This window comes from Dromiciops gliroides, chromosome 4 (assembly GCF_019393635.1).
Source record: "Dromiciops gliroides isolate mDroGli1 chromosome 4, mDroGli1.pri, whole genome shotgun sequence".
In the NCBI taxonomy this organism is placed as follows: domain Eukaryota; kingdom Metazoa; phylum Chordata; class Mammalia; order Microbiotheria; family Microbiotheriidae; genus Dromiciops; species Dromiciops gliroides.
The window spans coordinates 380623097-380767275 of NC_057864.1; the positions used below are offsets into that span (position 1 = coordinate 380623097).

The following is a 144179-nucleotide window of genomic DNA, read 5'->3' on the forward strand; positions in this document are numbered from 1 at the left end:
GGTTTTTTGACATCTTTGTGTGCAATAATCTCATTTATTCCAAATGGTGTTGCAGCAAAAGGAAATTGTGTTCATATTAATTTAATAGGAATGATTATCATTGCATATGAACCTTTTTCAAAAATCTATCAATTTTAAGTAATAAGTTGGTAACTTGAAATCAAGATTGGGATAGTAATAAAAGATACTATCTTTCCTCCTGTTTCAGGGAGATGAAGGGGCATGTGTGTGTGTTATGCTAGCTAATATAATGTAATACCAACTTCAAAGAAAAACAGTTAGCAAATTCAAGAAGTTCTGTTTATGCTTCCATCATCAAGGCTAATGATTGGATTTAAATCATCTCTAACCTGATTAGCATCATCAGTAAATATTATTAAAGCAAAGTATAGGATATGGGGTAAGTAACTCAGTAATGGGGAAGGGCAAATGGCCCAAACTTTTTAAAGGGATGAGAATAGTCTCCAAACTATACAACTAAAATGACTTGTCTTTCACGGGGGAAAACTCTAAAAATTAAAAGAATGGTTGATGAACATTAAAAGTCAGAATGGCTTCATCAAGAACCACTCACGTCAGATTAACTCCATTATATTTTTTGAACAGGGTCACTAGATTGATATAAAATTTAGCTGTATTTTGGCAAATTATTTGATAAATTGTCTCATTTTATTTAAGGGGTAAGAGGTAGAGGGGTAAGAGAATAGTACAAATTAGGTAGGTTCAAAACTGTTTGAACAGTCAGATGTAAAGGGAAGAACATTAACAATTTGATGTCAACTTTGAAGGTCTCCTGTAGAGGGCTCCAGCTATCAATGGTTGGTCCTATGCCTTTTACAATTTTTTATCAAAGTCTTGGATAAAGGTACTGATATGGATAAAGATCTGGGAAGGACAGCCAAAACACGGAATGACATACTTGATACAATAAAACACTGATCAAATTGAATAAGTATGAATTTAATAGAGATAAAAGCAAAATCTTATACTTGGGTTAAAAAATCAGCTTCTCAAGTAGAAGACAGGAGATAGAGACTGACGCAGGTTTTTTGAAAAAGAGATCTATGGAAGTCAATAGAACAGAAACTCAACAGGAGTGAGTGGAGAAAATCATGAGCCTGGGATTTTTGTACCATTTATGCTATAAACTACATGTACATAAAATCATATTTATAAAAAAAGAAGATAATGTAATAACTACAAACAGTAAGGCAGAAAAGGGTGCACATATTGTGCCAAAAGAGTTTGAGTTTTATTCAGTAGGAAATGTGGAACCATTGAATGTTTTCCAAATGGAATTGACTCAATCAGAATTGTGTATCTACTACTAGCATGCAGAATGAAGGGAAGTAGAAAGAGTAGAGATAGGGAAACCATTGAAAAAGCTATTGAAATAGTCAGACTTGAGCTAGAGTTCTGGATTAGAAATAGAAAGGGACAGATAACAATAATACTTTAATTTTCCAAATGCTCTTCCACTGTATGGAAAAAAAATTGGCATTCAGTCCTTATCTATTTATTTACATCTACAGGATGATCCAATGAGTCCTCCCAGGCATTTGACACAGATATAAAGTATCATCAGAAAGTACATGAATATAAATCATATAAAACATACTTCTTTTCTCTACGTAAGTTATAGTAACAATAGGGATATGAACTAGATAGGTGATTTCATTGGTAGGGAACTGCCCAAAGAGGAATTTCCACTACCAAAGGAATTCAACACTCTCCTTGTAGCTTATAGTCTTATAGAGCTGTCTCAAAGCCTGAGAGAATAAAGGACTTGCCCAAGATCTCACCTGACCACTATGTGTCAGAAATAGGACTTGAATCCAGATCTTCCAGACTGGAATTGGTATACCACTGCCTCTAAGTTATAATAAATGTGGAAAATAATCCCTATACATTTACAAACATGATAATGTTTGTTTTATCAAGGGCCACATAATTCTGTATATTGATTATGTGGCTCTTGATACATGTAGTACCCTTGATAAAGCAAACATTATCATGTTTGTAAATGCATAGGGACTATTTTCAACATCTATTATAATTGCATATACACATATGAACATGTACATATATATGCTTATAGCCCTAAAAAAAACCCCAGGTGCAACTGCAAATGTATAGTCATATTATCCCTTCTACAGAATTGGTTTTTAACTTTCAAGACTTGCACAGATATCAGATAATTATAGTGTATAGCAGATTGATTTAATCAACCAGCATATGGTTTCATATTTTTGCCAAAAGTACATTTACATCTTGAAAACTATATTTATGCAAAAAAGATAAATTAGTAAATTCTAATGCTTACTGAGTAGTAATACCTAAATTCATGGAAGAAAAGTGGACATTAAATAAACTTTCTTTAAATTAGAGAACAAAGTCTCAGTTAATAAATTAGGTATATGCTTGCCTTTCTGTTATTCATTTCAAGAAAAGCATTAATCAGCATTCACAAACTAAGTGTGTTTCAAGTTCATTACTATTCCAAGCAGTGGATTTTCCCTGGTAACATGCATCTCAAAGGGAATAAGAAATGAAAGTACTAATGAAAGGCTACCAATTTAGCATGCTGCTTGAATTCAGTAATCTAGGGTTTATGCATATATGTTCAGTTATGTGCAGTGAAGTCCAATTCTACAAGCATTTTTGAACAAGGATAATGCTGTGTATTTCAGTAATGGGCTATCTATTTTGTAATTAGTGGAATAGAGCCCAGCACCTCCTGGATTTCATAGACAGTTAAAGTATCCTGAAGCTGCATTGCTCAATGTGAAATAACATTCCACTTCTGTACAAAAGCATGGGAGGAAAACCGCTCATGACTTCTCATTATATCTAGAACCAAAATAAAAGGAGAAATGGGGAGATGTAGAAATTATGGAGCTTAACCTTTCTAATCCCCTGGCCTCACAAATTTGTTACTCCTTAAAAGTTCTCTGAAGGTCAGGCATGTACCTAACATCATTAAGGATTTTATGAATAAAATTAAATAAATTTTTTTTACCAATCAGCTATAATCCAGACCAGTATTTTAATAAATCTAGATACACAATGGTAAGACTAAACATAACTTCTGTGTCTCTGGGGTTTTAAATAACATGGCCAATATTCAAGTGTGGAGAATGATTTATGTTTTTTTAAGAGACACTAGAGTTCTTTAACATGCCTATTTGTAGTGATCACCAGGGGAAAGGAACTAAAAGAATTTATCATGTCCATGTAGTCAACTCTAATCCTTGAGCTACTGGTTTGCTAATTATAGCCTGTGATAGCTACAGATAAGAGCATACTAAGGTCATGTTTATATGGTACAAATTGTCTTATGTTGACATAACCTCTGAATTGAGGAGCTATCTTAACATGCCCTTCAGATTTACTTAAAATTAACTGTTAGTAGAAGTGCTAGCACTTGAAAATTATTGTTTGAATATCTGAATTCTTATTAAAAATTTCAGGAAGCCTGGAAGCTTTTGAGCAGCTTTCATGAATTGCAGGGGAAAGAATTATTCTATCTTCCAGCACATCAAATACTGAAACATCAGGTACCTAGAGCTCTTTAATGAGATCACAGGGGAACTAGCTGGCTGACCTCAAGTATTTCCCTTCTTTCCACACATAGGATATCACAAGATAAAGGGACTTAAAATTGTAAGGGGCCTTAAAGACCCTCTGTATTGTTCTTTAGCTCCAACAATTTTCTTATGGGGGAAAATCTGCCCCATATTCCTAAGAATTCTGGTGTAGAGTTTCCATTATTGGCTATCACTTTTTGACAATGCTTTTCTGCTGGTATACAAATAGAGGTGAGTTAGAACCTGAGTTTGAATTAAAATTCATGTTTACTTCTTCTATAAAGTAAGTTTTCTTACATTACATTTCACATCTTGTCATAGTAACACCATTTATCTAGAGATCACGGTCACTTATTCAACAACCTCAACTGTCCAAAACATGGCTGTAAGCCATGTATAGCATCTGGGAAACCCCAATACAGAGGTTTCTACCAACAAAGTCACCCAAAGTTCAAGACATTCTGTGGGTCCACATCCACTTAAAATGATAACCCACAAGCCCCTTCCAATGAATTGTCTTTTTTGTATGTCAGATGCCATAACTAATTCCCAGGAAAGGCCTTCAAATGGCATGAAAAGGGGACAGAACCAAGTTGGTGGGAGAAAGAATTCCAGTCCAGCTCTCTCAATATTCTCCTCCAAACAACTTAAAAACAAAGCCTCAAATCAAATTCTGGAGTAGCAGAGCCAACCAAAGATCAGGGTGAGATGTTTTTCCAGCCCGAGAAAATTTTGGAGATCAAAAAGAAAACTTGGGGACACTTAAGTGGGGGCTAAAGAGGAAAAATAAATTGAAGGAATAATTCTAGGCAATGAGGAAATAAAACTTCCTCTCATTGCAGATAATATGATGGTATACTTAAAGAAACCTAGAGAATCAACTAAAAAAACTAATTAAAATGATCAATTTAGCAAAGATGCAGGATATAAAATAAACCCCAAATTTCTATACATATAGGAACCCTTCTGAGATGTCTGTGTAAGGGTAGGGGTGGAGAGAATTTGTCTGTTATGATAACTTTATTAATCCCCAGGGAAATTATTTATTAGATAAAATCACAGGCAAAGTTAATATTCACATCAAGCTGGATGAATAGAGAATTAGAGAATGAATAAAAGAGCAACTTAGAGATGCCTTTTTATGTATACATTGAAAACAGGTAGATTGGTAACAAAGCATGTACGCACACAGCCAATAAAATCCAGTAGTAGCTCCTAAAGGAACCAGAAAGATGAAAAGACCAAGAAGGATGGAAGATTCTACAAGATTCTACAAGAACCTCTGGCTAAATAATATCTGCTATCTATGCCCCATCAGAGCTCGCTTGGGTTTGGTTGAACTCTACAAAGATAACTCACTCACAGGGATATTTTGCTAAGTACTGGTATGTTCCCAGTCTAGAAGAAATTGGCTTTTTTCTAATGAGTTCCAAAGGACTAGGATCCTATCTAAGGCAAGCTAAAGTTATAGTCTTTGTCCTAAACAGTCATGTATCTAAGAGTTCAAGCCAAGCCCATAACTCGAGAATGTGCTCACCTACTGTGTACTTTTTCAGATTTGCCCCAGCCCAGACTTAGGGCTACATCAGAACAGATTCTGTCTCCAGAACTGGAAAGGGGGGAGGGGCACTAATGTGATATTCATATGAAGTTCAATATCTTATATAGAAAAAATAGCATCTTGTATAAAGGAAGAAATTAGTCTTCTTGTTAGTTAATTACTACATCCTATTGAATTACCAAAAGTGGATTTCACAATAGATGCAATTTTTACTGTGTCTTGGTTTCTCATAAGGTCACTAGTTTCCATTTGTTCAATCCTAATTCTTAGGCAATTATTTTCATTAGACAATTTTTTTTTAATCTCCTTTTCCATTTGACTTTTCAAACTGTTGACTTTTTTCTCATGACTCTCCTGCATCGCTCTCATTTCTCTTTCCATTCTTTCCTCCCTCTCTCTACATCTTCCATCTCTCCTACTTTCTCTTCAAAGTCCCTTTTGAGAGCTTCCATGGCCTGAGACCAGTTCATATTTTTCTTGGAAGCTTTAGATGTAGTGGCCCTGTGGTTGATTTCCTCTTCTGAAGGTGCTCCTTGATCTTCCTTGTCACTGAAAAAACTTTCTATAATTCTGAACTTTCTTTGCTTGTTCATCTTTTACTTGACTTTAAACTCTCCACTGGGGGTCCCTGTTTCTCGGCTACACTACTGTTCCCAACTTCAGAGGGTCCCAGGTGTTTTTGTTTAAGGGAGGGCAGGTTTTACTCTTGCCTGGCCTGTGCTCTGGTCCAGAGATAACCTCAAGCCTACTTACTAAACAACCAACCAGCAAAGCTTTCTGTGGTGTGGTTCTTAGCTTTGATAAGTCTGAACCCCTCCCCCACCTAGGCCTTCCGCTGCTCAGGATTTCTTCCTGATTCCCCACTGGGGTGGGACAGCTGAATTCCTCCTTATGTCCCACTGATACCCCTGCACTTTCCCCCCCAGGCAGCCATTCAGCCCTCTTACCCAACTGCATGCTCAGTTCCAGAAGATGCTGGTGCTGTAACTGATTCAGAGGCTCTGGGGTAAATTCCTCCAGTGCGGTGTGCCTGGGGTCTCTCAATAGATGCAATTTTTACAAAACTGGTAACTATACTTCTATAAATGCCTTTAAAAATAATCCAACATCTTCAAGGATTTACCCTTTGAGAAACTTAATTTTATTCAACAAACAAGTGATTTTACTGTGGTAGCTATCTAGATCGTCTTATTCCAAAGGCATAACTGTCTCTTTCAATAATTATTCCCAGGAATATGATCTATGAGACTCAAATTAGTTTCCATTCCACAATGCTTAAAAGTCAATGAACTTTTATAACATAAATTAGTACTATGAAATTCAGAATCCTAAATAATTCTGGGCCTCAGTTTCTCTATTTGTTAAATGAAAGTATTAGACTAGATGATCTCTAAGGTCCCTTCTGGTTCTGACAATCTGTGATTTTCATTAGATCCTAGAATCATTGATTTAGAGTTTCAAGTAGCTTTAGAGAGTATTTAGTCCAATGTTCTTATTTTATAGATAAACAAACCACTCAGAGGGATTCATGACTTGCCTAAGGTCACCGAGATACCAACTAACAGAGTTGGGATTTCAGTTCAATTACCCTAACTCTGTATGTAGCGCTCTTCATTAAACTGAGTCTCTAATGCATTCTAGAATCATAAAATATAAAAATTGGGAAAGCCCTCAGAGATAATCTAGTTTAGTTCCCTCATTTTACAGATGATGAAACTGAAGCTCAGTGAAGTGACTTGCTTGAAGTCATACATCAAGTTAGCAGCAAAGTCTAGAATCCAGATCTCCAACTCCTATTCCAATGGTCTTTCAACACTTTGTAAGGAAAGAGAAATAGGGAAGAAGCTCACCTCCTTTGAAACAAGTTCTCAACAGGCCATAAATCACATCACAACACATGCATACATATGTGTGCCATGGACAAAGACACACACGCTTATGTATAGCCACTGAATGTCCCATAGTTAAAAATACATAATACTGGACAACTTTTATGATTCAGTTCCTTATGTATAAAATAGTTCTCCAGTCTATTAAACTGTATGGTCCCTGAGAACATGAACTATGATTTTTTCATATTTCTATCACCCAATATTTGTTGAATATTTCAATATTTTAATATGTTCATGATTTAATCTATTTGGTTACCTCTTCCACCAACATAAATCATAACTCTCCTATGCCTTTTAGGTGGTTTTAAGTGTTTCTGTGGTTGAAAAAAATCACCAAGAGACCAATATTTTGATGAATTTCTCCAGACAATGAGAGGCAGCATGGTAACACTGATAAAGAGCAGAACTAAAAGCCAGGAGTCTCTGGGTTCAGGTTCTACCTTTGATCCATGCTGGTCATGTGACCCTAGACAAGCTGCTTAATCTTTCAGTATTCTAACAAGCCCTCCAAGACTATAAATTGAAGAGAAGATGCTGACTTGCACTGGTAGAGTTAGTTCTCTATACCAAACAGTGAAATCATTGGTAAGTCCTCTATCTCTATCTCCAAATTAGATTAAAATTCAGAGCCTTTGAAGCTTGGTACAAGAGCTCAAGTTCTAAATCAATTTTATAGAACCCAGATTTATCCTCCTACTCAAGATGAGGCACTGGAATAGGACCTGAGTGGAAGATGTATAAAATTTTTAAAGGAAAAGGTTTTTTTGAGTCAAAAATCATTTTATAAATGTAACATTTTTTTTCCTAGATCAATTTACTTTGTGTATGTAAGACTTCTATTTCTGAATTGTAGGACCTTGAGAATACACTTTATTTATTCTGAAATAAGTGTACTTTAAATAGAGTGAATAAAAACTTACAGTCACAAACAAAAATGGGGAGGGAAGGCAGAGGAGAGATGAAGTCCATTGTTTTGACTTGGGAAGGATAACCGGAATGCAGTTTTGTGTTTGAGTGAATTGGGAAGGGGGAGGGAGGGTAACAAATTGGCAGCTTCTCTCTCTCCCTCCCAGAATGGTCCCTCAGACTAATTCCTGTAGACTGCACATCAGAGAGGTCCAACCCAGAAGCTAAATGAATGGGATGTCCAAACCAAGCTCCACGGCTACAGCTGGTGGGTATACCAAAGAAATTAAATGGTTTTTGGTCTCTCAGTTTCAACAATTACATTTGAACTTGTAGGTATTTCTGGATGTAGTTATCAAAATTTTAGGGGCATGGAGTGAGCTCCATTATGTTAGGAAAAAGGAGAGAAAAAGTTTTCCTGTGTCCAGCATGACTCTCCAAGGACAGTGGTAGGAATCTATAAGGTCTGCTCTATTTTTTCCAGTCTTAAGAAAAGACTAGGTAAGGGCAAGAACAGGATCATGTTGGTGAGTTAATGAGATTATACTCAAAGGGAAAATAATGTCTACTATGGATAGCACTTGTAGCAAATCACATAGATTATTCTGCCTATTTTCTTGACTGGGCTATGTCTGTCTACTTTAACCCAAATTGGACACATTCAACAAAAGAATCTAGGGAAAGAAGGAAAAATTATCCCCTCTCCTTGAGTTCTAGGACAGAGAAAGTCATTTCTTTCTAAAACCTTTTCTAGGATTACACTTAAAGTTGAAAGTGTGTCTTTTGTGTCTGTGTGAGTTGGGTTTCAGGTTATTACAAATATTTTCAGAGCTCACTGCCCATGACAAGCTGCCCTCTTTGTCATTGGCTCTTGCTGCGTTGGCACCTTGGCTGCCTGAATGAGATTGTTTAGGGATTATTAGATCAACCACATGAATTCTGCTTTTGTTTTAATGTTTTTTTGTCCAGAGATAGGGGAAGTTGGCTGGGGCCCCAGAGATGAAAGGAGGTCTGTGGGGGTTAGAGGGAGGTGAGGGTATAGAGAAAATAAAGAGAGACAAATGTGCAATGATGAGTGTTTTTCCTGCTTGTAAGAGTCATGGGAGAAAATAACAATTTTGAAGTTGAGGTGAGGGGGAACAAGATGGCAATGTAGGACAGTAACATTATCCCCCACTGTGGGAGCCAAGATAACATCTACCAAGATATGTCTCTAAATTACATCAAGAACTTCTATGAAGGGATGTGTGAGTATTAAGCAAATAATGAAATCAAATTATTTGGACATGGTCATGTGTTTTACCTGATTTACATGAATGAAGATAGATGTTATATTTTGAGAATAATAATGAAGTATCAATGGTGTTTTTAAAAAATTAATGTATTATGTACTTTAAACAACAAAACCAAATAAATATATACTTAAAACTATTTAAACATAAAGGTTAGTTCCTACATATAATTTCCATAATATTTTATTAACTATTTCTTCTGCATCCACTTCCTACTTCTGTTTAATCATCTCTATTGTATGTATAGATAGATAGATAGACATAGATACATAGATATAGATATTCATACATATATATATAGTCATACAGAGTGCATATACATGCTTTGCTTTCTTCGCTTTGTATAAATACCTAAAGTCTTTCTGTGTTCCTTACAGTGTTCTATTTATTGTATCTAACAGTAGTATTCCATTATACTAATATCTAGTTTTCAAACCAGTTACCAACTCCTTGACATTTTGGTTGTTTCCAATTCTTTGAAACAATAAATAATGCCATAAATTACCATTTTTCTTAATGCTGATGTTTCTATGATGTATTCCCAATAATAAGATGTTTGGCTCAGAGTAAGATTATTTTTTGTGATTTGTATACTGTCCAATGCTCTCTGAAAATTCGCCTATCACTTCCTTTTAAACCATAGTATTGCATAACCACTCCTAACTGAAAGCTAAATATATGAACTCATGAAACTTTTTGGCTATTGGCTCATAAACCAGGGTAAATGCCTCAATTCTCTTATGAAGAAGTACAAAATTATGATGATCAGTTATGAATGACTTAGCTATTCTAAGCAATGTAATGTCTAACACAATTCCAAAGGGCTCATGATGAAAAATCTTATCCTTTCCCAGAGGAAGAATTTATGGAGTTTGAATGCAGATCAAAGCATACTTTTTTCACTTTCTGTTTTTCTTGTGTGTGTGTGTGTGTGTGTGTGTGTGTGTGTGTGTGTGTGTGAGTGTGTGTGTCTGTGGTTTATTTCACAGTATGACGAATGTGGAAATGTTTAGCATGACTGCTACATTAATTTGCTTGCCTTTTCAATGAGGGGGAAGGGAGGAGGAAGGGAGAGAATCTGGAAGTCAAAAAAATGTAATATTAAAACTTTTTCAAGGAATGGGAAAAAATTAAAAATAAAATTAGCAGTTAGTACCAAGTAACACCACCTGCACATTATTTGGCCATTTAGTTAGGAAAGCCTTAAAGTACTATATAAATATCAGTTATTATTATTACTTACTTATAAATGGCAACATTTATAGTCATGAGTTTAATGAGTATTCAAAAAAGCATATAGGTTCATTTGATTACTCTAATATTCTAGATGAACTAATAAGCTAGTCATATAAAAGGACTATAAAACTAGTGAATATCATCTTAAATCAAAACTTTTAAAATAATTTTTCAACTGCACTATTAAAAAGAAAGTATTCATTGTATTATGTTACTATAAATATGTCAATGATTAAGAAAAGGGTGAACAAAATCTTATAAACAATATACCTATAAGGTTTGACTAAATGATAGACTATTAAAGTCATTTCTATCTCTATAATTTATGGTTCATTGATTTGAGATAGCTTTCCAACAAATTTACTCATAGAAATAGTATACAAGCTTTCCATTATTGCCTGTCAAAAAACATTTCTTTATAATTGTCCACAGCTCAGAACCTCCTACAGTGATCGGTCAGTTCCACACCCTTTTCTTTGGCTCAGTTTCGCATGTTCTTCCTTGGAGTATTGGGCTTTGCAGTGTATGGAATGAAGCCTTGCATTTAGCTGTGATCCAGACAAGAGGGAAATAAATCTCTTCTGTTACAACCAGTTCAGGCCAATAACTCCCCAGGTAAGTGCTTTTTTTTTTTTTAAGAAAGATATCTTTTCAGAAGTCTGCAGTGACCACCCACCCAAAAAAGCAGAAAATTGATGGAAATCTGGATAATTCCAGGAAATAAATGTATTTTCATCTTAAATTATCTCGAAAAATGAAGGGGCTGGCTATCTGTGTTTCTTTAGCTCTACATACTTTGGATTTTTATGATCTTAATGTTTCAGATAAAGAGGAGTTGGGAGGAAAACTCAATTATTTAGATAATGTACTCCATTTCTCAACTTTATTTTGAAAATTGGGGCTATATTAATAAAGAGAAAAACAGCTACTTAAAAGAAATGCTTCACCATTATTAGTAAAAAGGGACAAAATAAGTGAGGAAATAAATTTGTAAATACTCTAATTTTAACAAATTTAACTACTTTGCTATTTAAGAATAAGTTGAAAATATTATTGTTTCATTAACTTCATTAAAATATTAAGACATTCCAGAATAAGGCATATCTATATTAGTAGAATTTTCCTCAGTGGGAGTTTCCTACACTAATAAAATCCCACGTACAGTTTCCCTTCAATAAAAGGTATTTTTATAGTTGACAATGTAAGTGTTGAAACAAGAGCTAAAGGTAAGCTCCCTAGAGAATCAATGCATGTTTATTTGGGTTTGTTTGTTTGTTTGTTTTTAAATACACATATGGATTAAATGATTGATTAAGTTTCTATCATCCATTAGGGTATTCTGGGCACTACAGCTAGTGACTGTTCTGGTTCCTGGAGCTGTTTTCCATCTTTATGGCTGCATGTAAAAGCATTGATCAAGAAGCATACTTCAGAGGCCCATCTACACTGTCTTTTATATCCTCAGCTGCCTTACTGAGAATTAATCCTGAGGTGACAGTCCTTTGGCTTCCAAAGTCATCTTTTGGTTTCCAAGTAAAATCTCTTTATCATTGTGATGCCAGTTCACTTGAAAAAAGATTTGGTATTATAAGATGCCTTGTCCCAGAACATTTCGAGAAGACAATATTCCTCATTGCTATGTATACATTTACAGCAGTCAACCGTGGCATTGGGACTGCTGAAGTTTTTTGAGATCTTATGTAGAAGGTTAAGCTTTTTAAGTGATAGGTTGCTTTAGTTTTATCTTCTACTCTGGGGGTTCATCTGCTTCATTTATTTTGATTTGAATTCTATCAAAGCTTAAATTCAAAAGGGTTTAGTTTTTGTCTGATTTGTTCTTAAGGCATATACCACCTTCTCTGGAATTCTCTTTAGGCTTCTCCCCTACTGTAGGTATAGTTCTAATTGGAAATACCCCCCACAAATGATTTCTATTAACTAGAAGATTTTCATTCATGTTTACTGACTGTAATTGCAGCTTTAAACTGCATTTTCTCATAAATAAAGATAAAAATGAATGACAAATCCTGACTATAGACAAGTATCCCCTTCGAAAGGAAACTTTGTAGCCAGGACCGCAAAGGCAGGAAATCTCAGGGATTCTTTTCTGGAATTATGAATCAGCTCAGATAACAGTTAACAAGCAGTTTAAAGCCACTTACTTTTCATCAGGATGGGCCTTGGGATAGAACAGACTGGCTTTGGGGGTTAATTTGGGGGTAGTTTAATGAAAACATGAATTCATAAACACATATATTCTCTCATCATGATCACCTAAGGTTTAAGATGAGGTCAAGGTAATGGAGCTCCCTGGGATGAAAAAGGGCTCACAGCTAATCTAGATGATGTATTCATTTCTCAATATATTTTGTTAAGCAAAGAAAAGTTCTGAATCGAGTGGGGAAGACAGACATATACTTACATGAATAGGTTTCTAAACTCTATACAAGTATTTATCATTCTGTAACACATTATTACTATTTCCTGGATTTCATTAAAAAAAAGTCATGATTAAAGTTTTGTCTAAGTGAATTAAGACTGAAAAAAGTAAATTACATTTCACAAATGCAGAGAGAGAAAAAGAAACAGAGAGACAGAGAAAGTGAGAGGATGAGAGAGAGAGATAGAGAGATACACTCACACAGAGAAAGAGAAAGACTTAAAAAATGGGGTGTGATGAAAAGAAAAAAATTATAGTCTTAGATTTCCTATCAACTTTGGTCAGTCACTTAACTTCACTTAGCCTCAATTTCCTCACCAATAAAATAAGGAAGTAGGTCCATTTGATTTGTAAGGACCCTTCCAATTCTAAAATTAAATAAATCTATGACAGCATTGATTACCAAAACTCTTCTTAGTCCATATTGTTTAGTTCTATACTGATAGTTTAGTATTTATAAACTCAGATCAAATTAGAAGTTAGTGGCAATGACAATACCCAAGAACCACAGCTTTCTTGATATCTAACAGTGGCTAAGCAGTGATACAGTATTGTCTGATGACATGCATAATTTAGCTATAACAAGCCTTAAATTTGGATGTAAATTATAAGACTAATTATTAGACTTAATTGGAATCTACATTTTAATTTAGACCAAAATCATGATTTTAATCACAATTTCTCCAAGAAAATTATATATAAATGAAGGTTTTAGAAGACAAGATGCCCAAAATAGGTAATATATGTGCAAGGAAAATGCTCCTAAAACAGAAATCACTAACAGAAATATAAAATGATAATATATCCTCATATCATAAGATAATAAATTTAAAGTGTATTGAGAATATAACCTTAATTTGTAGTGCTGAAGATAGAACGTGTACTTGTGTTACAACCAAAACAATAAATCTTCTGCAAGTAAAAAATGTAACATGAACTTTTGTTTAGTTTACTCACCATAAGAAAATCCCATTAGTTAATGGTAAGCACAATTGAAAGAATATGAAAATGTTAACATTATCTCCTATGCACATTAAGTACACAGTAAAATTTCTGTGAATTCAACTAAATTTCTACAAATTTCATTCTGGGTGAAAAAATTGATAAAATACTAGTCAAATATTTTTATTTTGTTTTAAGCTATTTCAAAATAGAATATTTGAATTCATTAATAAGATTACCTGCTAAAATATTTATATGATGATTTTTTCCAAGCTTATTAATCTTTATACATGTTAAAAAATATTGTAATTTTGTTAGCAAAACACTATATAGCTTGTTTATATATTTGGTAACTTCATATATTTTAAAGGAAAAAAAATTTGATTTCTTTATCCAAATTCAAAAGCTAAGTCTGCTCCTTGAATACACTGTAACTTTTTCCAAGTCATCTAAGATTTTTAGACTTGCTTCCACCCTGAACTATTTTATTCAAGTTACCTTCAACCTAAAATATTTCAATTAGTTAATAAGATAATCTGACTAAAATATTTTGAAATAACTATTTAGATTTTTCTAAGCATGAAAATCTTTTTATATTTTAAAAAGATTCCAACTTTGTTAGACAAACACAATTTAGCTTGATTATTTATTTGATAACTTCACATCTTTCAAAGGGAAAATATATACGATTTCTTTATCTGAATTTGAATCTTCTTCATTTGGCTTTTGACTCACTTTGTAACCTTTTCCAATTCACCTAACTTTTTTTGAATTTGCTTCCCAATCTATAAATTGGGGATGATATATATACCCTGACCTATCAACCTATCATATAAGGTTGCATGAATTGTGTCCTTCCTATTTATCTCAGTTGTAAAAACACAGATTATGTTTAATTCTGTTGGAGGCAAACTGGAATATTTACTTTCATGGGCAGGCTATGTTATAGTTTAATATTATTTATATAGAATTATAAAATGTATCTGGAGAAGGCTATACCATTGAGGTATTTTAGAAAAATTAAAATGCTTATTATAATTTTGTCAGTTTTACTATTCTTCATTTAGGAGCATACATAAATTAATTGTTTCTTTATTTTCACCACAGCATCATCAGTTATATTTCTGAAGCTTACTCCACAAAACTAAATATTGCCCAGAAAACTTGGTTGAACTTTTTCTAATGGAGCAATAACCACTTCTGGTGAAATTATCAGGGTTAGATTAGTGTAGAGTACAGCTATACTTTAAGGGAAATAGAAATTTCTTTCTTTCTTTCTCTTTTTTTTTTTTTGCAGGGCAATGAGGGTTAAGTGACTTGCGCAGGGTCACACAGCTAGTAAGTGTCAAGTGTCTGAGACCAGATTTGAACTCAGATCCTCCTGAATCCAGGGCCAGTGCTTTATCCACTGAACCACATAGCTATCCTCGAAAGAGAAATTTCTAAGTGGTATTACTGGAAATTTGTACAACCTGTTCTGTGAGATTAGTCCAATACTGTTACTTTGGATTTAGCTATAGTTGACAAAATCATTTTATTAGATCACTGGTTTCATAACCCATGTGTAAATATTAAAATGCTGGCTCTTCTACCACTTCCTAAATTGCCCCACTTCTTAACAAGTTGTTACTTTTCTCTAATAAACATCTCTTGGCTCCTTATTTAATCTTCATTTCTTCTACCTTCCCTTCCATTCGACAAAAATCTTCTAGAGCTGGAAATCTCTCTGTCTCTGTCTCTCTCTCTCTGTCTCTGTCTCTGTCTCTCTCTCTCTCTGTCTCTCTCTGTCTCTCTCTCTCTCTCTCTATATATATATATATACACACACACGTGTATATGCATGTGCGTATGTATATGTCTAGATATAGACACATATGCACATATGTATATATACACACATATACCTCCTAATTTAAAACTTTTATCACTCTTTATGATAAAGGGTTTCTAAAACATGGTTACTTTATTTTGATCCCATATACATTTCATCATAAATGAATGATAAAACATTTATCAAGGGTTTATGATCTGCTAGGCACCATAAAAAGCACTGAAGATACAAATACAAACAAGCAAGTTAACTCCTTCTGTCAAGAAGTTTACATTCTAATGGGGAAAGATAATGTGTAAGGGGACAGACACAAGCACTACAGCATGGATTATAAAGGACCCGGAAGAATTGAGGAAGCCAGGTACTGGAGAAGATAGGGTGAAAGTTCATTTATCAAGAGCCAGTGTTCCAAGCCTCATCCAAGGTCTCAGTGGTAAAGGAATGAGGAGGATGGCTAGAATGCAGGTGGCATGATTTGGAATTTCCCAGGCAGAATGTCATCATTGACAAAAAAAATTAAAAGTTTATTCTCAATGTATTAGTCTTCGTACAGAGAGAATTACAGAGACATGGTCTCTATTGACTGACAATTTATAACCTAAGCCATGCAACCCTGTCATAGGCAAACAAGGACATATAATGAAAATAAAAACAGTAAACCAGAATCTCATATACAAATAAGTGAAAATGAGAGGGAAAAAATTCTCTTCAAGTGCAAGGCAAAGATCCAAGTTCAGTTTGTGTGAGTGAAGGAATCAATGTTTGCTTGGCTAACCCACAAAAGGCTTCACAAAGCAGGTAGGATTTCAGGAGCTATTCAAATTGTGGTGAAATATAAGGGAGTAGGAACTTATTTATTACTTCAATACATATATATTCCATATCTCTTAACTGAATGCTTCAAATAATTATTAGAATAAATTGTTAATGGATCATTCTAGACCAAACCTATATTAGATTTACATGAACCTAGTACTTTATTATTTAATAACTTTTCAGATGCACCTTTTCAAAGCATGTAATTTCAGAGATATAAGGAAGGTTTTTTATAAAAAAGATGGGTAACTCTCAGAGAAAATAAGTAACTTGAACAAATTCATAGGTGTACTAAGCAGTAGAACCCGACATAACTAGAAGTCATTTCCTATATCTAGTCCCTGTTCTTTCTACTATACTATACTGACATTGTTCTTTATTACATAGACTTAGTCATGGTGAAACATATGATGTCCATCAAAATATAAAGTTAAAATTTGAAATATATAGAAATGTTATAAAGTAGATGATGGTTCTGTATCTGAATACTAAAGTTAGGACTCCTCTGTACAATTAATTGACCAATACATTGAATTAAGCATTTGTTTTGTGCTAAACACTGTGGCTGTTGGAGACACAAAGGGAACTAGATTTCTGAATTTTACAACTTCATAACTTCAAATCTTTACAACCTGAGACTAACACAACTGAGACACATGCAATAAGTGCAAAATGTGATAGTATCTAAGTTATAATATGCTAAATTGTAACATAGAGATGGAAAGTACTATAGGAATTCAAAGAAGAGTTCAGTATAGCTTCAGTAGTAAGGGAGGACTTCATGGAGGAGTATGATTTGAAGTGATCCTGAAGAAAGTTTAAGATTTGGCAAAAGGAAAGAGGAAGACTCTCTGAAGTGAGAGCTACATAAGCAAACACATAAAGGTTGGAATGAAAATGGCTTATTTCTCCGACTTGAAAAGAAGAAAGATGTACTAGTAAATAATAGAAAAAAAAGGCTTTATAAGAAAGATGTAATCAAAGTATAGAAGGCCTTAAAAACAAGTATTTAGATTCGGTATACTAGGATATTGTCATAATAGGCTTTTGAAGAAAAGATTGGCATTTGGGGGCAGCTAGGTGGCGCAGTGGATAAAGCACCCGCCCTGGATTCAGGAGTACCTGAGTTCAAATACGGCCTCAGACACTTGACACTTACTAGCTGTGTGACCCTTGGCAAGTCACTTAACCCCCATTGCCCCGAAAAAGAACAAAAGAAAAGAAAAGAAAAGATTGCCATGTTGGATGTGGTATTTAAGGAAGATTTGAATGGCATTGGTATAAGAATTAGCCTGGATGGTGGAGAGACTTAAACGAGAAAGGTGATGTAGACAATATGAGACTATAAAACTGAACCAAGATGATGCAAATAGGAATTGAGTGGGAGAAATATATATGAGGGACATTTTAAAGGAAAAATAAAAAGAATGTAAAGTCATCTTGGACTCATTCTCATTACTGTAATGAGTCAAATTTGACTTCAAGTTTTTAAGTCTAGGTAATTGAGGAAATTGTAGTACCAATTTAGAGAAAGGGCAATTGGGAGGGGAAGTTGGTTTGAGAAAGATGATGAGTTCAGTTTTGCACATGTTAAAGTTAAGGAGGTGGTAGGACATTAAATTGTAAATGTCCAGCAGACAGTTTGAGATACAGAATTGGAGATTTGGTTGCTTTCAAAAGAAACATGATAGTCAAGGTTGTAAAAATGTACAAGAAGGGGCAGCTAGGTGGTGCAGTGGATAAAGCACCAGCCCTGGATTCAGGAGGACCTGAGTTCAAATGTGACCTCAGACATTTGACACTGGCTGTGTGACACTGGGCAAGTCACTTAATCCTCATTTCCCGCCCCCCCCCCCCAAAAAAAAAATGAACCAGGAAGAGTATAAGAGCAGAGTGCTAAGAAATAAAGTTTGGAGAATGTGTAGTTAAATTATTTAGGGGTGGAGAGGAGGTGGAAATAAGCATTAATCAGAGAGAAGCTGGAAGAACCAGTATAGTGAAATGTTTCAGAAGTCACTGGAGGAGAGAATTTTAAGGAGGAAATGGTTTACAGCAGAAGTTCTCAAACTTTTTGGTCTCAAGATTTCTTTATGCTCTCAAAAAAGCTCCCAAAAAGCTTTTGTTTTTATGAGTTATATCTATCAATATTTAGCATAAAGGAAATTAATAACAACAAATAATAAACATGTTATGAAAAATAGCTATATTTCCATAATAAAGATTGAGAAAAGAGTGGCATTGTCATGCATTCTTGCAAATCTATTTAATGTCTGGCTTAATAGAACACAGCTGAATTCTCATACATACTTCATTCTATCTGTTGCAATGTGTTGTTTTGGTTGAAGTATATAAAGAAAATCCAATCTAACACAGATATGTGGTTGAAAAAGGGGAAAAAACTTTAATAGCCTTTTCAGACAATTATGGATTTTCTTCTTCGATCCTACACCAAACTATATTATCTTTTCACCCTTTGATCCTACACCATATTACACTCTCTTTATACTCTTCTACAAGTGGTAGTTTCTTAAAGGTTAGTTGCAATGTAGATCTGAAACTATATCAGTGAATTTTTAATATTCTACTACTTTAAAATCCTTTTATTTATCTTGTATTTTTGAATGGATCTTTTATTCATGTGTGCTTTTATAACATCATAAATTCATCATTTGGAAAATATTGGTCAACAGATCTTCCAAAAATTGGCAGATTCAATTATACAATGGCAAAAATAGTCATATTCATTGAGATTACTACCTGTCTCATCAGAAAAGTCTTTAAGTATTGGAAATCTGTCAACTTGTGGTGGCTGATACAAGTTTTCTAAAATATAATTTTTACTTGGAAGGGCAAATTTTATCATTAGCAACGGATACTGTAAGTTGTTTTCCTTGAAGTTACTTCATTCATTTTTAAGAAAATGTCTGCCAGATATCCGAGTCTGAATAACTATACTTTGTCACTCATTCTTTCAAGTAAAAATGGTATTCCATAAAAAAAACCAGTTCAGCTTGAAACTCAAACAATTGCACGAGTGTATTCCTTGAGACAGCAATCATATTTCTATATGCAGCAGAAGTATTTCATATGGACTTCCCATTCTATCACACAGAATATCATAAAGATATACAATCAAGATATGAGATTTAATAAAAATTAATCATTTTTATTGCTTTATCAATTACATTTCTAAGTGAAACTGCCTTTTTTCTTTATTGCCAAGTCTCTTCCAATGAAAGTTACATTGATCTAGTACAATTTAGTGCCACTGCTTTGATTTGTACCAAAGCACTAGAAGTTTTATCCACCAGTGCTTTTGCACCATTAGTACAAATGTCTACATAGTTGTTTCCAGACAAACTATGAGATTCAGAAAGGTATTCAGTATTCTGAATATTTCAGCACCACTTGTGTTTTCTGCCACACATTGACGTAAAAGATTTTCAATGATTAGTTTGCACTGATACTGAATCCAGCCATACTTCTAAATCCATACATTTATAGGACAAAAGTTCATTTCTACAGACCAGATATTAATTCAGTCTTCATATTTGTAATTAAACTGTAAATTTGTGAGAGAATGAGAGTATAAACAAAAAGGCAAATAACTTCAGCATTACTTTGTGAAAATAGTTCTGATCATACAGATCCTGTGAAAGGGTCTGGTGGACCCACAAAAGTCCACAGACCACACTCTTAGAACTCCTGGTTTAAATATCAGAATGCAGTAAGGCCATGAAAGAGAGAGAGGAAAAATCCATTTTTTGAATTTGCGATCAGTTGTTTATAACAACCTTTACGACCGGATACAGTCAGTAAAATTGTAATAAAAACCAGACGGTAGAAAGTTAAAGAGTTAATGAGTGATAACTAAATGGATGCTGAAGTTAGAGAAGAAAACTTTTATCAAGTCTGGCAGTAAGACAAAAAGATATGTATATTTGAAATGAACAGAGATAAAAGTGAAGATTTTTTTCAAGGTTAGGGAGATCTGTGCAGTTTTGAAAACAGAAATAAGTCAACAGTAAGAGAAATATGATGCTGGATAGAGAAGAAATATGTTTGAGAAATAGGCCACAAGAGTCAGAACATGATGAGATCAAGGGTGGAAGTTTAGAATAAATTTCTATAAAAATTAGAATACAAATTGAAGACTCCCAGAAAGAAAATGCTGCTTAGAACGAGAAAGAAGAGTCTAAGAAATTCAATGTGGATGCACTGCAGACTTGTAAAGAAGATGGAAATAAGGTCAAGTAATAAAGGATAAATACAAAAACAAGGAATGATTCTTCAAGGATAATATTGGAAGTGCTAAATAAATGAGATGAAGTTCACAAGAAAAGGTAAGGATAGCAAAAAAAAAAAAAAGTTCTGTTGTTGCTTTTAGCAATATTGGGAAAAAGAGGAGGACCAAAAAGAAATGACTACTGTTAAAAGCAGTTGGGGGCAGCTAGGTGGCGCAGTAGATAGAGCACCGGCCCTGGAATCAGGAGTACCTGAGTTCAAATATGGCCTCAGGAACTTAACACTTACTAGCTGTGTGACCCTGGGCAAGTCACTTAACCCCAATTGCTTCACTTAAAAAAAAAAAAAAGCAGTTGGAATGATGACGAATGACAAAAGAGAGAAGGAATATTTGTTCCAATCTTATGTTGCTTCTATTAGCTCTGCTAAGGAAAATTATCTTTGAACTATAAAGAGCAGAATGGAAGTGCCTAGTAAGGATTTAATACCCAAGATAAATGAGGAGCAGGTAAGAGAGCATCTAGCTGCCCTGGATAAGTTTGTCACCTGCCTTAGATAAACTACATCCTCAGGCACTGATAGAACCAGTAGAAGTGATTGATGAGTCAGTAGGTGATCTTTGAAATACAGTGAACAAAAGAGATACTAAAGAATTAGTGAAAGGTTTGTCCCAAATTTCTAAAAAAAAAAAAAAAGTAAGATAATGGAGTCTATAAATTACAGGTCAGTGAGCTTGCCTTTGATTCCTGGCAAAATTCTAGAATTTTATAGGCAAGATTAATGAACATCTAGAAAATGAAGTAATAATTGCAAAGAATCAGCATGACTTGAAGAAAGATAAAGATCAACATTATCTCCTTTTTTCACAAAGTTACTAGACTAGTAGAACAGTAGACTGCTTTTACACAGAGCTTCCATAGATTTTACTAAATTGTTTGGCTAAGTGCCTTATGCTAATCTTGTGGGGGAAAAAATGTGGAAAGATGCAAAACAAATTGATAGTATCATTAGGTGAATTTGGAAATAGTGGAATGATCACATAACCAGGTCTCCCATGAAGCATGCAGAGGACTCATGCTTGGCCCTGGGTTGCTTCTTACTTTTATAGGATGCTTCTCACTAGGATATACTTATCAATTTCACAGATGACACAAAGCTGGGATATCTACCATGCTGGATGATTGCTTCAAGATTTTTTAAAGTTCCTGAAGACTAGAATGTTTAGCCTAATCAAGTAAAATGAAGTTTAATAAGGATAAATATAAAGTCTTATGCTTAGATTAAGAAAAATCAACTTCACAATTCCAAGATGGGGGAAATACATTTAGGCCTCTAAAAAAGATAAGGAGGTTTAGTGGAGCATGATCTGGCAGCCAATAAAACTAATTCAGTTTTAGGATACATTAAAGAAAGCATAATGTCCAGGCATAAGGAAAGGGTTGTGGTAGACTGCCTCTATAGTCCCTTCCAGGTCTTTATCTGTGATCTTATCACACTTCCAAGTCCAGTGTTTTATCCAAAAAGCCAGGTTATCTCCCCCAGGCTACCTTCTAAGTCCTTACAGTTCTCATTTTCTAAGTTTCCATTTATACTAAAGTTTATTTTCAATGATAATCATTGGATTTCAAGGGTTTTCTTCCACTGAATCATGATAAATAGCCACAATTGCAATAATCTTCTAATTAGTGTCCCCACATTCATTGTTTTGCCCCCCCCATCCAACCTATAGATCAGATTAATCTCCCTAAGACTCAGCTATCATGCCAACTGACAATCTCAAAAAACTTCCAAAAATTACCAAATGATACCTTTGCCTGGTATACAAGGCCATCTAGGATCTGACCCCAATCTCCCTTTCTAATCTTATACCCCCAATTCCTACAGCTCTCCTCACACATTTTGTTACAGGCTAAATTGGATCATTTGCTAATACTCAAACATGTCTCCATGCTTTCTGGCTTCAGTGCCTTTTTTGGTCAAGCTGTCCCCTTCACTTTAAATGCCTCTTTGCCATCTCTAAGTCAGTCTTAGCTATCCATTAAGGTTCCTAATGCCATCTTCCTAGAACTCCTAATATGGAAGTATTTATTTTCTCTCTTCTAAACACTCCAAGGGGGGAGGGGGGCCCTAGGTGGTCCTGTGGATAGAGTGCCAGACCTAGAGTCAGGAAGACTCATCTTCCTGCATTCAAATCTGGCCTTAGACACTTATTAGCTGTGTGACTAGCAAGTCACTTCACCTTGTTTTCCTCACTTTCCTCATGAGCTGGAAAAGGAAATGGCAAACCACTTCAGTATCTTTTCCAAGAAAATATCAAATGGGGTCAGGAAGACATGACTGAAAATGACCAAAACGCTCCCCAAACACTTCTACTTTTGATTTCCCCCCTTCTCTAACTTCCCATAGCAGTTTATATTTATCAACACATTCTACTTTGTGTTACAATCATTTATGTAGATCTTCTATTTCCTTCCTACTAGACTATAGCTTCCTTGATAATAGTGACAGAATTTTAATCATCTCTTCATCCCTCCAGTGCCTTAAACATAAAAGGTACCCAAGAAACGGGTTTGTTGAAGTAATGCATGGAGACCATTTACAAATTAAAACTAATTTGTTTTTCTAAATGTTCAGTTTTGAGGTGTGAAAACCTAACACAGTGTGCTTAATAAATGCTTGTTGGGGGGGTGGAATGTAGACTCTCCCTGAAAGACATTTCGGTTTAATTACATTTTCTCATTTGGGGTTGTAACTGAATCTAAAGTTCCAAAAGATCTTAGGAAGCCTTCTGTTGTTATTGACAAAAATTACGGGGAGGGATGGAGGGGATGAGGAGAAGGGATGGGCCAAATCATGTATTCACCTATCAAAGAGTTAAGTATTTACTAAGCGCCACACACCGTACAGAACACTGTGGATGCAAAGAAAACAAAAAGAAAAAACAGTCTGGGTCCTCAAGACATTATATTTTCCTGGGAAGTGGGAATATCACGTAAACAGATAAACTTAAAATACATTCAAAATAAACACGAAGGAGTTGGGGAGAGGGAAGCACACAGGATGGAGGGTGTCAGAACAATTAGTGAGCGATGCTTCCAACTTTTACATTTTGTCCCTCACACACTGGCGCTAGTGCCAGGATCTTGACAATCAAATCAAGCGACCCTCGGACGCAGCCTCCCGTAGGTGAGCTGGGTAAAAGCGTGGGTGCGCGTGCACGCGTACGTGCGGGCGCGCTCCCGCTCCCTCTTTCTCTTCTTTCATTCAAGCGCTCCGGGAACGCGGCTTCTATGTCTTCGGTAGGCGTGCCCCTGCGTGAGCGCGCACGTCTCCCTACCCTCTCACTCATGCGACCTTTCGGGCGGAAGCGGAAGTTCCCGGTGAATAAAGGTGGCTGTGTGTGAGTAAGGAAGCTACTGTGCCGGGAACAGAGATGGCCGCCTTGGCCCCATTACCCCCGCTGCCCCCGCAGTTTAAGAGCCTCCAGCATCATCTGAGGACAGCGCAGGAGCATGACAAGCGGGACCCCGTGGTGGCCTACTACTGTGAGTCCCTCTCGTCTGTTCCCTCCGTTAGGCTGCTCAGTACCTGGACACACCGCCCCCTCTCTAGTCTCCCCGCCCCGGATCAATGGCACCCCCTGTGCAAGTACCCCTTGCCCCCCATACCCGGCACCGGCCAGAAACCTGACCTGTGATATGTCGGCCCAAACTCTATGACCCCTGTCAATAGCAAGGGCCCTCACTCTCTATCTCTGGAACTTACCTGGCCTCCTCCCTGTTGGGCCAGCTCTTCCTTGTTTATCTCTCCATAGACATTATTAGTTTGTGAACACAAAGTGCTATTTTCCTAGTTCTCTCTTTGAACATTACTGCAAAAAAGAAGCATGTGTGTTTATGTGTATGTGTGTGTGTATATATATATATATATATACACATATATATATGCGCGTATATGTGTGCGTACATACACATGTATATACATGTGTATATCTTAGATGTATGTGTGTATATGCATATCATACATATATACAAATATATATATATTCAACCCGTAATTATGCCCAGCATTTTAAAATCTGACAACAGATAATCCCATTTAAATAATCTGCATGTGGATAACTCATATGCAACAAATAAATGTATTTATGTTGCTCACTCACTATGTGATTGTCCCAAATTTAGCCAATCTTTGCAATATACATCATTAAAGGTTTACATAAAGATTAAGTTTATTAATTTAGAATTATTGCAGTGAATGAGACAACTCCTATAATTTGTACAAAGGTATTTTATTTTACATACTATACCATGCCTACATGGTAAGATAAACAAAATGGGAGAATTCTAAACCTTCCAGAAAGGATAATGGCTTTTTTTTTTTCAGGGGAGGGGGCACATTTTTTTTTTTGGTCTTTTTGCAGGGCAATGGGGGTTAAGTGACTTGCCCAGGGTCACACAGCTAGTAAGTGTCAAGTGTCTGAGGTCAGATTTGAACTCAGGTACTCCTGAATCCAGGGCTGGTGCTTTATCCACTGCGCCCCCTAGCCACCCCCAGGGGGGCACATTTTACAGACAATTAGTAAGAATTTTGTTTTCTGTTTTTTTCTGACAAAGGTGATAAATTTAAGTGTATTGTTTCCTCAAACAAAAACTTATGAGCTGGAAAGACTTGCTAAAACTAACATAGATACTCAGATGTTTTTCAGTGGATTTGACAAAATCTTCAATTAAGTTTTTACACTTTCCTAATTACATCCCGGAAAACTGAAACTGGAGGGAGTGGAGTTGTGATTTAATACTGTGATTGAATATAAAAGCTATGTGTGAATCATGGATAAAAAGGCCAAAAATTATGGAGCCATGTGACGTGATAAAAGTACTGTCCAGTTAGAGGTGTATAACTTTTTAAATGAACTTAACTTACACCGCTTAAGGCCAGAGTATCAGCTCTATCCTCTCTTACATGCTCCTACCCCCTAAAAAAGGTATGGTTAAACTTGCTTACGTGACACATTGCATTGTACTTGTGTTTACCATGATGTCCTAAAGTTATTTTAGGGGAACTTGTATTTATTATCTCTTGCCTGGTTCTAATCAGGACAGTTAAATTGGAACATGTGGATTCTACATACCAAATGGCTAATGTTCTTTACCTAGATAGTATCCTTAACAAAGTTTGAACCAGTGGAGATCAGTATCAGGAAAACTATTTGAGTACTTTTTAAATTCCCTGTCTTCTGCTAGATTTATGGGCCTCTCATTTGAAATCCATACTGTCAGTTCATACTATCTTCTTGTTGCTTGTCATTTCCACCTTTCTTGATGTCTTCAGTACCTCACTTACAGTTTTCCTCTCTCCTTTGTCTTCCGATAATTGTTAACTTCAACATCTTTGGTAAAGAGCTCTCAGCACCTGTACAGTCTTTGTTCTCAACTCCATCCACCCTATATTAGCCAACTATCTACAAACCAGACCTCACTATCATTTGGCACTGATCTACCACAACTTTCTAATCTCTCCCTCTCTATTCCCACTTAATGTGAGCCAGCATTCTTTTCTTTTTTTTTTTTTTTTTTTGGTGGGGCAGTGGGGGTTAATTGTCTTGCCCAGGGTCACACAGCTAGTAAGTGTCAAGTGTCTGAGGCCGGATTTGAACTCAAGTCCTCCTGAATCCAGGGCCGATGCTTTTTATCCACTGTGCCACCTAGCTGCCCCGTAGGCCAGCATTCTTAACAGTCATTTCTAATCCTTCATGCCTCTCATTTTACCCCATCCTTTAGCCTTATTCTAATTACCTTGGACTTCATGGTCAACCATTTCATCATAGTCTTTGATAAAATTGCAGACTTATTGTCTTGACCTTCTGTAAGCCAAAATCCAACTCTTTTATCACCAATTGTACCCTGCCAAGCCTCAGTGCTTGGATGATGTCCATATCCACCACCTTCCACCTTTCGTAGGTGATACTAAATGAAGGTGCAGCTATTCTGACAAGGTCCAGTACAGATTTATGTTACACAAGCCTGTCTCCAACATATCCTCAGAAACCCTCACTTGATCCTTCCATCCCACTATCATCATATATCTCTTCTACTCTTTCTCCTTGCATTCTCTTCTCTGTCCCTTATATTAGGCTTCAGGCCTCATTATTCCACCAATTACTCTTTCCAAAATTACCAGATGATCCCTTAATTGTCAAATCCAATGCTAAATTAGACCTATTCCCATTTTCTCTTTCTTCTCGACCTCTTTGCAGCCTTTGACACTGTTGTTGGAATGACAAAAGGGACAATATTATCTTGAATCTCCTTTTATCTGCTTATTCCTTCCCTAATGACTATAAACATACTGATATCTCCTCCATCCTCCTCTCTTTGATATTCTGTTTTCTCTAGGTGTTTGGGACACCACTCTCTGGATTCTGCTCCTGACTATGGACCTCTCTTTCTCTGTTTCCTTTGCTGGAACATAGTCCAGGTCATGCCCTCTAATTTTAGGGTCCCTTCTGTCATGGTCCCTCATTTCTTTTCCTTTTATATTACTTCACTTGGTGATTTCATCAACTCCCATGGATTTATTTATCACCTCTTTGCTGATAATTCTCAAATATACCTATCATTCCCTAGCAAAATAGAACTCATTATTTTTCCCCCTAAGCTCTTCCTGCCCCTCCAGACTTCTCTGTTACTGAAGAGGGTAATACCTTCTTCCCAGTCCCTCAGGTAACAGATTGGATATGGGAGGGATGAGAAATAATGAGGAGCTGAGGTGACATCTAGGTTGCCAGGGCCTATTGATTTCACCTTTGCAACATCCCTCAAATATACTGGTTTCTCTCCTCTGACACTGCCAGTACCTGGTGCAGGCCCTCATCACCTCACACCTGGATTATAGCCATAGCCTGTTGATGGGTCTGCATGCCTTAAATCTCTCCCCACTCTAATTCATCCTCCAGTCAACCACCAAAATGATTTTCAGAGTTCTTCCTAATTTGCCTCAGCTTCCCCATCTTTCCAATTTACTCTCTGCCACATACTCCTGTGCTCTTTGCTGTTCCACAAGCAAAATACTCCATCCCTTGGCTCCAGGCATTTTTTTTTCTGGCTCTTCCTCATGCCTAGAATACTACTCTCCCTCTAGTTAAAATCACATCTTTTACAAGAAACTTTACCTAACCCTTCTTAATTCTAGTGTCTTCCCTCTGTTAATTATTTTTCCTATTTATCTTATATGTAGCTTGTTTTGTTTGTACACATGTATTTGCTTGTTATCTTCTCCATTAGATTATGATATGTCCTGGAGGGCAGGGACTGTCTTTTGCCTTTTTGTATCCCCATTGCTTAGCACAGTACCTGGCACATAGTAGTTCTTTTTTTTTTTCTTTTGGTAAGGCAATTGGGGTTAAGTGACTTGCCCAGGGTCACACAGCTAGTAAGTGTTAAGTGTCTGAGGCCGGATTTGAACTCATGTCCTCCTGACTCCAGGGCAGGTACTCTATCCACTGCGCCACCTAGCTGCCCCACATAGTAGTTCTTATTAACCGACTGACTTATTAGTGTCTCCTCCAATAAAAATGCATTAGTCCCTTCTATTTGGGGACAAAAAAATATACAAGCACCTTCACTTTGCCAAACTGCTTTAGTTGTCTCTTTTGTGTGTGTGTATATATATATATATATATTTTTTTTTTTAACCACTAAGCATTTGGAATATGTAATGTCTCTTGGCTACTTTTTCTAAGTCATTTTTTCCTATAATTCTTCATCATCAAGCTTCTGTCCCACTCTTCCATCAAAATTATTCTTTGTCAGTCTTCATCCTTCTTGGCCTTTCTGCAGCTTTTAACACAGTTAATAATGCTCTCCTTCTAGATACTATCTCTTCCTTTGGTATTAATAACATCACTCTTTCTTGGTTATCCTACTTCTGTGAATAGTTCTTTTCTCCTTACATTGCTGCCTCTTCATCAGATTACCTGCTTTTTATGGTAGATATTCCCTTGGTCTTTTAACACACTTTCCCTTGGTATTCACATTCAAATCACTTTACCTATGAGTCCTCTTCGTAGATAATAGTGTGGTCTGGTAGAAGGAACTTTGGGGTTACAGGGCCTCACTTCCAGTCTCACTGACTGTATGACTACTTATTACCTGTGTAACCTTAATCAAGTCACTTAGTATCCCTGTACTTTCCCCATCTATACTATGAGTTTGTTGAATTCCCACCTCTGACAGTTACTCCCTGTATGACTTTAGGGCAGGTCATTTCAATCCTCCTTGGGTTTCTTTTTACCTGCATGTAAAAGAAAATGGTTGGAATAGATGACTTCTCAGGTGCCTTCCAATTCTAGTTCTCTAGTGCTATGTCTTTACCCCTAACTTCTCTTTCACATTCAAGCCAGCATCTCCAATTGCTTAACATGTTACCATACCTTACAGTTATCATATTTTTCCTTAAAAACTGCCTCTTTATTTGACTCCATTGTTTTTGTCAGTGGTGCCAACTTTCAGTCATTAAAATGAATATCATTCATTAGAGACAGCTAGGTAGTATAGTAGGTAGAGTGCTCAGCCTAGAGTCAAGAATATGAGTTCAGATCTGGCCTCAGACAGTAGCTTGCTACTACCTCAGTACATGTTCTAATCACTACATCTTGGACTACTGTAATAATCATCTAACATGTCTTTTTTGCCTCTATATTCTCTTCCCACCTAAAATGTCCTTCACATAACCAACTTAATTTTCTTTCTGAATTTCTTTCTTCCTTCCTTTTAAAAAATCTTTAGTGTATCTCAGTTGCCTATTTTGTGAAGTTTAAATGTCTTTGCATGACACTGAAGGCCCTCTGCAATCTGACTTTGTGCTGCCTTTCACCTTTCTCATGTACTCTATACTTCTTTCAACCAGGATTGCTATCTGTCCCTTGAGCTTTCTTGTATTTTTTGTCTTTGAACTTTTCTTGCTGACACACTTCACTATGACTGAAATGCCTTTTGTGCCACTCCCCTTCCTCTTCTCTTCAACACTGAATAATTTCCTGTACCCATTTTTTGGGGGGGGGGCAGGGCAATGAAGGTTAAGGGACTTGCCCAGGGTCACACAGCTAGTAAGTGTCAAGTGTCTGAGGTGGGATTTGAACTCTTTTAGAGCTGTGTTCAAGTCTCACCTCTGCCATAAGATTTTTCCTCTCCACTTCTTTCCACAATAAATTTCTTCTTACTCTGAAGTCCTGTAGCAGTTTTCCTCACTTACATAGCCTCATTCATGAACTACTTTGTATTGTTAGTTATCTTTAATGTTTATGCACCTTATCTCTCCATCTGGAGTGAAAGCTCTTAAATAAAAGGGACTTAGGACTTTTATTTTTGTTTCCCTTACTATCTTGCTCAAAGTATGTGCTGAATATATCATTTGCTGACTGATTATTGCCTATGAGATAAAAACTTACAGTTGAAAGGGACATTGGAAGCCATGTCCACGCCTTATATTTTATAGATGAGGAAACTGAGCCCAAGAAATATGAAATGACTTTCCCAAAGCTTCACAGGTAACAAGTGACAGAGGCAGGGCCTTTTAACTGCAAATCTAGTACTGTTTCTACTCTACCAGTTTCCCCTATAATAATGTATCTTTTAATATATCTTTTGTTTCTGTTGGTCAAATCCCCATATTAAATAGCTTTGCTTCAAAATGTCTTTGAGATAATATTCTTCCATTTTTGTGGTCCTCAGCAATTTCAAAATCCTTATAACCTCAATCTAGATTTACTGTAATATTTTCCTATTTCTGCCACCTCTAATCTATTTTCCTTTGCAGTATACAAATTTTCCTTTCACTTCATTAATTGAGTAGATCTTTGACTGTTCTTTACAATCTCATCTTATGTTGAAAGTATCTTCTTACTGGAAATATCTTCCTATAAACTTTTCATAGAGGAAAGATGGAGTCTTCTATAGATCTTTTAACATTTCACTAGTACTAATGAAGAATCTTCTTGCTTCTTACTACTTGACTACTGCACTCAAAATTCCAGGACTATGTGATGTTTAAAATCTAAATTGTGGTCGCCTTAAATTAGAAGCTTTAGCACCAGTCCTTGGGCATTAAACATTTATTAAAGCATACAGATATTCCCATGGAGTTCAGAAAGTTAAGAAAAAAGCCTATTTAGCCTTGAGTTCCAACCTGGTCTGGTTCTTCCTCAAGTCCTCTGCCACAAGCCTGCTTCAATCATGATCTCTCTCCAGCAAGCTGATTGTGGAAGCTTTTTATAGGTCTGGAACAGAGGTGGTCCTTACACACTGCTTCAAGCTGATTGGTTGGCATCATCCAAATCCATTGGTTCTGAAGGTGTTCTCAAGGTGTGATTACAATCCATTTAACTTGAAGTAGGCTAATCAGCAGTTAATCACTCTCACTTGATTCAATCAGTATAGATTAATCTCCAGGTGGGTCTTTGAGTATCTGCTAAATCCCATTATTTTATCACAACTATTTATATTTTTCTTTACTTTCTTCACCTGTTTATTTTCTCTTCCCACTTTCTTTCTGTTCTCTTTTGTTCTTTTGACTTGCTTAAGCTGTTAGCCTATTAGTAGAAAACAGTGTCATTACTCAGTTTTGTGGGCTATATTGATTTTTGACTTTTGGTCTTTAATAAAGTTTTAGTAAGCTGGATGGCAAGATATCCCAAAATATCCAAGATGGATGGATGTAAATCATGGTCTATATGCCATATCTTGTGTTTCTTCAGGAAAGTTTGTACTCACTGGCCAGTCAAACTCTATACTAAATCATGGTTCCAAACATAGTGAATTAACTCACCTTGTGAGGGAAGTGTGATCTAGCCCAGATGGTGAAGGAACAGAATAGATGGCAAGATATCCAGGGAAGATAGTTTTTGGTGTTATTCTTGTAAGTGTGAACCCATTTTAAATTGTCTCTTATTTAAAAAAAAAAACTATTAAAAGTGGAAACACAAGACTGTTTTTATACTTTATGTGAACATAATTTTTAAAAATATAAATATTATTGGCCATCTGCACATACTGTTACTATTAGGTATTTCTATTTTACTTTATACCAGCAGTCAATAAAACAATTCCTAGAAATATGTTTTTCTACTTCCCAAGAAAATTTCCTAGTTCCTTTTAATTTTTGAATTGTGAGTATTGTGGTAAAAAACGGAAGTTTTAGCGGAATCATTTGAGAGTTGAGCGCATGCTACTGAAGCGGCTTTTGAAGGACCTCCCTTTTGGGGTGGAAACTTCGAACTTCCAGGATGCCAGCTTAAAATCAAGGGTGGAACAGAAGTTCGGTCTCTCTGGTTTTTTTAAATTTAGCTGTGGCGGCTCGCACATGTCCTGGTTCTCTGCTGGTTCTCGGCCTGGCAGGCAGTTTGGGATTCAGTGAGTTTTATAAAGGAATAGAGACTAAGTTTAGATCTAAGATTATTCATTTGTATTTCTACTTTCCTATTTCCCTAATTGGTATCACCTTTTGTTGTCTAATTAATTCCCAAACAATAAAAACTAATCCCTCACTGATTAAAGCTCAGAGGCTTCTTTTTCTTAGTGGTCTGGGAGATATATATATATATATATATGGGAAAAGTTAAAAGGGGGAGTTTAATGCTCGTAAAGCCAAACTGGGAGTCACCTGCATAGAAATGCTAATTAAACCCAAGGGAGTTGCTGATGTCACCAAATGAGAGAGTATAGAGTAGAGGACCTAGGATAGAGCTTTGGGGTACACCAACAGGAGGCATGATTTGGATGATCTGGCAAGGGAAAATGAAAAGAAGCTGTCTCATGCAGAAAATCCCAGAAATGAGGAAGTATCCAGGAGAAAGTGATCAACAGTGTCAAATGCTATAGAGAGGTTAATAAAGATGAAGACTGAGAAAAGACAACTGGACTTGACACCACGAGATTATTTGACAGTGCAGTTTTATTTGAGTGATGAAGCTGGAAACCAGATTATACATGGATTAGGAGGGTAGAGGAGATAGAGAACAAGAAATTGTTCTCATATGAATCTGGCTAAGAAAAGGAAGAGAAATTTAGGAAGGTAACTTGACAGGATGGTAGAGTTTAGTGAGGATTATTTTTTATATGGTGAACCTTAGGGTGTCTCCAGAGCTCTTGTTCATTACCACATCACGAACTGCTTATTTTAGCTTTCAAACTGAATGTTACATAGGCATCTCAAACTCAACATGTCTAAAACAAACCATTATTTTTCCACCTAAACCCACTTCTTTTCTGCAGGTGACTCCCAGTTTGGATATACGAGCATTAAACTCCCCCTTTTGTCTTTATACTCCCATGGGCTTACAGTGCTTGTAATATAATGCTTGTCATTAGATGCTTTGACTTTCATTCCTTCTGTTTGTATGCTTCAGTGAATCTTTGATCTGATAAGTGTTGGTGTCTATCTCCAGCAGTGACAGTCACAACCCATCTGTACCTTGTCATTTTATGCTACTCTTGTTCATGTCATGCCATAACTCTGGGGGGGAGAGAGGACAGAGCAGGTAAAGAGAGGGTAGTTGACCCAATGTTCTAGAGATATTTCTTTAGCGTACCAGTGTATCACTGGGACTCCAATGCCTTGGTCTTGAAGCATGCCCAGCCTGCTTTTCTACTTATATTCAAGCTATAATGTGTGAGATTTAAAATTGGATACTAGAGCATTAACCTCCCCTTTTTAACCTTTCCCTTATTTATCTCCCAGACTAGTAAATGGAAGAAGCTTCTGATCTCTAGTTAGAGCTTTTATTGTTTGGAAATTACAAGGTGATGTTGATTAGAGGGATAGGAAAGTAGAAATACAAAACAAATAGTCTTAAGTCTAAGCTTAGTCTATATTCCCGATAAAACTCACTAAAAACCCAAGGCCACCTTTGAGGGGGAGAGCTGAGTCAAGCACGTGCTGTTACAGAGAGCCGGGCCGAGTCCAACCTCAGTCATCGTCTCTGTGTGCAGCGCCAGTCATCGGACCAGGAGAGCAGGCAAAAGACCTCACTTCCGTTCTCTCCTTGCCTTTTAAGCTCACACCCCGGAAAGTGAAGTGCCTAGCAGGCGGAGGTGGAATACACGGCACAGTCTCCTCCCTGAAAGGGTGGTCCTTCAAAAACTGGCGTCTCTCCATTATCGCTAACCGACTGTTAAAATCTTTTTACCACAAATGTTTATTTAGATAAATAGTCTATCAAGTTGCTCCATTAGAAAATATTTTGGATGTCAAATCAGCAACATCTATTAAGCACTTATTATGTGCCAGGAATTATGCTAAGTGCTAGAAACCCAGCTATATTTCTAAAGTTTATTTGTAAGTCAGCTATTTCAATTCAACCAGTATTGATTGAGTATCTGTTAAGACACTGACACTTGAAGAGAAGATACAGTCCTTACCTTCCCTTTCCTTAAGCAAAGGTAAAGAAATTGTTATAAATCATGGCACAAAAGTCCCTTTGACCCATACTGTAGATGAAATAGTATCAATATGAGTTATGAGTTCTTCTAGGGCTCCTAAGTCTGAAACCTGAGCTTCTCTGAGCCCTAATTTACATGTTTAGGTAATTAATTAAGGATTTTCTGTATTTATGGTTTAATTTAATATTGTTCCCTTCTCTTCCCTCTGAACTCAGATTTAATAACATTTTAATGTTCTATCTATATGCTTAAGATTGTAGATTAAGGGCTAAGGGGGGAATCTTAGAGGATACCCAGTCCAATCCCCTCATTTGACAGATAGAGAAACTGAGGTCCAGAGAAGTTAAGTGACTGTTTCATGTGTAATCAGTTTTCATACTTGTGTGTGTGTGTGTGTACACACACACACACACACACACACACACACACAAACACTCATTCCTATGAGAGAGAAAGAGAGATCACAGGATTTTAGACTAAAAAAAACCCTAAAATTAGAGATTGTCTAGTACAGACTCCTTATTTTATAGACAAGAAAACTGTGGCTGGGGAAGGAAAGATGACTTGCCCAAGGTCAAGTAAGTAGTAAAGGTAGTAAGTAGCAAAATTAGAATTAAAATATGGCCTTTTGACTCCCAATCCATTGTCTTTCCGCTGTACCAAGAAGTTAGGTAAGATTTACTTTTGTTGTTACTGACTCTTCTTTTTTTCCGCCTTTATCTTCATCATGATGAACTGGTAGTAAGTGACATACCTAGGATTGTAATCCAAATATTCTCAATCCAAATCCACCACTGCGCTCTTTCCACATGGTTGGTTGGTTGGTTGATTTGTGTCCTTCATTCTTGAAAAGGACCGCTGTGTTAGAGTCAAGTTACAGGGTCTCTGATTGCAACTAATCGAACCAATAAAAGCTTTAAATGCTCTATCACAGGTTGGGCACAGATGATCCATGTGAACACTTGGGTTGGATTCTCTAAACATCTTGTGTTACTTTTGAGCTATTTCAATTCTGCTCTGCTCATAGAGGACAGCACCTTCTCTGATGAGGGCACACATGCTTCTCTTATGAGGCACACTGTGCTGAACCATCATGTGCTAGTGTGTCCCATGTCATGCAATCAATTCCAAAGTTCTTAAGGGAGACCTTGAGAATTTCCTTATATCACTTTTTCTGACCACTAGGTGATTGCTTGCCCTGTGTGAGTTCTCCATAAAATAATCTTTTAGGCAAGCTTACATTTGGCATTCAAACAATATGGCCAGTCCATATTGCAGTAGCATTTGAATGCCTGGCAGTTTAGTTCAAGAAAGGGTCTCAGTTTCTGGTATCTTATTCTTCCAGTTGATCTTCAGAATCTTCTTAAGACAATTCTAATAATACTCGAGAGTGTGTGTGTGTGTGTGTGTGTGTGTGTGCGCGCACACGCGCGCACACACATAAATTTCATGTCATGCTGTGATTTGATATCCTTTTTGAAGTAAAAGGAGTTTAGTGGAAAGAATACTACTTTGGAAATTTGAAGAGATTGTCTTAAAATACCTTCTGCTGTTTACTATCCATGTAACTTGGACAAAACAACCTCTCAGTTCCTCAGTTTCCTTATCTGTAAAGTGAAGAAATAGAACTAGTTTAAATCTTTGTCCATTGTAGTTCTAGATCCTGTCAATTTATAAATAGGAAAAGTGTGCATACATGACTTGGCACTTCCCTAGAGGATGAGAGAAGTAAGAACATTAATGAATCAAAGTTGATAGGTTGGCTGTCTACTTCTTCACAGGGACCTACTACTTCTTTGGGACCTGAGCTGGAAGCAAAGTATTGAGTATGGATTTATTGTATTTTTTCCTTTGTTGTTCACAAAGAAAGAAAAGAAACACTGACAGTATCCTCTAGAAACTTAAAAGTATTTCCGAGTTTTACATTCTCTTTAATTTTGTTATAGATTATCACTTCTTTTTAAGAATTTAAAATCTTGATTTACTATTCTGTGCTTAGAAAAATCCTCTAGGGGGCAGCAGTGTTACAGTAAAGGACTTTGGTTTTAAGGAGTTTGTGTAAACATCCAAATTAATACGGTAGTCTCAATTTATTTTTTTACAATTGTCAGATGATTCACCAGTTTATTCAGTTTGGCAGTACTGTAATGTGGGATATATCTCCACGTATATTTTGATAGTAAACATAATCTCAGAAATTTTGGAGTTAGATGAAAATTTCAGGCCAGTGTGCGCCGAGGCATAAAAACCTCAAATAACAATTAATTCTTTACAGTAGGATAAGAAGATTATTCAGAGGGTTAGGAAAGCTCAACCAGAAGAAGCTACTATTCCTACTTGGAAAGAGAGTTAGCATAAGAGTGGTGCAGAGGATAGAGTGCCAAGCCTGGAGTTGGGAAGACTCCTCTTCCTGAGTTCAAATCTGGCCTCAGACACTAACTTAGCTATCTGATCCTGAGCAGTTCACTTAACCTGGCCTGCCGTAGTTTCCTCATTTATAAAATAAGCTGGAAAAGAAAATAGCCAGCCTCCAGTGTCTTTACCAAGAAAACTCCAGCTGGGGTCAGGAAGACAAAACTGAAACAACTGACCTTATATCTTAGGATCCACCCCTGCCTACTAGAGCTTGCCCTGGAAAACCTTACATTATAAGATTTATACAGATAAGTAAATATAAAATATCTATAAAGTACTATTAGGAGGAAGAGAGCACTAACAGTTGGGGTGGGGTAGAGGAGATCAGGAAAGGCCTCATATGCTACAGGTTTCACCTGAACTACAAAATATAAATGAGGCAAAGAAGCAGCATCTGGAATGTTTCATAAAGCAAGATCAGGCAGTTTGACTGGAATAGAGAGTTCTTGAGTAGGATAATATGAAACAAGACTGGAAAAGTAACTGGGATTCAAGTGCCAGGCAGAGAGTTTTATAAAAATAAACATAAAAGGGAGTTTAAAAAATAGTCTTCAGTTTTTCATCTCCCTGTGATATAGCAAAAACAATTTTTTTTAAAAATCTGGTTCTTTTTGTTAATTCCTTAGAATTATTTTGTATGGCTTTTTTCAAATGTTTGTTGGTCAGTTGTTTCAGTTGTATGAGGGACAGTCAGAAGGCCAATACCACTAGATTGAAAAGTATGGTATTAGGGGACTAAAGGGGGGGGGATAGGTTAGGAAGGGCTTCAAATGCTAAAATGAACTTTCTGTTATTTAATCCTGGAGGTGTTAGGGAGCCACTGGAGTTCATTGAGTAGGAGAATAACTTGGTCTAACCTTCACTTTAGGAAAATCACTTTGGTGACTGAATGGAAGATGGTATGGAGTAGGGAGAGATTTGAGGCAGGCAGACCCATCAGCAGGCTATTGGATTAATCCAGGTGTGTGATGACAAAGGCCTATACTTCAATGGTGGCAGCATCAGAAGAGAAAAGGGGGCATATTTGAGAGATGTCACAAAGGTGAAATTGACAGGCCTTGGCAACAGATAGGATGGGGTTGGGGGTAGTGAGAGATTTGAGGAGTCAAGATGACTCCTAGATTGTGAGGCTAAGTGACTTGGGAGGTTGGTGATATCCTCTATCATAAAAGGGAAGGGAGGATTTAAGGGGAAAGATAATGAGTTCGGTTTTGGGTATATTGAGCTTAAGATGTCAACTGGATATACAGTTTGGGATATCTGAAAGGAAGTTCGAGACCGAAGATTGGAGGTCAGCAGAAAGGATGGGGCAGGAAAGGTAGATTGGAGAATCATCAGTAGAGAAAACAATTAAATCTTGTGATGATTAAAAAGATTCAAGAGACATAGTTTTGAGATAATTTAATCATTTTATAAAAGAATAGTCATTTGGCTGTCTCTCTTATAACAAAGACAATGGTAGTGGGCTCACTTTTTATACCCTTGGAAGAGTACCTATTCAGTGAGGGGCTGAGAGTGGCATCATATCACCTTTGCACAGAGAAACCATGTACTCAGATCACCTGAAGCTTTGGGCTATCTAAACAAAAGGATCTGTCTCCACCTAAGTTTGAGTAGAACACAATGGGCTTCCCCACCTTAGATTAAATTCCTTGTAAGGTTGGGTAGTGTCTCACCAATATCAGGAGAATGAATTCAGCCTCATTATGAGAAATGTCCTTCAAGAGACTGAACTTAAAATTGGGACTTTGGAAGAAGGCAAGAGCTCTGAATCTTTCCAAAATATTCATTATTGATAATCATTTCTCTCAATTTATGGGAGCTGATGAGATCACCAAGTGAAGCAGTAAAGAGAGAGAAGAGGGACCAAGGCAGAACCCAAGAGACACATGAGAAGGCATGATCTGGTTGAAGATCTAACAAAGAATATTGATAAGGAGCTGTTAGGTAGGTAGGAGGAAAACCAGAAGTGATGCACCCGAAAAATCTAGAGATAAGAGAATATCAAAGAGATGAGAGTGATCTGCAATGCCATAAGTCACAGAGAAGTTAAGGAGAATGAGGATTGAGAAAAGGCTATTGGATTTGTCAACATAAGTAACTATGGAAAGAGTGCTTAAAAGTACTTGAGAGAAGTTTGCAGTAAGCCTACAAAGGTAGGTTGCATCCAGATTGTAAAGGACTTTAAAAGTTTTGTAGTTTACAAGTGATCGTCACTAGCTCTATGACATTAGATAGGTCACATGACCTCTATTACTCTTTCCTCGTCTGTTTCTTGTATTGTTTTTTTTAACAAAAACGAGAGGGGCTTATCCACTATTATTTCCTACTTGAAAATTTGCTCATTCTAAAGTCATCAGGAAATGTTTATTAAAGAGCTTCCATCACTCAATAATTATATTGAGATGTCAGTGAAAACTGGTACAAAAAATAAGGTCCTGGCCCTTGAAAAGACTATGTTAGTGAGTTAGAAGAGACTGACACTCTAATAAATGTTGACATGTAGTTAGCATATAATATAGGACAGTGGATAAGATTTATGCTAATCTATATACTGTTATGATATTCTTTTATAGGGTTGAATATTTAAATGCTTACTAAGGAAGAGGCTGGGAGCACTTTCACAGGAGTTCATTGAAGGAATAAGTGTCAAAAAGGCTTATTTCATTTGGGAAGGGAACTTGAAGTGGAGTCTGAAAATAGGAAGGGTGTCCCAGAAAGTCTTTATGTAGGTTCAAACTACTAAAGCTTAAAACTGCACTAAAATTTTTGGGACATCCTTTATAGTTATTTGGTGAAGGTACATAAGTTAAGAATGACCATACTAGGTCAGGTATTTTAAACCTATAAGTGATTCTAAAGAATGTTTTCTGGAGAATTCTTTTCCTTTGTCATGTCAACTTCAAAAAATTTAAAATGAAATCATCTGAGCTGAGGACCCCTTGTCTCATACTTCACCAAATAAATGGATACCATTTGCAGAGAACTCTTCTCTCACATCATCCAGACATTTTCTTACATTGTCTATTCTCTCTCTTTGGTCTCAGATGGAGATAGCTCTTCCCCCTGCCAAGGCAAATCTCTCTATGTGCACTATTAGTTCCATCCCTTCCCTTTTTCTAAGGAAAATTCCTTCCCTATCTTCAGAACTCTCTTATCTTCAATTGCTTCCGAAGTACTGGCTCTTTCTCAGCTGCTGTACACATCTCTATCTTTCCCACCCTTTTCAATCACTCCTGCTAGCTATTATCCCTTATCTTACCTCCTCTTGGCTAAACTCCTTGAGAAAGGTATGTATATTCATTCCCTCCACTCCATCTCTTTAGAGTCTTCTAAACCCTCTACATTCTGACTCCATTCAACTGAAACTGCTCTCTCCTTATTTCTAGTAATCTCTTAATTGCCAAGTAATGACATTTCCTTAATTCTAATCCTTCTTTACCAGCTATAACATTTGACAGTGATCTACTTGATCCCTCATCCTCTTGTTCTCCTAGATTTACCCTCCTCTCTACGTTTTCCTGATATGGTTCTATCCTGCTTCTGCCATCTGACCAGGCCTTGGTCTCTTTTTGCTGGTTCTTCATGCCATACTCGCTGAGTATCCCCCAAAGCCGTGTTTTGGGATCTCTTCTCTTTTCACACTACTCTGGCTTTCTTGGTGATCTCTTCAGCTCCTATGGGTTCAATGATTATCATGCTGATGATTAATGTCCAGTCCTAATCTCTATACATTGCTACAGTTACTCATCACTAACTGCCTCTTAGATAGTGAATCCCATGTCCTGAAGGTATCTTACTCTACATGGCAAAATAAAACTAATTAATCACTGTCAAGGGTACCACCATTCTCCCAGTCATGCTGGCCTTGGTATGTCATGATTTACTACATAATATTATTCACATGTCATAGTTTTTCCAGCCATTCTCCAATCATTGAGCACCTACTTTGTTCTCAGGTCTTTAGTACTTTAAAAAAAAAAGTACTGCTTTGAATATTTCTGTTTATATTGGATCATTGTTTCTTTTTGACATCCATGAGTTATGTGCCCAAGAGCAGGATTACAGGATTTTGACAGTTTCTTTTCTTGCATAATTTCAGATTGTTATCCAAAATAGATGGACTAATTCACAGCTTTACCGGTGTATATTGTTGTGTATTAATGTACCTGTCTTCCTACATCCTTGCCATCTTTGACAGTTCCTTTTTTGCCATATTTGCGAATTTACAGGGTTTAAGGTGAAATAGAATTGTTTTAATATTATATTTCTCTCACTAGTGACTTGGAATATGTTTCCATTTAACAATTTGTAGTTTTTAATTGTTCTTTTGAATTCTTTGTTCATATCCTTTGCATATTCTTTAAGGAATGAGTCATTGTCTTCAATACTTGGAATAATCCCTGTGATCCAGTGACATTTTATGCAAATATTTTTCCTTTCAAGGTTCTCTTATCTGAATTGATTTTATTATTGCAAAGACATTTATGTAATTGAAATTATCTGTTTTGTCTTGTAACCCCTCCTCTATTCCTTATTTAGTTAAGAATTCTCCTAACCATTGCTGTGAAATGTACTTTCATTCTTACCAGTTTTAAGAAATAATACAAACTTTTACACTCAGTTTAGAAATCCACTTTGGTATGGTAAAACACTATTAAAAAGAAGACTCTAAGAAGCTAATTTTTGACAATAAAATTGCTTAAATTGTTTAAAAATAGCAACAAAAAAAGTTTTTCTGTAAACATACCTTGAAATTAAATATTTATTTATTTTTGACTATCTGAGTTAATCAATAACAATACCAAAAAAAAAGTTTTTAAAATCTAATCATATATGGTTCCTATGTTTTTGTTAGGGCCATTTTCCTTATGCCATTCTTATTGAAAATATTACTTTTTACTCAAAAGAAACAAGCATTTCTCCACATTACAGGAAGTTTCAGAAGTCCTTGTGTAGTTGTAAGCTTTAACAGTTTAGTTAGTGCCCTTTTAAATTTTTTTAAGGTGTTTTTTTTTTTTAATTTTAGTGAGGCAATTGGGGTTAAGTGACTCGCCCAGGGTCACACAGCTAGTAAGTGTTAAGTGTCTGAGGTCGGATTTGAACTCAGGCACTCCTGACTCCAGGGCTGGTACTCTCTCCACTGCACCACTTAGCTGCCCCTCCCTTTTAAATTTTAAACTTTAGTATCTTAAAATTGCCCTAAGACTTTTTGGGACACCCTGTCTTTTATCCAAAGCAACTAGAAACAGACCCTTAAAGGGGGAAAATGGTTAGTGAAAAAGACTACAAGAGTACATAGATAAAATGAAAAATTAAATTGCAAATAAAAACTTTGGAAGGGGGGCAGCTAGGTAGCACAGTGGATAAAGCACTGGCCCTGGATTCAGGAGGACCTGAGTTCAAATCTGGCCTCAGACACTTGACATGTACTAGCTGTGTGACCCTGGGCAAGTCACTTAACCCCCATTGCCCAGCCCAGCCCCCCCCCCCAAAAAAAATACTTCGGAAGGAAAAAAAATGAAGGTGAATTAATGACTTACAACAGAAGGTAGAAAATCTTACCCAGGGAACATACTATCTGAAAATTAGAATGGAACCTACAGGAGCCAGTAACTCCTTGAGATACAAAGAAATATTAAAATAAAACCAAAAGATTAAAAAAAAGAAGGAAATATAAATTATCTTCTATCAAAGCCAGTTGACTTGCAAAACAGATCAAGGAGACAGAATTTAAGACTCATCAGACTTCCTAAAAACCAAGGTCAAACAAAACTTGGATATTGTATTTCAAGAAATCATAAATGAGGGGCAGCTAGGTAGCGAAGTGGATAGAGCACCAGCCCTGGAGTCAGGAGGACCTGAGTTCAAATCTGGCCTCAGACACTTAACACTTACTGGCTGTGTGACCCTGGGCAAGTCACTTAATCCCAATTGCCTCACTAAAAAAAAAATAAAAACAAACAAACAAACAAACAAATAAATAAATAAAAGAGAACCAAGACATCGTATTTCAAGAAATTTTCAAAGGAAACTGCCCAGACCTCTAAATCAGAAGGTAAAGTAGAATTGAAAGAACAATCTACCATTCATCTCAAACCTCAAAATGAAAACTCCCAGGAACACCATAGCCAAAATCCAGAGCTTCCAAGACAAAGGAAAAAAAAATACTACAAGCAGCCAGATAAAAAGAATTAAAGTACTAAGGAGCCACAGTCAGAATAATACTCTATTTAGTAGTCATCATCATGAAGAAGCAGAGAACTTGGAATTTGATATTCTAGAAAGCAAAGTATATGTCTGGGCTTACAGTCAAGACTACCCAGCAAAACTAAGTAGAATGCTATAGAGGGGAAAATGAAATAGAGAACTTCAAATGAAGCATTCCTTATTGGAAAAAACAGCTGTGTAGAAATTTTGAAATACCAACCCAAGAGTTTAGAGAAACATAAAAAGGTAAACACAAACAAAAAAATAATAATTGACTAAAACTGATAAACTGCTTACATTCTAAAATAGGGAAACGATAAATGTAGACCCAGTGAGCTCTATCATCTGGGGGCCACAGAGGGAGTCTAATTAAAAGAGGTGTAGGAGTGGCTGTTATGCCTTGATCTTAGGAGAAAAATGGAAAGAGAGAAAGGAAAGTTACAAAAATTATCTCACATAGTTAGAGTATACAGGTAGACATTTACAGAAAAAAAAAAAAGAGGGAAGAGTAGCTGACACTTCAGCCTCACTCTCATCTGATCTGGTTAAAAGTAGAATACACACACATCCACGTACAGAGTTGGTTGCAGAAATGTTTTAAATTCAGCAAGGAAATAGAAGACTGAGTAAAAGAGGGGAGGGGCACAAATTAAAGAAGGGATTAGTCATAAACTAAAACTATAAAGTTGCACAGAAATATTTATAGCTTGCCAAGAGGCAAAGTGGCAAAGAGGAGGTACCCATAAATTGAGGAATGGAATTCCCCAACTGATGGGATACCTTTGTGTTGTAAGAAATGAAGGGGGGCTTATATCTGAACTGATACAGAATGAAGTGAACAGAACCAGAAGAATAATTTATACAACAGCAAACAATTTTGAAAGAATAAGGAACTCTTATCAGCCTAATAACCAACCACAATTCCAGAGGACTAATGATGATACATGCTACTACCTCCTGTTAGAGAAGTGAAGGACTCAGTGTACATTGAGACATTTTCTGGCTGTGGTCTATGTGGAAACTTGTTTTTATTGACTATATACGTATTTGTAACATTTGTTTTTTTCTATGTAATACATATTTTAAGGTAGGTTAAGAACCTGTGACTGAAGTCTGGATAACTGGAAAAGGGGAGAGAGAATGTAGAAGCTAATTGCTTCAATTTTTAATCACCAGTATTGATCACATTCCTTCTTTTCTTCACCTACTTCTTGTAAAGAGACAAAGAGAGGGAAAAGTATAAGATGATACGATGAAGAGAAATACACAATTAATAATCATAACTGTGAATGAAAATGGGATGGACTTACCCACAAAGTGGGATGGTTTAGAAAGCAGAATATAGCAATAGCAATATAGTGTTTATAAGTAACACATTTGAAACAAAGATTTATAGAGTCAAAAGGAGGGGCCAAAATAGAATTTATAGTTTTGATAACTTAAAGTAGGAAGAGTGACAGTAAAAATAGACATGGTAAAGAGATAAATAGGGAAATTGTATTGTGCTTAAAAGCACCAGGGACATTGAACTAATATCAATTATGTATACACATACAAACACACATAAACACACTGAATAAAATAGCATATAAGCACTTAAAGGAAAAGCTAATTGAACAAGGAGAAATAGAAAACAAAACTATAATAAGTCGTGGAACCCAATGTGGTATTTTTCCTATCTGGACAAATGCAGCAAAAAGAAAAAGCAAAATATTGAGTGGTGGAAGATTGGAGTTTAGATGGTTTAGGAGTATATGTAGGCTTAGGGAAAGATGGAATGACAAAAGATTATGTGGGAAATTTGGAGATAAGAATAAGATCAAAGTTATGGCAATCCCTATGTGTAACTGAGGTAGAGTAGAGGACTGGGGCACAAGAGTTGTATAGGTTGTGGAACTGGGAAGTTAAACTATTTAAGGGAACATATGTTGAGGTCCCATATGAGCCAGGCATTAAACTCTGAACACCTAGAGAACTTCCTGGAGGTAAGTATAGAAAACAGCCACCTGTACTTCATTTGGGTAATTAATTAGTGAATCCCAGATAAGGAGAGGTTGCTGAATGAGAATGGATGGTAGAAGACTCTGGAAGTGTCATTGGAAAACAAAGCATATTAAAAGGGAGGAGGAATAAAGGATATGAGAGATGGTGCCATGGTACTGGAAGGGACACTTAGAGGTATAGTATCATTTGGTAGAAACCAGCTCTTGGTACCAGAAAATAAAAGGAGCAAGAGAGCTAAAATCAAAGTTAAGTTTTGGTAATGGTGGTGAGGTGATATTGTAATAGGGTGGGAGGGCAGAGTGGAAGGAGCTGGGAAATCTGGAGACATTGGGAGGGTAGCATTGACATTGCTGAAGAGAAACAATTTGGAAATGAGAAGAGAGCAAGATATACTAAAAGGAATTCTTTCTTTTTGGGGAGGGAGAAAGTACAAAAGGAGAATAGGAACAATGATAAGTAACTATTGTGAGTAAAATTCACCTCAGGTAGCTTTGATCTCAACTTTTCCTAAAAGGTTGCTAGGTATATCATTTCAAAGATGTTTTGATGATAACCCCTATTCCACAATGTTAGCCTTACCTTTTTTTTCTTTTTTTTTTTGGTGAGGCAATTGGGGTTAAGTGACTTGCCCAGGGTCACACAGCTAGGAAGTGTCAAGTGTCTGAGGCCAGATTTGAACTCCGGTCCTCCTGAATCCAAGGCCAGTGCTCTATCCACTGTGCCACCTAGCTGCCCCTTAGCCTTACTTTTAACATATCTTAAATATAAAATAACCGGTTTATATTTTTTAATTGTTTTTAAATTAAAATATTTGGATTTTAGAAATCTATTCTTTACTTTTGTGACACAAGTGAAAGGTGTAGGTTAGTTTCAATCTAATCTTTGGTCCTCTATACTTCAATCAGCCTTTTTGGTATTTTTATATTCTTTTAGCTCCCCAATATTTCTTCATAATGGTGGATAAAATAATGCTTCATTTTATAAAGGGTAACTTTATTTTATGGTGCTTTAAATTGAACATACTTTTCAGATTATTAAATATTTATATAACAACTGCTTTACATGTAATTGAAATGGAATAGGAAAGTATTTAATCCCTTTTCAAATATACTTCATAATTCAATATCAAATAATATTTATTCATTAAAGCAAACACTTTTACTTGGTGAAACTCAATAAGTAAAATGTTTTCCTAAATGATATCCAGCCTCAAGTATATTTGTCCTGTTTTCATAGTTAATTTACTGTTTACTTAAATGTTGATTTTGGATTTTCATTTTAGTTGTGTTTCTTTTGCTAAGATAAATTGTTTCTCTGTAACACCGGTCTGTACTAAAAAGGTTTCCATTATCTTGCTTCTTAATTTAAAATGAATATGGAAATAGATTAGATAGCTTTTTTTCCCAGTTAATTTACATTGTTTCCAGAGCAGATAAAAAGTTTCCCTATGCATTTTAGTAATGCTTCCCCTAAGCATTTTCACTGATTGTCCCACTTAATTGGAATTCCCTCCCTCCTCATCTTCATCTCCTGACTCTCCTGGCTTCCTTCACATCCCATCTAAAATCTTGCCTTCTACAAGAAGCCCTTCCTGATCCAAACTTTGAATGCTAATATACAAATATAGATACACACACAGACATGTATTAGCTAACATTTATTTAGCATTTACTATGTGCTGTGCCCTGTGCAAAGGAAACCTTTTATGGTTATTATCTCATTTGATTCTCAAAACAACCATCAGAGGTAGGTGCTATTATTATCCCAATTTTACAGATGAGGAAAGTGAGGCAAAGGATAAATGACTTGCCCAGGGTCACATAGTTAAAAGTAAGGGGCCAGGGGCAGCTAGGTGGCAAAGTGGATAAAGCACTGGCCTTGGATTCAGGAAGACCTGAGTTCAAATTTGGTCTCAGACACTTGACACTTACTAGCTGACTAGCTGTGTGACCTTGGGAAAGTCACTTAATCCCCATTGCCCTGCCAAAAACAAACAAACAAAAAGTAAGGGACCATATTTGAACTCAGGTCTTTCCAACTGCATACCCAGTACTCTGTTTTGTGTGTGTGTGTGTGTGTGAGAGAGAGAGAGAGAGAGAGAGAGAGAGAGAGAGATCAAAGGTATTAACTAGGTAGACAGTGGTATTTTAGCAGAAATTTGAAGAAAGCCATTCATGAAGGAGAGCAAGTGAAAATGCAACAGTGTTTCATGATTTTTCTCTAGCCTTGTTCAGTAGCATATAAATAGGAGTAAAAGCAGCAATGGTGGGATAAAAAAGAAGGTAAAAGACACTTAGCTATCAAATTGATCTTCCCAAAGCACTTATTTAACTATAGAACCCACTCCACCCACCCACCCCCATTCAGTCAACTCCAGTGACTTCCTGTTGTCTCTAGGATCAAATATAATATCTTCTCTTTAGCTTTTAAAGCCCTTTGCAATTTGTCCCCTTCCTAACTTTCTAATCTCCACCAATGCACTGTACAGTCCAATAAGACTTGCTTCCTCAAAGTTCCTCACACTAGATATCCTATCTCCTAACACTAAACATTTTCACTTGTACCCCATGCCTAGAATTCTTCATTTCTCCTGCCTTGCTTCCTTCAAATATCATATAAAATCCCACCTTCTGTAAAAATATTTGTGTATATATCTATATGTATACATATATGTTTATAGTCCACCTTCTACAAAGATGTGTGTGTGTATCATTTTTGCCTAGCACATAGTAGGAGCTTAATAAATATGTATTGACTGACATATTGATATAGTTGTTTCTATCTCCTAAATTTCTCTCTGTATGCCTTTCAGAGATTCATCCCATATAACAAAGGATATTTTTAAAAGAAAAAACAATAGGAAAAATAAAGAGAAAAAATAATCAGCAAATACATTTTAAAAGCCTGAAAATATACATCGTTTGTCACACTTGTGAATGCTCTATGCTTGCAGAAGTTAAGGGAGATGTTTTCTCCTATCTTCTTTGGAGCCATGCACATTCTTTGTAATTTTGTAACATTCATTTCTAGTTGTTTTTACAGTGACTATTCTTTCCATTTAGATTTTGTAGTCTTTGTATGTATTGTTTACTGGCTCTGCTTATTTCACTACACATGGGTTCAAGTCTTCCCATGTTTCTCTGTACTTGTCATATTCATCTTTCCTTACAGCACCACAATATTCCATTCCATTCATGTGCCCTAATTTGTTTAGTAAATCCCTAGTCAATGGATATCTACTTTGTTTACAACTCTTTTCTACAACAAAAAAATACTGATATAAATATTTTGATGTATGTGGGGGCTTCTTACTGATGACCTCTATAGGATAGGAGCCTAATAGTGGAACCTTTGGGTCAATTGTCAAATCTTTTAGTCACTTTATTTCCATGATTCCAGATTGCTTTCCAAGATGGTTGTAATGATTCTCACCTCAACCAAGAATGCACTTAGTGTTCCTGTCTTCCTACAGCCTCTCCAGCATTGACTATTTCCATCTCATATAATCTTTGCCAATTCACTTTTCTTGTTGTCATCATTTCAGTCATATCGAACTCTTCGTGAACCTCTTTGGAATTCTCTTGGAAAAGATACTAGAGTGGTTTGCCATTTCCTTTTCCAGCTCATTTTATAGATAAGAAGCTGAGGCAAACAGGGTTAAGTGACTTATACTGCTTCACATAGATAATAAGTATCTGGAGCCAGATTTGAACCCAGGAAAATGAAACCTCCTGACTGAAGGCCAATCACCCTGAACATTCTTGCCACCTAGTTGCCAGTTCACTGAATATGAGATAAAGCCTCAGGTTGATTTGATTTTCATTTCTATTGTTATTAATGATTTGGAGTCTTCTTTCATGTTGGAGATAGGAGTAGTCATGTTTGTTAATATTTTTTTTAAATTATTCTTTTGAGTACTTCATATCCTTTGGCTACTCATCTACTAAGGGGAATGGCTTTTGGTTTCTTATAAAGATTCTTGATCAAGTTATTCTCTTCAAGTTTTCCTTACTTAATGTCTTAAGTTTCATACTCTATTCTTTTAATTCATTAGTTTGTTTTTTTCTTTGTGTTATTTGAAACAAAGAAAAATACAGAATGGCTTTCTGTCCTATATACCAGCCTTCTGTTTCTATAGTAGAAGAGTGGCCAAAGAATTAATAGTAGAAGAGTGGCCAAAAAGAGCAAAGAATATAAAGAATCACCAAATTTTTAAACCTAAAAAAATTAACCTAGATTTTGGTATACTAAATGTGAGTGTGTACTGGAAGAACTAAATCTTATCATTCTTTATATTTTTGTTATAACCAGGTTCAGAAGACAGTAGAAAGTTACAGCTAACTGAAAGGATAGCTCACAGGTTCTCCAAGAAGCAAATAAAGAAATTGGCAGATTTGGCATTATCCTATATCCAAAACCAATGGGAATCATTGTTGGACTATTTTGCAGTATTCCTGAATGAGTACTTGCAAGAAGTCTACTATGAAATAACTGCCACTTGTGCATCATTACCTGTGGCAGTGGCCAAATGATTAGAGCAGTATGTAAAAAACCCAGGATACTCTAAATTAAAGAAGACATTTCAGTATTTGGTAGCTTCACTGTTAAAGAATAGGAAGGAACAAAAACATGAAAACTACATAGAAAGAAGCATCATACCTATATATCATGAATATTATATTCAGGAAAATAATTGAAAGATCATATATAGAAAATACAAAACTTAGCAGAACAAAAAAAAAACTTCTTACTAATATGGGAGTCCTTCCTAAATCTTTACAATCAGCACACTTACTTGTTAGAGCAAAGATAACAGTTAATACAAAGCTAAAAGAAAGAATAAAATGAGAAAAATATGATTTTCAATTGAAGCAACTATGATCTATTTAGTTGAGCCATCAGTGATAAAAAGTGGGAAGTGAATGAAAGAACATCAACTTGGATTATAACAGTTTCATTCAGATATAAATCAATTGTCATTATGAGAACAAAATCATTTTCAGAATCAACATAGCAAATACTTGACCTTATCTAGTTGAGAGATGTATCAAAGGCAACACTAGCTTAATAAAAACTAGATTGTAAGAAAAAACCTTGACAAGAAACTCAAGTCAAAGTCATCCTAAGAGCATTGAAGGATGAAGATGGGAGGATGAAAAAGAAGCCACTGTTTTTGTCACAAGCATCTTTTTACCATCAAGGAGAGCAAAGCTACCGCTCTTGGATGCTAGCATTTAGATGAATGTTCTTTTCTGGATCTATAGGATTTCTTAAAACGAAAAAGAAATAATCAATTTGTCCTACCCTTTTTGTTTCCTATATTTATTGGCAAATGTGAATGTAAATAAGTGATTTTTGGTCAATTAATGGCCATGCTCAAAAAGAAAAAAAGTCTACATGCAAAAACTCTATATTCAAATAAGATTTAATGAAGAATACCCTTAACTTTTATTGCCAACCAAGGCAACAAGAGGATTGTACACGGGATGCCGGAAGTAATAGAGATTGGAGGATGCCAACAAAAATAGCTTTCCAACTCTAACTTTATATACAGGAAAGATTCTGTCATTGTCTCATGTCAGTGATGTTTCACCAGATTTCTTCCCTTGCTAGGAATTCAAAGACAGTAATTGGTAAGGAAGCAAAGGTTGTCTTCAATATTTCAAAAGACGTTATGACAAAACATTTATTTTTGGCCTGAATTTTGACATAATTCAACTTTCCCACAATTCTAAAATATGCTATAGTTGCATTAAACAGGTTAATATTCACCCAGGGCTTTTTGACTCAGTATTTTATATATCAAAGCCTCTTGCATCTATGAGATGGATCCACAGCAATTTCATAATACGTTCTGATAAAGTATCTCATACCCACTTGTGATTTTAGAGGAAGTAAAGATAAAACTGAAGAAAACAGTTGGACTAGACAAAGTATACACAGAACAGGTTCATGCTATAGGCAGCACAATTAAGAGGGCCTTGAGGGATCTAAAAAAGGGGGAAGATACAAAAGGTGAAGGGAAAAAATCATTGATATTATTACCACCTAAAAAGATAAGCAAGAAAGTATCAACTACTGATCTATATGTCTGCTTTTCCACTTGTATGAAATTTTTCTGAAACTAATATACAAATACATAAAGCATTCTTGATGAAGATGTTATAAGGGAAAAAAGCAGGTTTTGAAAAGGAATATTCCACAATTGACTTAAATCTTAGTCATTAGATGATGAACTAAATGATATAGAGAAGTGGTGTCAAACTCAAATACAAACAGGGACCACTAACCTATACATAGGGATACCAGTGGGCTGCATATTGATTTAGTTTTAATATGTAATATTAATTATGTTTTATTTTCTTTTTATTCATTTTGTTATATATTTCTCAATTACTTTTTAAACTGGGTCAGACTATATTTGGTAATGTTGTGGACTAGTTACATGTGACTGATAGACTGGCCACATCTTTTGCACCTGTCACCTGTTACTATACATGCGAAATGCCTACAATTGATTTGTTATTATTAAGGTGTTTGATATACACACATAAATATAGATAGATATATGAGAGATAGCTATTTCCCCATATCTGTGGCATCTTTAGGAAATAATCTATATACATGCAAGAAGCATTCTTAATGAAAGTATGAAGGGGAAACAGGCTGTTTTTTACAAATAATATTCTAAAGGAGACCACATCTTTTTCAGTTGCACAGTTGTTGAAAGGTCCAGAGAATAAGTAATCCCAGTGTTTGTTTCACTTTTTAAAAAGCATTTTCTTCAAATAGAACAAAATTCCTCTTTAAAGACTTTTCTTTTAGCAACTATCACACATCTATTCCATGCATATTATAAACATGTATTCAAATCTCTGTACATCTGTTGTTCCAGTGTTTGGACAAATCACTTAACCTCAGAGCCTCAATTTCCTCACCTGAAAAATGAAGGAGTTGCTTTAGATGACTTCCAGCTCTCAATCTATGATCCTATAAAGGAGCATTCTTAGACAATATTAACTTATATTTACTGAACATAATCTCAGTGTTTCACCTTGACTTAGAGTCTTTTCATTATTTTTGTGGATTTAGCCTCTTCAAAAAAATGTATCTTGTCAGGCTAGTCAAAGAGTACTAAAAATCATGAAACTTTTATTTTGTGAGGTCAAATTTCAATCTGTTTGTATTAAAATTCCATCTCTATCAATTTCCAAAAGGTTTGCAAATGGCACAAGATACACATTTTTAAAGTATAGCTTCTCCAGTAATCAAACATTGTTTTGCACAATTGAACACTTGTTACAGTAACATTCCTATAATTGAATTATAATAATCAATTTTCTCTTAACATAATATATAATTTTCTAATAATTAATTTTAGATTTAAAATAAATGCAAATTGAAAATAAATAGCAGTACTAGATCTGCTACTGAATTGGGAACATCCAGGAGCAGAACTGGATTCTAATCATGACCATGTGTCGCTCATTTTAATCCAGATCTCAAAATACTTTCTAAAAGAAAAAGAAAATAAGAAAAGTTTAAACTAGCAGATCTCCAGTTTACCATCTTAAAATTACATCATCTCATGACCCTATAGAACCAGTTGATTTTCAGAAAAATAATGATTTTTGAATTACAAATAATATCAATTTCAGGATACCATTAAAAATTTTTGTTTGCTAAGTTGTGTCACTTGTTATTGTTAAGAGAACATAATTTGTCCAAACACCAGTTGTCTTTCTTATCTTTTGCTTGAGCTTTCTCATGAAGTTCTTTGAGTGTTTCTTGTTTTAAGTCTTAGCAATGTACCATTTTAAATTATATAAATCTTTTATACTATTATAAAACAAAGTGAATTTCACGAAAATTTTTCTGTCATACGTAGTTTAGTTAATAACTAGTGATTGATTTTTCTTTCCTGTAAAAGAAGAAACTAAATATGAGTTCAAAGACCTAAATTTAACTTCGTGATTTCTAGTAACTTGCTGTGTGACCTTGAATAATTTACTTTATGTTTTGGGGTCTTAGTTTCCTGATGGTTTGAGCTGCTAGTAAACTAGATTCCATGTTGTTCTGACTTGCAAGAAAAAGTTCATAATTTAAGTTCTGCTGACATTATTTTGTGGTCATTTAAACAAGGTTAGTTTGGAATTTAGGTGTTGGGGGAGTTTGTTTAACAAATTAACAATATTTTTTAAAAATTTCAGAAGATATATTTCAGAAGTTTTCAAGCACTCTTGTTTGTTTGTTTTAGTGAGGCAATTGGGGTTAAGTGACTTGCCCAGGGTCACACAGCTAGTAAGTGTTAAGTGTCTGAGGCCGGATTTGAACTCAGGTACTCCTGACTCCAGGGCCAGTGCTCTATCCACTGCGCCACCTAGCTGCCCCCGTTTTCAAGCGCTCTTAAAATATCTTTAGCAGTAACATTTTGTAAGCTATTAATTCTTGGTACATATATACTTGAAAAAAATACAGTTCTTTTAGAAGTAGTCTCTAGTTTCATTTTTCAATAGTTTACTCAGTTATTCTCAGATTTGGGTATATTCAAATCTTTAATACTAATTGGTATTCAGAGTTCAAGCCATAGCCAGTATTTGACTTTTCCTGCCCTTGTTGAAGCTCCCCCTGCTTGGTTGTTCTTTAAACCCATAATGAATGTAAAATCACACAATAAGTGATTCTCAGAGCTATTGTTTTAACCAAGGCTACCTAATTAAAGCAGATTTTTGTTGTTGTTGTTGTTGTTGTTGTTGGGGTTTTTTTGCCTATGGGAGGCACGGTAGTAGCCTTGAACTCTTGGCAGTTGCATGAGGCATTCTGCAAATGTGATATAAAAAAATCTAATCATTCACCATAAGTGATTAGATGGTTTTAAATGCAAAAGTTTGTAGCTGACTTTCCAAGTGCCAATGATGATTGATCTTCATTTACAGTTAGACATGAGCACCTCCATTACTCACACATTTCCTTAAATAGAATAACTTTTTTTTCCTGGAATTCAAGAGCACTATTATTCCAAATACTACTATGGAAAACACCTCCATTGGATTTTTTTTTAAGTTTATTATAGGGGACAGCTAGGTAGTGCAGTGGATAAAGCATCGGCCTTGGATTCAGGAGGACCTGAGTTCAAGTCCCACCTCAGACACTTGACACTAGCTGTGTGACCCTGGGCAAGTCAGTTAACCCTCATTGTCCTGCCAAAAAAAAAAAGTTTATTATAAACATAGCCTTCTGTTTCTTACATCTATGAGACTTGTCCAGGCCCTTGCCAACTCAAACCAGAATTATAACAAGGAGCTTCTAACTCATGTGACTAGTTTCAATCTCTTCTTTTTCCCAATTCATCCTCTGTACTTCTGACATATTAATCATCCTGAAGCATAGTTTTTGTTGTGGTATGGCTGTGTTTAAAAACCTTCAGTAGCTCCCTGTTACTGAATAAATAATGAATGAATAAATGACCTCACATTTACTGCCTTCCACAAGTTTTTATAGTTTTGCCTGCTATTCTTCTACCATCTTCCTATGCTTTTCTCAAAGTGGACGAATCATAGTTACTTATACAGCTATGCCATTTCTACATGAAATCTTCCATGTTATTGCCAGTTATTAGTGGTTCTATTCCTCCTGAAATAACCTTGAATTTATGTATCTTTATACAGGGTTTAATTTTCAATAGAATACAAGTTCCTTGAAGTCAGGGCCATTTTCATTTTGGTCTTTGTATTTACAGTGCCTTTAGCACAGAAGATACTAAACAAATGTATGCTGAACTGAATTATATCACATGGCTCTGCCCTTCCAAATCTTTACTTACCTAAACTCATAAAGCACTTATTATCTGTACCAGTATTCTTGCCCATTTTCCTTCTGGATTTTTTGCTGTTTCTGCCTAAGCCCAAATCCTCCTGGCAGGGAGGGACTGTATCATGTATAGGTTTGTAGTCTCATTATTTGTCATAATGCCAAATGTACATATGGACTTGTCTCCCCATTTAGAATTTAACCTCCTTGGTAGTAGGAATTATTTTATCCTTTATATTTGTATCCTCAGCTTCTGCATGTAATAGGCACTTAATAAATGCTTGTTGTTTGACTGACTTGATAAGTGAGTTAAAGTACTAGTTTTAGTTAATTCTATTCAAATTTGAATTATCGTACACAAATTATTTTTGCAACTTATTTCAAACTCTCAATGAAATAGAAAAATTGAGCTATTGTTTAGAACATTTTTGCCCTGTTGTTTTGATTTGCTTAGGTATTGCTCATGTTAATTTTTCCTTTCCTTTATTTTTTTTTCTTTTCCTTTAAAGGTCGTTTATATGCAATGCAAACTGGAATGAAAATTGACAGTAAAACTCCTGAATGCCGAAAATTTTTATCAAAGCTTATGGATCAGCTGGAAGCTGTAAGTAACAAATTTGTAATTCATTTCATAATTAGTGTTTCAAAATGTTAGGATAAAATCTTAGAATTTTTGTTAGTTGTCATGTTTCTTTTGCCTTACTGTAGTCAGCATTTCTATTACATAATAGTATTAAGGGGAAAGCTTACATTTTTAAAATATCATACTCTTAGGAATATATTCTATTTTATAAAACCAGATAGGAACAAAATATCATTGCCTCCATCCATCTCATTCTATGCATACCCACACCAATGAAAGAGATCTTTTAAAGTATTGAAAAAATTAATTGAATCAACAGACATTTATTGAGTACCTTCTCTATCAGGCACTATACTAGGTGCTAGGGAATACAAAGATGACATAATATAGTCCCTTACCTTGTGCTAGTGAAAAATATTTAAAAGAGTTCTCTTTTATATAGTTTTGAAAGATTATCATCTCATAGTATATTTTCTTTGTAAATTAAGTTTAATTTTTTAAGCTTTTTGTTACACATGTAGGATAGTCTGGGATATTACTTTAGAATAACTTGTTGCATTTTGAAAAACCTGTACTTTTATGAAAAGGTTTTAAGATTGTAAATTTAAGGTAAAATATAGTTTGAAAAATGACTACTTCTCCCCAGTTTTAAGTTTTTGATCTAGTTGTTATTAATGAAGGTAATTTATCTAAAGCAGCTTGTACAGACCCAGAGTATGCAAAATAAAGTAATTAATAATACTTAACTGTTAAGGACTATGTTATCTTTCTTTTCTGTATGCTCCAGCATCTAGCATAATTCCTAAGCCATTCTCCACAGTTTCCTCTCAGTGATTACTTTGGGGGCTAGACTGGAAGCAGATCAGTGGTCTGGGACATGATACTGTTTCTGAGGCTCTTGAGTTTAGGGTCCTGGAGTATCTCCACTGGGGTCTTAATGGAAGTGCTGATTGAGGCCATGTTGGTCATTTTACCTGCCTGGCACCTGTCATCTCCTTTCTCCATGACAGACGGTCTTGTTGCTGTGTCTAGGCTGGCTTATCCACTGGTTGCAGTTGGTTTATGAAATATGCATTCTCAGATTTGGAAAATATTTTGACTAGTTTTGCTTTTCTACACATGCTCACACACCCCATATTTATTACAAGAGTGTGGACCAAAAAAGCATCAGTATTTTTTTTAATTATGGAAGGAAACAAAAAGGACTCCAGAAGAGGGCAGAAACAAATGGAACAATTTTTTTTTACTTTGTTAAATTATATATTTGTATATTTAAATATTAGATATTTTAAAATCTCTAACAAGTTCACCTTACCTTTTACAATCCTTTTTTCTTTTTATATTGGAATCTTTGTTTTGGGGAAGGAAAGATTTTTTTTTTTAATATTTGTAAAACTGAAGGGAAAATGAAATGTCATTTTAATGCCATCTAGATAATGAGCCAACAGGGAAAATTTATTCTTTGGGCAAAATAAAGGCTAATATATGTTATAATGCTTGTTTATATTATATTAAAATTTGCCATATTTTTTATGAGTTTTAAGGTACTTATATTTCTGTCAGGCTTTCGATATTATTACAGATGACTAGCTTACCAGATTGCATACTCCCTCTAAAAAAACAACAGTGTAGAATTTAAAGCTTCTTTGAAAACTCTTTTGGCAGTATAGGAACTATAAGCTAGTGTCTTGTAGTTATTTCTGTTTTTGTTCTCCCCAAAACCCAAGATTTCCTTAACTTCATCATTTGCTTTGCTGACTTTATTAGGAAACCTGAAGCTACTTATACTCTTAATATCTTTGAAAAGAAGCTTTTGAATCAGAGTACAGTGCTCAGATGATTTTTGCTTTTAAATCTTTAGACTGTTAATAGTCAAAATAGGAAGATAGGGACATCTTTTTCATTAAATTATTGATGTTTTTGTAAAGTACTGCACAAAGTGCTTTACATGGGGAAAGTGCGTAGATGTACAAAACTACAGTGACAATCTGTATTTGTATAAACTAAAAATGTCTTCTATTTAAAATTCTAAGTTTAGTTATTTTTTGATTATTTTGATAAGCAGTCTTTTTGTATTATACGCCTGTAGTATTTAATGAAAATGCTTTTGTATATCATAATGATCTGTCTCTTTTACTTTATCATCAAAATTAAAGGGTTTTTTTTAGGTGGAGAAAAGTTAAAATGTTTAAATGAATTTGTATATTGGGAAAAATAGTATCTATATTTTAAACATTATTCAAATGCTTTATTTGATGATCTGTTAGTGTTTTAAAGTAGCTGTTGGGTGCTACATATTAAAGTATTTTTCTTTCTGTATTTATTTTTAGATCTAATCACTAAAGCAGTCACCTTAAGGGACCCCCTCTCAAAAGCAATATTTCTGATTTTATTTCAGCTTAAAAAACAGTTGGGTGATAATGAAGCTATTACTCAAGAAATAGTTGGTTGTGCCCACGTAGAGAGTTATGCTTTGAAAATGTTCCTTTATGCAGACAATGAAGATCGTGCTGGGAGATTTCACAAGTAAGCAAAAAAGAAGAAAATATTGTTTTACTAGTTTTATATTTTATTTGGAGATTTAATTATTTTACTCTATAATGGCAAGTATATCTAAAGGTAATGGATAGTTTTCTCCCATACATTATATTAACTTTATTTTTAGTTTCCAACTAACCGTTTTCTTTAATTTTAGGATTTAAATGTCTTTTGAAAAAAATTGCACCTAAAATAATAGCACTTTTATAGTACTTTGTTGTTTGCAGAGTGCTTTACAAATATTATCTCTTTTTATCCTCACAGCAACTCTGGGAGGTAGGTGCTCTTATATTCTTGTTTTATAAATGAGAAAAGTGAAGTACAACCTACTTACAAAATCATTATCTAAAAAAAAAAATTACAATGGTAATTCTTGTTGGGGCAGGATTGCTGAATTAATAGTATGGCTATGGCCTTTTGTTCACAAATTGTCCTCTGATTAGTAAATTTTCTATTTAAAAAATCTCTTTATTTTTCACTTTTGAAAAGGTTGTTGATGAATTATTTTAGAAAATTCCCTCAGAAGAGTATTTCAAATGATTGAATTTTTTTTTTGAGATAACTTATTGACACAGGTTACATTCTACAAATTTAACTAACAGAATGTTTGTTGTTATAAGGTTAATTAAAAGTATGTTTTATTCCTGTCCCTTGAATCCTGGATTATAAGAGGTTACTGTATATTCCCCACATTGATTCTCCCCTTCACCCTTAAATTATAATTATATGTAATTTTGAATTACTTTTTAAATTTGTTTTTGGAATTCTTGCCTTCCTAATATGTGTTTCTAACTCTGCATTTAATATACCCAGCTAAAAACAGAACAAATGTTTTTCTCTTGCAGAAACATGATCAAGTCCTTCTATACTGCAAGTCTTCTGATAGATGTCTTAACAGTATTTGGAGAACTCACTGATGAAGTGAGTGTACTTTGGTTTTGAATGCTTTTTAAAAACTACCTGTTCGTCAGTGGAGTTTTTTTCATCCATCATAACTATTTTATTCATATTTTGCTTTATTCTTAGTTTAATATTTCTTTGCATTGAATAGTTAAACAATTATATGATTGATATTTGCTGTAGATGTGATTCACTGCATAGTGTTAAATAATTACCATATTTTGAAGTGGTATGTTTTCTGAAGGAGCAGGCTTTCTTTTTTAAAGTACATTATTTCCAATTTTCACTTATGTCCTAAAAGTATTATTAAAGTCAGTTATTTTAGGATGTTTCATTTCAGTGGTAGCAATCAAGTACATCATTTTTCCTTCACCATGAAGGGAAGAAGAAATAAATCCAAAGAGATACAAACACACAACTCACAGTAGGTGGGAAGTACCCACCTTATGAATAGCTTGTGTTCCAGAAGTTCATTTGTAAATCAGTTGTTTGAAACGTGTTTTTGTCCTTTTCCCCAAACAATATCATAGTAGTTGTTGTGCCATATTGGTGAAGCTGGGCTATACAGGCTCAAGACTACAGAGGAAGGAGGTTGTGGTTTCCTGCATATCCCAACCTCAGGAATATTTTTACATCCTGGGCCCACTAACCCCAGATCCTTTGTTTTTCTTTTAAGGGCCCTTAGGACTAACCCTCATATAAACTTTTCATTGCTACCATCTAGTAGCTCTGACAACTTTCTCTTTTATTTGAATACTTTGGAAGAGAATATGGTTTCACTGCTTCCCACCTGCTTTTTTATCCCAGAAATAAGCTTATGACTTTTGAAACACTATAGTGTTTGAAACCCTATAGTGCTTAACACAGCACTTTTTACATAACTGGTAAATAAATACCTTATTCATTTATTTATTCGCATATAGTTTATAGAAAAAGCAGATATAACTGACATATCTAGGTTTTCAAAAATAATAGAACAATATGGAATCAGAAAAGATAAAAATAACAGTTATGGGGAAACAGAAATTTAAGCATTTGGGAATTTGCTTATCCTAGTTATTATGCCCTCTTTTTTCTACTTCTGATTTATAGGAGAAAATAACAATATGGATAATATGGGTGGGTCTTTGTATATATAAAAATAAATCTGCATCTCATAGTCTAACCCAGACACTTTAAAAAATAACTTTATATGTTGAAGAAAGATACTCTGGGTATTTCTAGAGTGAGGCAAAGGAGAGAGGCTTTGTAAATAAGTGAAGAGAAGAGACAGTAGTATGGGGTCTCTGCCAAAACTTTCACAGCAATTAGGTAGAAAGAGCAGGTATCTCGAAGCTTCCTCTTCCCTTTTTCTCCTCTTCCACATCCATATCTCTGCTGTTTAACTTGTTACCATAGACAGACAGACATTGCTCTCCACAGTGACAATGGAAAGGTGAAAAGCATGACTCATGTTGGGACTAAGCAGATATTCGAAGCAGCACCTACAGCAAGGAAAGAGGAGCTACTTGTTCCCAAGATAAGCAGTGGATTTTTAAGGAGGGTCCTTGCAGCCATCCACCTGATGGTTGGATATGTTGCAGAGGGAATTCTTTTTCAAGTATGTGTTTTAGTTACTGGCTTCCTGAGGATCCTTTTAACTGAGCTTTTCTAATTCTGGGAGTACACATAGTTGGGTGTATATAAGTCACAGTCTACCTGTAAGTAGATGTTTAAAGGTATAGCATTTTAGAACTAGAAAGTATCTTCTGGTCTAATGCAGCCCATTCTTAGAACTGATGAGAATATTGAGAACCTAAGAAGCAAAGGTCACAGAATTAGTTAGTACTAGAACTCAGGCCTCTTGACTTCCATAACAGAACCCTGTCCCTAAAACACTATTACCTCTCCTATTTCTACCATTTTTCAAAGATAACTATCATAATATTAATAAAGCATCATTCCCACTGAATTCATTTTAGAAATACCTTACTTCTCTGTGCAATCAAAATCACAACTTAATACCAGAAATACTAGTATTTCTGACCTGCTTCCTTGTACATTTAATTTCTATCCATTCATTTGTAACTACTAATGCAATGCAGTTGGAGCCATAGAGGATGTCATTCAAAAAGTAATGGGAAACACTGATGTTAATGCTTATGTTTTATAAAGCTGTTTTTTCAGACAAATTAGGATAATCTATTTTTGCATACCTTTTGCTTGTGGGGCTTGGTGTTTATTCCATCATTTCCAAGATTTTTTTTTTTTATATTCAGTCTCTTAAATTCTGAGAGGCAGGATTATATAGTGCATAAAGGGCCAGCCTTATAATCAGAGAGGCTTGTGCAGCCATTGACAAGACAGTGCCCCAGACAATTTTGTGACTCTTAAGTTATAGGTAGCATTTCATTTTACAGTGAGCAAGGAATTGCCATGTTTTGATCATAGGAGTTTCCCATACTGATGGAATTATTGGTCTGGGTTTTAGAAATATGTACATATATACAGTTACACTACTGTGCTTAACACAGCACTTTTCACATAAGTGTTGAATAAATGCCTCATTCATTCATTTATTCACATATAGTTTGTTGAAAAAGCACAGATATTACATCTAGATTGTCAAAAATAATAGAACAGAATCTAAATAGCTCTAGTGACTAAGTTGAATAGTGGAAAGCATACAGGACTGGAAGCTGGGCAACCTAGATTCTTGTTCAGGCTCTACCATTAACTAGCTGCGTGACCTTAGGCAAGTTCTTTGACTTCTCTGAGATTTAATTTTTTCATTTGTCAAATGAGTGGGTTGAATTAAGTGATCTCCAATATCATTTCTAGCTCTAGAATTCTATAAATTTTTCTGTAATCAAATTGAGCAGGCTAGAAGGCACATTAACATGTAAGAAATCAGCACTTTATTTTTACAGCTTTTACATATATGTGTGTATATGTGCATATATATTAATATATACACATTATATATGTGTGTATATGTGTACATACATGCATGTGTTGAATATATAAGTAAACACATAAACCAGAAGTTTAAGCATCAGCTGTCACCTGCCCTTCCTCGGGAGAGTTGTTTACCTTGTTACAGTGATACTAACAGAGAAATAGCTTGAAGTTTTGATTTACTAACACTACTATAACCCTAGGATGTGTCATAAACAACATCCTAACTCGCAAGGCTATCGAAAAGATTAAGTATTTGAAATCCATGGATTAAATCTGATCACTGCAGAGCATTGAAAAGACTAGATTGACTCATTCCCTCCTCTCCCTTCCCATTTCTAATCCAGCCCCATCCTGTACTTTGGAACCACTAGCAGGGGCAGAGACAAGAGTCAGAAAGCTTGGAAAAGTTATTTCAGGTATGCAGATTTTCCATACTCTTACTATATTTATAGTTCCAGACCAGTTGCAGTTCTCTGTATTGGGTCGTCGAGAGAAAGTGCCAGAGTACTGTTTTCTTCATTTGTATCCTGGCTATACCGTAGCTCTATGTGTCTGTTTCTTAGGACTGAATTGTGTTTTAAAAGCTATTAATGCTATTCATGCTTCTGTTTCTATGCATAAGAAGATTAAAATATTATCTAAAACCTCAGAAAAAAAATTTTAGATGATTCGCATTTCTAATCACTTGTACTGCTTTTTTTTTGGGAGGGAGGGAGTGGGCAGGGCAGTGAAGGTTAAGTGGCTTGCCCAGGGTCACACAGCTAGTAAGTGTCAAGTGTCTGAGGCTGGATTTGAACTCAGGTACTCCTGAATCCAGGGCCGGTGCTTTCTTCACTGTGTCATCTAGCTGTTCCACTTATACTACTTTTAAAGCTATTAAATGTAAGACTTTTTAGATACGATTTTTTTGTCTTTATACTGTAGTTATTATCTAAAATTTATCGATTAGCTCTTCATAGTCCTTTATGGAATATGGTACCTTAATTATTTGATATAAAACACTTTCAAATACCTAACCATCAGCTGTGCAGAATCACTTAGGAATCTAGAAATTAACAGAAAAACAATTTTGATATTAACAGTAGCAAAAGCCAAGAAGAGTGGAGATGCTTTTTAAAAAATTTCTTTTTTTAAACTACCTGTAAATAGCATTTTCTCCCAATACTATACACACTTTGATCCACTCCTCATACATATGACTGACATAATCACTCACTTGAAAAGGCAAAGGCCCTAGATTTCATTTCCTGAACTTCTTTCACCTGTCCGTCCTCCATTCCACTAAATAACCCAAGTTCTTAAGATCCACTTATTCCCACTATCAATCAGTTTGTATAACTGTTCTCTGTTCCACTTTTACTATAAAACTACTCCTTCTCTATTCAATTAGCCTTCCTTTGCACCAAAGGTGTGGGGTGGGGGTAGTTAAGCAAAACCTACTCATATTATCAACTTAATCTAAGAGCATATACAATATTTAATACCCACACTCTCCACCTTGCCAATGAAAGCCATTCTTGAAAGTATTTCCTATCTTGGCTTGGCTTGGCTTGGCTTCAGCCTTAATCCTATGTTGTTCAGTAATTAGATTATCTAAAATGAAAGCATATATGGTATACTACATGTGAAGTACTGTCATTTGTATTGTATATTGTTTTATAAAATACCTTATTGACAATTTTATGTACGAATTGGTCCAAGTTAATAAAAATCAGACTTTTAACAGGATGAGAATTTATCTTTTCCAATGGATTGTATTACCTCTATACCAAAAATGTCCCATTCTATACCTTCAAAAAAGACTTCTTAAATTCCAGTTTTAGTTGCCTATAGGATATCCTGTTGTCACCTAAAATTAACTGTCAGAAGCTGATCTTATTATCTTTCCCTTCCTTTTCCAATCCCCCTCAGTTGCCTCTCTTTTCTAATTTTTCTAGTTCTCTCATTTATACAAGCATTCTTCTAGTCTTCCAGGATAGAAACTTCAAAAATCATTGACATTTCTCATTCTTTTGTCCCTTTTATGCAGTCTGTCACCAAAGCTTTTCAGTTGTTTCTTTTGAAATATCTCTGTTTTATCCTTGGATTTCCATCCTCATTGCCACCATCATCTTTATCTCATCACTAGTTATCCAGCCCTATTTCTTCTGATTTCCTTTCCTATAAATGCCCACCTTATTATTACCAGTGATAGGTGATTTTCTTAGTTCTCAATAAATACAATTTTCCTTCCCATCGGCATGCTTGCTTTTGCTTTCCCCTAATGAAAATATATACTCCTCTCTTCAAAACTTTCTAAATACCAATCTTTCTTCAGTACTCACCTCAAGTCCTGCCATCTTGGTGAGTCTTCCAGTCTTCAGTAGCATTTCCCATCCTTAAAAATTCCTATGTACTTGGGGGGGCTACCCATAAAGTCTTAACACTAAATCTCTGTGGGCTTGCAAAGTTCTTAATTGTTTATATTTGGGGATCTAGATTATAATGAGATATTTAGCTATACTATTTACTACTTCAGGGCAGACATGATACTTGATACTAAGTACCTCGCACAAAGTTGAACTCAAAAGTGCTCAAAAATTATTAGGTGATATTTCAGAAGTTTTTAGTTTTTCACCTTTTCTGTACATGATAAAGATGTCCAGGGTAGTTTAAACAGAAATTCTTTCATAACTCTTCAGTGGTTTTATAGATCTCATTTGCTCAGAAAGTTTGGTTTGGTAAGTTGCCTGAATTTTCTGCTTCAGTTTCATCTTATTACTTACAGTTGTACTAAATTAAATAATACTGATCTTTTCTTATCTTCAATTATTTTACAGTACTTGGGAGGCCAGTCCTCTTTTGATATTCCCCAACTCTGTAGTTTCCACTTTAAGCATAGGTACTTATTTTAAATATATACATACTTATATATCCCTCTAACTTTTCATTATCATAGTTCTTCTCAGAACTCCAGATGATCCTGTCTTCTTAAAAAATGTATAACAAATTCAACATGTGACTTTAAAAACTTTCAAGCTTTTCTTTGCTTTCTTTTGAACTTATTTTTTCTCTCCTGTGCATTTTTTAAAAAAATTCTCCAATTGCTCTTTTTTGGGGGGGGGAGGGCGGGAATCACTATTGCTAATCTACTCCCTCTTTGATTTGAGAGCGGGAAATGGGAGGTGGGAGGGGAGGGACAGAGGGAGGGAAGAAATCCAATCTTAGTAATGTGTTTCTAAAGGATGTAGATAATATTCTGCATCACAGATTCTTTGGAGACATTATTGGTCATTGATTTTATTAAGAGTCTTTCAAGGTTTTTTTCTTTACATTGTTGCTTTCCATTTTATAAATTATTCTCCTGATTCTGTGTACTTCATTTTCTATTAATTCCTGATGCCCAGTATTCTCTGAAATCATATTTTTAATAATTTCTTTTTGTACAATTCTTTTTCATTCATATACAAAAATTTGTTTAGCTATTCCCTAGTTGTCTATGAGGTAATTTAAAGCACCTTCTTAGATTCTAGGTTCTTTTTTTTTTCTTTTTCCCTTTGATCCCTCCTTCAGGATTAAGAAGTTTGCTCTTCCTATAGCTATTACATCCCACGTATTAGCCTTCCTCTTCAGCCCCTTCGTGTTTCCCTGTTAAGTTTGATCTATTTCTACACTAAACTGGTTGTGTGCTGTATATGTATTAAACTCTCTTTTGTCCCCTTCAAATAATAGTGAGGTTTATCTGATGCCTGTTTCCCTTCCCTCTATATTTGTTTATTCTTATTCTCAAGCATGTCAATTATGAGAAACAATTTATTTCCCCATTTTTATTCCTTTCTATACTACTGTTCCTACTTCAAACTCTTAGAATAAAATCAATCTTTGCCCACAACCTTTGTTTTTCTTACTTAACTCCCTTAATATCTTTTGGGGGAGGGGGGGCAATGAGGGTTAAGTGACTTGCCCAGGGTCACATAGCTAGTAAGTCTCAAGTGTCTGAAACCGGATTTGAACTCAGGTTCTCCTGAATCCAAGGCCGGTGCTTTATCTACTGCACCACCTAGCTGCCCCATCCTTTAATATCTTTCGAAGATATTATGGTTCTGAAGGGACACTTGTTCCTTCTCTCCCTTTAGAATGTTAAGACTAAATCCTCAGAGATCAAATAGCTATACCTTTCCAGGTTTCTCTAGACACTTGTGTTCACTTTTCAACATTTCTTTTCAACCCTATTTTTTTTTTATCAGAAATTCATGAAAATACTTTTCCATTAAGTCTGTTCTTTACCATAAGAAGATAGTAACTTTCCAGAGTAAACTATTCCTGGTTATAAACTTGTATCTTCTTCAATATTGTATTCTAACATTTTCTCTCATTTATAGTAGAGGCTACCTGATCTTGTATGATCCTGACTAAGGCTCCTTGGTACTGAAACTGCTTTTTCTGGGGTTATTTTTTTTTTCCTTTGACTTGGGAACTTAGGATCTTGGCCATATATTTTCTGGGATTTTTTCCTTTTAAGAGCTTATTCTACAGGGTGGGCCAAAAGTCATGAAGAGGTTTCAATATTTAATAACTCCTTTGTTTTTAATTTATAATACTATACCATCATATATAGTATATATAGGAAATGAATTTACATTATGTGTGAAAAATCAAATCCCATAAATGGTGAAAAAGAAAGAAAAAATAGTTTTCAAAAAGTTATTAAAACATCATGACTTTTTCCCTTGGGTTCTAACAGTTATTTATGATTTCTTGAAACATTGTGTCCAGTCTTTTTTAATAACCTTAGTATTCATGGAGTTTAGTGTTTCTTAAATTAATTCTGCTTGATGTCTTAATTTTTTCTAAATATTCATGTAATCCTTATGAAAAACCCACTTTTCCTCCTCTTTAAATATCTGTTTGTAGTTACAAAATCGCTCTCTTTTTTCAGGTATCTAGATTTACAATATTTTTTAAAAAATTTTTTCCCAATTACATTTAAAAATAATTTTTAACGTTAATTTTTTTTTAATTTTGAGTTCCCAGTTCTCTCTCTCCCCACTTTTTCTCCTCCCCTCATTGAGAAAACAAGCAATTTGATATAGATTATACTTGTGGAGTCATGCAAAATATATTTCCATTTTAGTCATGCTATGACAGAAAACAGACACTCTCCCCACCCCCCAAAAAAAAGGTAAAAAAAAAGTTTGCTTCAATCTGTATTCAGATTCCATCAGCTCTTTTTCTGGAAGTAGATAGCATTTTTATCATAAGTCCTTCAGTCCTTCAGAATTGTCTTGGATCACTGTATGATCTATAATAATTTTTTATACTTTAGTGTTTTCTTTCACTCATCTCTTCATAGCTTTGGTTCCTGAAATGGGGCTTTGTTGCAGAGGCAAACTTTGTCCCCTGCTATTCTTTTGGGTGGAATGGGATGGTCTGTCTTACTTTGGTCGGGCCCAAGGACTCTACACTAATCTTTACCCCCTGTAGTTAGGTTCCCCCTGGGATTTAGATCTTCAGATGTTAGTAGTTCTGGCATCTCAGGACAGCATTAGGGACTTCAGCCCATGAGCCTGGGGTATCCTGTTTGAATGCTGCCTTACTACATTGGTCTCTATCTGCTGTTTTCCCTCTCCTTGGGGCTTTCAAGATTCCCACCCTGAAGCATTCTGTCCACCCTAAAGTATTCTTGGGGAAACCCTCCACTCTTGCTTTGATACACAAATCCTTGCAAGCTACAAATTTCTCTAGTTTACCTCTGGCTCTTCTGGGAAACTACTCTTAATTGGCAGTGGCTTTTCTGCCAACCACCTTTTCTAGTGCCCTTAGATGGCCAACAGGTCTGTGTGCAATTCTGAGGGGATAGAAGTCACTTAATGTAGTTTCTTACTGGATTTCTTCATTTTTATTCTGTGTGCTGAGACCCTCAAGATTTTTTTGAAATAGGTATATGAAACTAGATGGTTTGCCTCCAATTTGGGCAACCATTTTGGTCCTATCATGCTCATTTTATTATTTTTTTATTATATTCTACTAAATCTGTAACAAGTATTGACATTTGCCATGTAACCTTAGCCTTTCAGAGAAAAATATTATATGTTCCTTATGTAAGGAAGCAACCAAAATATCATTTGTTGAGTTTTGTAGAGTCTACCTCCATAAAATCTCACATCTAACTCCTTCTCTTTCTTCATGTAGCCACCACCCTTGTCTAGGCCTTCATCTGTTGTTGCTTAGGTTGTTGCACTACTTCCTAATTGGTCTCCTTCACTACCAAATATTTTTCCTCAAGTATACATCTAACTTCATCTCACTCCTATTCCTGTGGCTCTCTATTACCAGTGGCATTTAAAGCCCTAAATAACCTTTCCAGCCTTGTTACATTCCCCTTCCCACACTTTACTGTCTAGCCAAATTGGTCATCTTTTTTGCCTCACATAAAACAATCCAATTCCATCCTTCATTTCAATGCTTTTGCACAGTCTGTTCCTCCTGTGCCTGGAATGTACTTTCTCCTCATCTGTACCTCTTAGAATCCCTAGCTTTCTTCAAAACTCACCTCAAATGATTAGGCCTTTCCTGATTTCCTCCTCCCTTCATCTGATGCTATCTAGCCCCTCCCCAGAATACTCTATATTTACCTTGTACGTATTTATATATATTTTTGTAAAGCCTTAGGTATACCTGTTATTCCCTTAAAATAGAATGTAAGCTCCTTAAGAGATGAAACTGGTTTGTTTGTTTTTGTATTTGTATCCCTAGCCATTAGCACAATGCCCTACATATGCTAAATTCTTAATAAATGCTTGTTGATTGACTACCTGTAATAATTTATTGACTACCTGTAATAAGAGGAGTGTGAAAGCACTATAAACATGGCTAAGGGACAGAAAAGTTTTTGTGCAGGTAGTAGTACTTGAATGACAGCCTGAAAAGGAGGAGGTAATGAATCCTGGGAATAGAGTGTGCTAAGGCACAGAAAAGGGGAGGTGAAGTGTCAAATTTGAGGAAGTAGCTTAGGTTGGCTGAAGCACTGATTATAATATGTGGTTATAATCATGATGATAACTGGCCACAGTGACTCTCTTGATAACAAGCTGGTGCTATAGCACTTTGAGGTTTGCAAAACATTTTACAAATATTATCTCATTTCATCCTCACAACAACCCCGGAAAGTAAGTGCTGTTATCATCCCCATTTTACAGATGGAGAAATCGAAGCCAACAGGTTAAGCAAGGTAGAATCACACATAGCTGGTAGCCTCTGAGGCTGCATTTGAACTCAGATTTTCCCAAGTGCAGGCCCAGAATTCTATTCACTGTGCTACTGAGTTATGACAGTCTCACAGACAGAATACAGAAGAGTTATATGAACAGTGACACAAATTTTAAAATACACAGAGACACAGAAATGTGGAGTCACGTCCACATTTCTACATAGCCTTTTAGTTTGTTGGCATAAAACAGTTTTAGAAGCAATAATGTATACCATAGGTATCCAGATCACCTCTTGGAACTTGCCCCACAGCCTATGTGACATTAAGTTGAACCAAGCATATCCTGCCTCTTATCCCATGGATTTCAAAGATAGTTTGAACCCTAAAGTACCATAAAATTCTTTCTCATGTTTAACCTTTCTTTGTTCTTTTATTTTATTTTATAGGGACCAGTTAAGTACTATACCTCCTAAAACTTAGAAAAGAACAGCAGTTTTTAGAGAAAGCTCATGGAATTTGCTCATTGAATGTTAGACCTAATTACCTTATTTTAAAGATATGGAAACTGAGGCCAAGAAAACTGAAGTGATTTGTTCCTAATCTTAGGCTCTTGTTCTTTGACTGTTTCCTTCAAAAAGAAAACTGTGTTAAAATAGGGTTATGTTTAAGGAAACAAAATCTGGAAACTACCTATATTTTGACTGTTATAAGTACATTAAATAAATTATTCAAATGCTAATTAAAATTACTTAGAAATTAGTTTTTAAAAAGAAAAGTTATACTGCCGCATTAACCTTTTGGTATTTCATTTTAACCTTGCTGGATTGATTTTTGTTTTTAAAATAAAATCAAATATTCTTCTAGTAGTAACTATTTTTAATACTTTTTTAAAATTTGCATGTGGATGAATAGCACTGACTAAAAAGAATATCCATTCATAGTATTAGGAAAGAAATCTTATTGTTGATTTAAGGTTGGAGTGGTAATGAAATATCCAACCTGAATATTTTTTCCCAGTGAGTTAGGAAATTTTGGAGCTCCTCTTTTAAAAAAAATTTTTTTTTTTTGGTAAAAAATAAAGACTATATAGAGCTTTATCACAAATGACCATCAAGAATAAGTGGATATCAGCCATGAATGTTCACTTCAGTTTCTGAATCTTTAATACAGTAATACTTCAGTTGTATAGTAATAAATTAGAATATAAACTTGTTTTTGGTTTTGTTTTTTTCTTAGCAGAGTACCTAGCACATTGTAAGCAGTAGAAGTTCTTGATTGATTGAGGATTCACTTTTCCAAGGTTCTGTTCAATTATGATATTATTTCAACCCATTATCACTATGGTGTAGATAATCCATGTATTATTATTCTTATTTTATACATAGCAACACTGAGCCCCAGAGTTTTAGTTATTTGCTGTACATCATAGTTTATTAATAATGATGGAGCAGAAACTAAGACCTAAGTGTCCTGGCTTCGAGCCTAGTCCTCTTTGCACTAGATTATACTGCTTTCCAAGTTCATTAATGATCCATATTCATTATTTAACAAGAAATATTGTTCTCTAACTTATTGCTGCTGTTTTGTAAAGAATACTTTTCCTTGATAGGTGGCAAGAAAAAAGCTTTTTTGGAGGATGTGGGGAGTACTACCTATAGAATTTTAATTTTCACTGCTGACCCTTAGTGGTCATGCTTTGCAGGACAAATGTCAGTTATTTTCAATTATCCAATAATCATTTCTGTGAAAACAGGAACTTAAAGGCCATGAGTAAGAATTGAAGCAATTTTTGTAGTTCCTGTTTCCCAGAAAGGATGTCAAATCATCCAAAGGAAGGTAAGGGTTTCAAAAATATTGATGTCTTGAAAATTTCCACTTACTGCTTTTTCTTACATTTCACATCTTTTTTTACTTTGGAGATAGAATTAGAAAGCAGACCAATAGATTCCTGCCAGGAGTTAGAATTACCTAGGGAATAATAGGATTATATATTTTTTTATTTTAAACTATTAATATTTAGCTGATTTCATTTTTTAAAACATCAAGGTATATTTAATAAAACTGAAGCAAATTTGTTAGAACATTTTATTTCTTGTTAACTGCTTACTTTTATGAAGTAACTAAAACTACTTTATTTGTAAATTCTTCCCTAGAGGGGGCAGCATAGAATCATAAGATTGGAAGGGATTTTTAAAATCATGTATCTAGTCTTCCTCTTCAGCCTAAAAATAGGATTATCCCAAATAAGAAAATCTCTCCTGTTTTCATATATCTTAGAAGAAAATGGTATTATTCTCCCAGTGACTCTAATCCTATTGTTTAATCCTCAAGAAATTAATCTTTTGTCTCTCCATAATCCCTCCTCTTTAATTTTAAGCCCATCCACAAATCCAGTCATTCATTTAGCAAACATCTAGTGTGCCCACTATGTCTGAGGCACCATGCTAAGTACAGTGAAAAATGCAAAAATGAATAACATAACTCCTGCCCTCAAGAAGAAGAGATAATATATTTTATCTGCCTTATTTAGCTATAATAAAAGGCAGAACTCAGTTAAGTGCCCTTTAGAGAGGTCTAACAAAGGAGGATTCATGTTAAGCTTTATAGGGAAGAGTAGGACATGTTTCATGGAATGGGTATCATAAATATTTGGTCTTAAAAGATATATGAGGATATGATTTCAATGGATGAAGATGGGAAGGAAGGGATTAAAGTATTAGAAAATATGTAAACAGACATAGAATTGAGAAAATGCAATATTTATTTAGCAATTGCCTATCATTCTAGTTTGGCATGGGAATTAAGGTTGGAGAGATAGATTGTATACACATTTTTACACATTGTCTAAAGTTTGGGCTACCAGTTTAAAGAATAGTATGAGTCATCATGGTGTACTAAAATGAAATGATTACTAGACTTGGAGTTGAAAATTGAGGTTTGAAGCCCAAAGTAACTCCATGTTACTTTGGCTATGTTATTTAATCTCTCTGAGCCTAGTTTCTTGATTTGTAAAAATTAAGGTATTTATGTTCTAGGGATCTCCAAGACCCTCTTGGAGGGAATTTTTGAGGTCAAAACTGTTTTCATATTAATACTAAGATTTTTCATTTCTAACATAGTAAATTCCAATAGATATACTCCCCCAAAACCTAAGGTCTTGGGGCTCTCAATAATTTTTAAGAATTGGGGTGAAGCTTTTGAAGAGGGTTAGGGTCAAAGAATAGATAGTAGAGTAAATATCATGGGGAAGGGAATAGGATGGAGGGAAACAGTTAACAATAGTAATCATGAAAAAGAGAAAAGGGGGGAAAATTGTACAAAAAATATTTATAGCAACTCTTTGTGGTGGCCTAAGAATTGGAAATCAAGGGAATGTCCATCAATTGAGGAATGACTAAAGAAGCTATGGTATATGATTGTAGCAGAATGGTATTGTGGTATAGGAAATGACAAACAGGATGATAGCAGAGAAACCTGGAAAGACTCATATGAACTGATGTATAGTGAAGTGATCAGAGCTGGGACAACATTGTGCATAGTGACAGCAGTATTCCATGAGCAATTGTGAATGACTTAACTACTCTCAGCAATACAATGATCCAAGAAAATCCCAAGGGACTAATGACAAAGCATACTATCCACCCCCATAGAAAGAACTGATAAAAAAGAGCACTTGTGGATTGTACATATATAATCTATATCAGATTGGTTGATGTCTTGTGGAGGGGGGGAGGAAAGGGAGGGAGGGAGAAAAATTTGGAACTCTAAATCTTATGAAAATGAATGTTGAAAACTACCCTTACATGTAACTGAAAAAAAATAAAATAAATGTTTGTTGCACTGGAAAAAAAAAAAAGAATTGGGGCAAGGGGGTTCACCAGGAACTGTGAGAACTACCAGACTGAAGAATCTCTCTAGGATCCATTCCTTCTCTAAACCATGAAATCCATTACTTAATCATTGCCTACAGTCAGATATTTACTTAATGAATGCTCCTACTTCTTAACTCTGCTGACCTTAACATTTCTTTATTGGATGGCAGAACTGGGAATAGTTTCTTTATTTCTCTCTGTCCCCTGAATTGTAGAAAACCAAGAAGGGTTGGTGATTTTTCTATTACCTAGTTAAGAGGATCTTTCTCAAAATGTTACTTATAGACCCAGAATTTAAGTGAACCCTTCTTCCATAAATTAGTATTTTAAATATTTGAAGACAGTTATCATTGTCTCCTCAGCTCCTGAATTTTTCTTTCCCCCTGCTGCTGTCAATTGATTCTTCTCTCATAAAGTCTTCCCCAGCAAAACTGATATCTTTTTAGACTCCCTTGGTGTTTACAAGCTGAATCAGTTTAATGCTTTTTATCATCATCATCACATTATCAATATCATAGATTTAAAGGTTATCTGATTCAGCTCCATCATTTATAGGTGAAGAAATTTGAATACCAGAGAGGTTAAGTGATTTACTCAGGGTTACTCAAATAGCAAATGACAGACCAAAGGATCTGACTATAGGTCCTTTAATTCTAAATCCAGCATTTCCAATGCACCTATGTAATAAATTCTCTATCAGTCTTTGTGTTTTAAGTTTTGTTGCCACAAGACTACAAGCTGTTTGAGGAAGGACATAGACCATGTTTTATGTATACTACTATATCCCCTACAGTGCCTCATATAATAGGTATTATATAAATATTTGGTTGGTTGAATCACAACTCCAAGAGAAACTATCCTGGTTATTTTCTTTTCCAAAAGGTATCTTTTATGTAAAAAGTGAAGAAGGAGCAGTTCTGTTTTCCATCTCTGGGGAGATATTTCTAATGCTTGTAAGCTATTTTCCATACAAATTAGTATTCATCAATAATTACAATTTTAAAATACTGTTTGTTTTGTTTTGTTTTGGGGGGGGTGGGTTTAGTTGTTTTTTGGGGGGTTTTTTTGTTTTTGCAGGGCAATGGGGGTTAAGTGACTTGCCCAGGGTCACGCAGCTAGTTAAGTGTCAAGTGTCTGAGGCCGAATTTGAAGTCAGGTACTCCTGAATCCAGGGCTGGTGTTTTATCCACTGCACCACCTAGCTGCCCCCAATACTGTTTGTTTTTAAGACCCTCAAATTTACATTCAGAAACTTAAATTCAGTGTTCAAACATAGAAACCGGTTGTTGAGAATAATTACTTCTGCTTATTCTGACCTTTCCATCACTTTTTTCTTAATTGAAAATTTTTGTTGGGATACCAAAATAAAGAGAAAGAGAGAGAAACCATCTCTGAATATCTCCTGAATTCTAGACCCACATCCATCATCATCTGCCTCCTGGACCTCTCACCTTAGATAATTTTTCTCAAAAGCATTTTAAATGCAACGTGCGCAAAAGAGCTAAATATCTCCCTTAACCTGCCACATATCTAAACTTCTCTATTTATTTTGAGGGTACCATCATCCTCCAAGTCACCTAAGTTTGTAATCTTAAATGTCCTTGACTCTTCCTTGTCCCTCATACACTTTATCCCCAAGTCTTGTCTTCTTCCAAATCTCCCACATGCACTTCTCTCTACTTGCATAGTTGGCAACCTAGTTCAAGCCCTTTTATTAACTCAGCTAGACTATTATCATAACCTCCTTATAGGTCTTCTTGTTTCCTTTCTAATCTGTCTCCCTCATAGCTACCTAAACAAAACTCCTAAAGCCCAAAATTGGCCATTTCCCATTCCCTTACCTTAGGAACTAAAATGGTTCCTACCTGTCTTTCCAATCATTTCCTATCATTCCTGTTTACATTTTTGTTTCTGTGTTTTTCATGTCTGGGGCAGTGCCTTGCACAGAGTAGGAATCAAATAAATGCTTGTTGCAATCAGTTGTTGAATTGAATAGCAGTAGTTTTAGAAACAAAAGATCCAGCTAAGAAAAAATATTTTTGCAGCAAATTTCTCTGGTAAAGACCTCATTTCTCAAATATATAGAAAAGTGAGTCAAATTTATAGAAATAATAACCATTCCTCAATTGATAAATGGTCAAAGGGGGCAGCTAGGTGGCGCAGTGGATAGAGCACTGACCTTGGAGTCAGTAGTACCTGAGTTCAAATCCAGCATCAGACACTTGACACTTACTAGCTGTGTGACCCTGGACAAGTCACTTAACCCCAATTGCCTCATCCAAAAAAAAAAAAAGATAAATGGTCAAAGGATATAAACAAGCAGTTTTCAGACAAAGTAATCAAAACTATCTTATAGTCATGAAAAAATGCTCTAAATCACTATTGATTAGAGAAATGCAAATTAAAACACCTCTGAGCTACCACCACATACCTATCAGATTGGCTAATATAAAAGAAAAGGAAAATGACAAATGTGGGAAAATTAAAACACTAATTCACTGTTGGGGAAGTTGTATACTGATTTGTTCTGGAGAGCAATTTGGAACTGTGCCTAAAGGTCTATAAAACTATGCATACCCTTTGACTAAGCAATAACATTACTAAGTCTGCATCCCAAAGAGATAAAGAACAAAAAGGAAAAGGACCTATATGTACAAAATTATTTATAGCAGTTCTTTCAATGATGGCAAAGAATTGAAAATTATGGGTATGTCCATTAATTGGGAATGGCTGAACAAGTTGTAGTATAGGATTATGATGGAATACTGTTGTGTTATAAGAAATTATGAGCAGGACACTCTCAGAATAACCTGGAAAGACTTACATGAACTGGTGCAAAGTGAAATGAACAGAACCAGGAAAGAGAACATTGTACACAGTAACAGCAATATTGTAATATTGTGTGATGGTCTTCTGTGAATAGCTTAGCTATTCTCAGTAATGAAATGATCCAAGACAATTGTGAAGGACTTAGAATGAATGTACTGTCCATCTTCAGAGAAAGAACTAGTAGAGCCTGACTGCAGATCGAAAATATTTTTTCTTTACTGTCTTTATTTTTCTTGTGTGTTTTTTGTCTGTTTTCCTTCATTAGCATGACTTACATGGAAATGTGTTTTGCATGACTACATGTATATAATGTATGTCAAATCGCTTGCCATCTCAGTGGGGGGAGGGGAAGGAAGGGGAAAATTTGGAACTCAAAAATTTTTTTTAAAAAGAATGTTAAAATTGTTTTTACGTGTAATTGGGGGAAAAATAAAATACTAGAAAGAAAGAAGGGAGAGAGGGAGAGAGAGAGAGGGAGGGAGGGAGGATCCCATAAGTAAGAGAATGGATGCTATCCCATAAGGTCCTGTACCTTGATCAGTATCCTTAGACATTATGTTCTCCCATGTGGTGAAAGAATTGCTTTTGTTTTTGCCTGACAAACTGATCTACCTTATGATGAAGAGAAAAATGTCCAATGAATTAAAGATCTTAATGTTCTTTTTATGATTCCTATTTTAAGGTTCCTTGGCACTTATTTCAGATAATCAAAATTTAGTGCTCAAATTCAGCTGAAAATCTGAAATGAAAATTAGCTCATCATGTTCTGATAGAGGTTTTAGTCCTTGTAATTGAGACAGATGTATTTCTCATTTCACAAAGTTATTATCTTTTTAGAGCTACAATGAAACCCATAGAAAAGAGAAAACTGAGGCCTCATAAGTGAAATGACTTGCTCAATATTATTCAACTTGGTGGCAGAGTTTAGAGTTCTCCTTGAAAATAGGTCCAACACTTAGACTATCCCTTGTTGTATCCTTTCTTTTTCTAGAGAGATTTAGAGAGCTTGTTTTTTTTCTATATTGGGGGGGGGTGTTTTAATTAAGCAGTTTTTAAGTTCATTGATTCTAGTTAATTCTTATGACTTCATTATTCATTTAACCTAGTTCTCTCCTTCCTCTACTGAAAATGTCATTAGTACCTAACTGGACATGTGAATGTTCTAGAATAGACCCACCCTGAGGAGAATTGTCATAATAGGAAGGATGTAGATCGTAGATGATATAACTGCTTCAGAAGTGGCATACTTGTCCTCCAGCCAGGTAGAAGAATTATTTAATCGGGAAACATTTGTCATCCCCTTTCACTTCAGCACCATACATTCTCTATTTAGGGAACTTATTTCGGACTCAACAATACTTTAATTGCAATGTATATATTTTCAGTATAGCAAATCAATGTCCTTCCTTGTCTAACAAGTATTGCTAAAATAAATATAATGATAACCCCCAAATATTAAATTATCTTTTTTCAGAATGTGAAACACAGAAAATATGCCAGATGGAAGGCAACATATATCCATAACTGTCTAAAAAATGGGGAAACTCCACAAGCTGGACCTGTTGGAATGGATGAAGAAAGCAATGGTGTGTATTAATTTGTTCTAATTAAAGTGATTCAACAATATTCTTATTATCCAACTTCTGTTTTGTTTAGAGTTTTTTGAGAACCCAGCCTAGTTTTGCATCTTTCATCAGGGCCAGAAGGCACAAAAGAAAGGTAGAAATCATGAACCTCTGGAGAGACAAGTTTATAAGGAACCTTAATAACCACAGAAACAACAAACAAATACAGAGGCTGTGGCTAAATATAATCAGATTGATAACCTGAGAAGAAAGAAATAGTCTACAGTCAGTCTGCAAGCATTTTTTAAGTGCCTGCTTTTTGTGGTAGTCACTGTGTAAGCACTTAAGAAACCTTTGTTTTGATAAAAGAAGGAAATATTTCTTGTTCTCAAGATGCTTATATATTCCAGTGGGGGAGACAACTTGTACATATGAAAGTATATACAAAATATAATACAAATATACAAATAATAAAAATATAATACAAATACAAAATAAATAAAAGCTAGTTAGGGAAGGGAGCGGCTTAGCTATCCAGTTCTTTGTGTAGAAGGTATCCTGAAGATAGAGGTTCTGTGAGGCAGCTAGGAGAGAGGGGAACAGCTGGTGAAAAAGGTAGAGAGTTAATAATTGGAGTACCATATGGGAAACAAGAGAAGGCTAGTGTGATTAGCCCATAAAATGTGGTTTTTTTCTGTTCAAATTGCAACTTTGCATTGACATTTTATACAACAGCTATTTAATACATACTCTGCAGTATAGCTAGTTTGGCATGGTATTTGAAAAATAATGAAGTACTAATTGGGCACAAGATGTGAAAATATATCCTTATATAATTTTCTTGAGTCAGCAAATTGCTAAACTAAATAGAAACGTATGTGTTGACATTAGGATTGTATAATAGCCTAGTAGATAGAGAGCTGGCCTTGAAGCTAGGAAGATCTAGGTTCTAATTTCACCTTTGACATATACTTGTGATGTAACCCTGTACAAGTCATTTAGCCACAGTCCTCGAGGAATTAAAGAATAAGTTTTAGGAATTAAATTTATGAGACTGAATATTAGTACTTCAGTTTGTGTCACAATATAGTTAACAGTTTTTTTTTTCTTTTAGATGCAACTGTATTAATATTATACCTTATACTATTCTCCTTTACTTTTGAGCAGTTGAAATATGAAATATTGTCTGTAAAGGGTTGCTGCCATCATGCAGATGTGGCATACATGCCATAACATTTTAGAGTCTCTTGGAGCCAAAGGTCATATGCAAATACTTTGATTGCAGAAGACTCTAGAAAAAGAACTTATCACAATTCCTACTCTGCATCTCTGAAAGAAAGGAAACATTGTTAAAAATACACTGCTGGGCTTTTCTCCATTCCTTTCTGCTTACTCATTTTATTCCTTCACTAACAAAAGGGAAAAAAGTCCATTTGTAAATGGGATGAAACTAGCCCTGTGTAACTCTACAAATTGACAAGTTTTCTAGCATTTTGTACCCTTTGATTTCAAAATTATCCTCTACGTTTAATATTATTTTAATAATATAACCATTCTGGGTATAGTACTATCAATCTCATTATGATCTTGTAAATCTTCAAGATGCTAAAATGATATACTTCATCTAGTAAGAATATGTTAGTACAAAAAAAATTTTTTTTAAATATGTTAGTACAATTTGTCAAAAACTTAGGTTAACATTTTAAAATTCAAATTTAGAATTGTACTAATAGGAAACATTAGATTTTTAAGACATTAACAATGTAGTTTTCCTATGTAGTTTCTCAAGACAGAAAATTAAGCAAAAATGATTGACCTAATGCTTAAAAATGTATAAATATATGAATATTTTAAAGGTTTGATTCCTTTAATCTGATAACCCATGCCTAGAACCATATCAATTACTCTGTGTGTCTACTAAATTTAGTTTTTAGTTTAAAGAAAATTAAAAATATGATATTTTTTAAAATTACAATTTTATAGATCTATTTTGGTGGTTAATTAAAATAGATATTAAAACTATACCAAGAACATCCAGCCATACTCCATATATAGTTTTGAAATTATGTACTAGTTTGAGATACAAAGAGACATAAGCATAGGAAGTTAGCTTAATTTTGAAATTTATAATCTGTAATTTGAAGTTTTTCACATTGGCACTGTGACCATATCAAACCACAAAGCCAGTAATGTAAGCAGCTATCTTTTATAATACTTAGACCTATCCTTTTTAGTCTAATAGTCACATTGGAGTCTTTAATAGTAATAACCAGAGTAGTATTTGTTTTTACTCCTTCTAGTTAATTGTGCTTAATTAAGACAACTCTATCACAGGTAGAGTACAATATTTGAGGTTTTGACTGAAATTCTTTAGAGCATGTTTCTTACTGATAACATTGGTTTTCTATATTATACATTTAGTAGTTTGCAGTAAGTTGTATTCTTAGTACTAAAATAATTTGATTTGGGGTTTTCCACTTTTTTATTTTCAACTCAGTAAAAGTCTGTTTTAAAATTAATTTGTATTAGAAAATTCAGTATATTGTAAGAGTCGTGAACAAGGTTCAAAATAGTTTTGAAAGATAAGTGGTTTTTTAGAAATTGACTTGTAAATTTATTTTCAATGAAATTTTTTAACAACTAAGCACATCCTTTGTTCTAGGCACTAGAACTGTTTTCTAGTAGAAAATACTTAGGTTTTGATCACCACATTGCCCTTCATCATGGATAAATTGCCAATTTCTGAAACTTTAGCTTATTTATTATCACAGTAGTTTATTCAGATCAGGCTATGGTTTTGTAATGTGCAGGTATAATTAATACTTTACTCTTGGAGTTCTGCCTTTTCATCTTTTACTTCTGGCCTTCAGATGCAGTGTCATGTAAGTGAGTAGAGAGCTTGACCTAGCCTCTGGCTAAGTTTTAGGCCTACTTCAGGCACCTTCTGGCTGGGTGACCCTGGGCAGGTCAATTAACCTCTCAGGCAACTTTTTAAGAGTATAAGTTGTAGAATCCCTCTACAATACTTCTGGCCTTACTAAATGCTAGATTTCTAGGTACTTGAAGATTGAGGTTTCATTGTACTTGAAACGTGAGCCCAAGAGTGATCAAATATGTATTAAAGGATGGACTAAAGTATGTCCATATATAACCTGTCCAGATACACTATAAATGCCTGAAGTACTTGTGATCTGAGTTTTAACAAGCAATTTAAATATCTCTCCTGAAATGACTAGATGATCTCTACACTAGTAACTTGTTGAAAAATGTCTGTTCATATGTCAACTTTTGATTTGTTCTTCTGATTTAGTAACAGATGAACTGAACAAATAAAAAAAGTAATCCTTTCCTATAGTTTAACATTTTAAAGCTAGTAATAATATAATGAATAACCCATCCCCTATCGTTGCTTTTGTCTTAATTACTGAGACTTTGGATTAGGAAGTGTTATGTTAAATCAAATTCTAATAACATAGTGTTACAGACTTGGATATTTGATATGTTTTGTAGAAAATAGAATGCACAATTCATCTGTTTTTAAGAACAAAAGATGGTCTACTGTGTTTCTAGGAATAATAGACTTTTTGGAAGCGTTTTTATTTGGTTTGTATAAGGAAATGTTCTGAAAAAATATATAAATGTTAGTACCTCAATTTATTCTGCCATTTAGACAATTATGTCTGATTGCACGTTTGTCCAAAATGCTGTTGGCCAAATACCACCCCATGACAAGTCACTTAAATAAATACCACTGTAGAGTTGATAGTCTAGTTCAGTTCAATTCCACAAATAATTTATTAAACACATATTTGTATACCAGACACTAGAGAAGCAAAAACAAAAATTAAATCAGCCGTCCCTACCTTTAAGGAGCTTGCTGGGAATAAATAATTGCTTACATTTACATAGGTAAATACAAAATATATACAAGGTCAGGATGAAGTAATTTTGGGCTGAGAAAGAGAAAGCTAACAACTAAAGAGTATCGGGAAAGGCTTAGTGAGAAAATAGCTCTTGAGCAGAACATTGAAAGTAACTAGAGATTCTCAAAGTTGGAAATAAGGTGAGAGAAAAGCATTTTTGCTATAGGAGAAGGCCTGTGCAAAATCTTATTGTGTACTAAGAACAACAGGTAATAACAACAACAACAACAACAATAATAATAGATAACTGACATTTATGTAGCAGGAACCAAGAGTGCATGATAGGGACAGAGGTGGAAGAGAAGAGAGATATAACTCAGTGTAGAAAATCATGTTGATGCTAAAATAAATGTTGGTGGACTTCATAAACTCATTGCTTCTATACCTATTAAAAATAACTAGATGAACCCTATTAGAAAAACTTTTTGCAACTCATAAAAAACTTTTAACCTATTGTATCCAGTTATTATTACTTGTAACAGTAATGGTAAATGAGGGGAAGAAAAACTGGGATTTTTGTAGGGGTGGGTGTGTGTGTGTGTGTGTGTGTGTGTGTGTGTGTTTTACCACTTAGCAGTATGGGCACACATAGGATTTTGTTTATTGGGATGTCATTCTCCTCTGGATTAATAGATATCTAGTAAGCAAAACTAGCAGCTTTAAATAAATAAAAACTATTAGAAGCACAGCATTTTTAAAAAATTAATTTTGCACATGTAGCATGAACCATTTTCTATTAAAAGCCTAAAATGCTATTTACTTTTAAATTCTTTTTTTTCTTTTTCAGTTTCAACGTAGTGTTTTTACTACCAGAAATAATTGCCAAATAGTATTAAACTGTTACCTGTGAAAAATAAAGGAAAAAGAAAAAATCCAGCTTAAATAAAATTTGCCTTACATTTTTAAGTCACCAAATGATGAATATTTCCTTAGATTAAACCCAATCTTTCTCAGTTCATCCCATTCCTCCCATCTTCTTTAGGAGCTTGACCCATCAGTCATTTATTCTCTTACACACACACACATTTTCAGTCTCTCCCTAAAGGCTCTCTCTGCCTGTAAACATGTTCAGGTCTATGTCCTTAAACATCTCTTTGACCCTTCAATCAAATTATCCTTGTTTCTTCTCTGATTGTCAAACTACTGGGGGGAAAATCATCTACACTTGCTGCTTTTACTATCTCACCACCCACAAATTTCTCAGCTCCTTACAATCTGACTTCCAGTACTATTACTCATCTTTAAATTACTCTGCTCAAGGTTACTGTAGTAGTAACAAGCATTTATGTAGTGCTTGAAGGTTTGTGCTTTACAAACTCTGGGAGGTAAGTGTTGTTATTCTCATATTACACTTGAGGAAATTGAGACTGAGGGAGGTTAAGTGAGGTTAGGGTCACACAGTCACATATCTAGTATCTGAGGTTATATTTGAACTCAGGTCTTCCTATCACTAGGTCAGAGAATATGCACATTTTAGTAAATTTGGAGACATTGCTCCAAATTGCTTTCTGGAATGACCATTAACACATCATAGCTCCACCAGCAACACAGTAATGTACTTGCTTTCCCACAACCCTTGTCATTTTTCTTTTTTTGTCATCTTTGCCAGCACCAATCTGATGAGTGTGAGGTGGAGCCTGAGTTGCTTTAATTCACATTTCTCTGATTATTAGTGATTTGTGGCATTTTTACATTTAATTATTGACAACTTTGATTCTTTCCTTTGAAATTTGGCTGTTCATAATCCTTATACCTTTTCTCTTTTGGGGATTGGCTATTCGAATAGTCTTACAAATTTGAATCATTGCATTATATGTCTTGTACTTGAGGCCATTATTAGATCAACTTTATGTAAAGACTATGTTTAAAGTGTGTATCTTGTAAACAATAGATTGTTGAATTCTCCTTTCCAATCTATTCTGCTATCCTTTTCCTTTTTATGTGTGAAGTCATCCTGTTCATGTTCACAGTTTTGATTGTTAATTTCCAATTTCCCTCTACTTGCTACTTAGACTTTTTCCTGACTCTGCTCACTGCCTCCCCACCCCCTACTTTTATAAATAAAAAGAAGGTGGTAAAAAACGGAGCATGCCAAAACTAACACTTGTGATCTGTAAATTAAACGGCCTGTTTTCTACTTTCTCCCTTCTCTTTCTCCTTCCCCATCTATGTTTTTATTCTTTCTTCCTTTCGTTTTAGGTCACCCCTTAATTCCACCCACCCCCAACGTTGGAGTTTGTTTAGCTTATGATTCTTCCTTTACCTATTCTACTCTATCTCTTTAACCCATCCCCCCCCTTTATTTCTCCCCATCTCCTCCTTTTAAGTTTAACTTATTTCTATACCAGTCTTGCTCCCCTTTCTCTTGCCATGGAGACTATTTCTCCCTCTTTCCCCCACTATTCCCAAAGCCTTTATCTACAACCTCCTCCATCTATCTAGGGTGTTTCTCCCTTTGGGTTTCCAGGGCTCCCTTACTGGACTTTTCTCTTTTTTTTTTTTTTTAAGTGAGGCAGTTGGGGTTAAGTGACTTGCCCAGGGTCACACAGCTAGTAAGTGTTATGTGTCTGAGGCCGGATTTGAACTCAGGTATTCCTGACTCCGGGGCCGGTGCTCTATCCACTGTGCCACCTAGCCGCCCCATGGACTTTTCTTAGAACATTTCTTCCGTTGCCCCAGGGCTACTTTGTGCCATGCATTATGCCTACCCTGTCTTATCTACATTTTGAGTTTCCACAGGATTATAACACTCTTTTTGTGTGCCCTTTTATTGCATGGAAAAATTTTTAGCTGATATGCTGTGGTGCCATCATTAAATTTATTTATAGCTTGTAAGCAAGCAGATCACTTATATGGTAGAGTATACTTTTTTATTACTGTCTTTAAAATTTCACCCTGTTTACATATGCATTTCATACCAGATGAAGAAAATGAAGAAGCTGGGACTTCTCCTCTACCCACTCACCCACCCCAACGGTCATCTTCAGCATATGACCCAAGCAACATGCCATCAAGCAGCTATACAGGAATACAAATTCCTCCAGGTGCTCATGCACCAGCTAATACACCAGCAGAAGTGCCTCATAGCACAGGTATGAAATTTAAAGTATCTGAAAATATTTATCATGAACTCATATATAGCATGCTGTTAAACAGAACTGCTTATTGTTTGGTATTCCTCATTTTATAAAAATGCAGTTATCCTTAATAATAATGGTAATGATCACAAGGAACAGGAAGATCCTAAATTACCATCTGAAAGATTAAATTGTGTTCATTATAGCTTCAGTTTGATGAATGCAGTATTATGTTAGTTATTCTGAATTGATACATACCCTTGATGATAGCAATGAACAAATCCATCTTGACCTTATTTATTCCCATCTACTATTTGTCACCTGGAAGTATGACACTACCACCAGCAACTCCTTTCCTTGTCCCCGGATAGAGGGTTTGTCACTGGGAAAGGAGAAGAAGGCTGAGCTAAGTGATTCTCTGTCATACTTCAAGGTACTCAATTCCTTCTGTGCCTACCTGAGCCCCAATATTGTCACCTCCAGTCCCTCCTTTATAGAAACAGTATGCTATAAACAATATGCTATAACGAGTAGAAAAACACTGTATTTGGATTCAAGAAATATCTGGCTGGTTTTTATCTTTTATTCTAATAGAGGTAATGAAAAGTCACTGCAATTTCTTTTTGTTCGGGGTTAGAGGAAGGAGACTTCAGGGTCAAGTCTGTGACTTAAAAAGATTATTTCAGCAGCTGTGTGGAGGATGGATTGAAGTAGGAAGAAACCAGAATCATGAAAACCAATTAGGAGATAATTACAGTAGTCCAGAGAGGTGATGAAGGATTTGTGAAGGAAAAAATGGAAATGGATGAAAGATTATAAAGGCAGAATCAACAAGATTTGGCAAACTGATTAGATATAGAGAAAAAGGGAATAGGAAAAATCATTCATGACATTGAGATTTCAAACTAAAGTGATTAGAAGAGTGTTAGTGTGTTTGGCAGAAATCAGGAAATTTACAGGTTGGTTCGGTTTAGGGAGATATGTTGAGTTTACAATATCATTAGATCATCAAGATGGTAACGTGTATGCAGGACTGGAATTTGGAAGAGAAATTTAAGACTAGATACATAGATTTGTGTGTCATTTGCAGAGGTGGAATTTGAACTGATGGGAACTGATAAGATCACCAAGAGAGATTTCAGAGTAAGAAGAGGATGGAGATAAAATTTTAAAGAACACTCGGACATAAGGAATGAGAGATATATGCTTGATATTGAAATGATAGATATTGAAAGAGGTGGAGGACTTTGGGCAGCAGGGAAGGAGCTGGTAGTAGAAAGGAAAAGACTGACAATAAGAGAGATTAGCTGGGGATGAGATCAAGAGCACAAGTTGGAAATTTGGTTTGGCGAGAAGAAAAACCACTTCAAAGACCAAAGCAAAGGATAGGTGAAGGCATATAGGATTTTTTTACTCTTCCATTAAAGACATCACATTGACTCTCACTTAGCACATATTCACTCCAGCTTATATGTGTTTGAGTAATAAATATGTATATGTCTCCGAGAGCCAGCTTTTGTTGCTGGGTTTTTCTTAATAGTCTGAGTTTTTCATCATTTTTTTAATATATAAACTTACTATTCCCTTAGTGGATTCATTTTCCTTCATAACGTTAGTCATTATTTCATGAGTTTTCATTGTATATTTTAATAATAATGTAATTGTAATGTTAAGAAAAAATATAAACACATTTAGCATAATAATTTCTGCTCTTATTCTTAGATATATATTTTACCTTTCTTGGTGCTAGATTTGGATTTATAGCAAATGTATGTAATAGAAACCAGCTATATGGCCCCTTGGTGATCCAAAATGTTTTAGTAAAACAAATTAAGGAGTAAGGCTGAGGAAAATTTATAATGACATTTTTGACTCAATAATGAGAATAAGTTGAAAGTTGGCTTATTAAAAATAGTACTAAGAGTATTTATAAATTAAATAACATTAATTGAGTTGTACAAAGAACAGGAGTCCACATGTGACCTAATTATAAAATGCCTATAAATCACAAAAAAAATGAGTCATTAAAGACATTGATAGACTAAAAAAAAGTAGTACAAGTAAAATTAATCTCAAGTGTCATTGCTCAATATTAAATATAATTTGAATGTTACTTGGTTAAAAGAAGATCAGGAGCCTCATACAGGAAACATAGAGATTGAAGGATAGGGGATAAACTTGGCCTTAAAACAGTTTTGTTTTTTTGTTTTATTCCTTAAACCTACCAAAAATTTGGGGAAGGTTATACCATTACATTATTACCCCAACCCCCCTCCACCACACACACACAAAGGCAGATATGTTTAATGATATGATTGATAAAGTTTTCTTAGAATTTGGTAGTTGGAGGAGTCACTCTCAACAGTAGATAGATCTCCTACAAAAAGCATTACATTCATGTTCATGAACTCAGAAATTCCTTTATTTCATTATATTATATTGTTATAGCACTTCTCTCCCCTCCTTCTGCCTCACAACCCTTAGGCCCTGTTCTTTGTTCTTACTGTGACCTCCAGTCCCTTGGTCCTTCATTTCTTTCCCAGGACATCATCCCTGCATTGGCTATACTCTCCTCCCTTCCTCATCTGGTCCCCTTGGTGAACCTGTTCAACACTATATTGTCCTCTCTTCTAGAGTTCCTTACCCCCTTATCCTGTCACTAATCTTCCCCAAAGACCCCCAGCTTCATATTGCTCCTTAGAGAAGCCAGAGCAAATCACAAAACTGTGTAGTTTAAGTCCACTACAAGTTTATGTTAAATAATCTCAACTGAGCCCACACTGCAAAATCACACTTCTTGAGGTAAGTGTAAGTGAGTAGTTGGGAAAGACACAGAGGTTGCAGATATAAGAGCATTCCACAGTAGTAGGAATATGTGGCAGAGGGGAGAGTTGGGGGAAAAATATAATGTTTGTAAGTTTACAGAAAATCATCTCTAGACTGTGCTCCTGACTCTCGTGGTCTTTCTCTATAGTGCTCCAGAAACTCATTCGTTCTTCAGCCACATCCTGTGGCTTCTCCCTCTGGTTGACAAGTTCTATTCAAAATGTTGATTTTAAGGAGGCCCAAGTCAGCTATGTTTTAATTTTTCTCTAGACTGCATTTCAAATTTCCAGTCTTTCTCTTGTCCCCCTACCTCCTCTCCCTCACTCATCCCCCACTACCTTTATTTCAGCTTATATTTGTATTCCTAGTTCTGAATATCATGCCTGATGCATAGATTATCAAGAAATCATAAAAGAAAACCACCCAGATCTCTTAGAACCAGAGGTCAGAGTGTGAATCAAAAGATCAAGAATCAGCTCCTGAAAGAAACCTTAAAATGAATATGCCCAGGACCATCATATCCAAAATCCAAAACTTTCCAGTAAAAGAAAAAAAAAAAAGATTGCAGGCAGCCAGAAGGAAAGAATTCAAGTACCAAGGAGCCACAGTCAGAATCACACATGACTTAGAAGCCACCACCATAAAGGAGCAGAGAGTTTGGAGTGTGATATTACAAAAGGCAAATGATAAAGTTTACCCAGAAAAATTGAGCATAATTGGGGGAGAGGGTTTGGGGGTGAGAGATAGATTTTTAATGAAACCGAGAACTTCCAAGCATTCTTAATGAAAACACCAAAGCTACGTAGAAACTTTGAAGTTCAAACACAGGAGCTAAGAGAAACATAAAAAGCCTGTTTGGTATATAGCTGCTTCCCTCACCCATCAGAAGAAATATCTTATCAGATATTCTGCCTGACTCATACATGCCTGATTACTGTGCCTGGTTTTTCTAGAGATTTTTCATCTCAGAAGCTCACAATTATTAGATTTATCCAGAGAAAGCAAGAAGACTCCATTTGACTTTGATCTGTAGAAAGCTCAGGAGGGAAACAAAGAGTGAGTGACCTGCAGAAAGTTACACAATGAGAGAAATGATTATTAATAGCCAGAATTTCCTCTTTTTCTAAAGTCCTTATTGAATCTCAGCCTCTGAAGGATAGAGACTCATGGTAGTAGATGGGATTAACATTCTCCTCAGTCTAGGTATTGATACCCACCACCCCAGTCATACAAAGAATTTAACCTAAGGTGAAACTTCCAGCCCATTGTCTTCTACTCAGGCTTGGGTAGGGGATATAGACTCTTTGTCTAGATCCTAGCTTCTTAAACTGTGGGTTGCAAAAAAATTCGCAAGAGCAAAAGGTTATGGGGGCAGCTAGGTGGCACAGTGGATAAAGCACCAGCCCTGGATTCAGGAGTACCCGAGTTCAAATCCGGCCTCAGACACTTAACACTTACTAGCTGTGTGACCCTGGGCAAGTAACTTAACCCTCATAGCCCACACCCCCCCCAAAAAAAAAGAGGTTTTTTTGTTTTGTTTTTAAGAATATAGTCGGGGGGGGGGTAAAGGAAGGGAGGGTAGTTTGAGGGAGGGGGCAGTGAGAAACAGCACTTTTGAAGAGGGATAAGGTGAAAGAAGATAGAAAATAGAGTAAATGTCATGGGGAGGGAATAGGATAGAGGGTAATATAGTTAGTAATAGTAACTGTGGGGGCAACTAGGTGGCGCAGTGGATAGAGCACTGGCCCCGGAGTCAGGAGTACCTGAGTTCAAATCTGGCCTCAGACACTTAACACTTACTAGCTGTGTGACCCTGGGCAAGTCACTTAGCCCCAACTGCCTCACCAATTAAAAAAAAAAATAGTAACTGTGAAAAAAACAGATTTGAAGCAAATTTGTCTGATAGGCCTCAGTTCTCACACACAGAGAACTAAGTCAAATTTGTTAAAAAGAGAGCCATTCCCCAATTGACAGATGATCAAAAGACATGAAATTTTCATATGAAATAATCAGTAGCCATATTTTTAAAAATGCTCTAACTCACTATTGATTGGAGAGATTCAGGTCAAAACAATTCTGGGTACTACCACATACCTATTGGATTGGATAATAGGATAGCAGAGAAAAATGACAAATGTTGTGGGGGTTATGGGAAAAGTGAGACATTAATACATGCTTGGTAAAGTTGTAAACTGATTCAAACATTCTGTAGAGCAATTTGGAACTATAGCAAAGGACTATAAAACCATGTATACTCTCCAACCTAGCAATACCACTAACAGGTTGGTACCCTAAAGGAGATTTTTTTTTTAAGTTGAATTCGAAATTTGGGTGATGCCATCAATTGGGGAATGGCTAAACAAATTATGGGATGAGATCAGGATGGAACACTATTGTGCTGTGAGAAATGATGAGCAGGATGCTCTCAGAAGGACTTATGAAAAATGAAGTCCATCTACAGAGAACTGATGGTGTCTGAGTAGAGACTGAAGTATAAATTTTTTTTGTTCTAATATGGAAATGTTTTGCATGATGGCACATGTATAACTTTATATCAAATTAGTTGAGTTCTTACAGAGGGGTGGGGAAGGAGGGAGGAAGAGAATTTGGAACACAGTTTTAAAAAACTGATGTAAAAATTTGTTTTTGCATGTAACTTGTGGAAAATTCTAATTAAATAAAAATTTAACTTAAAAAAAAAGGCAATATAATGGCTGGAGAGCTAGCCTTAGAATAGGGAAGACCCGGATTCAAGTCCCACCTGTGATGAATACTGGCTTTGTAACCCTCAACAAGTCAATTAACCTGTCAGTGTCCCAAGCAACTCTGACTATAAATTGCAGAGAAAGCACTAGTATGCTATAGTAGAGGGAATTCATGTGGTGTTTCCTATACCAATGAACTCACAGAATGTGATCTTCTGGATTAGATGGGATAATATACTAAGGTACTTGGCAAAATTTTCAAGGCCTGTCTCCTTGGGTGCAGAAATTGGTTCATTATTGTCTTTGTGTTCCCCAGCAGCAACAGTGCCTGGCACACAGTAAGTGCTTAATAAATGTTTATTTGATGGATTAAATTACCAATAATAATAATAAATGCTTGCTGACTTATCTGAAAGGCAGTATATGTTGCAGGACTGAAACTCAGGAAAGGTAGGGCTAGAAATACAAATCTGGAAATTATCTACATAGAGATGATAATTGAACCACAGGAGTTGATGAGTTCACCAAATGAGATAGTATAGAGTGAAAAGAGAAGAGGGTCAGGGCAGCTAGGTGGCACAGTGGATAAAGCACCAGCCCAGGAGAACCTGAGTTCAAATCTGACCTCAAAAACTTAGTAGTTGTGTGACCCTGGGCAAATCACTTAACCCTCATTGCCCTGGGGGGGGGGAAGAGAAGAGGGTCCAAGATAGACCCCCTTGCAGGACACCCATGGTTCATGATCATGATATAGATGAAGAACAAGAAAAGGATACTAAGGATTGGTCAGACATGTAAGGGAATTTGTATCTCAAAAACCCAAAAAGGAGAGAGTATCCAGGAGAGGTGATCAACAGTCAAATGCTGCAGAGGTCAAGGATTAGGACTGAGAAAAGATCATTCAGTTTGACAATTAACAGATCATTGGTAATTCCAAAGAGAACAGTGTCAGATGAATATGTAGTTAATAGTTTGAGTAACTTGAGAGAAGAAAAAATTGCCGCCACACCTCCTCCCCCAAAAAAAATCTCAGGCTGGTAAACTTAAAGCGTGCCTAGAGTGGGGTTTTTATTGATTATTTTTTTCTTTTCCTTACTGTGGTTACTTATTCTTTAATTTACTAAAGAATGGGGGAGGTGTTAGATATCCCATAAATGTCAGTGCAGGTGTCTTAATCAAAATGCCTTTTTCTTAGAAAAATATCCATACTAAGAGCTGATCTTTTAGAATCAGTTCACTTAGCTATCCATTTATTTGAATACTCAGAACTAGTTTTCAACTATGTGAACCTTTTCTTCTCTTCTTTGTATTCTTATTCAGAAGAGTTAGATATATACTTTTTTATTTATTTATTTCGGGAGGAAAACTTTTGTAAAGTATTTGCTTCAACCCTCTTTTTGAAAACTTAAAGCCTAAACTTCGTCATAACCCTAAACATTTTTGACAATATAATTTTACCCTAAAGAGATGGCAGTTTTAAATTTTATTCAGACTCTAATCCCTTCTCTTACCTTTCAACTTTTCACAGTTACATTTAAGATAGTAAAGAACTGTTGCTCATAATTGCTTGATACAAATATGAAACTTTTTAAAATTTATAAGTGTAGCAGATGTTTCCCCTCTTTCTCATTTTAAGAATGATTTGCTTTCACTCATATAAAGGTTCAGGATGCACTTTTATCAAAGGGAAATCCTTAAGATATCTGAAAAGAATAGTATGTACTAATATACAGTTTCTACTTCCACCACCAAAAGTTGTTGGCAGAGTGTGGTTAGAGGGGGAGAGGACGGGGAGAAAAGACAGACTATTTTAAACAAGTGAAGTGTTTTCTTTTGTACTCAAAACAGTATATATACCAAATGTAGGGGACATTTTTTTTCTCTTTTAAAACAAATTACATCTAGTTGTATAATTATTTATGAAAAGTTTTAGTGATAAGTCCAAATACAAGTAACTAAGATGATTTTTCTGTAATTAATTCTGGTGAGTTTTTTTAATTGCAAATAATTTTACCATCCTCTATAAATTAAAAACTACTGTCAGATTTGTTGTTGTCTTTAAGAATCATACCACATTATAACTCACAAACTCCTCTGCCCAACTTTTTCAAACCCCTCCAACTTCTGACCCAACTTAACCTGTCCAGACTTATTCCCTCTACCCCCTACTTTTGCTTCAGGAGTTCAACATAGGTGCCCCACTATCTTTACTTTGCTCATGTTGTTTCTCCCTATCCCCTTCCTTCACAACAAAAATGGAATATCCTCTCAAGGTTATCTACTAAGGCCGGCTAAGTTTGGAGAAGTCTGTCTCCAGGTTGGCCTTGGGTAAGGAATTTTTTGGACCCACCAACTCTTGGAGACTCTGCTAAAATATAAAGGAAATTGCAATCTTCATCAGTGAAGGTGACTTACTTAATGGTAAAATTACAAAACGTTTGAAATACTAAGGTACATTTGAAGAGAAAGGAATCCCTACATACTATGCTTCTTTTGACAGACTAGAAAATAGTAGGAAGGAAAGTTTTCCTTGGTTACCAGGATTGTATATTTTATATATCTTTGTTCTCTTTGTGCCTTGCCTACTTGCCTACTTGCTTACTAACACATGCTCATTGAATGAATGAATCTGTGGTGTCTGAGGTATTTGCAAAGACATTATTCTCAAGTTTTAGTTACAAGACTACAGATATTTTATAGCTAAGAAGAAATCCATTTTTTTAACTTTGTAGTCAGAAGTTTGTAAATGTCAAATTATATGTGCACTTCCATTGCAATATTCATGAGATTACAAACAGTCCTCAACATTTATGGGGGGTGAGTAACATTCCTAGAAAATGGTGCAAAAGTTACACAACTGTGATACATTGACCTTACAGGAAATAAGGGGTTAGGTTCCCACAATCACCAAAAAAACTATAATCTTTCACTAGAGATTGCTGAATATATACTTTCTGCATACAATTCTTTATTTTAAAAAATTAATTCTGATAATATGCACTTTTCCTAATGCAGTAAGCATGAAATAACCATAAAAGGAGAGGAGAGGTAGCCCTAGAGTGTTCCAGGAGAGGCTAGGGCTGCTATGTCAGAAGAACCCTGAGGTAAAAAAGGGAAAGCAGAAACCTGCTATGTCTAATCTCCCATTTGGCTCTGTGGTTGAACTGTTCCCCAGTGAAAAGCATATGCCTCAGGGTGAGTCCCCATCTAAGCCAGGAACTCCTGCCTGGGCTAGTTTGACCCAGAAGCCTTCTCTACAAGGCTCCATCCAGGATGCTCGGGAGCCCAGCAGCAAAGGCTAGCAGGGGAGGCAGGACACTCCAAGGTTAGGGATGACTGCCATCTCACTTACACACAAACTAAGCCAACTTTTCTGTTGTTTTTTTTTCCAGTTCCCCCCTTGGTACTTGAAAGGTTACTTTAACACTTTCCGGAATGGACTCACACTTTTCCTTCTTTTTTTGCAGATATAAACTTGTACTCATCCAATGTGCCTTTCATTTTTTTCTCTACTGAGCATAGCCACAAATATGGACAGTTGGCAACATGAAAGTGAAAATGAGGTTACTAATAAAATCATGGAATGCTTGAAATTGCAAAAGTTAAATGCACTCATGTTGCAAATTGATTGTATATCCATCATACCTCTTGCAATATGCCAACCAGTAGCTTGCCATTTTCACACAAGTACAGAACCATAGGATTATAGACTTAGAGCTAGAAGGGATCTTAAGGGACATCTAATCCAGTACTTTACAGATGAGATAATTGAATCGAAGAGAGGGCAAGTGACCTGCCTAAGGTCACCCAGGTCATTACTGGTAGATTTAAGAGAGGCAGGGGCAGTTTGAGTTAGGAATACCTGAGTTCAAATTCAATCTTAGACACTTGCTAGCTGTTTGACCCTGTGCATGTCACTTAACATTTATGGTCTTCAGTTCTTCATTCATAAAATGAGTGAATTGGGCTTTACCTCTCAGGCCTAGCCTAGTTCCAAATCTGTGACCTTGTTACTCAAACTTCAGATCCAACATTCTTTAGAATGGATTACTAAGTAACAATAAAGGATTCTCTTTGTAATTATAATTTTATATATAAATACAAATATATACACATATATACATGTAACATATATGTGTGTGTGTGTGTGTGTGTATCTCCACAGCTGTTTGTGTTGATAAATAGAAGCTTTCCCTAACAAAGGATATACGAACCTGACAAAGTCCAGAGATCCTTAACTGCCCTCTGATTCTGTTAAAAAAAAAATAAACTTTTGAGATCTGTATGTCAGCTTTCCATTAAAGCTAAATTATGATACAGACTTCTCATCCTTCAGCTACTGAAATAGCTGCAAGGGAGGCAACTTTGTCCATAAGAATCTTTAGGATCTTCCTTTCTGCTTCACCCATATTTCTCACAGATACTTATCAAGTTCTGCAGCACTCCATTCTGTCTTTCTGAATCTTGTCCCATAGTTAACACCTAGAAAAAAAGATGATCTCAGTGTCTCAGTATCATCAACATTAGCAGAGGAGTTTAGAAGCTCCTTTATAAACCTTTTAGGAAAATATTAATGGACTTCAGTAATGATTAGGGACTTAGGGAGTTTTAATGTATGTATCATTTTTTTTGCATTGATGTTAAGTATTCAAACAAGCCGATGATAAACCCGTATGTGGAATGTAGTCTATACCAAGATTATACACAAATAGTAACTTGACATGAACATCAACTCCAAGTTATTAAACCACATAATTTCTTACAGTCCTCAATTCTGGAACTTTATCATTCTATGAATAGTGTTCTAGATTACATAGCATTGAAAGTTGGAAACATTTCATGGGATAACATATGCCAAGAGCTTCGAGCCACAACCTATTCTGGAGCTGTTTTTCTAGAATTTTAATGATCCTTACCTGATATGATGACTAAAATTATTTTCTTGGAACATTTCTATATCCTCACAAACTTCCCAATTTGACTTCTCTGTTCTACTTTCTTAGTTCCTCTCCTTCAAATTATTACCTCCTACCAACCTCCTCTTGCCTCAAACTCTAGTCATAAATTAGTATTTAACCCTTTAATGGGGGTTTGAGGCAATCTGTATTTTGAAAGAAAATATAGTTCTGTAGTCCACCTTATTATTATTAATAGTTTACATCGGGGCAGTGTGTAATTTAAAATTCTAAATGTGGGTTCTAATCTGTTTTCCCAGTTTGGGGGGAAACTGACTAAAATCACTGATAAAAACGAGTTTAGATTTTTAAGGGTTTATTGAAATATAGAAAGAGAAAGACAGAACAGAATTCTTACAACCTCGCAATCCTATCTTTCCTCAGCTCCTCTCTGTCTTTCCCTGCCATCACCACCAAGTCAAGAACCAAAATGACAGCACTCTTCGCGCAGGCTCCCCCTTCCTCCTTCCTGTCCCCTCCCAGAATGGGGAGGTTCTTCAAGCTGGTTGGTTGATTGGGCCAGAAGTTCAAAGTTTTTTTAGATTCTGAGAACTATGCTTTCTTAAGTACTCTCAAGTACCAGCCAGATGTGCTTAGAATCTAGTCAACTACTAATCCAGTCAAATCAGCCAGTAATCCATTCAGGTGGGCTCCTGAGTATCTGCCAAATCTCATCTATCACATTCCATTATCTTTTTTTTTTTTTTTTTTTTTTTGCGGGGCAGTGAGGGTTAAGTGACTTGCCCAGGGTCACACAGCTAGTGTCAAGTGTCTGAGGCCGGATTTGAACTCAGGTCCTTCTGAATCCAGGGCCAGTGCTTTAGCCACTGTGCCACCTAGCTGCCCCCAACATATTCCATTATCTTGACAGCAACTAGGTGGCACAGTTGATAAAGCACTGGACTTGGATTCAGAAACACCTGAGTTCAAATCCAAAATCAGACGCTTGACACTTACTAGCTGTGTGACCCTGGGCAAGTAAGTGACTTAACCCTCATTGCCCCGCAAAAAAGAATAATAAAATTTTTTAAATTAGTTTACATTTATATAACTTTAAGGTCTACAAAGTGCTCTATATACATTATTTCATTTGATCATTTTATTGGTTTGGGGGGGAAAGAGGCTCCTCTTCTCTTCCTTTGTTTTTAATATTGCTTAAACCATATTTGCACAGTTAGAGAAATAATTATCTTTCTTTTTCATGAATGTTTTAACCCTGATTAACCTCCCATTAATTAAAATTGAGAAATACTAAAATGATGTGATATTTATAACAGCTTCTAACCAGAAATAAAGAATGCAGTGGTAGATTAAGTAAATAAAGATAGACATTCACAAAATGGAGAGTCCCTTGGAATGGGTTAATGGAAAATGATAACAATACAGCCAAGAAATTAAGAGGGCTTTTTTTCTACCTATGATTATAACTCAAAAGCAGTTTGAAATAATTATATATATATGCCCAAAAAAATACACAATAGGGAGCTTTTTACCCAAAAATGCATCTCAAAAGTTTGCTTTACCCCTTCACCATACACCTTCATTATCAAATAAATCAAATCAAAATCTGTTAAGGTTAGTGAATATAGCTAGGTAATGTAGTAAAACTTACATATGATTCCTTGCATGATTTCTGAGTTTAAAATTAAGGATATGACACTTTCATACCTATTTGTACTTTACTAATTTGCAGGTGTAACAGGAAGCACCATCCAACCCACTCCGCAGAATATTCCTGTTGTTGATCCTGCCCTCTTCAGTACTATGTCCATAGGTAAGTCTGTATTTATTTGATCTCAACTCTTCCTTCTCCTTCTTCTTCCCAGCCTTCTAATAGGTTCCTTCTGAAAGGTTTCCATTCAGAAGTGGATGTCAGGGATTACACCTTTCATCTCTGAGATTCTGTAATATAATAAATGGACAACAATGGGATAAAAAATTGCTTTAATAGGAATTTTGTTTCACTAAGTCACATGGGCAAATAGGGAAATGAAAGCCCAGAGAAGGCTTAGTTTCATGTGTGCTATAAATGAATTCAATACAAATTACATAATTAAGCTTCAACTGATAAAAGGGTAGTTAATGCTTAAGTAAGCCTTAGCAGCTAAGAGTTATTAACATTTAAATGCTTCACTTTTTAAGGAAAAGAACACTAGAACACTGAACTAGAATAATTTCCTGAATGTAACATGGAAATCAGTAATAATAAGAGTTCTTTATATCTCTGGATCATAATTTCATATAACATATACGTGTGTGTGAATATGTATATATAAACTATGTTATAGAAATAATACAAGTGAGCACGGAAGATTGAAATAAAGTATATAGACAATTACAAATTAACAAAATCGACTGTGTCCCTAAAATATGCCTATAAGTTAGAAACACCAAATCATTTCCCTGTAGAAACAAAATATATCATGTTTAGGTTTCCAAGTTATCCCATAAAACCTTGCTTAACTCATTAAGACCCTGAGTTACAGTACTAGTAGTATTATCTTGAATTGTAGATCATGAAAGCAGGAAATACTGAAGAGAAGCAGACAGTTTCTTTCCTGTTCTTGGGCAAAGTATTCTTTTGTAATAGATAACTGTCTGTATCATTTTCTGTATTTCCCAACCTTCTTTCCAGGTTCTTAATGCTTTAAATCTAATCAGGCCCACCCTAGTCCATAAAGTACTCCAAAAATTATTTTCTTTCTCTTTCATACAAAATTCCTGTTCTCTTAGTATAAAAGGGTTAGTGAAGAAAACAAGCTGAACCAATTTTTAACCTGCAAATTTTTCTAGAGCAAATGTTCTTTATTAAGTGTCTATGCATAGATTGTTAAGGGGTTTGTGAACTTGGGTGGGTATATGAGGCATCTTTATTACAACCTCTAACTGAAATTTAGCATTTCCTTTAATTATTAATGTAGAGAAAAAGTCATTTTCCTGTAAAGGGCTTTGTAGGCTTCACCAAACTGCCAAAGGTTATCCATGACCCTAAAGAATGTTGAGAACTACTCTAGATATATTTTTGATTCTTGAAATAGGATAGATTGATTGCTCAAACGAATCTCAGTTGGTAGAACCTCAGGCAGTAAAATAAGTGAAAAAATTCTCCAAATTCTATATGCTAATTCTCTAGGTTATATAAATCCTCCAGATTTTTTTTCATAATGGTTACAATGACAATAAGAGTTCCAGCCATTTATTGTGTGTGTGTGTCTCTGTATGTATATATATATATATATATATATATATATGTCACTTATAAATTGGGAAAATCTGCAGTGACTAATTTTCTTCAAATTCTCTAGTTCTTATTTTGCATAAAACAAGACAATAATAAGGTCTATCCAGATAGCTAACTTTTTATGGTAGTTTTTTATTCCTAGTTGGCCAACATCCTATATTTAAAAATATTATTTCAAGTGAGATCAAAATTATGAAGTTATTAGTCAATAATCAGTAAGCATTTATTTAGCCCTTACTATTACAGCCACTATGCTGAGTACTGAGGATACAAAAAAAAAAAAGTCAAGACAGTCCCTGCCTTTAAAGAGCTCACAGTCTAATAGGGAAGACAAAACCTAAAAAGATGAAAAGGGAGTGGAAGGAAAGCAGTACAGCTGGGAGAGAAATAATGTACTGGCTGTTCTGAGGGTCCTCCTTAAATGGAGAATCTGAGAAGATAGAAGGGGACAAAGGGGTGAAAGATACTCAGAAAGGGTTGAGTTTCAGGGTTGATGGCATCTTGCGAAATGATGAGATTCTGTTGAAGTCCAGGAATGTTATATATAGTACACACTATTATATAATCTAGATATAGAAATTAACCAAGAAGCTCTTTATTTACATTTTAATTATTTAACTAAATAATGACTGTCTGTTACTTGCATTTTTTTTCCATTCACACAGGAAATATAGTGAAATTGTCTGGTCAAGTCAACCTATTTGGCAGAAATCCAAGATAGGGAAAACAATTTTTGCCTGTTATGACTAAACTGGGTTAACAAAGTTCCTTGAGAAGAATGAGTTTTGGACACATTCATCTTTATTAAGTTATTTTTTCCTTAAAAGTTCCAAATTATGTGAAGATTATCCTTTGATTTTTTTTCAAGTTTACTTTCATTGGTATCAAAAAATGTAAAGCACTTGACAAAATATCGATCATCATGTTACTTAGCCACATGAAGTTCATTGATTTTTTTTTGACACTGAGTCTCCCTATCTAATCTAGGTTAAAAATACATTGGCCAATCTGATCCACTGCTGATCATCGGAGTTGCAACCTGGGCTTATTTACTCCTCCTTTGGTAGCATGGTGGCCCTCACTCTCCATATCATTGTTAGACTTACTGTATTGGAACTAGACTTAGTGAAAACACCTAATAAACTTACTAGCACATTGCTGTTCAGAACTCCCAAGCTCAAGTCATCCACCAGCCTCTGTCTCCCCAGTAGCCAGAATTATGGGCTGCACCACCATGCAGCTTAAGTAATTTTCTTCACCTCTTAGGTGGAACCTAAATTAAGAAGGTATTATTTTATTCTTACATTCTATCAAATGACATTTCAGATCAATGTATGGCTATTTAAGCCATAAAAAGAAAGTTGCATTATTAGACACACACACACACACACACACCCCTATACATTTTCAATAAGTCTGTAGGAACTTAATTCACTTCACTCAGTGGGACATCTGGACGGGTTTATTTCGGATTTATTCTCTTACTCAATCCCCGGAGTATAGATAGCATTATTCATTCTTTGTTCCTGATAAGAGAGAAAGGTCTCTAGGCAATTCAGGTTCCTGGTAGCAACCATAATCTTAGCTGGTTCACACTAGAGGCTTAGAGTTCCAGTGTGTTTATTTTAGCTTTCCAGGTTTTATCAGAATCTGAGAAGGGAAGGAAGAAAAAAAGTGAGTGTTGAATGGCAGTTATATTTGAAAGGAGCAGGATAGGGGAAGAAAAAACAGGGAAAACTAGATATTGATAAGTAGCCTGAGGTTGTACTAGAAAACATTTATTAATCAGTAAACTTTACATAAAGACCTGTTATGTGTCAGGCACTGTGCAAAGCACTGGGGTTACAAAAAAAAAACAAAAAAACAAAAGATAATTCCTGTCCCCAAGGATCTTAACAGTTTAATGGGAGAGATAGCATACAAACAAATATATACAAAGCAAGCTATATACAGGATAAACAGGAAATAACAGAAGGAAGGCACAAGAATTAAAACAGGTTAGGAGGGGAAGCTAGATGGTGCAGTGGATAGAGCACTGGCCCTGGCCTCAGGAGTACCTGAGTTCAAATCTGGCCTCAGACACTTAACATTTACTAGCTGTGTGACTCTGGGCAAGTCACTTAATCCCAACTGCCTCACAAAAAAAAAAAAAAACAGGTTAGGAAAGAAAGTATGTCTTAATCACATTGGTCTGTTGTTTAGGGACTTTTTATTTCCATTCTTCTATTAGTACTGGTTTACTTCAGCCCTTTATACAGCCATAAAATCATAAAATGGAAAAGACTTCAGCAATCATGTGATGTAACCCTCCCAAAGCATGAACCTCCTATATAATATCCCAAGCAATTAAATTATTATTCAGCTCCTGCTTGAAAATCTCCAGTGAGGGAAAATATTTGCTGCTCACCCCCCAAGAAGCCAATACCATTCTTAAATAGTTGTAATGAATATCTTTGGAGCAGTTAGGTGCCAGGCCTGGAGTCAGGAAGACCTGAGTTCAAATCGGGCCTCAGACACTTAGTAGCCATGTGACCCTGGTTACATTTATCCCTGGTTGCCTTGGTTTCCTCATCTGTAGAATGAGCTAGAGAAGGAAATGCCGAACTACTTCAAAACTTTGCCAAGAGAAACCCAAATGAGGTCACAAAGAATAGGGCATGACTGACACAACAGAACAACAGCAGCAATAAAAGAATTAAGAAGGTTTTCATAAAATTAATTTAAAATATATATCCCTGTAATTTCCATGTATTTATTTTAGGTGTGCCCTTCAAGAACAAGTCTAACTTGTGACTAACTTAAATAGTCAAAGATGTCTCCTATGCTATCCCAATAGTTTTATCTTCTCTAGGCTTTACTATCCCCAGTTTCTTCAGCCAATTGGTTCTTAAATGCTGGTTTGAGAGCAGAAAAATTGAATTAAAATTTTAATTTTAATTTAATATTTTTCTAATGTTATGTTTTGTTCCCACATTAAGATAGTGTAACTATTTGACATAATATTTTTTCTGTTTCTTTAATTTTTAATTAGTAGAGTAAAACTAAAGCTATCAAATGGCTTTATTAAGCTTCCATGAAATAAAAATAAATTTAGTTTTTCTATGACTTTTACACAGTTGATAACTTCACAGTTTACTACTTCTAATAAAGTACAGAGCCTACTTGTTAGCAGTTTTGTCATTAGTAGACATGTTTAACTAACATAAACTAAAAAAGTAAAAAGAGCTTTTGCTACCATGTTCATATATTTATATCTTAATATTAAAAACAGCACGATGCCAGAAAAAAATACTAAGGCTGGTACTGTAAAAATAAGATTAGATTCTTCACTTCAGGCTTCCTTCCAGTAAATCAGCTAAATTCTGGACCAATGCCTTGAGTATTTTGTAAAGAATGACTTACTACTTTCTCTTGGCGTTGAAAATATTAAGCACAAAATAAAGCAATGTTTAGGTTAAGTTTTATTTGCATCCAGTTAGATAACATTTCATACCTCTGGGGTGATAGATTTACAACTGGAAAGTACCTCAGAAGCTGTCTAGTCCAACTCCCTGATTTTACAGTTGAGGAAATTTGAGGCTTGGGAAGAACTTTCCTTAAGTCATACAAGTAGTCATTGTCAGAGTTAGAATTTGAACCCAGGTCTCCAGGCTCTTCTTTTTTCTTTTGCTTTATATGTGTGTTATGTATAACACATATATGTACATATGTATATTCTTTTTCTGTAATAATATATTATTGTTGTTTTTAAATCCCAGGCTGAAACATGCCTTTCTGAGCTCAATATTTTTTGGGGGTTTAATAAAGGAAAAAATACCTGTTTTTAATGTATTAACAAAAGGTTAATATAGAGTGTACTTTGATTTAGCATGGAATTATTTATTAATTTGTGTTGCTTGACTTTGTTTTTGCAACACAATAACTTAATGTTTTTGTTTTGTTTTTTTCTTTATATTCACTATAAATCACATCAATAATGTCAACCATCTACATTTGAGTATATTTTTAAACTGAAAATAATTCTTTTCCTTTTATTTATAATTTATTCTAATGATGTGTCTTAACTTCTTTTAAATAATTTATCCTAGTTGAAGATTTTAGAAAATCTTAATTACTATGATTATCTGCTTAATTTCACTTTAAGTTCTTAATATCTGGATTTGCTGTCTACTTGGATCACAAAGTAGATAATTGCCACAGCTTCTCTTTTGGCTTGTAGAGTCATGCCATTAATCAAGAATTATTAACTTAGTCTACAAATAGCCCTCTGATCCCTTGTTCTTATTAGTATTTTGATAAATCTTCAAGGAAAGAAATATCACCTGTTTCAAAGAAGCAAATTAATCAGCAACAGTTTGTTGTTGTTTTTTAAATTTCATTCCACAATAATTCTCAGTCAGATCTAAAATTAAATAAATAGAACTGAAACTAATTAAAATTTGTTTATTTGTTTTTTAAAATATATTATTGGCCTGAATTATCTATTTAACTGTTCATTATCCTAGTATTTGGCACTCTCCACTTCACTTTATACAAAGAGTAAATTCTTTTCCAGATCTCTCTCTCTCTCTCTCTCTCTCTCTCTCTCTCTCTCTCTCTCTCTCTCTCACACACACACACACACACACACACACACACAAGATTTTTTTTCTTTCAACATATCTAAATAGTAATTTAAGCAGACTTTTTCCCCATCACAAAAAATTACCTTTCAAAAACAGTTCTACTTAGTACTAAATACTTTGTTTCAGAAGTACTTATAATTTGTCATATTTTTTAATTCCACTACTTTTATTTTTAAAAAAACATAATTGTTTGCAGTTTAATGTGGTGTTATAAAATAAGCTTTATCCTCAGTCTACCAATCTGGTCTAGTCTTTATTTTCAAAATCTACTTGAATTCTAGCAAATTCTTACAAAGAATGATAAGGCTCCCCTAAACAGATTATCATCTGTTGTGTTAATACACAGTATTTGAGAGCTGTGAATATCTATTGTTCTTTTGTTAATATAGAAACCTTAGATACATGAAAAAAAAAACCTCAATTCTCTTTATACTCAACACTGAAGGTAATGTCTGTGTTTTCAGAGTGGCACAAGATTTAGCAACATAAGCTATAACAGTTTGGAAATGTCAGGACCTCATGCTTCATAGATCTCTATTATTTTGTAATAAAAAAATTGTACAGATTAATAAAATTAAATGTGGGGTGGTCATTCCTTGATTTAAAAAAATGAACAAACATTGGTAATCTGTTTTTAAAGAGAGTTCAAGAAAATGAAATATGGATTTCCTGCCCCCAAAAAATCAGTGGCATAATTCCTATAGAGAAAAATGCCGTTTTTTTTTTTTTAAAAAGAAACTTTAATGAAGTGCATTCCTTTATTTTTGTCTGGAGTGATAGAGTTGTATTCTAGTTCAAATGGGGGTTGAAGCTTTAGTCTGTGTGTATTATTCCATGAAAAGACTTCAGTGATTTCCAGCGTAAACACAGAAGCCACTGTCCTGGTTTCATCCAGGATGTAACACACTTGCAGTTAAGTTGCTGAAGTATAAAAGCTTTTTTCTTGTTTCTGAAAGGGAAATTTTATTCTCCATTTGTATCCTACAATGAAAGCATGTGTAGTTTTATTCTTTTAATTCCTATAAAGTGTCAGAAAAGAAACCAAACTGCATTTAAAAGAGAAGTGAAAATAAAATAACCTGAAAGTGACACTACATGAAATACCCAGAGTAAATATGGATTTAACCTCACTGGGTAGCTCGCATCCACTTCTCATTAATTTTCGATTCTTTGATGACTCTTTTCTTGCAGGGGATGTCCGCTTAACACCAGAGGATTTTGCCAGAGCTCAGAAATACTGCAAGTATGCAGGCAGTGCTTTGCAATATGAAGATGTAAGTACTGCTGTCCAGAATCTACAGAAAGCCCTCAAGTTGCTGACTACAGGCAGAGAATGAAGCCTTTGTCCAAAACATTCATGTATTTTTGGCCTAAAGAACTAACACTCCATTACGCTGTCTTCAGCCCACCAGGAACACAATAATGAGAAAGGCTCCAGTTCCACTGAACATGACAATAAAACCTGTGTTTATGTATCCGGTTCCTGCTATAGTCTTCATCAGCAGCTTCAACCAGCTTTTATTTCACACTCATGGAACCAGTCGTGTTTGGGTCCAGTGGGCTGATGTTAGTGAGATATTTGAAAAGGCACAAGGAACTGTTGGAAACAATGAAAACAGAAATTTCAATAAAATCTATTTATACTGGGAATAACTTTAGTAGCTCAATTTACATATATTATTAAGGAAAAGAAAAGCATCTACAGAGGGTAGACAGCCATAATGCAGTCTTACTATATTAATCCGAATTTGAATTTAACTTAAAGTATTCCAAAAGACATTCTGAATCAGAGATCATATTTGAATTTCACCTCAAGAATTTTTTGGTGAAAATCATTGGATAATCAGCAAATGATCATTTTGAAAACTCAGTTTATGTTCATGCTAATACCACCAGATTAAAGACAGTAAAATTTCTTGACAAGAAATAGAATAAAAAGGTAAGCACAATAAGTGCTCAGTGAATATTTGTTTTAATTTAAATAATGCAGGTTTTAAAACTGCTTGGTTTTATATATTGACTTTTGGAGCAAATTAGTATGACTTTCTTTCCATAGGCAATTTAATTTTATATTTTCCACAGAATGAAAAGGCATTAGTACTACTGTCTGAGAATTTGGCCCTTTGAATTAAGATACTCAAATGCTACCAGTGAAGTCTGTAGATTTTATAACTTGATCTTGGAGTTTGGAACTGTTTAGTGTGTAAGTTTTCTTCTTGGGGATTATGGTGTTATTGTGTTATACCTGCATCCATATTATGTAAGAAATAAAAACAAAAAAAGATTCTTTTAACTAGCATAACTTATTAAATGAGCCCAATGTCTGTTTTGTACCATTTATTATAATAAACATGTTTAAAATAACATATTTTAGTTCAGAAATACAAATATAAAAAATAGAATCATGATTAGTTTATAAAATTGAACAAATTTAGCAAACAGTACCTCCAAACTAGTTGATATACTTAATAGATCCTATTCAGATTGCAAGTTCTGCCAAATAATTTGTTTGACAGCTTATCTGAATAATAGCTTCCAGTTGTGTTTTCATAAGTATTTTGGGTAGCTATGTATAATCCCAAAGAGTTTGTCTGTGTAGCATACATTTTATACTTTAAGAATAAACTATTCTAAGGCATAATAGAAAACTTAATTGTTTTTTCACCCAACATCCCCATCTCTATGTTTCAAAACAATTGGATTTTTCAGTCTTAAATAAGATATTGAATTTTTGTAGGTGTATTTAAGACCCTGAAATACCAAAAGAATAAAAAATGCCTATTGCCTAAACCAGTAGGTATTTGCACAGACAACCCGTAGAACATTTATATTGGTTCATATATCTTGGACAAACATAGAAAATAGACAATGAACTGGGCTTAAAACTAAACACGAGGAGATGATCTCGCATGAATTCCATTAGGAAATGGCAGTTTTCTAACAATACCACATTTCTCCCTGAAAAAAAATCCATATTTTCAATTTCAGTATTGTATGTGTTAAGGGCTAAAATTCTAGCTAAACTGTCTAAAATATCTAATGAGTGGTCACCAATAAATTATAAGCTTTAGCAAGAGTTAGACTTTTAAGCATTTATTAAGGAGAATAAGAATTTGGTAAAGAGAGAGAGAAAGGCCTAGATTCCTATCTATTAAAGGGAGAGCACATTTCTAGCTCCGCTCTCCACCAGAGTCCAAAGGAAAGAGCGCGAAAGTGAGCACCAGTCTCTTCCTTCCTCCTCCCACTAGTCCGCGTCACTTCCTGATGCCAAAGAAAAGACTCCTGGTCTTGCCCTCAAAGGCCTTCGCTTCATGGGCAGAACTCTTCTACAGTAAGTATCCAGCAGGTGGCGTCATTCCAATCGTTACAGTCCCCCCTGTTGTTCCTCAAGAAACAAAATGTTTCCTTGACGGAACAGTAAAAAGAATATAATAACTATTGCTATCTAATAATATGTGAACAACAATATAGAAAAGGAAGAGAGGAAAGTTTTGTCCAGAGGGGCGATTTTTTTTGTCCTCATGAACCGACGCTTTGACATTGGTCTTGCAAAGGGAGGGCCTCTGCAGAGAGTACATATTACAGATGGTGTATATTATAACCGAAAAAGAAAAGAGAAAAAAAACAAAACAAAACTGTTCATTTAAAGTCTCTGAAAGTCTTTTCTCAGCTGTCCTCTAGGTGTAGTCGTGGAATGGAAGTCTTTTCAGGGGTTGATGTATGGATACTGGTAATCAGCCAGGAAATTTCCTACAAAATTGAGCTTAACACAACTTTAAAATAGCTTTGTCAATAATCAAATCAAACAATGAAAGTTCTCAAAAACATGTCTAAGGGAATTCATAATCTTAGTTGTTACACATGAAACATATAATAAAACAAAAATTGAAACATTCTTTAAAATTATAATATTACTATAGTCCCCCTTATGGAGGGTAATTGAGAAGACAATTGAATGCGATATTAATTATTAAAAATAATTTTTATCTTTGTTTCATCACTTTTTGCATCATCTGCCTAATTATCCTCATGCCATTATGAGAAATTAAAAAATCTAATATAATTGGTAACAGGTGTCAAGGCCAAATTCAACACTGTATTTATCATGACACCTGAGATAATTATGGGGGTTACCATAAAAGAACAGAGAAATGATGGGATATGAGCATTCCCACACTTGAGCAATATGTACTGCCCATGCAGTATGCCAGGCTTAAATAGGTGGATGGAATATATGTCCATGCCACCGAACATATTGGAGAAAACTGAGTCAGACTTAATCAGATGCATGGGATTGAGATGTCCATGGCATCAGGCATATAGGAGGGAGCATAGAAGCCAGGTGTAGAAGTGAGATGGGTGGGATGAATACTTCCAGCCATCTGTACAATATTGTGGGGAAAAATAAAATAAAATATTAAACCAAGAGAATCCAACCTCAACATTTGTCAAAAGCCGTTCTCTCGGCCATACCTTGACTTCATGCATGTCTCCCCTCATGTGACAGTTCAGTGTCTGCTCTTGCATGTATTCCTCTTGTGATTGGATGGCACCTTGGCCAACTGGCATCTGATAACTCAGAATAAAGTCAATTAATGTCTTAGATGATAAATTCCCATAATCCAAGTCTCATATGGATTTAAAAATTGAGGATAATAAATGATTGCAAAAAAATGTGAATACATCTTGACTCAGAACACAATATATAATTATGCAACAATTTCAAATAATACCCCTTTTTTTACTTAGTATACAATTACTTTTGTGAAAAATCAGAACATATTTAAATACAAGTTAAAGCACAACAGAATCTCAAAGAAAACTTTTTTTTTGAAAAAAGAAAACTTTTACAAATGTTCCCCTCTTTTTTTTTTTTTTTGGAATATGCTTATCAAAAATAATACTTCTAGAATCAATTTACACTTGCCATGGCAACTAGTTTGCCAAGGAAATGCTTTAAAGAGTTTGATCAAATAATCAGTTGAGAAAAAATAACAGAAACAAACAACTCAGAATATGGGAGCACAATACTCCTAGAATTAACACTGTATTATGAAATCAAAACCATCTTGCAATTTTTTTTTAAATTAGATAAATGAATAGAAGAAAATACACATGGAACAATAAAAGACAGTGAAATTCAAACTAAGGAAATCTAAATGAACATGAACTTAATATTAATGAGTATTATAAAATATAAACTTGATCACATGACTATTAAAAGCTTTTACAAATATTCTCCTTGTTTTAAAAACTAAGTATAAGACACAATCTCAAAAGCATTGAAAATCTCTAAGAAAATAGACCCATACCATTAATTTCAAAATGTATATGTAATAGCATAGAAATCCTATGTAACCTCTGAACTGACATTAATACTCTGAGTGAATTCAGAACACTTTTGATTCCGGTATCTAAAATCCCCAATACTCATATCAATACCTTGCTGCTGACTTCTACATTTCTGTAAAATATATACCCTTCCATGGCAAAAGAAGCGGAGTCTTGAACTGTGTTGATGATTGTCATTCTTATTCGGCTTAAGTTTTTCTTCTTTAACCCCTCTATATTGTCTGTCAGTCTTTTCACCATACAAATGCTTTATAAGATTACTAATTAAAGACAAAAGCAGGTTAGCAAAATTATGAACAAATCGAGCATATCTGGAATTTAAAGGGTTTTCTAAGGTTGTCTCAGAAGCACAGCCAGGCTGGGGAAGGGCTGAGCCTGAAGCTGCAAATGTAGTTAGAGAAAGTTGCGCATGAGCATTAGATCTCTGGACTTCCCAGACAGGAGAAGCAATGGGCTTGGCCATGGGAAGAGTAGAGGGTGGGGTCTGGAGAGGAGGGGAGGGACCAGCACAATTTGAATCAGACTTGATTTTGAACTCAGGCCTGGATTCCTCTTCCCCCACTTTGCCTCCAGGTGCTAGGGGATTAAAAGCTTCTAGAGGATGGGTCATTGCCTCCAGGCATGCAAAATCAAAGCAACAATTAGTGTTAGAACTGGGAAAAAGTGTAGGAATCTCTTCAGGTTTCTCTGAAAAAGCATGGTTGGGAGAGGGAGAGATATTTCCTTGTGTGAGTAAGTTGCTGGCTCTTTTAACAAAAATAAAAAGAAAAATAGAAAATCCACAAAAACAAAGCATTAACATGATCTTATCTCCCATTTGTCTGGTTAAACAGACTAAAATCAAAAATAGGGTAATTAGGGAGTTTAAAAGGTCCATTTGAAAAAATTTAAAGGAAAACACAGCCAGTACGCCAGTACTTAGCAGTTAAAGGGAGAGGGTAGAGAAAATTTCTTACCCAACCAGAAGATCAGAAGAAGACTGAGGTTTAGCTTTCCTCTTCGTGGTCGCCATCTGTTAAGGGCTAAAATTCTAGCTAAACTGTCTAAAATATCTAATGAGTGGTCACCAATAAATTATAAGCTTTAGCAAGAGTTAGACTTTTAAGCATTTATTAAGGAGAATAAGAATTTGGTAAAGAGAGAGAGAAAGGCCTAGATTCCTATCTATTAAAGGGAGAGCACATTTCTAGCTCCGCTCTCCACCAGAGTCCAAAGGAAAGAGCGCGAGAGTGAGCACCAGTCTCTTCCTTCCTCCTCCCACTAGTCCGCGTCACTTCCTGATGCCAAAGAAAAGACTCTTGGTCTTGCCCTCAAAGACCTTCGCTTCATGGGCAGAACTCTTCTACAGTAAGTATCCAGCAGGTGGCGTTATTCCAATCGTTACATATGATTATGAGTCATGGAACACAGTCTACAAATAATTGAAGTTACGCTCAAAGGACACTAGAGACAGATGATAGCCATTGAGCTATAACACACTACAGATGACTTGCACAGTACTGGAACGGGTATCATTGAAATGTATGACCAGTACCAGAAAAATATGAATGGGTTACCTTAAATCATGAGAAAACCAATGGACAGCTTACATGTCCCATTAGTATCCATGCAACATGTACAGAGTGAAAAGAAAGCTGCAACACATCAGGTGGACTCCTGTGGTAAATGTAGAGGAGGCCATGGATGAGAGTCATACAGGATAGGCAAACATGGATGAGTTGCTATCTGCATCATTAGAAGTACACAGATCAAACATTAAACAGCTACTATGTTTAAAGTACTTAAGATACAAAGACAAGAATAGTAGTCTTTACCCTCAAGGAGCTTACATTCTGTTGGAGGAAGCAACAGATAAATATAAGTTTATATAGCAATAATATATGTGTGTGTACAGTATATATATGTGGTGTATATATATTCTATATAGTATATCGTATGTTATACAATAGTATGTAGTATAATTTGTAATTGTTAAATTAATATAATATATCGTTATAATTTAGTGTGATTATATGATATATAGTACATAGTATAATATCTTTATAGTATGTACTATGTGTGTGTGTGTATACACACACATACAGAGCAACTTAGGGAAAGAATCAAAGGTTTCATGAGGATGTGGTTCCTGAGCTAAATTTATAGAGAGCTGGGGATTCTAAGTGGAGAAGAGAGATGAGAGTTAGTGTTACATATGAGGAATAGCAATGAGACCAGTTTGGCAGGATCATAGAATCCTTAAAGGGGAGTAAAACATAATAACCCTGAAAAGGTAGGATGGAGCCAGGCTCTGAAGGACTTTAAATGACAAACAGAGGAGTTTGTATCTGACACTAGAAGCAATAGGAAGCCACTGGAGCAGATTGAGTGGAGAAGTGATGTGGTCAAACTTGCCTATGCTTTAGGATAGACTCCTCGAGACTGGAAGATCGATTGGCTAGAGGAAAGATTAGAGACAAGGAGACAAATAAGGAAATAGCTCTGATAATGAAGGCCTGAACTGCAGTGGTAACCCTGTAAGTGAAAAGAATGGGATTAATTTGAGAGCTATTTAGATGAGCTATGGAGAATATGAGAAAAGTTGAAGATACTTCCAAGTTATAAGACCATAGATTTTGAGTTAGAAAGGAACTTAGATGTTGTCTAGGCCAACCCTACTAATTTTGCAGATGAGAAAACAGAAGTAAAGTGACTTGCCCATGGTAACACAGTGCTGAGATTTGAACTCCGATCCTCTGTCTGAAGAACCAATACCACTACCACACTACATTGCCTCTCAAAGTTGTAAACCTGGGTAACTAGAAGGATGGTGAGGCCTTGACATGGTGGCCAGACCTGACTCAGAATGATCCTTTCATATTTAGGTCTGGTATTAGAATAAAATGAAACACTTCTATCTAAACAATTAACAAAAGTTTGGTTAGCCTTCCGAAAGAAGGCTAATCAATGAGTACTCCTGATTAATTCAGCCACATGTACCTTCCCAGTGTTGGCCATACTGTTTGTCATTCAGAAGCCTTAGAGAGCTGGAGCTCCTCATGGCTTTTTATACTCAAGTGAACAGGCAGCCATGTCAGCAGCTGTAGCCAGTTTTCTTAACCATTCAAGTTGCAAGGAAGGCTTTACCACCTCCTAAAGAAAATAACTATTTTAACCTACATAGGCTTTAGGAAAAGCTAGTCTGGCCCTAGCATCAAGGGTGATAATATTTACATGTATTTATACAAAAAATATACAAAATAAACACACTCTCAACTTATAAATTTTCAAAACACATTTAGTAGAAATACTGCCAATCCCCTAAATACTGAGCATATTTGTTAATTAAATTAGTATCAAGGAATAAATGAGGAAGGTCTCCGGCATATTGTATAGATCCCCTGTGGGAAACTTATGTGAGTAGCACAGGATGTGCAGATGTGAATGGGGTATGAGCTACACTGTTAAAAGGAATTTCTAAATTGATCATCACAAATCCATTGAGATATTTGAGTAAAGAATAAGACAGTCAAAGATGGTTCAATATTCATAAATTACCTCACAGGTTACAGTGTACATTCCTCCCAACTTTGAAAAGATAGCACAATCACCTTATTACAATTGAGGATTAAACATTGCCAGGGGCCATACTCTTTCCCTTGCCTGGCACAAACAAGTAGGGGAATGCTTTTCTGTTCACCTTAATCCAATCACATTTTAACTTCACACTAGGCTTCACTTAATCCAACCAATCAAATGTTCCACACATGTTTTTCCCTGTAAACTAACCACTTGAATGAACCCAACCACTCTTGTTTTATGTAAGGCAAGAAAACATGGGGCAGCTTCAACCATTATTCAAAACTGAATTTAATCAATATATATTTTCATTATTATTCTTTGTGTATAAAGAGTTTGTATTCATCCAGTAGTTAACAGTGTTCTAAGTAAATAATAGGCCCTTAATTAATGTTTGGCTAATTATATGTTATTTAATACGGATATCTTTCAGGTATGGGTTGGACCCAACTCTCAAACTCTAATTTTGTGAAGTGAATGCACAATGAATGATCTGTGCCATCTATATCTTTAGCACTCTACAGTAATTCACACTGATGACACTGGGCAATCAAATAAGATTTCTGGTTGTATGCTCTACTTATTCACAGGAAGTTGTATGAAGATTTCAAAAGAGTTTCCACTCAAATGGGTTGAAATAAAAGTGCAGATGCTAAAAAGTCAAATCTTCAATTGCCCCATGACCTTCATTCAACAATCATGTTTGATAACTGAGGCCTTTTCTGACTACTACAAAGTGTAATAATCACATAGGTGCTCCATAAACACTCTTGCTTGACTTAGTTGCTAGGATGTATGGTTATTTATTGAAGTCCATAGGGTGGGCAATAAACATTCATGTCTGAATAATAATATATAAGAACTGCTGCTGTCTTTCTGAGAAAGTAGTTCTTGATTTTCTGATCATTCTCTATCCCTGTCTGGAAATTACACAATTTAAGCATTTCATTCATCCAGTGGATGAGCAGTGTCTCTTAGTTGACCCAGTCCCACAGTAAAAGTGTTCAATGTGTATTTGGATAGATACATTATAGACATATACACACACTAAAACAGTGCATGTGTGTGTATATGTGTGTGTGTGTGTGTGTGTATACATATAAATATATATAGAGAGATTTGTAATAGGGATACAGAGGGACAGTGAGATGCCTAGAGTTGAACAGAAGACAATGCTGGATTGTTTTCTGGAAAATGCAGAGCTCCTTTATTGATTCCAAACTTCTCATGAAAGTGAAGGCACATCTTTTCAATACTTACACCCTATGGATTGCTATATGGCAACAAAATATAAAATACAGCTATTACTAGATAAAAGTTGAATATACCACAGATGAATATGGGCAAGCTGCAACACAGAACCAATAGGAGGAACTTCAAAAAACAAGAGTAAAAAACATCATCAAGGAATTATTTGATAGAACAGAGAAGAGCTGATCACGGGACAAGGATGAGAGATGACATGAGGGCAGCTAGAGTTCCCCACTGGTACCCTTGCAATGCCAGGTGAAAGCAAGGGAGGCCTCCAGCCCAATGAATCAACCTCCCTGTGGCAAACTTATGGAAGAATATGGCCAAGAATTTCCAAGGATTGAGTAAGCTCTGCATGGTTGTGTGATGTTTAAAATCTAATGAGTGATTGTCCCAGTGGGGGTGGGGGGTGGGGGTAGAAGCAGCTAAGTTTACTCATAAATTCAGCAATAATTTAGGCTTGTAAGCATTTATGAAAGTATATTAGGCGTTATCAAAGAAAGGGAGAAAGCCACCTTTACCTAACAATCCATACTTCCAAAGAGAACACGTGAAGTTCTGAAAGTTAGGAGATATGTACCCCGCCTGCTTCTGACACCACACACCAGTTCTTGAATGAAAAAGGCAGTTTCTCAGTCCTTTCCAGTGAAAGCTTCCTTCCAGACCAGAAGAGGGGTGGTCCCCACACACACAGCTCCAAGCTAATTAGCTAGTCCATTGATTGACACGACTTACAGGTGATCTATGAATAGATGTAACTTCTGGATGCCAGGCAGCTTCTGGACGCTAGTCACATGCTTTCTTTTCAGGGGGGCATCACCCTGGTTCTCACAATATCTTGCTCAGCAGGGAGTGGCACCCTGATTCTCACACTTCCCCCTGTGCTTCATGAAGAAACATCATTTCCTTACATGAAGCAATAACATTACAGATACTTATGACTAACAAAGTAAAGGGAATGAAGAGGGAGAAAAGAAATTGAGCTATGCATTAACAGAGTCTAAAGGGGGCACTCCCCTTTAGTAAGTGGACATTATAAACAGGGTATGCAATGGTGAAAAGGAAAACAGGAAAATGTCCATTTTAAGTCTTTGGAAGTCTTTTCTCAGATGATTCTTGGGATGTCCTCTAGGTATAGTTGTGGAATGAAAGTCTTTCAGGTATGGATGCTGATGATCAATTAACAAACCTCAACTGTTGAGTTCTGAGTGTGATTGTAAAGGCTCAGGTATTTCAGATACTGATAATCAGATGGAAGGTTTCCTACAAAATTGATCTTAACACAACTTTAAATAGCTTTGTCAATAACCAAATCAAACAATAAGACTTCTCAAAACATGTCTAAGGAAATTCAGAATCTTTTAGAGATTTTACAATTATTATCCAGTTGTTACACATGAAACATATAATAAAAACAAAAATCGAAACATTCTCTAAAACTTAATATTACTACACACCCCCCTGTGGAGAATAAATTGAGAAGACAATTGTGATATTAATTTAGAAAATAATTTTTGTCTTTGTTTCATCACTTTTTGCATCATCTGCCTAATTATCCCCTTGCCATTATGAGAAACTAAAGGATCTAATATAACTGGCAGCAGATGTCAAGGCCAAATCCAATATTGTATTTATCATGACACCTGAGATAATTATGGGGGTTACCATAAAAGGACAGAGAAACGAGCATTGACAAACTTCAAGGCCTCTCAGACTGAAAAACCAAATGACCCAACTCCTATTCCCTCTCCCTCTATTTCCTCTTTGCCAACCAAAAAAAAAAAGAAAATTCACCTTTAGAGGACCCAATTCCTATTTCCTCCATGCCAACCAAAAAAAGAAAAAAGGAAAAAAAGAGAAGATTCACCTGTAGAGGAGACAGAGAAGATCAAAATTCTTCCCCTTCAAAAGATCCTTACCCATGGTCAAAAAGGTGCTATACAAAAGCTCCAACAATACACACCTTTTGGGCCCAAAGATTTGAGTTCATGGAAACAAAATACTCCTAAATTTGATGACAATCCCACATCAGTTATCAGCCAGTTTAGGGCAATTTTCAGAGGATAAGAGCCCACTTGGAATGATATTACTGATCTCATGGAATCGATATTATCCCCAGGGGAAAGAGCTGATATAATAGCTGCAGCAAACTCCTTAGGAACATCAGAAAAGTTGCTATTCGATGGCCTTCAGAAGACCCTAACTGGGACCCCTATATCCCTGAGCATTTTGATAAGTTGCAGGAAGCAAGGGAAACTTTGTTGAAGGCAATGGAATCCTGTGCTTGTGAGACTGATAACTGGCAAAAATGTATAGATGCAATTCAAGAACCTAATGAAAGACCTAATAGATTTTATGACAGACTGTGTAAGACTGCCAAACAATATGCTAGACTAGACCCATTAGATGCTAGAGATGCCCATTTTATTCATTCCCATCTTGTGCACCAGTCCTTGCCAGAAATATGGAAATATTTTGAAAAGCAGTGTCCAGGTTGGAATGCCCCGAGTACTGACAGAATTAAAGAAATAGCAACATACATTTATGAAGGAAATGAGAGGGAAGAAAGGAACAGACAGGACATTTTAGCTCCAGTACAGAAAACCATGCGACAGTGAGACCAGGCAGTTAAGAATCGTTATCAATCCCCTAGATTTTGCTCTTACTGCAATAGACAGGGGCACATAATGCAGTACTGGAGGACTATGCAAAGGGAACTGAATCTAAACAGATAAAGTTTCTCTCAGAGAAGCAGAGAGAGGCAGAATCAAAATAGATATAGATCTTTTAAGGGGGTATCACCCTGGTTCTCACAATGTCTTTCTCAACAGGGGGTGGCATCCTGATTCTCACAGTTGGAGGGAACTTACAAATCAATGAGCTCATAGATCCATTTGGATGTTTTGAATAAAGTCATGTTTTTCTCAGAACCTTCATATTTTTATAGATACAACCTCAGAATTCCCCAAAGGGTGGGGGAGGTAGCTTCTGAGATCAAAATAGATGGTGAAAGTAACAATTTTGATACTGCAGATTTGAACTCGGGTCTCCCTGACTAGAGACCTGGCAGTTCATTCATTTCACCACCCACTTCCCCTAAAGTGTTTGATTCTCTTCACCCACAAACACTGGCATCACAACTGAAAAATGTGGGATTACAAAATCAGAGGCAGTGCTATGTTATCAAATAATCCATGGACTACAGTGAGGAGACCTGGATTTAGCCATTATATGGTAAATGACCTGGGGTAATTCACTCCAACCCTAAACCCTATTTCCTTATCTGCAAAAAGGGGGCAATGACTAACAACAATTGAACTGTAGGTGGCATTAAGTACCATAGGACAAAGAGTTTTCACAGAGGTACATTTAACTAGGATAGTTTGGTGGTATTTCCTTTACTATTCTGTGGTGTTTCTTCAAATCCTCCACCTCTCCACATGTAGGAAAAAATGCTTAATTTGAGGACCAAAAGGTTTTAATCTTCTCTAGCATAATCATATTATTGTTCTACTATAAGTGGACTCCAGTTTTATCACAGTGTATACAATTTTAACTTAAGAGTCATAAGCCAGGGGCAACTAGTTAACACAGTGGATAAAGCACTGGCCCTGGATTCAGGAGGACCTGAGTTCAAATCTGGCCTCAGATACTTAACATTTACTAGCTGTGTGACCTTGGGCAAGTCACTTAACCCTCATTGCCCCCCACACACACACAAAAAAAGTCATAAGCCAGTTCACCTTATGTAGTGGCAGTCTAGTAGGCCTGGGTCCATTTAGGGACACTCTGACTGTGAGGAGGACACTGACCATGAGAAATAGTATGGTCAATCAACTTGCTGGGATCAGTTAAAGGGTACTCTTTCCTTGGAAAATCAAAGCAGATAATGAGTTAATTAACCAGATAGTGGTTAGTCAAACAGATAATGAAGCAGCTCTGTCATGGGTATCCAGAAAGTTGGGTGCCTTGAAATTTATAGCAGGAGCCTAATTGAGAACCAGATGTGCTTGCTATGTGACTAGGACCAGGTAGTGACAATAATCTCAAGTTAGGAATATGATATATTTACTATTTCATGCATCCCATTCCCCAGTAGCTAGCATCCTCACTCCCTAAACAGCTGTAACTTTTCAGTTCTGTTTCTCCCCCCACCCCCCTTCTATTCCCTATAAAGTTATAGCCTTTTCCTTTGTTCAGAGTTGAAGTTTAGACTTCTTTCGGCCATACCTCCGTGTGCCAAATGAATACTTTTACTTATACTTTGATCAGGTCATGTGTGCAAGTAATTCTTTGATAGAGGGATACTCCAGATCCATTTTCCCTGGGACACCTTAAGAATGCTTTTGCCTGAAATAATCAGTAGCAAAATAAAAGACAATGTTTATCATTTTAAATCCATTTCCTTTGCAGCACAATTTTTTTTTTTTAGTGAGGCAATTGGGGTTAAGTAACTTGCCCAGGGTCACACAGCTAGTAAGTGTTAAGTGTCTGAGGCCGGATTTGAACTCAGGTACTCCTGACTCCAGGGCTGGTGCTCTATCCACTGTGCCACCTAGCCGCCCCACAATTTTTTTAAAAGAATTTTTTTAAAAAAACTTCTATCTCCTCCTGTAAAGGAACATTGTATATTGTCAATCTGAACATTTTCTATTCTTCAGAAAGGTTGCTCTAACCAGAATTCCTTCCACACTTTGTGGATTGCTAATAAAGGTGAGCACTAGGTTTTTGAATCCTTCTTCAAAGTGAGACTTTAAGCTTTGACAGCTTAATTCTGTCATTCATCCTGTTTAATGAGCAAATATCCTCAAACATTTTTTATCAATATGCTAACCATTAAGTAAATTCTTTTGAACAAACAGTAGACCAAGAACCAGCCAGCAAACCAGCTTCTGTCTGCCAAGTCAGGAATCTGTTTCCTTGACACCGTGAGGATTGTTAATGGGGAGGAGTCAAGCAGAAATCATTTAAAATCAGATCTATTAGATTTCTTTGATTTTCTTGTCATGCATGTTTAGCTTAACTCTAAAAGAGGAAGCTGAATAAATCAGCACTCTTTTCCTCACACCTCTTGTGAATCCTTCATACCTTGTTGACACAGTCCTTTCATTGCTTTGGAGTTTTGGAGTCTGGAGTTCACTGGTATGGTTGAAAGAGTACTGGAGAAGTCAGGAGAACCAGGCAGATAGATACAGGTCAGCCACAAACTGGTTCTTTAAACATGAGCAAGTGATTGTATCTCTCTGGAATTTCTATAAAATGAGCATGCTGCAAGAGCTTAATTAATCAAAGCATCATTTTTAAAGCACCTATTATGTGCCAGGTAATATTCTAGGTTCTGAAACACAAAGTAATGAACCTAATATGATCTCTACTGTCCTTTCTAGTTTTTGTGTCCCATCTGCCATTTTGTGGGTCTTTAAGGTTATCTGCAGTATATTCTACTTCTATACATCTTCTAAGATCCCTAGCACAAACAAAGTGCTCAATAAATACATGCTCTGAACTGATGCTGAGTGAGATGAGCAGAACCAGGAGAACAATGTACACGGTATCAAAAACATTGGGTGTTGATCAACTGTAATAGACTTGACTCTCCTCAGCAATTACAATGGTCCTAGTTCCAAAGGACTCATGGAAAATGCTCTCCAAATCCAGAAAAAAGAACTGTGACATCTAGATGCAGATTAAACCATACTATTTCTATTTTTTGGTTTTCTTTTTTGAGGTTTTTCCCTTTTGCTCTAATTCTTCTTTCACAGCATGACTAATTCAGAAATATGTTTAATGTGATTGTACATCTATAACCTATATCCGATTACTTGCTGTCTTGAAGAGGGAGAAATATTTGAAACTAGAAATCTTATAAAAAACAAATGTTGAAAACTATCTCTATATGTAACTAGAAAATAATAGAATATTTTTATGATTAAAAAAATAAATGCATGCTAATTGATTGTTGGTAATCATCTTGAGTCTACAAGGGGAGAAAAAATAAGTGAAAGCACCTCCCATAACTCATAAATCCCAAATCTTAAATTCGATCTGTCAGCCTTAAAACACTGCTGTGTTTATTACAAATACCTTATAAGCACTTTGCCTAGTCTTTATCTGCTATATTCATTCTAAATATCTTTTTAATTTGGGGCAGCTAGGAGGCACAGTGGATAGAATGCCAGGTCTGGTCTCAGATACTTACTTACTAGTTGTCACTTAACTCAGTTTGCCTCAGTTTCCTCATCTGTAAAATGAGCCGGAGAAGGAAATGGCAAAACCCTCTTGTATCTTTGCCAAGAAAACCCCAACTAGGGTCATGAAGAGTCAAACCGGACTGAAAGACAACAATTGCTTCTCATGTGTACAAACTGCTTACTATGTACAATGTATTAAGCTAAGTGCTTTCAGGGGTATTATTTCAGTCCACCCTCACCTCCAGTTTAAAATGTATTTGGGGAGACCTATTGTTTTCACATGAAAGATAACAAATAGAAGTCAGTTTATGCTAATGGACAAATAAGCAAGAAGGTCAATAAACAATACTACGGAAATTCAGAGGAGGTTGCGCTGGTTCTGAAACAGAGCGGTATGGAAAGGTATAATTTACAGAAAAGAAGAGTCAAACTGGTAGAAGTCACTAGATTCTAAAATACGGGAACTGTGTTCCAAACCCAGGACTTCTCAGGTGTGCAATCTTTGGCAAGTCATTTAATCCCTTGGGAATCTGTTTCCTTACTTAAGTGCCAGACACTGTGCTAAATTCTGGGAATAAAAATACAAGCAAAAGGACACTCCCTGCCCTCAAAGAGCTTACACAAACAGGGAAATACAAACACACAAAAGGAAGCTGAAAAGGGAGTGGGGGATGATGGAGCAGTCCTGATTGCAGCCTAGTGAGAAATGAAGACATGGCTAGCCTAAGCACTCTCCTTAAATGAAGGTTCTGGTAGGAACCAATCAATAAGAAGGAGGGGCCACCACAGGGGCACTTGATAATTCTTCATCAGATATAAATGTGAATTGTTATTAAAGTGAGACTTGAGCTATGCTTTGGAACAAAATGATATTAACAGGGATTCCTTTTATTTTTTTAATTGAAATCTCCACTTACCTGTGATTTGGGGGTTTTTTTAGGCCTTTCTGTGCACATCAATTCCAAACACTGTCATTTCCCAATTGACTGCACTCCTGGACTGCAGCATGGTCTCCAGAAATTTATCATCCTGCAAGATCTGGAATTCACACCTCCTCAGTACTGAAAGCCCTTGAGGCTCCACTGAATGGACAGAGTAGACTTGGAGAGCTACTGCCAGATCCTCTATTTAAGAAGAGTTCCCAGCACACCCATCCCATCGTTTCTCATTTCATCATTTCTGCCTGCATTCCCCTGGACTTTGTCATGCCCCCTCTATCATTTCCCCTTCCCCTCTCCTCTGTCAGCTCCTTTGTGGGGGGAATGCTTTCCCAATTGGATTATAAACTTGAAGGTAAGGACTGTCTTTTGCCCTTCTTTGTGTCCTCAACACTTATCCTGGAACATAGTGGCATTTAATAAATATTTGAATAATTCACTGAAAGGTCTTTCTCCTATTTTCTGCACTCACAGGACACATTGTACTTCATAATGTTCATAGCATGTCAGTGTTAGAATAAACTTGGGAAATCCTGTACTCCAACTCTCATTTAATACATTGGGATTTAGAGAAGGTCACCCAAGTAGTAAGTGAAAAACTCAAGATTCAAACTCAGCTTTTCTGACTCCAAATGCAGGACTCTTCCCAATATCCAATTGTTGTGGTTGTTCCATCTCTTCAGTTGTGTCTTACTCTTCGTGACTCCATTTGGAGTTTTCTTGGCAAAGATACAGTAGGGGGTTGCCATTTCCTTCTCCAGCTCATTTTACAGATGCGGAAACAGGCAAACATTGTTAAGTGACTGGCCCACGGTCACATAGCTGCTGTCTGAGGCCACATTTGACCTCAAGTCTTCTTGACTCTATGTCCAGAGGTCTATCCAATGCACCATCTCACTGCCCAATATCCAATACTGCCCAGCATCTGATCACACTCATTCAGCAAGAGAGCCACCAAACTCAGCTAATTTGAAGAGGGGCCCTTTATGGAAAAATTATTTCTCTTCATACTAATTTCAAATGTTCCAGGAGATTTCCCAGGAAAGCAACCACAAGTATATTTCTGAATACACATGATAGTTCTTTTCTCTCTTTCTTTTTTCCTTTTCTTTTTTAGTCATTCTTATTTTTTCTGGCTTAAGCTACTTCCCAATTTGGATTACACTCAAATATAGAGCACCATTCATGTGTGTGTAAGAGCCAAGGCAAGAGTGATTTTTTAATCCTTATAATCAAAGTTATTATTTCATAAATTTCTAACAGAATCATGTAATCTTCAAATATCATTCCAGGGCCATATGCAAAGGTTCCTTTGGAAAAATCTAGGCAGGTAAAGAACATTAGTGCCAAAGAGGGAGAGCCATTTTCTATTCTGGGTGTTGGAGTGACTTAGTAATGAGATTCACACATAGGCATATTATAGTTCCCAGGATCCATTCAGGATCCCAAAACTAATTAGATCTATGATCATGATTAAATCATTTAATTTGCATCTCAATTTTCCCAACTGTTAAATAGAAACAGCATTACCTTCAGTAGATGTCTGATATATATATATATATATATATATATATATATATATATATATGGATATATATAGAGAGAGACAGAAAGACAGAGAGAGACAGAGAGAGAGAGAGAGAGACAGAGAGACAGAGAGAGAGAGAGAGAGTTTGAAGCCTGAGAAAACTCATTCTATGAAACTATTTCTTCTAATTGTATTGTGGTTATTTGGGGCGGGGGTTGTCTTTTTGGTGAGTTATTGAGAAAACAAATTAATCTCGCTGTAAAATCCCAAAGGAGAAGAAAGTGGGAGAAGATATGTGTGTTCTCAGGAACAACCAGAGGTGTGAAGTAAGCAATCTTGATTAGATCTTCATGAACCCTGAGAAAAGTTGCCATAGGCTTCCCACAGAATGCTGGTTAGCAAGATGTCCACCTGATTTCTTGCCCACACCAGAGGCCTGTTAAAATGTGTGCAGTCAAACACACAAAGATGAAAGCCTGATCCCTGAATCCAAAAGCTATAAAATTATAAACAACTAGCCAATTTGCATTTGAAAAACAAGTGCATTAAACCATGTAATTGTTTTTCACAGGACCAGCCCCATTAAGTAATGAAATACAGACATGTTAGTTTTACCAAGCTCTAGAATATACAGTGTATAATAAAGTATGATATCTGGACCAGGGACAAAGTACAATGCCAGAGCTCATGTGTTGCCAGCTTTCCACTGTGCAGAGTCTAATTTAGTAGATAAATATGCTTTCCACATTTTTTGAATCTCAACATGTTTAAAAAGATAGCCAGACATATATTTCATGTTTTAAAGTCTTGTGGTCATTCGTGTCCTCCTAAACACAAAATGAAGTTGAACAAAACCTCTGACTCATTTTATGTATCTCTCCTGGGTCAGAATTTTAAGCCTTCTAGGCTTTAAAATAAAAATGATTTTGAAAATTTTCACTTGAATTTTAAATATTCCCATAATCACTTTAGAGTCAGCCTCTAGTACAACCAGTACCTGAAAAATAATGCACTTCACAGTACACCCAACAATTGGATATTCAGTCTTTGCCTAAAGACTTCCTATGAGAGGAAACCCACCACCTCAGGAAAAAAAGACCATTTCACTTTAGAATGTCTGTAATGATTAGCAAGTTTTTCCTCACAGCAAAATTAACTGTGTCCTTTCCTAGCTTCTAAACATTACTGCTAATTTAGCCCTCTGAGATCATACAAAATATTTTTAAGCCCTCTTCCTTGTAACAGCCCTGAAAATTCTTTAAGATAGCTACCATGTGTTCTTTTCTCCTGGCTAAATATCTTCATTTCTTTCATCTAATCATTAGATTATAAGCTCCTTGAAGACAGGGACTATTTTTTTCACCTCTTTTTAGCACAGTGCCTGACACAGAGTAGGCACTTAATAATATTAATTGATTGATTGATTAATCATATGGTATGAACTAAAGGCCAATCATAATTCTAATTGCCTTCCTCTGGACAATCTCTAGTTCCATCAGTGTCTTCAATGTAATCTGTCCCCAGAGGCCATACAGGTACTCATCTTTATGGTATTACACAAAGTGCTTTAATTTCCCCACAAGGGAAAGGCACTTGGACTTGCTAGAAAGGCAACCCCTTTCCCAAAAGACCTTAACAGTCTAAAAAACTCAAAAGAATAGTGGGGGGGGGGGCAAATCCAGGTATTTTATTTCCCCATGTCATGGTTTTAGTACTTTGCCTACATTCCATCTGCTGGGGTAAAAGGGAATATATGTAATCCTGTTCTACCCAAGAGGCTGGCAAAACCCAGAAGCTCCCCGTTCTCTTGCTAGAAAAGGCCAGATTTTGGAAATCTTGTATATGGTGAAAAAAGGCAATCCTAATATTGGTGTTATAGAGTAGCCCCCTTTAGGTTTAGAAATTCCTATGTCTTTTCCAAGTGATTACCCTATACTGGTGACATGATTGAGAGCATGGAGTTGTTTTAATATACATTTCTCTTACTACTAGATATTTGGGATATATTTTCATGTGGTCATTTACAATTTCTAATTCCTTTTTTGAAAACTGTTCATTCCTTTGACCACTTATCTATTGAATAATGGCTCTTGGTGTTATTAATTCATTTTTAAATAGTGAATATTGGTTGATTTACCAATAACAGCAAAAAAATAAAATCTTACAGTTAAGTACCAGAATTATTTTGGAAAGAATCATTCTATGAAAGAAAGACTAAGTAAGGCTGTATCTACCTAGCATTGGAACTTCTAATGAAATCAAAATACAGTTTTTGCATACTGTGAAAATATTATTCAGTAGATTTGTATGATTTGTTTTCATTGAATTTAGCCACCAGGTCTGGTACCCTACAGAAATAGCCTGTGCAAAATGCAAATATGATGACTTTTTTAATGGACCAGTCTTGGCTTCAGGGCTGTATATAATATAAAGATTGGATTGCTTTATGCAAAAACAAATTCCTAAAAAGTTTTGTAAAATTGGAATTTTTCAATCATACATTTTTATAAGTTCAGCAATGCACTCTGATTGTGAAAGCTTTGGCTACAAGACATGAAAAATAAATACATTTAAGAATACAGAGAATTTTTTAAAGCACACATTTAAAAGAAAAATCATGTCTTTTTTTCTGAAAACAAAGAATCACCTAAAAGCACTTCCCTAAATCATGAAGTGGTTCTTCTAGAAAAGTTTAAGGGCTGCATTAATTTAATATCTCACAGGCCCACCCACCAAAGTATATATATCTTTATTAGTCAGCCAGAGGACATGATTTGTTCAAAACAAGAGCATTTAATGGGAAAAAAAAAACATGAAGGAAAAGTACAAGGTGAGCCAAAAGTCATGAATGTTTAATAACTCCTTTATTTTTTGTTTCTAATTTATAATACCATAGCATCGTATGCAGTATATATAGGAAATGAATTTATATTACATGTGAAAAATCAAATCTTGTAAATGGCAAAAATTTTTAAAATAATTTTCAAAAAGTTATTAAAACATCAGACTCGTTTGTGACTTTTGGCCCAACCTATAGTAATAAAATATGTCCCCTCACCCACACAAACCTAGGATATATTGTGGGAGGAGCTTCTGACCTGGTTTGGGAGGACTAACTCACCCAAAGAATTGGAGGCTCACAGCAAATCTTGTAAAATAGAGAGCTTTATTAGGAGACTGGAATACATGGCTGGGAGGCAGAGTTAAGATGGAGACTGCCTCCCCAAGTAGGACAAGAGTTGATTTTAAACACATTTACAGACAAAGAAAGCTACATGCCAAGTAAGGGGATTGCAAAACAACTGGGGAGAGGTGGTGCCTGGAGATTGAGTAATGGGCTATCAGTAAGATATGCAGCACACATCCAACTGATGTGCAAGGAATCCACATCTCAAATATATGGAACTTGCATATCATCTTTGTTCCTTGCAGACCTTGGTATGCTTATCAGTGTTTATACCATAGATGGAACTGTCTCTTAATGTACCAGGGTTAGTACCAGGGTCATCGTGTTCTTGCTATATCACATTGCTGAGGTAAGAGACAACTGTTTTTCACTCCTGGATTCTTTGTTTTAAGTGTCTAAAGTTAAAGGATTATGGGTTTAGGACCTCTAAGTGTTCTTGGAGTTCCATGTTGTACTACAAATATATACCATCAATAAAAAGAGCAAACATCTGTTGTAAATACTCATGGAGAGGACTACAATTGTGTAGGTAAATGAAAACTCCACTGATCCAGAACCATTCATATCTTCTGGTGATGTTATCACACTATTCCTGCTAGATGCTTCATTTTTATAGGAAATTGCTTCTCAGGCTGTGTTGTGTTCACTGGATGCTACTCTTCAGGTGTAGTTTCTATTGGCTGCTACCAGCCATGGCTCCACTAGGGACATGATTAGAACTCTCAGTCTTTAATTTCTTGTTTCATTTAAAGACTTTAGCTATGGTGCCATCTCTTCCATATGAGAACAGTACGCTTTACCCAACTTTATTTTAAGATGTCAAGGCTTTTAAAAATAAACTGCCCTGGGGCAGCTAGGTGGCACAGTGGATAGAACAATGGCCCTGGAGTCAGGAGTACCTGAGTTCAGATCCAGCCTCAGACACTTAACACTTGCTAGCTTTGTGACCCTGGGCAAGTCACTTGACCACAATTGCCTCACTAAAAAAAATAAAATAAAATAAACTGCCCATCTCCATGCAAAATTCCTTCCTGTGGGCAAATCACTTAACCTTTCAGAATCCCAGGCCACCCTATACAACTATAAATTGGGGAATAGTTCCTGTTACTATCCCAGCATAAGCTTTCAGCCTAGACTATTGTAATGACCTACCAGTTGACCTCTCTGCCACAAGTCTCTCCTCATTCTAGCCTATCTTTCACTCAGCTTTCAAAATGATCTTCCTAAAGCCCAGGTCTCATCATGTCATATACACACCCACCCACTCCTCCCCTTCTCAATAAACTAAAGTGGTTCCCTATCATTTTCCTTCATTTAGCTTGCAAAGCTTTTTATAACCTGTTCCCTTCCCAACAACCCACACTGATCCACACTTTATAGTCTTCTTACACCTTATCCCCCTCCTCATTCTCTTGTGAGAAATAATTAATAATAGATATCTTGGTAGACCCGATGATCTCCCCTCCTTTCTTAGTCCTCTCTCCCCCCACCACACCACGCCCCTACTCCAAGGTCTAAGTTCTTGAAAGTAAGATTCATTTGGGTTAAAAGAGTCTTGGGTGAAGACAGATCCTTTTTTTCTGGATAGGTGAAGGACTTTACTTATAAGATTTGGCCTGCAAGAACCAGTTGGGTTCTCAGCATTCTCAACTTGGGTAGGGTCTAGATTCTTTCTCTGATGACATTCTTCTCAAGAGTTGAATGGTCTGAGGCACTTTATCCACCTCCAAATAATGTAAACCAATTGAATTTGATGCCTATGTGATGGACCTCCTACAGTTAGAAGGGCATATGAACTGTGACACTCCCGTCCACCCCACCCTGCCGTTAGGGGTCTTTGGTATGAGAGAGATTGCCAATAGACTTCCTTTTATTAATAACCTGCTGGGTTATTAATAAAATGATTAAATTACCTAGAAACTATGTCTCATATTTTTCATATTTTTAAGCATCACCTTCAACAATCTGTTGACCTTGGCTTCCTTGCTATTCCTCAAATAAGACTCTATCCCCCAACTCTGGGCATTTTCACCAGCTGTCCCCCATACCTAAAATGCTCTCCCTCCTCATCTCCAGCTCTTGGGTTCCCTGACTTCCTCCAAATTCCTTCTAAATTCCACCTTCTCCATATAGGAAACCTTTCCCAATCTCCCTTAATCCTGGGACCTTCCCTCTGTTGATTATTCCCAATTTATTCTTGTTTGTACGTAGTTGTTTGCATACTGTCTCTCTCCCACTAGACTGAGATCCTTGAGGACAGAGACTGTCTTCAGGCTTTCTTTGTATCCCAATGCTAAGCATGGTTCCTGGCACATAAGAGGAATGTGATAAATGTTTAGTGATTGGCTAATCCTCATTGGTAGGGATAATTTCCTAACAGGAAACTTCTTATGAGAACTAATGAGATCACAGGTCCCAAAACAAGCAATAAGTATAACATGCCCCCCCCCCCAAAAAATCTCTTTTTAATTGGTGAAACTTTGATTCAGAGTTTAAGTGATTGGACAAGGCAATTAGTGGTAGAGCTAGGACTTTCAAGATGGTGGTAAAATTTCTTTTTTAATCTTCCAGGAAGCATTTTCCCTTAATTCAAGTTTCAAGCAACTTCTTCACCTCATTCCATTGCAAGCAGAGGTTAGTAGATGGTTTTTGTATAGATAGGAAGCTAAACGTGTTGTTGGGTTTTTTTATTTTTAAATATAATAAAACTTTATTTTAAAATGTAAAAACCTTTCTTAGCTGGCAGGGCTATATAAAAGCAGGACCTAGGATGATTTGCACATATACACATACACACACACCCTTCATAGTAGTTTGATTTTGTGGACTTTGTAGCGTGACCAGATCAAGATATAACCTTCAACATTAACACACAAATACGTTTGAAAAATCAGTGTTTTGTTTTTTTCCAGCAAACATTTTTGAATTTTATTTTGTATTTTTTTACTTTGAACTCAATAAATACCAAACAAAATGATCATTTCCATATACAAAGTAGAACAAAAAAAGAAGTTTGTACATGAAACTGTCAATCTCTATTATGTACAACTAGCTTTTCCTTTTAAGTATATAATAAATTCAATATGTAACTTTCAAAGCTATCTTTTTTTAGGCCTTTCTCCAGTTCTCTTCTATGCACTATTTATTTATTTTACTAATGTGATGGGATTTTTTTAATGCTAGCTATTTTAAAAATATATTTCTCAATTACATGTAAAAAATTTAGCATTAATTTAAAAAAAAAATTGGAATTCGAAATTCACTCTCTTCCCTCTAGGGAAGCTAGGTGGCACAATAGATAGAGCACTGGCCCAAAGTTGAGAGGACCTGAGTTCAGATCTCACCACAGATACTAGCTGTGTGACCCTGGGCAAGTTACTTAATCCCAATTGCCTTAAACATCTGGGAACATCCCAAGTCATTCTGATGGATATCTTGCCCCTGGATCCAGATGGCTCTGGAGGAGAGAGTGAGGTTGATGACCTTGCATAGCCTTCCCTCACTTAAATCCAATTCAGTGCAAGTCATGACATCAGCCCCATATCATAGTCTTCTTTGAGAAAGAAGGACAAACAACAACAACCCCCTCCCGCCTTTAGAAGGCAAGCCATTCGATACAGATTATACATGTGAAGTCATGCAATATTCAAATAATATTCAAAAGAAAACAGACAGAAAAAAAGAAAAATAAAGAAAGTCTAAAAACTATACTCCCATCTTCATTCAGACTATATATGGTCTTTCACTGAAGATGGATAGCATTTTTCATCATAAATCCTTTGGAATTTTCTTGGATCATTGTATTGCTCAGAATAGCTAAGTCATTCATAGTTGATCATCATATAGTGTTGCTATTACTGTGTACAATGTTCTTCTCGTTCTGCTCACTTCACTTTGCATTAGTTTGCATAGATCTTTCCAAGTTTTTCTGATCCCATCCTGCTTGTTATTTCTTATAGCACAAAGGTTCACTTCACTTTGCATTAGTTTGCATAAATCTTTCCAAGTTTTTCTGATCCCATCCTGCTTGTTATTTCTTATAGCACAAAGGTATTCCATCACAGTTATATACAATAATTTGTTCAGCCATTCCCTAATTGATGGTCATCTAAGCCAAATTCTAAATGTGAAAACTTCCTCCAGAAGTCACACCCCAATTCTACTTTGGGAAATAATTGCTTGGGAGTTGCCCGCATCACATAAAGGTGGAGTGACTTGCAGCTATTACATGTCAGAGGGTTCTTCTGACTCTAAGGCCAGCACTCTATTTACTATGTCATGTTCTCAATTAATAGTAATAATATCTTATATTTACATAGCACTTTAGTGCTTTATCATAGATGTCTTTTCAACTTAATAATTCTTATATTTTAAATGGATAGCATATGTAGTATGGTGACATACTAGGAATTTCATACATTGTGTAGATATAGTTCCATGCTCTTTATATTATCCTAAATGATACTCACTATTTGGCTATAATCTGAGAGAAAGGGAGAACAGAAGCACACCAAATGTAAATGATTCCCAAAGACATGGAAGCTGTGGCTTATATATTTATAAACTTCCTCCTTGCTTTTATCTTTGAAGCAGATTCATAGGCTGGGAGAGAATGACATGGGAATCTTTATTTAAATAACCTTTTAGAGTTTAAAAACTCCCAGGTGTTTGCTCTAAGATTCATAATCATCCGAACAGAATATATACTTGAGATTTTAATTCCACGATGTTATTTTTTTCCCCTAATAAAATATCTTTTTACTAAAGGAAGTAAGAAGTATCAGATCAAATTCTGTACTGGATGCATTTTCCATTGATGTCAATATGGGTATATGCCTGCTCTGGCTTTGATTTGGACCTGTGTACATTGGCATCCAAAAGAGCCCAAAGTATTTTTACCCACAAAACAATGAAGTTGTTGTATCTGGAAGGGAAAGGGTGAGGAGATGTGGGTGTATTTATGAATTTATCAAAAGATTTAGTTCCCAAAATGTGAAAGTCACAGGATGATGATAGATACATGTAATCATTTATACATTTATTTATTCATTCTATCATTTATTCATCAAGTTAAGTCAAGTCATCAAGAATGCATTGAGTCAGACACTGCACTAAGCTGGAAGAAGGAAGGAAGGAAGGAAGGAAGGAAGGAAGGAAGGAAGGAAGGAAGGAAGGAAGGAAGGAAGGAAGGAAGAAGGAGGGAGGAAGGGAGGAAGGAAGAAAAAGCTCCTGCTTTCAAGGAGTTTATTGTCTGATGGTAGAGAAAACATGCAAACAACTATCTATATCGGAGATAATCAATAAAGGAAGGGCACTAGCATTAAGGAGGATCAGGAAAGTCTTCTTATAGAAGGTAAGATTTTATGTAAGACTTGAAAGAAGCAAGGGAATTATAAGTAATTAATTGTGATTTGGGGTTCTTATAACTCTATCTTTGCTTCATTATGGTCAGACTGAAAAAAAAAAGTGTAAGTTTAACAGCCTAAGAGAAGATGGGTGTGTACTTTGGGAGATAATTGAACAAACAAGAGGAACTCTGACCACAGGGAACATTTATTGAAACTAAGTAACTAAGCCTCCTTCTCCCACACCCATGTGGGTCTGGCAAGATTATAATGAGGACAGCCAATGTGGGTGTGCTGAGCCAATTGGAGACTCAGCATGGCTAAGAACCACCCCTCCCCTTGTTGTGGGGGAGTCAGTTAGATTCAGTTGGATACAGTTAAAGAGGCAGTTAGAGAAGGCTCTTAGGGAAACAGGGAAGGAAGGGAAGGCAGATGGTTGGAGGAGCTGCTGGGGTTTTTGACCTTTGGACCAAAACCAGAAGAGACTACAGTTAATAGCTACAGATTTCGGGTATTGGTGAGTTTGTGGGTATTTTTAGGCAGAGCTGAGCTGGAAGCATTTTCGGGTGCCTGGGGCCTTTTTACCCCAGAGAGTTATGCATTGTTTCTAGTTCTATTAATCTCACTTATGTTTTAAACTTGTTACCATTAATAAACCTACTTTGTGTTTTTGAAAGAAGCTGTTTCTTTTCTTATCCCAATATTAAGGTGAGCCGCCCAATTAACTCTTCTTATACTAAATTTGGCCCCTACAGTAGCCAGGAGGCAGAGATTAGGAGAGGGAAAATTTAAGGGATGGAGGGAAATAACTAATGAAATTCTACCTATTTTCTATCTATATCTTTCACTGAGTATGTGCTGTGGTAAAACATCTAGATCAAAGGGTATGAACATTTTAATCATGCCCCTCCATAATTTAAAATTTTTTCTAGAATGATTTGACCAATTCACAACTCTACCAAAAATACATTAATGTGGCTATCTTTCATAACCCCTCAAGCATCACTTATTGTCATCTTTTCTTATATTTGCCACTTTTCTGGATATGAGTTTAATCTCAGAGTTGTTTTGTGATTTCCATTCCACTGACTATTAGTAGTTTGGAGCAATCTTTAATATGGTTGTCAGTATGGTTATAATTCAAACCTAAGGAGCTGTTTGTATCTTTTGATAGCTTATCCATTAAAGAATGGCTTTTAGTTTTATATATTTGTGTTAGTTCTCTAAATCAGGGCTTCTTAAACCACTAGCAACCCTTTTTTTCCTGAGAAATTTTTACACAACCCCCATGTATATAGGTATATAAAACAGGTATACAAATCAAACATTTACTTCCAAATTTTTTGTGACCACCGCATTCAATTACACAACCCCATATGGGGATGCAGCCCACAGTTTAAGAAGCTTTGCTCTAAATATCTTGGATATGAGACCCTTATCAGAGATATTTGACTTTCCTTCTTATCCTATTTGAATTGATTTTGTTCAGCAGTGTAAGCATTCTTACTGAACTTAACTGAGAGAAAGAAATATAAATATTATTTCAAATCTGCATAGGAAAAAAATCTCAAGAAAAAGAAGTTCAATGAAGATATCATTAATACATAACATTCCCAAACAGGAAAATGCTACTATTAAAAATAAATAATGTGTGGTATTTAGAAAAATTTGTTCCTGAAATCTGGCTTGGCATCTAGGTTCATCATGATTCAGCCAGAACATAATTCCATAGGAAATGACATACACAAAGATCTCTTTTGGTGGGTCACTAGTATTTGTTAGCTACCCACTATGTTGAAAGAAAACAGGTCAAATAGTTCTGGCTCTTGTAGACTAGTGATCTAATGCAAAGACAAAGTAAACTGAAAAAGAGGAAACATAAAAACATTAAATGTGACTAATTGATGCAGGAGACAAACACAAATGAAAGCAGTGGTGGAATGGAAACCCTCATCAAGGAACTCATCACTGTTCCAGTATCAATACTGACACAAGTATTAGGCAGATAAGGAATGCAATCCCTTCCAACCTAAAAAGAGAGGAGAGACCATAAAGTGGGCTGACTAGATTAATAAGGATTCTGTGAAAAAGAAATGGTTCTAAAGACCTTATTACCCAAGGACTCATTACATAAGGACTCACTAAGGAGAGAAGCTTACATTTTAGCAACCTTGAAAGACCTTGTGTTTTACTGGCTAGGTGAATAATACCTTCACTATAGCACTGATTGAAGGGAGTTACATTATACTTTACATTTACCTGAAGGGTTTTTGGTTTCTTTCTTCACATTGGATCCTCAAAGGGAAAGTGATTTGCTCTAATTATTGTTATATGGGGGAGGAGGGGCTGATGCAATCAGCCAGAAGAGGTTGGGAATGACAACTCATAATAGAAGTGCTCTTCTCCCTGAATTTGAGGATGTATAAAAATTCCATAACTGGTTCAGGTCAGTTAACTACATAGTTAAGAGCCTTTTTGATTCCTGCTTAGCCAAAATTATGACTAATTCCAGAAATAAAAGTAGGAAACAGATATTGCTACCTAAAGTTCAGGTTCAGTGACATGTTGAGAAGCCAGTTTGCCCTACATGTATGTAGCTTCCAAGGTTTATCTATTTGTCTTTCTATCTGTCTCTCTGTGTGTCTATGTCTCTGATTCCAAATGAATGGAATTGGTCTCCAAGAGAGTCTGGCACTATCGATGCCCTCTCAAAGCTCTTACATCAAATACATTCCCTGCTTAGGCACTGGGCATTGCATCAGCATTCTTGGTAGCAGTTAGGATTCTCATCTAAATATCAGCATCCAAAATGTCCCAGGCTTAGTTGGAAAACTGGGTTATATTATGGCTTAAAAGAGAAGCCAAGATCCTATGATCAGAATAGCACTATAAGTGACAGAAAGATACTTATTTTTCCCACAGATTCTTATTTCTTTTTTATTTAAGGGGCCCCATGTAATTAGTCAGTCAATAAACATTTATTAAGTACTTACTACATACCAAGGACTGTGCTAAGCATGGGGGATATAAAAGCAAAAGCCTATCCCAGCTATCATGGAGCTCACACTAACGGAAAGAAGACAAACAGGTAACTGTGTTCAAATAAGCTATATACAAGATAAAGAGGAAATGATCAATAGAAGGAAGCACTAGAATAAAGGGGAACTGCAAAAGGCTTCTTGTGGAAGGTGGATTTTAGTTGATACTGAAAGGAAGACAGATAATCCAGGAGGAAAAGATGAGCAGAAAGAATATTCCAGGGTTGGGAGTTAGCCAGAGCTATTTTCTTTAAAGTATGCTTCCCCACCACATACTCTTCCCTTCCTCACCCCCAACTCTATTCATACTGTGTATAAAGAAAATTGTGTTTTCAGTAGAGTCCAAAACTCCTAAAATCAATGAAGGAGCAAGCTAACATGGAAGAATAGAAGAAGCAGCCAAGCTTTCCCAATATTTTCCTTCAAACAACTATAAAGTAACACCTCAAATCAAATTCTGAGCTACAGAGCCAACAAAATCTTAGGGTGAGACTTTTTTCCAACCCAAGACAATTGAAGAGGTCAGAATGAGAGGCCTGTGACACCAGAGTGGAGTGGACCTTGGAGTGGTAATAGAAGCAAAAGCAACTTTGGAAACTTTCAAGCCAAAGACAGTGAAAAGAACTGGAAACTGTTAAGAAAATGAATACAAGGTACCTCTGTCCTAGCCCTGGGTTCAGGACAGGGTGCTTTTTGGCAGCTCCATTACACATACCCACTTTTAAGTAAGAGTCCAGGATGGAAAGGAGCTCCTGCAGTCCTAAGTAATCAAGGGCCCTGTGCAACTGTATTGCTTTCTATCCCAAGGGTACTGGAACCATGAAGAGCAGTATCACTTGCAGCTTCAAGGGATCAGGAGTGCTTCCTAGGTAATGACCAGAGTGTATATCAGGAGAGTAATGACCACACCTATTCCCAAATCACACCACCCTGGAAACACCAAAAATGTCCAAACCCCTATAGCTAGCTTTGAAAATAGTAGTGCAAAAAAGGCCTGAATTTTGAGAGAGTGTCCCTCTCTTCCATCTTGGCTCTACCTTGTTAACAGGATTTCAAGTAACTAGGCCCTTTAGAATTATATACCTCAGCAAAGATTTTATTGTGATGCTGTAAATTAACTATCAACTAGGATTTTTTTTCAAGTGGACTTCAAGTTCTCTTTCCCACCACTGAGCAACTTCTTAATGAAATTATATTTTATTGTAAAAATAAAATGGAGATAATGTGTACGTAATGCCTGTAATTATGTAATTCTCTGAGCCATGGGATACTAGGGTTGTGGGAAAAGGTAGCCCTTCTCCCTAAGCTCATGAATATACAGGATATTTATTCCCTTGGACACCACCAGTAAGAGACAAAAAGAGACAGACAGACAGACACAGACACAGAGACAGACAGAAAGACAGAGAGAGAGAGAGAGAGAGAGAGAGAGAGAGAGAGAGAGTTCCGGTCTTGTAGTTTTACAGATATACTCAGTAAAAAGGTTTCTGCTACAATGGTGGTAGGAAAACACAGAATTCCTTCTCTTAATAGGAGGTATTTGGAGGGGACACCTAGGTGGTGCAGTGGATATAGCACCAGCCCTGGAGTCAGGAGGATCTGAGTTCAAATCTGGCCTCAGACACTTGATGTGTACTAGTTGTATGACCCTGGGCAAGTCACTTAACCCCAATTGACTCACAAAAAAAAAAAAGTAGCTGTTAATCTCCTTTGGGACAGCTAGGTGGTGCAGTGGATAGAGCATGGGCCCTGGATTCAGGAGGACATGAGTTCAAATACAGCTTCAGACACTTGACACTTACTAGCTGTGTGACCCTGGGAAAGTCAGCCCCAATTGCATCACAAAAAAAAAAAAAAAAAGGAGGTACTTGGGATCTCATACATTGGTGCTACTCTTGGGTTATCTAGGCATACATCAAAACTCTGTTAAGTAGAGTTATAAGGTAATAGTGTTAGAACTTAATATTATTATTACACCATTATTTTCTACTTTTTCATGTTAATCTTTCATTTATGAGTAATGTTTTTCTTATAAAATTATCCTAATTTTCATGCATTCTCAGTCCTTAAACATCTGATAAATGGGGGGAAAATCAACAAATCTAAAGCTGCCTACAGATATAAAATATTTGAAGAAAAAAGATCAGTTCTTGGAAGAACTATAAAACACACATTCAAAAGGGGCTTTCATTCCAGGGTAGCTGGATCTTTCACAATGTAAAGTTCTCACATTTTGAAAAAGTCTATTTATTTGTTCTATTATTGTTTTGTTTTTTAAAATTCTATCATAGTTGTCTGCATAAAGAGGAAGTTAAAACCTGCTTGAGGATAGGAGGAGAAAGGTGGATTACAAATCCATAATTTCATTATGAAAAAACCCCATCAATTCTCCCTGAGAAATGTTCTCTTTGGTCTTAAAAACAAATCTGAATTTCCAGGAACCACCTCATGGTTTCAATTTTACAATGACCTGCTACAGAGTTATAGTGGAAGTGAAGAATTGGTTGAAGGTAAGAACTATTCATTTAAAAGGGGAAATGCATTTACATTCATTTCAATTACCAATTGGTTTGTTAGTTATAGAATCAACAAAAGAGAGAGGTAGAGTTTGTCATGGGATAGGTTGAGAAAATCATTTACAAGAATAAAGGGAAAAATCTAATTCCAAACAAAGGGCATGTAGCAATCCATCATTCCCAAGAGTGGTCAGAAAACAACAACAACTAAAAATAATTAAGTAGCTACAAGTTCCATCATAAAAGTTTTCCAGTGGGGATAGGCAATGAGTCCATTAAAAATAAACCACAAACAGGCATTCCTGATAGTGGAAAAAATTATGAAGAATTTTGCAAACTGGCAAGAGCTTACGACAAATAAACGAGTTCTAAGATTAGTCAGATGGAGTAAAACTACCTACAATAAACCAATTCCAAAAGGAATTCTAATTAAAAAGAAGGGTCAGCAAAAGAGTTTCAGACCATGGGTATTTGTCTCTCTCCCAATGGCTCCAGCTATATTCAAAAATTTAGAAACTTCCCCATTTCTTCTGTGCCCAAATGTGGTAGTTCCCATAGCCTAATATATAAACCAAAGGTTTATAAATTTCAGAAAGCTTAAAAAGATCTCACCTTCCTCTATGGACCTAATATGGAATGGGATCAAACCTTGATCTCTGCTATAGTGATTTCTACATGAAGAAACTCCCTTTACCAATGAAGAATGAGCACTTTAGGATGGCCTGGAAACATTAAGTGCTTAAGCAACTAGCCCAGGATCATAAATCCAGTATGTTAGAAGAGAATTTTGAACCCAAGTTGTTGTTGTTATTGTTGTTGTTGTTTTTGTGGGGCAATGGGGGTTAAGTGACTTGCCCAGGGTCACACAGCTAGCAAGTGTCAAGTGTCTGAGGCCAGATTTGAACTCAGGTCCTCCTGAATCCAGGGCCAGTGCTTTATCCACTGTGCCACCTCGCTGCCCTCTGTTTTTTTTTTTAATTCCAAGATCAGCTTTCTATTCATTATGCCGCATTATCTATTATTGTTGTTACTGTTCAGTCATTTCAGTTGTGTCCAATTCTTCACGACCCCATTTGGGTTTTTTTTGGCAAAGATATCTGAAATGGTTTGCCATTTCATTTTCCAGTTCATGTTATAGATGAGGAAACTGAGGCAAAGAGGGTTAAATGATTAGCCCAGGGTCACATAGCTAGCAAGCGTCTGAAGCCATTGAACTGAGGAAGATTAGTCTTCCTGATTCCAAGCCTGGTACTCCATCCATTGTGCTACCTAGCAACCCTACGCTGTTAATTACTTAAGACTAAATATTGTCATTTACCACAGAGCCTGGCAAGCTGGTTTCACATGACTCTCCTCTTCCCTTCACCAACAATAAACTATGGAGCATCCTAGTTTTCCACACCATACTTTTTTTTTTTAAGTTTGTTTTTATTTATTTTTTTTTCTAGCAACAAACATTTATTTTATTTTTTCCAGTTACATGTAAGGGTAGTTTTCCACATTCATTTTCATAAGATTTAGAGTTCCAAATTTTTCTCCCTCCCTCTCTCCCTTTCCTCCCCCTCCACAAGATCACAATCAGGTTATATATGTACAATCCATAAGTGTTCTTTTTATCAGTTCTTTCTATGGGGGTGCATAGTAAGCTTCCTCATTAGTTCCTTGGGAATGTCTTGGATCATTGCATTGCTGAGACTAGTTAAGTCATTCATAATTGCTCATTGAACAATACTGCTGTCACTATGCACAATGTCCTCCCAGCTCTGCTCACTTCACTATACAGCGATGTTCATTAGTCTTTCCAGGTTTTTCTGGGATCATCCTGTTTGTCATTTCCTATAGCACAAGACCATTCCACCACAATCATATAGCACAACTTCTTCCATCATTCCTCAATGTATGGAAATTCCCTTGATTCTCAATTCTTAGCCTCCACAAAGAGTTGCTATAAGTATTTTTTGTACAATTTCCCCCCCTTTTCTCTTTTTCACAATTACTATTGTTAACTGTTCCCCTTCCATCCTATTCCCTTCCCCATGATATTTATTCTATTATCCCTCTTTCATCCTATCACTACTGAAAAGGGATTTGCTTCTGTCTGTCCCCTCCCCCACTCTGCCCTCCCTTCTTTTGCCCCTCTCTCTTTATCCCTTTCCCTTCCTATTTTCCTGCAGGGTTAGAGAGATTACTCCACCCAACTGAGTGTGTATGTTACTCCCTCCTTGAGCCAATTCTGATGAGACTGAGGTTTTTGAGCCAATTCTGATGAGTGTTAGGCTCATTTACTGCCCAGATTAAATAGATTACTCCACCCAGTTGGGTGTGTCTGTTAGTCCTTCCTTGAGGCAGCTCTGATGAGTTTAAGGTCTTTGAGCCTTTTCTGATGAGTGTAAAATTCATTTACTGCCCTGCTCCTCTCCCATCTCTTCCTCCACTCCATAAGCCTTTTCCTCTTTCTTTCATGTAAGATTTCACCTCTGCCCTTCCCCCTCCCCCAGTGCATTCCCTTCACCCCTCAATTTAACCCTAAAGATGTCATCACCTAGCTAGGTGACACAGTGGGCAATGCATCACCCCTGGACCCAGGGGGATCCCAGCCAAAACCCAGCCTCAGACATAAGACAGTTGCCAGCTGTATGACCCCAGGTATGTCCCCCAGCTCCATTTTTTTATGGTTCTCTAGGGTCTTGTATTTGAAAGTCAAATTTGCCATTCAGTTCAGGTCTTTTCATCATAAATATCTGAAAGTCTTCTTTTTCATTAAAGTCCCATTTTTTTCTGCTGAAAGATTATGCTGAGGTTTTCTGGGTAGTTGATTCTTGGTTGTAATCCCATTTCCTTTGCCCCCTGGGATATCATATTCCATGCCCTCCGGTTCATTAATGTAGAAGCTGCTAGATCTTGTGCTATTCTGACTGGGGCTCCCCAGTACTTGAACTCCTTTTTGGCAGCTTGCAATATTTTCTCTTGACCTGAGAGCTCTGGAATTTGGCTATAATATTCCTAGGAGTTTTCCTTTTGGTATCTCTTTCTGGAGGTGATCAGTGGATTCTTTCAATTTCTATTTTTGCTTCTTCTTCTAGAATTTCAAAGCAATTTTTCCTGACAATATCTTGGAAGATGATGCCTAAGCTCTTTCCTTGATCATGTTTTTCAGGTAGACCAATAATTTTCAAATTATCTCTCCTGGACCTATTTTCCAGGTCAGCAGTTTTTTCCAGAAGATATTTCACATTGCCCTCTATTTTTTGTATTCATTTGGATTTGCTTTATTGTGTCTTGGTTTCTCATAAAGTCACTGGCTTCCATTTGTTCAATCCTAATTCTTAGGCAATTGTTTTCATCAGAGAGCTTTTGTACCTCCTTTTCCATTTGGCCAATTTGACTTTTCAAGCTGGTGACTTTTTTCTCATGTCTTTTCTGCATCACCCTCATTTCTCTTTCCATTTTTTCCTCTACCTCCCTAACTTTATCTTCAAAGTCCTTTTTGAGCACTTCTATGGCCTGAGACCAATTTGTATTTTTCTTGGAAGCTTTAGATATTGGGGCCCTGATGTTGACATCTTCCTCTGAGGGTGCCCCTTGGTCTTCCTTGTTACTGAAGAAACTTTCTATGGTCCTCACCTTTCTCTGTCTGCTCATCTTGCCTTTCTCTTACTTGACTTTTAGCTCCTTAAAGTGGGGCACTGTTTCCAGGCTGCAGTATCCCAAGCTTCAGAAGTCTCAGGTGGTATGATTTAAGGAGGATCAGGTTCTTCACTTGCCTGGCCTGTTCCCTGGTCTGTAGATGACCCCAGACCAACTTGCTAATCAACCAGCTTTGTGTGCTGTGGTTGTTAGCTCCAATGAGCCTGTGCCCCTCCCCCACCTGGGCCACTGCTACTCAAGCCTACCTCCTGGTTCTCAGCAGGGATGAAAAATCCACGTTCTGCCTCAGCACCAGCATAGACCCCTGTAGTCTCTGCCCTGCACAGGGCTCAGCCCTCTCACCAGACTGTGAGCTTAGTTCCAGACAACACTGGTGCTTCAGCTGATTCAGAGGCTCTGGGGGTCTGCTTCTCTGGTGAGGCCTTCCTGGGACTGGATCTGTGTCAGGGTGACTATGGGGTTGGGCTCAACTTCTGTATCAGCACAGCAGCTCCTTCTGACCTTCCAAGCTATTCTTGGTTAGAAGATGATTTCAGCACATTCTTCTGTAAGTTTTACTGCTCCAGACATTTTCCTTTGGCATTAGTTGGATGTTTTTTGGAGCGATTGTGTCATGAGTTCGAGAGTTCACTGCCTTTCCTCCACCATCTTGACTCTGCCTCCTTTTCTCTTTATGCCCCTCACCATACTTTTAAGTTAAGAAGAATAATTTGTAGCTTGGATATGTTTTCTGTCCAAAAATGCCAAATACTTAACTAAAGTCAATATAGAACTATTGACAGAAATTATAGTTTCTGACAATTTTGTGTGTTACTAGTAATTGCTTTATAGCTTTGATTGTTGTAACTGAAACTATAACTGAGAGCATTTCATGTTATTTTTGAGGAGTGTAACCTAATCCAGAAGTTCTTTCCCTTGCACGTTCCTGCAACATTAAATTGGGCTCTACCAAATTAAGTCCCTTCCCACAGAAAAATAGGTGCCTTTGAGTTGTACTATGTAGTATAACACATACTATTGTCTCTTGCAGATTTTTCAAAATCAGAATCACATCCAGGCCACCAAGCTCAGCTTCTAGCTAAGGCTTTCATGTAAACCTTTCCCAGATGTACTACATGTAGTATGGCCAAGATAATGCAATGACCACCTTCTGCAATAACAAAGCCATTACCACATAAAAGGCATTCTTTATGAGCAGGTAACTCATGTTGATAGTGTGTGAATGGATTGAATTCCTTGGGCAATTGCTCCTTGAACCACTACTTCTACAACTACTTTGAGACATGGGTCAATCTGAAATCTCAAAATCAGACACTGGGGTGGGTCTAGAAAGTCTTAAAGCAATGAAATAATCCAGTTAGCCAAAAACATCTGGCCTATATAGTGCTAGATGGCTAAAGACACCAGCATTCAATTTGTTCTTTTAAGGTTATACATAAGGTATCTAGTGGCACAAAGGCTAGGGTACTGGACTTGGAATTAGGAAGAACTGAGTTTAAATCCTACATCAGGTACTTACTAGTTGTAAGTCACTTGGTAAGTAACTTGGGCAAGTCATGTAACCTACTTCAGTCTTAGTTTCCTCACCTAAAAATGGGGATAATAATACTGCCTAATTCAGGGGGTTGTTAGGATCAAATGACATAACATCTGTAAAGCACTATATAAATGCTAGCTATTGTCATTATTTTCAAAAATCTTAGAATCATATTCATTGAGCAAAAGACTTATACTTGAGTATATGGTGACATAATTATGGATTTACACTAATCACCAGAAAAGAGTCTGATAAAAAGCATGAGATAAGTACAAATACAAATTATGAAAATATGGTAATAGCGGCACTTGGAAAACTTCTTTACTCTCAGGAAACTGCAGAAATGTTGTACTTTAGTGGGAAGTTATTTTTTTCCATGCCATCTGACCTTTGGTGGTTAAATGGAGCTACAGGACCAAAAAAGGAAGTGACAGCAGTAAAAATCAGCAGAGCTGAGGTTTGTCTTCTTTTCATAATGCGTTAACACAGGTGCAAAATACTCTCATATACTAGAAAATTTGGTCCTAAAACATTTTAGACCAAGTCTACATATCACCTATCCCTATCAGGTGAGAGAGAGATTCAGAAATGAACAGGTTTGTGTAAGAAAAAAAATGATAGAAAGTGAAATTGCACAGACCCTGTTGAAGATGAGGCAGATGCAAGCAACATTGATGCAATAATCCAAAAGGATTACATTGATTGTTCTGATTTTACATTTCAAGTCTTCAAATCAGAGTCTCTGAGATAGAAGAGATCTCAGAAGTCATTTCGTGCAGTCCATGACTATATACAAATTCCCTTTTACAGTATCCCTGTGTGATTTTTTTGCTAACAGGTGCTGCAGATATGAAAGCAATCAGATTAGCTTTTTTTTTTTTGAGAGGGGAATCTAATGAAAGAAGTCACAATCCCGACTTATTTAAGAAGACATAAGTATATTATATACAATCACTTTCCAAATGGGGTTAGAAAAACAGATTTCTGAAGATATTTCTGCAGGGCAAATTATAGTGAATTTTAAAAAGTTATTTCCATTAATAAACCCTCATCCATTTCTGATGTTCAATTATTTGATAGTTCCAAGGATTTTGATGGTGAGGAAATTTTGTTGTCATTTCCAGAGGCTTTAGTAGCTATGAAGTAGCTGTTGAAGAAGTAGCGTCATTTTCCCCAGCTATTTGAAGGAAAACAATTACATGTGTTGAGGGGAGCTCATGGGGATTGGGTAGAGAGGCTGCAGCCCAGAGATGCCTATAGAATATCCTGTACCCAAGGAAAGGGGAATAGAAACTTACCTATAACCAGTCTTCTTCTTATGAAATTTATTCTGGATAGGGAACCATTTCAAACTTCACCACTCTTCACTAATCCCCTCGCCCCCCCCCCCTCACTCCCTGCCCCCAACTCCAACTTGAAGAAGCCCAGGGTTAGGAGCCTATGCAGGAGAAAAGTGAAGCATCCCAGCAATGAACTCATCTGACGTCATGCAGTAAGAAAGTCCAAAAAGATTCAAAAGAAGTAAGAACAACGACAAACTTTTAAGAGAGGGTATTAAGATGGAACTGTGATCAGAAATCTGAGTTTCCAGAACAAAATAATTAAGATAAATAAGACAACTTAGAATACATAATGGAAAATCTCTCCAAAGTATTAAAGACTCTTAAAGAAAGAGTTGTTGGGGGGAGGGAAGCAGGGGAGCAGACTCATCGGAAGCTGAGAACCACACAACAGAAAGCTTTGCTGGTTGGTTTCTTAGTAAATAGACCTGACTTTATATCCAGACCTGAAAACAGGCCAGGTGAGATTAAAACCTGCCCTGCCTCAACACCAAACACCTGGGACCCTCTGAAGCTGAGAACAGGAGCAGAGCCGAGAAGCAGCACCCCCTACCCCCACCCCTCAGTGGAGAGTTTAAAATCAAATGAAAGTGAGGCCAGGCAGGCTAAGAAGAAATCCAACCATCACCCAGGCCACGCTGTAGCTTGAACAGTGTGTCCTGGAAGCAGAGCCACACTTTAAGAAGGAGTTAAAAGTCAAGAAATAGTAAGGCAGGATGAGTAGTCAGAGAAAGCAGAAAACCATTGAAAACTTCTTTGGGGGTAAGGGAGACTACAATACAACCTCAGAAGAAGAAGATAATAACAGGGTAAAAGCTCCAACATCCAAAGCTTCCAAGAAAAATATGAACTGGTCTCAGGCCATGGAAGCTCTCAAAAGGGACTTTGAAGAGAAAGTAGGAGAAATAGAAAGAAGATGTAGAGAAAAGGAGGAAAGAATGGAAAGGGAAATCAGAGCAATGCAGGAGAGTCATGAGAAAAAAGTCAACAGTTCGAAAAGCCAAATGGAAAAGGAGATTAAAAAACTGTCTGATGAAAATAACTGCCTAAGAATCAGGATTGAACAAATGGAAGCTAATGACCTTATGAGAAACCAAGACACAGTAAAGCAAATCCAATTGAATGAAAAAATAGAGGGCAATGTGAAATATCTCCTTGGAAAAACAGCTGACCTAGAAAATAAATCTAGGAGAGATAATTTGAAAATCACTGGACTACCTGAAAACCATGACCAAAACAAAAGCTTAGACACCATCCTCCAAGAGAAGAGATTGTGAGGGAAAATTGCCCTGATATTCTAGAAGCAGAAGCTAAAATAGAAATTGAAAGAATCCACCGATCACCTCCTGAAAGAGATCCCAAAAGGAAAACCTCCAGGAACATTATAGAGAAATTCCAGAACTCCCAGGTGAAGGAGAAAATACTGCAAGCAGCTAGAAAAAGGAATTCAAATACTGTGGAGCTCCAATAAGGATAAAACAAGATCTAGCAGCCTCTACATTAAAGGACCGAAGGGCATGGAATACGATATTCCAGAGGGCAAAGGAACTGGGACTTCAGCCAAAAATCACATACCCAGCAAAACTGAGTATAATCTTTCAGAGGCAAAAATGGGATTTCAATGAGAAAGAGGTCTTTGAAGCATTTGTGATGAAAAGACCTGAACTGAATAGAAAATTTGACTTTCAAATACAAGACCCTGGAGAAGCATAAAAAGGTAAACAGGAAAAAGATTTCATGAGGGATATTAAAAAAATCAAACTGTTAACATTCCTATATGGGAAGATAATACTTTGAAATAATAAGAACTATCTCAGTAAGCAATTCACAGAAGACAAGGCTGAACTGAATATGAAGGGATGATATCTGTAAAGCATTTATGTTTTGTTCTTGGTCAGGCAGAGACAGAGTGGGGTATCTTATGTCTGGGGCTGGATTTGGGCTTTGGGCATCCTGGGTCCAGGGCTGGTGCTTTGTCCACTGTGCCACCTAACTAATCCATGATGACATCATTAAAATAGGGTTGAGGTGTAGGAGGAATAAACTGGGGGATGGAGAAGGGAAGAGATGGTCTGGAGAGAGGTAGTTCACATGAAGGAAACAAGAAAAAAGCTTATGGAGGAGAGTAGAAGAGGGGAAGGAGTTGGGGAGTGAGTGAACCATAATATCATCAGAATTGGCTGGAAGAAGGACTAACATACATACTCAAGTGGGTATAGTAATAAATTTTTGCCCTGAGGGGAGGGGGGAGGGAGAAAAGGGGAGGGGGAAAGAGGGGAAGGAGGAAAGGGCAGATTGGGGGAGAGAGCAGTAAAAAGCAAAACACTTTCAAGGAAGATGAAGATGTTCTGCATTA

The 144179-nt window shown here is 35.9% G+C and overlaps 2 protein-coding genes across 2 annotated transcripts; both read left to right on the forward strand.

Moving 5' to 3' along the window:
- The first annotated feature begins 9153 nt into the window (after positions 1–9153).
- Positions 9154–12212, forward strand: GJE1 (gap junction protein epsilon 1). Its single transcript, XM_044003498.1, is given in 7 exon segments — positions 9154–9191; positions 10907–10961; positions 10963–11006; positions 11008–11089; positions 11791–11940; positions 11942–12160; positions 12162–12212. Coding segments are annotated over 7 exon segments (639 nt in total).
- An 11881-nt stretch (positions 12213–24093) lies between these two features.
- Positions 24094–105428, forward strand: VTA1 (vesicle trafficking 1). The gene is made up of 8 exons (XM_043999374.1): positions 24094–24293; positions 55136–55230; positions 57608–57735; positions 58593–58668; positions 76952–77063; positions 83887–84057; positions 96222–96302; positions 103586–105428. The coding sequence occupies exons 1-8, from the start codon at positions 24182–24184 to the stop codon at positions 103729–103731; spliced, it is 921 nt and encodes a 306-aa protein (XP_043855309.1). The 5' UTR covers positions 24094–24181; the 3' UTR covers positions 103732–105428.
- The last annotated feature ends 38751 nt before the right edge of the window (positions 105429–144179 follow it).

Excerpts from the sequence above, each read along its gene's own strand:
- VTA1 (XM_043999374.1), top strand. The coding sequence starts at position 24,182 with ATGGCCGCCTTGGCCCCATTACCCCCGCTGCCCCCGCAGTTTAAGAGC. Across the intron at positions 24,294-55,135 it reads CCCCGTGGTGGCCTACTACT|GTCGTTTATATGCAATGCAA; the intron begins GTGAGTCCCTCT and ends TTTCCTTTAAAG. Across the intron at positions 55,231-57,607 it reads TTATGGATCAGCTGGAAGCT|CTTAAAAAACAGTTGGGTGA; the intron begins GTAAGTAACAAA and ends ATTTTATTTCAG.